The sequence below is a fragment of the Uranotaenia lowii genome, chromosome 3 (assembly GCF_029784155.1).
Source record: "Uranotaenia lowii strain MFRU-FL chromosome 3, ASM2978415v1, whole genome shotgun sequence".
NCBI lineage: Eukaryota > Metazoa > Arthropoda > Insecta > Diptera > Culicidae > Uranotaenia > Uranotaenia lowii.
In genome coordinates, this window is record NC_073693.1 from 282,869,100 (window position 1) to 282,995,989 (window position 126,890).

The 126,890-nt window shown below is 37.3% G+C and overlaps 2 protein-coding genes across 2 annotated transcripts; one reads left to right on the forward strand and one right to left on the reverse strand.

The window, feature by feature from the left end:
- Positions 1-5,042: 5,042 nt before the first annotated feature.
- Positions 5,043-7,136, reverse strand: LOC129753513 (uncharacterized). The gene has a single exon (XM_055749331.1). The coding sequence runs from the start codon at positions 7,134-7,136 to the stop codon at positions 5,043-5,045; it is 2,094 nt and encodes a 697-aa protein (XP_055605306.1).
- Positions 7,137-38,516: 31,380 nt separating this feature from the next.
- LOC129753514 (synaptotagmin-7-like) lies at positions 38,517-121,688 on the forward strand. The gene is made up of 2 exons (XM_055749332.1): positions 38,517-39,147; positions 121,012-121,688. Exons 1-2 carry the CDS (start codon positions 39,108-39,110, stop codon positions 121,686-121,688), a joined length of 717 nt encoding a protein of 238 aa, XP_055605307.1. The 5' UTR covers positions 38,517-39,107.
- The last annotated feature ends 5,202 nt before the right edge of the window (positions 121,689-126,890 follow it).

The window sequence follows — 126,890 nt, forward strand, 5'->3', positions numbered from 1 at the left end:
TTCAACTAAACTTAATGATAATCGAATTGAGCTTTTTTCACTTTAAGTAATGTTTGCTTGATACTGAAAATGAAGATTGGATAATCTCATGAACCTGCAAAGAGCCTGAATGTATACTGAGCACCGATGTTGCCGATTCGTGAATGAGTATGCAGAGTGCTTTCGGGATTGAGCTTTCTGTTCATTATCAGATGAATGCAAATGGAAATGAACTGAGCGTACACTGCAGTAAATTCAATTGAAAATTGAAAGCTGACACTGATTATTTGCAGCACTGCTCATGATCCGTGGATTCATTGCTTTTAAGCTTCTCTAATCAAAATTTTTGAATTTGTTAACTTTCGATTATATTTTCAGGGCATAATTTTGAAAACTCGTTTATTTTAAAGACATAGTTTATTCTTTTCGGCCGCTCGCAAAAGTTACTATCAAATCATACACACAACTATGAGCTGGATTGGAAGCTTAAAATCGAATCTCGCTTTGTCGCTCGTCCAAGGTTGATTTGACCCCAAACAAACTGACTACCGAAAATATCAAAATGAAGCTCGATTCGCTGATTCTCTGGTTATTTTTGATGGCACTGTATTATTTCTTATATGAAAAAGGCAGTTCTAAAAACGTTTCAAAAGTTCTATAATTTAGTTAACGCACATAATAATTAATTGTGAAAGATAAAACATGATTATGGGTAAAAATCCAAACCACAATTTAAAAGAAAAGCTAGAATATTTCCAACCGTAGCTTAACGTGTACATTGCGAGTTCTTTACATCCAAATTGAAGTTACTCTCTTAAGTACTATGCTATTTATTGAATATGGTTCTTAACTCTTATTTTACGTTCCTAGCAAAATTTAAAGATAAGAATTTCTGCACAAACAAAAACTCTCGGTTAACGATCTATTCAAAACCGAGGAAAATTTTAACTGGTTACTCTCACTTGACGATCTTTACTAAGATTCGCGCATTACTGGTGATTTCTCGTATGCACTTTATTTTAATGATATTAGCATACTTCGCCTAATATTCGAAGCTGATGATTCTCCCCTGAACTGGACTTAAGTCGTAAGCTGACGTACTCTACTGTAAGTGATAAAAAAGACTGGGCTAATTATTTTCGACTGACCTAAACTAACTTTTACGCTGGCCACTTTTTTCAACTGAATCGATGTCCTCGACTAGTAGCTTCTAAAGTTCACTTAATTTCACTTAAATTGAACCGAATCCCTTTACTGAAAACTTTCCTCTGACTGGATCGAAGTCTCGACTGGCAACCCCGCCTTCACTGGACCAAAGTCATCGGCTGGCAACCCTGTCTTAATTCGATCGAACCCCTCGACTGGAACTTTGCCTCCACTGGACCGAAGTCCTGAACTGGAACGAAGTCCACGACTTGCAACTTTGCCTTTACTGATCCGAAGTCCTCCTAAACTGGACCGAAGTCACCGACTGGAAACTATGCCTCTACTGGAGTGAAATCTTGAACTGGACAGAAGTCTTCGACTGGCTATTTTACTAGACAGAAGTCCTCTTCTGGACCGAAATCAGATGCCTTGATTGGACCGAGGTCCTGAACTGGATCGAAGTCATCGACTGGAAACTTTGTCTCTTCTGGACCGAAGTTATGAACTGGGCCAAAGTCCTCGACTGACAACTTTGCCTTTACTGGACGAAATCCTCGACTGGCAACTTTGCCTTTTCTAGATCGAAGTACTAAAATAGACCAAAGTCCTTAACTGGAAACTTTGCCTTTACTGGACTGAAATCTCGCCTGACAGCTTTGCTTTTACTGGACCGAAGTCCTCGATTTCCAACATTGCCATCACTGGACCAAGGCCCTCGACTGGCAACATTGCCTTTACTAAATAGACCGAAATCTTCAACTGGCAACTTTGCCTCTACTGGATCGAAGTCTTGAACTGGACCGAAATCATCGAGATGCAACTTTGCCTTCACTGGCGGTTCCGTCCTACAAACCCTTTTTTTCAATTTCGTGAAAATGAGGACATACTTACCAATTTCCAAATTATTTACTTCTCTTACATTCGAATTAAATAATCCCTGACTAAATATTTTCATCAAGAGTCCCTAATTATAATTTTCAATTAACTTAAAAATATCACTCGTCGTCATTTCTTAATCGTTCCGACCAGAGATTTCCTCAAAACTAGAGTTTTTTGCATTAAAAGATGCTCATTTAGTTAACAAAATCCTGGAAGGATCGTCATCGTGAAAATATTGGGTTTTAACTAACTACCAGAGCAAATCTCTGATTATCGGGTGACCTGAACAGAGGACTTACCAAACTATTTTTGCAGCTTACCGGAACGCTGACTGCACGAGAACTGACTTTAACGGTTTTCCACCAACTAACATGACAGGTGGTTCGAGAGTCAGTGTCTATATATAATTTTACAGATTTTTGACTATATAAATTTCGGTTTTTTTTATTTTGTTTTGAAAAATCATGATAATATTGTAAACTTTAATTGATGTTTTCCAATCTATATACCTATATAAAAAGCAATTTCTGTGGGTTTGTTTGTTTGTTTGCAAATTTGCACACGGAAGTTTTCAGGAATGAACAATCGATTTCAAATATCAAATTTTGTACAAGGGGACAGCAAAAAGGGGCGTCAATATTAATAGTTCATTGTTTTTGCGATGTTGGCCTTATTAAACATAGGATTGAGATGAAAATTTGTACATTGGGGTTTTAGGGGATGGGAAACTGATGTCAGATTTCAAAGTTTGGTTCAGGGGTCGGCTGAAGGGGTCGTCCATATTAACTTTTCTCTGTTTAGCGATATTGTCGTTTTTATGAATCCGATAGAAATGAAATTTTGTGCGTGGGAGTTTCAAGGGCGAGAAATTGATTTCATACATTAAATTAGAGATTGAGGTTGGAAAAGGGTCGTCCATACTGATTGTTCATTGTTTTCGCAATATTGTCGTTATTATGCATCGGGTTGAGATGAAACTATGCACTTGGAGGAGACAAGCAATTAATTTCGGGTATGAAATTTTGGTCGGCGAAAGGGGTCGTCCATATTAACTTTTTTTCTGTTTTTTTTATACTTACGTTGTAATGCATTTCAATGATATGAAATTTTACCCACAGGGATTTAAATAGACGAGCAATCGTTTTTAGGTATCAAAGTTTGTGTAAAGAGTCGACATAGAATCGATTTGAAAATTTATGTACAGGGATGTAGTGATGAAATCAATATGATTTTATGTGTTGAATTTTGGATTATTGTACAACGAAAAGGGAAAATTCTTTTGAACCATCCGCCGTTTTTTGAAATTGTCGTGAAAATTAAACGGGTCAACGTGCTTATTGAATAACGGTATACTAAAAGAAACTGTTATGTCGTTTATGAAGTTTGGTTCTTACCTTATCAATGAGGCTAATCTCAAAGCGAAGGTATTTTTCTTCAGTATTAGGAATATCAAGATTGGATCAAAACAATAACATCTAATCTGAACACATTTTTATACTTTTAGCGAAACGAAGTTCGTACGGGATCAGCTAGTTTAAACATAAAAAAAACACAATTTTTCATTACTTCAAAATGAAATTGATGCCATTTCCATCACAGAAATTCTGTTTTAAATCACAGATAGTGTTGCAGTTTATATCGACTTTTTTGAACACTTTCGGATGAATTCAGAAGCGCGGATTGACTTTTAAATCGATTTATATTGTCTTCAAAGATATGCCTTTTTATTGTACAACTTTAAAGAATATTCAACTTGAGCTTTTGACTTAACTTTATTTTGTGTTGCGGAGATATATTTGATCACTTCGGTGGTTGGTTTTGACTGCTGATCGTCAGCTGATCGGGTGTTGATCAGCTGTGCCAAAAGAGTATCCAGTCTGCCATAAATTTGCTCTCAAGAGGTTTGTTTGCTCTCGTTTTGCTTCCGCATTATGAGACTCATTAATGTGGCTTAAATTTACGCGTTAACATTACCGGCCCCCCTCAGGGCTTGTGATATAGCTCAGTTGGCAAGTCTGTTGTCTCCTGAGCCGATGTCCGCGAGTTCGAGCCCAAGAGTAAACATCGAACACAGTTGTACCGGATCAGTTTTTCAATAACGATCCGCCAACTGCAACGTTGATAAAGTCGCGAATGCCATAAAGATGGTAAAACGACTATAATCGAAACAAAAAAAAATTACCGGCCCCCTTGATATGCCTAGCATTATCAACGAAATTAAAACTCTACTATATCTACTACTTCTCAAAACAATCCAAAAAAATGATATCACGAAATTAACAAAATGAAAGAAATGCGTTGATTTTCTGCTGAACTCGATCAGTGTCTCACTAGACTGGACATCGTCTTCTTCTTATTCTTCAGAGTGGACTGTATGTTTTCCTCTTCGACCTGGCTGTGGTTGTATGTTGTAGCCTATGCCTTCGATGAAGAAATGCACCGTTGATCCTGGTACACGGCCTCCTAGGCCCATCAACTCTGGAATCAAATGAGAAGGGCTTTTTTACTCAATCAAAAATTATTATTAAAAGATTTCCCTGAAGCGGTGGCTTCGAGCCACCGCGGGTGCTCATTGCGCCGATGCTGCTGCGATTATCGGTGAAGGCCTCATGAAATCTTCTTTGGGAATGGGACGAATTGTGGTGTTAGCTTTACTTCATCTGACGACTGCGATGTGGTTGGCACGACTTCCTGCTGATGAAAGGATTGTGTATGCTCTTGAAGGAATAGTATAAAATCACGCAAACTTAACTCCCTCAACCTCCACAAAAATACAAGACGCTCTATCAACTTTCATTCAGCGAGGTAGCGTGCCCTTAGGGATGTGACCGACTTAAAATTCTGGTAGACTTCAACGCTTCGTGGATGAACTCTACGGTATGGACGGTCAGCGACCGCCGTGGGCAAAGACGAGACTATGGAGTATGAACATTTGTTGAGCTTTTTTGACCATATTTTAAAAACAAATAACTTAACTGGACTGCCGAGGCCAATTGACCCCCGCAGGCGCGACGATTGCGCCTCGATGTAGGAGAACTCTAATCTGCCCTTTCTGGTGGTTCAGGATTGTTGCTCCAGATAAGTAGCATGCGATTATTTGTGAGCATGACATCATGCTGAATTGCAGGGGTTTGAACTTGGTTCTCATTGAAAACCTTGCCAGAAACGTTCCATCCCAGCCGTGTATTCTGTAGTACTGGCCCAACGTCGTTTAACTTGTGTTGTCCTTCCAACAAGAGATCGTAGAATATCTCAGCCCCGAGAATTAGATCAATATTGCCGGGATTTTGAAAATCGTGATCTGCAATGTTTAGTCCTGGAGGTATCTTCCAACAAGTGATGTTTAACTTTTTCCCGGGGAGACCAGAGGTTACTTTCGGGAGGACGTGAAATTTCAAAGTAGACCGGTAGTTGGTATACCGCGATCCAATGGAAGCGATTACAGACTGTGTGGAACAGGTAGTTGATTGTCCAATACCGTTGACTGGAAGATGATTTCGATAGCGTTGAAGTTTCAAAGACTGAGAAATTCTTTCAGTCATGAAGCATAGCTGTGATCCTGAATCCAACAAAGCTCGTGCTGGAATGGAATTTCCATATCCATCCTCAATCATAACAACTGCTGTGGACAGCAAAACAGTGCTTGAAAAGTTACTAGGATTTACGGATATGAAAGAACTGTGGCTAGTTGAAGGATTGTCTGTGGTACTTGAGGATGGGTGGTTAATCATGTTCGGATTGTGCGATAGATGTGTCTGGTTCTGGAGAGTGGAATTAGGAAGGATTTCTTCAAAGGGTATCTCTGTTTGGTTCTGTGGTGGCTGTTGATTCGCGTCCTGATTGACTTGCTGTTGAACTCGTAACTGCTCTAAATTGGACTGTGATACAACAGGACCAGCATGCAGGAGGGTGTGATGGCCTCTTCCGCAGATCTGACAGGATCCCTTAACACAAAATCTCGCGATGTGACCTGGCGAGAGACAATTGAGGCACAATGATTTCTTCTTAACCAAATCAACACGATCGGACACCTTCATTTGTGTAAACTTTTGACACTTAAACACTGAGTGTATAGACTCAGCACAGAAAGGACAGGCAAACTTATACTCGAGACTGGTATGACTGAGTGCCGGAAAACTAAATTGCTTTTTCAGTTCCCCTTGACTTGAATTAGTTAATGAAAGATTACGGAGCACCATACACCTTGACTTCAGGAATTCAATCAACTGCGGATATGTTGGAACCTCCTTCGAGTTGTAGTGGCATTCCCAGTGATGTAAAGTAGCAGAATTCAAACGCTGGCACAACATATGCTGAAGAATGGTGGTCATCCCATCAGTTTCCACACCGACCTTGTGGAGCATCATCAGCGTTGTCTCAAAATCCTTCACCACTCGGTGGAGCTGTTCATAGGATTCCTCTTCCATGGGGTAGACAAAGAACAAAACGTCGAGGTAGGATTTCACTAAAAGCTTTTTGTTCTCAAAGGAATTGTGGAGAGCTTGCCATGCAATGCTGTAGTTAGCCGATGTCAACTCAATTGAACTTATTTCTACCAATGCGTCACCTGTCAACGACGTTCGGAGATAGGTAAACTTGTCGATGTCGGAAAGATGATGGTTGTTGTGGATCATGCTGGAGAATGTATCCCGGAAGGTGATCCAATCCTGAAGCCTTCCGCTAAATGTTGGCAACTTCAATTCAGGGAGTTTGATTCTGGGTTGTGAAACGGATGCTTGAATTGACCTTTGAGTGCTGGCACCGGAACCACTTTCGGCTGCTTCCAGCACACCCAAACAGTGTTTAATGTCGAAGAAACGATTCTCGAAGTCCTTGATGATGCGCATATTGACTTCTTCACGTTCGCTGATTCTCATCGCACGTTCAAGGGCCGCCTGTTCCTCGTCGCCTTGAATGCAAACGTCCATTTCCGCATCGTCAGTTATCACCTCAATGTTCTCCCGCACACGAAAAAATTTATCGTACAGTTCGTCCAATTTCTGCATGCGGAATTTTAAGGATATGAAATCTCGCTCTGCTTGGTAACCGTTCGCAAAATCCTGGATGTTGTCCATTAAACTTCTCAGGTTCCTTTCCTGCTTCACCAGGTGTCGTAAGTCCTCTCGAGGCATGGTAGTTATCCGGGCACGCACAACCACAGGATAAACTCAACACCACTGCACTGCACGGTATCACGAGCCCACAGAACAGCACTGTTAACGACGATGTTTCACGATTAACAACCAACCAACAGAATGTCCGATGATCGAATTTAACCGACTCTCGCAAAATGATTAACCCAGCATGCACAATTACCTTCATTAAATTTGGTTCCCGCATAAATAAGGATTGTATCCATACGTTTTCTGTAATAGTATAACGACGATTTGACGAAGTGTAGAAAAATGTTAAACGAACGATTAATACAACATTAAAATACATTGCTCTAAACGTGAATTCCGAATTGACAGTATTTTAAATATGTCGTTAGGTTATGTAATTGTTAAAAACTGTTAAGAACTTTGTATGGAGATACCGTTCTGTAAACAGTCAGCTTAAAGTTCATGAAACACTAACGCATATAGTTTTCATGTCATTGAACTGTTAAATGAATAAATCGATACGCCGCTAATAAATAACAATTTGTCAGACTGTTGAGTGAATGTTTAGAAAACTGTTAGAGCAATAAGAAAAAAGATTATACAAACCGTTTGTACTAAAATAACTGTTCATTTGATGGGGTCCAGTTTAAAGTAACCATTAGAAAAACTATAAGATCAAAAGGTTCAAATGTTTGCGTGACGATAACTTGAATGCCCATTCAACGCCAACGAGTAATGCTGATAAATCATTGCACTGTTTGGAATTCCTTGTAATACCATAAACTGTACCTAATTCAAATGATCAAATTGTTTATTTTTCACGCTAACCTTTTCAATCCCTCTATAATTTCAAATTCATCAAATTGACGGAGGTTTTTCGAATGAAATGATTTAAGAGGATGTTAATTACACAACAATTTTATTAAAAGCACTTTAATTCAAGTTCATTGTACTTCGATGTAACTTTAAAAGTCATAAACAACAACAATGTCAAATCTTCGTTAAAATACATTTATATTGCAAATCACTTTCCATCTTATGGTCGTCGAGCCCTACGGAGGTTCGAAATTTTGTTCGCAATGTATTTTTTTATTTTGGTTATTTGCGAAGCTTTCCTTATTTGCAGGACATTATGAAAGCCCACACGGAGAGCTGTTCTTTCTGCTACTTTATCTGTAAAAAAGTAATTTTATAAGATTTTCATTTCAGTTTGAATCATAATGAATATTTACCGCAAATGAACTCCAATAATTTGGGCTCAATTTTCTCGCTTGCAGGATATTTCAATGATCCGTCTGCGTTTTTAACATTTAGAAAACGATGAGATGGAAGGCCCGACACGCTCATTTTCTTCAAACGTTCTGCGCTTAACAGATGAATCGCAATGTAGCTAGCGAAAATGCTATCTGTCGCCGCCCGCTGGTTGTATTCTTCGATTTCCGAAGAGGAAATTTGGAAGCTGTCGTGTTCGGTGAACTGCACCTGTAATGAGATGTTATGATTTATAATTAAAACGACATTAAGAATCCTGAATAAAGCTGTTTGAATGGCTATTTTGGTCCTCCCCAACAACAGCAGCAACAAAGCAAGATGCATCAGGCAGACAGCATCCGATCATCAATCAGTAAATGAATGAGTGAGTGAGTGAGTGAGCAAGAAATGTTATTGAGTGAAAAAAGAAACTGAAAATCAGGTAGCTTCTCGATCAGTTGAGATTTATTTCCATCTGGAGAAGGAACGTCGCTCTTTCAAATTTTATTTCTTTGATTCTCGGAGCAGCTTTCGCTGTTGAAAACAGTGTCTCTCATGTGAATTGAGTGATTTTCGGAACACTGGTATACTGCCGTTCGAAGCAAGAATGTCCCATGTGACTTTTGGGTCATTTTTACTTTTCTGCTGGAAACGGTCTCTTTTAGTGTTAACTTTCGAATAAAAACACAAACAAGTATACTTTGTTCTGTACGAAATTTTCATCAAGGTGGTTGTCTCTATGTTGATAGTTCTACGCAAGAATGTCACACTAGAGAAAATTCTATGAAAAATGCAAATTTTATCAAAAAATTGTCTTAAGATGAGTTCAAAATGTTGAATTTAATGTTATTCACTGAAAAGAACACTAAAATAGAGGGCAGAGGAGGAGCGAGAAGCCTTGAGTGTTTTATTCAGAGAAATTTTCACTAAACACTTTTCGGTAGGCACTACTTACAGGATCAATACTCAACTATACATTTTTATAAACAAAAAGGAACGTATTTCTCAAACTACGGTTTAGCATGAGTTTTTGGGAAAGAAATAAACTACGCAAGCTTTTAAAATGATAGAAAAATTATAGCCAGTTTTTCGTAGCACTAGCATCGGCATGCGTTCTGATTCTACGCAAAAGTGTCACACGGAGCATTTTTGGCTCTAATTTGCTGTTTTTTTTTGTAGGAAATGTAATTTTTTTGGCAAAAAACATTGTAAAATGATTTAACTTGAACTGTTTAGGGGAGATGAGGGCATAACGAGCACCCGAGGCATAATGAGAACTACGCTTTTCTACGAAAGTGCGTATTTTCTTAAATAAATTTTCATGAGGATTTGTTTCGTACTTCCTATAGTATTAATTTTTCACAAAAAAAAGGAATCTCCTTATCATCTTTACAGAGATATTTAAAAAAAACTAGCTTGGTTCTCAAGTTACGAAAAAATTATAATTTTTGAGCACCACGAAATAAGCTCTTATGATCTTAAAATAACCTTGATCTATAATGTACGCACTGCAACATGATGTTCACATTGTTTCTCAATTTTTACCATCATAAAATTTTTGATTTTTCATTTTTATCAATTTTAAAACACGTTTTTACTGAAATTTGTTGACTAGGGGCATATAGAGCACCATATTATCGAGGCATAATGAGCATTTTCTGCCGTAGAATCTAGCAGCGAATTAAAATTGATTTATAGCGCCACACCTTGACTAGTTTTCATCCGACAATTTAGCCTATTGGTAAGGTGTCGGAGAGGTTATCAAAAGACTAGAGTTAGATTTCTGTTCGAGGTGATTTTTTTCCATTCACAATTCATGATCGATTTTTTTATTGTTACATTATACGGCTAGTAGCATCATCCTCCGAACAAAGCACATAATGTATGAGCGTGCGTGAATTGTTTGTATTCTACAAACAGACCTAGATTATTTTGTTATTGCTTTGTTTGATGAATCTACGACTCACCTGACTTCATCGAATTGAATTCGCTGCTAGATTCCCCGGCAAAAACGCACATCTTGCTCTGATTAATGGTGCTCATACTGCCTCAGGGGGGGTTCTCATTATGCCTCCACAGTGGCTGGTTTTCAGCTTTTGGCAAATTTTTTTAAAATGCATTTTTTAACGTTTTCATCTAGTTTTTCACTTCTCAGCCCGTTAGGGAATAGGCTTTTCAAGTGTCTGAACACGAAACAATAATGTTACCTTCATATTATAGCTATTTTCTATGGTTAAATAACCGTTTTCCTTAAGGTGGCCATTATGCCCCCATCTCCCCTACTACGAAAAAACTGTCGGTGAAATTTTAGTTCGAGAGAAAAATTGGGAATATAGCTGATATTTCAATCTCGTTTTTCTCGTTTGCACGTTTTTCCACATGGGACAATCTTGCTTAGAACGGCAGTATAATGTATAAAAATCGGGAGTATGACATTTGGCATAAAGCCATTTGGCATAATGCCTTTTGGCATAAAAGCCATTTGGCATAAAGCCATTTGGCATAATGCCCTTTGGCATAAAGGTCATTTGGCATAAAGGCCATTTGGCATAAAGTCATTTGGCTTAAATTTATCTTTTCATGTGGTCTCGTTGAGATTCAATTTTCGGACAAAGTTGCGAGTTTTCTTTTCCTAAGTTTTGCGACACTGCCGCAAACATCGAGGATGCAGGGGGTGAGGCGGCCCAAAGCCGAGGTGGCTGCCGACCCGCCGTCGGAAGCGGCGGCCTTATTACATTGGTCTAGGTCTACTGAGGCCTCCTAGGTTTATGTGAAAGCTAGGGGTGATCCCTTAGCCCCGGCCGCCGCGCGATAGCGCGAAGGACAATATTTCATAAAGTAAGGTTTTTAGACCTAAGCTGAAACCGACTACTCACGCTGCGCGTTCGAACTTCCATGAAGTATTATCCTTCGCGCGGCCGTCGGGGCTAAGGGATCACCCCTAGCTTTCACACAAATCTAGCAGGCCCCAGTAGACCAATGCAATAAGGCCGCCGCTTCCGACGGCGGGTCGGCAGCCACCTCGGCTTTGGGCCGCCTCACCCCCTGCATCCTCGATGTTTGCGGCAGTGTCGCAAACTTAGGAAAAGGAAACTCGCAACTTTTTCCGAAAATTGAATCTCAACGAGACCATATGAAAAGATAAATTTAAGCCAAATGACTTTATGCCAAATGGCCTTCATGCCAAATGACCTTTATGCCAAAGGGCATTATGCCAAAGGGCATTATGCCAAATGGCTTTATGCCAAATATCATACTCCCGATGCGGCAAATGGCTTTATGCCAAATGTCATACTCCCATTAAAATCACAGTTCATGCTAAATGTTAAATTTTTCTTCAAAAAAATAAAAAGGAACTTTTCTATTTTTACCTGAGAGATGTTTCGCAGCTCCTTCAAATTTCGAAGTTCTTTGGAAGTGCTAAGTGAATATTCATCACTTTCTGCCTTTTCTTTTTCAAGCCTCGCCAATTTTTTTTAAAGTTTAGTAAGCCTGGTCTTTTGCTTTGAAAATCTGTCCTGCAGTATTTTATATTTGGCTTTCCAATCGATCTCTTCTGGGATGCTGTTTTGAATGAAGCTGGTGGATGCAACGTCATTATACGACCTGTTACTGACTGGTGTTGGTGCTGGCTGGCTGGTACTGGTACAAGCTACATCATCCCTCAAAGCCATGACGGGAGGTGTAACGGGTGTTATCGTGCTTTCTTCTTTTAACCATTTAACCATGAAAATACCATATATGATTTCTGATCCTTTGTCCAAAACCTGAGCTTCTTGGGTGAAACTTATTTCAAACACAGCTTCAGCAGGTATCTCCACCATGTTTGACAAAGATTGTTGAGAAACAAGTAAAGGATCTCTGGATAAATGCTCTGACGAATTGTTTGATTGGCAAGGTGAGATGTATGCCAATCCTGATGTGCTTAAATTTATGCCTTTTTCAGACAGTCTTCTTCTCAACATTTGTTGTAAGTCGCTTTCTTGCATCGGGTAATCTAAAATAATCGAAAAAAAGGCAACGTTAATTATAAAAACCTAAAAACATTAGACAACACGCAGCGAAATTTTTTTTTTTCGTACAAAGGATTGCCAAAGAGTCCCTCAAATCAACCGGTCGCAAGTAAAGTTCCATCCAAAATTTTTAAAAAAGTTCATGGTACTATTAGTAGGGCATCTTCAATGATGTGTGTGTAATTTATGTTGCAACACACGAGATTCGATTTAATCCAAAATATACTTTTTTTCAGAAAAAAACAAGTACTTTTCCAAACTTTTTATGATCAGAATGCTGAATAAAGCTAAACTGTATTGAATGAAGGAGAGAAAATTGAAAAAATATGTAAATATCAAGTAGGGGGAAGTCGTCTATGGCCGGACAACATAGATTTTTCGAAAACACAATATATCCTAATAATGTTTTATTCTGGTTTGTCAAAAAAACTTCAATGACTGGACGTTTATCATTGGAAAACACATACTCACAAGACCTGTGCAAGTGATTTCAGTCATTTTGCCACGTTTTTTTTTGCCACAAGTGACAACTTTGGTGAAGTAATTCATAGTGTCCGGCCATAGACAACACTTTTTGAAATGGGTGAAAACTAACATGAAATGATTTCTCTTACCACCTGGATATGTTGTAAATTTTTTTTTTCTAATGTAGTTAAGTGATCATAATATTGATGCTCTACAAATCAGTAGAGGAACCAATATTTACAAAAATCTATTTTTTTAGTTATTGCTTAAAAACCTTAAGTGTCCGGTAGTAGACAACTTCCCCCTATGTATAAAGCGGTCGACCGGGGATCCCTATACTTACCCAAGGAAGGGGTTGGAGACAAAAATTTTAGATTTGTGCAAATAAACTCTTTCTTCTTAATTTTTAACCGTCGTTTCTTTTCCTAACTGGTTGTTTCGAATGTAAGGATTGTTTCAATGTAGAGTTTTTCGTCAAGCGCCAGCTAGTTGACGACAAATTTACGATTGAAAAAGATGCACATCAACTCTACATCGTAATCAAAAAAAGAAGATAAGTAGCAAACAATCGTAAACAAACAAAATCGATTTTGGCTCCTTAAAACCTAAAGGTATGAGCCGTTTCAAATAAATTGTTAAAAAAAATTAAAAAAAAGAAAATTAACAAAAAGTCACCGTAAATATCTGCTATTGTCGGAACCGTATCTCTTTTACAGTTATTGGATAGATTACAAGTAAATTTAACATTTTGCATGAAAAATTTGAAAAAGTTTACAGCGCTGTTTTAATAGCCATCGTCCCCACTTACCCCGGTGGTTAATTTCACAGTAAAACTGAGGATTTCGAATTTTAACAAGATACATAAATTTCTCAAGACCTCATTAATTGAAATTTGGATTTGATTTGAATCATATTATTGGTAGCCATCTAGTTTCTAACATCTAAATTGATTATGTTATTTCATAGTTAATGTTTTCAATTGTATTAAATAATATTGTTTAATATTATATTCAGGCTTCTGCGATTCTCTTGATTTTTGCTCAATTTTTCTCATCTCCTTGTTAAACGCCTGGGAGAAACATGCTTTCTCGCACTTTAAACGATCAAGCAACCCACATTTTGTTGGAGATCATTTCAATCACGCAGTCACCCAATCTCATTTTCGCAGGGAGAAATGTTCATTAGCTTCTCAGTAACTGGCTGAGAAATCAACAACCGAACAAAGTTGTAAATGCTGAAATGCTGAAAATAATGAGAAATCAAGGTGTCAATCTTTAATTACTTCGTTGTTTACAAAATGAGATACAAAAGCATGCCAGAATTTTTAAACGTCCCCAACAATAAAGCAGGTTGACAAATTCTGAGGCCAATATTCCATAATTCCACGTAGAAAGAAGACGGTCAAATCTCACATTAAAGTTGTCCACGTGATTTGATGAAACTACCAAATTTCATATGCAATTTGAATTTCTTTTTCTCCTAGGAGCAATGAGAATAGCTAAACTATGCTCTGTCAGTAGAAGAGTGATCATTCGTTTGAGAAAAAATTTCTCCCTGCTCTCTCAGCAGCGGAGGATGAAATGCTCATTTAAAATAAGCTCACAATTATTCGGAGCGAACAAGTTCACTGTCTCCTTTTGGTCAAGATGAGCAAAATGAAGCCTGATTATATTATATTTATAATATTTTGGCCATCCCATGGTGGTGAGGTTGGTAAAATATACCGGAATTCATTTTAGGACCGATGCACTGACGCATCTGTGAATTAGTTTGGAAAAAGCCCTCATAAACGGGACAAGTGCAAATTTAGAAATTTTTTCACAGAAGTACCGTTGCTTTTTACCAACATTTTTTAATTTTTCACTTTCAACGGGAATTTGTTGAGAACTATTTTACTGATACAACGAACGATAAGATATATTTTTTGAAAATATACATTTTTTTAAGGACATAGGAAAGTTGATAGAAGTTGAAGTGAAAGTTTAAGGAACACTCACCTGGCAATCTGTTCTCACATTGGGAATCCTGATCGCTGATCACTATTTTACCGGATCTACAGGCAGCACTCAAAAATGGCGGCTTCCTGAGTGCTGCCTTTTTTCCACCCTTTCGCCGGAAACCTGAAAATAAACTTTATTAGAATGTACATTGATAAAAATATATATGCATACATACCGGGATTTTTAGTTTTAACAGTAGCACCCAAATTCGGATTCATTTTAGCTGTGATTTCTTTATTTTCCGTCCTCGCACTTCTCCTCTAACTTTGGTGCAATGGACGCCAAGACAGCCAAGACAGCAATCTTGTTGGTTTTTCAGTTTGATGGCAGCAATCTTGCACGCGTTCAAGCGCAAGCAGAGGTGCCAGGTGTTGTGATTTTTCAGGATTTGTCTTATGAGAGAACATCTTAATTTAAAAAAAACGCTTGAATTGTCCTGATTTTTGAAAATGTTCTGTAAATGTCCTGATTTTTGTAAAAATATCTAAATTATAACTAAATTTATACTTAAATTATGAGAACATCAAACAAATCAGTTATTAAATAATTGTACCGATGATAATCTTTGGTTCAGGTGATTTTAACCACCTGGCACCCTGAGCTCCAGCCAAATAACAGAGGCAATTGAAGTTAGCACTACTACATGCGCATAATGATATATTCAAAATACAGTAGATCATGAATTTACGATTCAAGCAATAGATTTTACAATTTCAATAATCGTTTGCTAAACGTTTTTTACTTTCGTTTGAAAAATAAGTCATGCCAAATAGATTTGAACACTGTAAACCCGTGAAAATGTGTATTTGATCAATTTCATTCTATAAGTCTAGTTTGCGGACACAAGAGTACCTCAATTTTGTGTTTATTTAAGCCAATTGAGGCTCTATATTGAATTAAGAATGAAATCCGCTATATAAATTTAAAAAAAACTGATGTAACAATGTCTCTTTGTTTTCAAGCTTAACATTATGATTCCACATATCGTTTAATATACCGCAAAATTGAGTACATTCACTGGTTTACCATTAACCCACCAAGTGTTTCTCCCGCAATTGTACTGAATCATTCTCCGGTAGTTGTGTAGTGGTGATAATTATTTATCTATGGTGCGTGTGGCATATAGGAGGATTTGCGCATTTGTACCATTGTAATCGATTCGAATCGCTGATCAGCAAACATAAAAATAATTCCTCTACCTCGTAAATTAATATTCGAAATGATGCGTAGCCCGCGGATGAGTTATATATTCTTCGAAGATTCACTACGCAGAAGAGTTCTACGAAAGGTGAGTGAAAATATTCAACTAAAATAAATGTAGTTTCATGGCTTTTAAGACGTTTCAGAAACGGGGCAAACTCAATGAATCGTCAACCGTTCCTTCCTCATCGCTTATCCGAGGCCGTAAAACAGAGATCCAGGAATGTTCCGGGTTGGATTTACTGCCTACACCTGGAGCAAAAACTTGCTCAGAACTCGTAAGTGCAGTTTTTTGACGTAGAATTACGTCTTACGGCAACACTATAGGGGGGCAAATTGAAATCCGCGAACGAATCTTGCGTCACGAAAAACGCCTCTTTCAGAGACATCTTTCTTAAAAGACATACCAAGCCTGCTTAACGTTGATTGGCTATTCGAAAATGAAAAAAAACTAGGACGCCCCGCCCCTTGACCAGCGTTCCCACATTTTAATCTGTATTTTCGAGCCAAAAAATCTTTTTAATCTGTATAAAATCTCAAAAATCTGTATTGAAATCTGTATCAAAAATTTTCATACCAGATACTTACGCTGAACTATGGTGACATTTTTATAAGGCGTAGTGCACTCATTTGGACTACGCTGCTCATTACTGCGGGCTGCTATTTGTGCGACATGTCAAACCATAGTGTTATACCTGATATTTTGTATACGCGAACCGTTTTTGGTTTAACTTTGTCCGATTAACTGTAACGGACAAAATATATGTCCGCTATGTGTGAAAATTAAGGTCCCGCAAAGTATTAGGTCGATGTATTCAATTTAATATAACGATCTGTGTGCTTCTGGGGTTTAACAAACAATTGGGATTTGAACATTCTGCCTATAGTCTTTACCATTAAAAGTTACATTTCCTATAATGTAATGACCAATTTTGGTATATGATTCTTAAATACAGGTCTTAAAACTTTCTTTAATTCTTTGCATGTTGTTTTGCATTGTAACGGTTCCGAACTCTAATCTGGAAGTTTTGTCTTATTTGCAAGCGTAATAATTGATGGATAATTGAATCGATTGAATCATCAAAGTAGATTATTATTGATTGACTCGAAGTATAATCAAAATATCTTGGAAAATCTCTGATTTTCTGAAAATCTGTATGAAATCTGTATAAATTTCCAATTATCTGTAATCTGTATATACAGATTCTGTATTACAAAATGTCAAAAAAATCTGTATATTTACAGAAAAATCTGTATATGTGGTAACGCTGCCCTTGACGATTTTTGTTTTCTCCAGCCAACGAAAGTTATAAAAGAAGGAGTCGACTAACTGTTTGGTTCATTTGTTAAGAGAAACTCAAACTGGACACATGTGCAGCAGCAGAGATGGACAACAGCGCGCCGGAAAAAATTAAGAAAGCAGAGATGATATCACACACTCACACACACACACACACACACACACACACACACACACACACACACACACACACACACACACACACACACACACACACACACACACACACACACACACACACACACACACACACACACACACACACACACACACACACACACACACACACACACACAAACACACACACACACACACACACACACACTCACATACACAAACACACACTCATACACACACACACACACACACACACACACACACACACACACACACACACACACACACACACACACACACACACACACACACAAACACACACAACACACGCGCACACCTCCCATCACAACCTCCCATGGAACATCACCCACCAGCCGCCGCCCTCTTTCCACATCACCCATCATACTTCCCATTCCCATCCTTCGCTCACAATCCACCCATCGCACACCACCCACCCATCGCAAACCATCAACCCATCGCACACTACCACCCACCCTACCTCACAACCCATCGCACATTACAACCCACCCAACCTCACCACCCATCGCACACGTCTACACACCCATCTCACACCACCCACACCCGTCCATACCGCCCACTCAACGCACACGACTACCAATAATTTAAAAAGCTCAAGAACAACTCTTTGAAAGTTTATGGCCCTGAAAAGGGCCGTTTATAATTTTTGGACGAAATGAAATGGTTAATCTAATGCTTTCTCCGGAATCCTAGGTAGGAGATCAACATTTTAAGTTAGTGATTGCAATGTGATCTGAAGGGAAATGAAAACATAATACTGATTCCAACGAGACGCATGAGGCTAAACAGTTCGAGAGCTTTTGCACTGAGTCAAGCGTTTAGATCAAAGCAGTCATTGAAAGCTATTCTCGCAAGCGTTTGATACAAAGCTCATGTGTTGATAACATTATTTGCATAACTACCGGGCGCAATAATTTCGACGACATCGGCTTTGTTTCTGCTTATACTTATATTTAATTCGCCTTTTGTTATGCAGTTAAATAAGCTGCATACTATCTATAGGGGAGAGTGGGGATACTTGATCCCCTTTTCTTATTTTCACCATATCTTTTTGGAAAAATTTAGGAACTTGCCGTCTTTGACATTTTCTGACAGCTTGTAACTTCAAGTTTCTATGCTCCAAAAATTAGAACGATACTTGAACCCGTTGATGAACTAGAAGTATTTTCGTGGGAGTAGAAAAATTGCAATTTTTCTGAAGTTAGGGGAGACTTGATCCCCTATTGAAGGAGACTTGATCTTTTATTCAGGAAGCCCTAATCCTTGTATAAAAATCAAACAAAACCCCAAGATAGACTATAGATAGACCAAGAGTTGACTATTTTGGTCATGTTTGTTCTCATTTCACAATTTATAGCAGACATAAGAAGAAAATTCTATAACTTTGTCTCAACGCTAATAACATTGCATACTTCAAGGCGCTATTTTTTTATAATTAAGAGAAAATCAATTATTTTTGCTCTTTTCTTCAGACAATTGTTTGATAAATATTAGTTTTTGGATAAATATAAGTAATTTCGTAATCAGCAATCATAACGATCAATTCAGAAGAAGAATATGCCGTTTGGAAGGGGGATCAATTGTACCCAACTCTAGGGGATCAATTGTACCCATAATCAACATTTTAGAAAACTTTATCTGAAAAAAGTTGAGAGTTTTCCATTACTTTGAAAATATGGCATTATGAAGTTCATTTAACGTTCGAACGATTGAGGGATTGGAACAAATATTTTTTTCATAATTTTCCCATGTAAGAAACATTTTAAAGTGATGAAAAAAGATCTTCAAGTTACATTTTGTGAAATTTTTCAAACAAAGTTCAATTACTCAAACAATTATTTTGTTTAAATTTTTTAAACTACAAGCATTGTTATTTTGCTCATTTTGGCACATTTTTCTAGAACATTTGATCTTTGTAAGACATTCCAGTTTCGAGATATAGCTAAGGAATCAAGTATCCCCAGGGATCAAGTATCCTCATTCTCCCCTATGGGTCGTTTTAGACCATTAATAGGTATTAAAACGACAATTTAGGGAAGACTGACTTTTCTTGAAGATCATTTCCTTCAAAAATTCGACATACTTTATTCTAGGATGCTAATTTAAGACGAAAACACATTGACACAAGACAGGCTGTCGTAATTCTACGTGAACTTATCGGTCGTTTCTTATATACAACCTCTGTAACTTTTTTCCATTAAATTTATCGTGAGCCAAAAATTTTTTTCATTTCATCTGGAGTGTGCAAAACTTTACCAACAGAATGGTTTTTCGGTAACAGTGCCTCCGTCATCGCTTCTTCAAACCCGGAGCAACGAGATCAAAACAAAAGAGATTTTTCACCTAAACGTATCATCACTCACGTTTCCTTCATCATCGTCTCTCCAAACATTCGACGCAGACATCCATACATACGCCGGAACGGAATTATTCCCTGCACTTGAGGAAAACATTTGCTCGGAACTCGTAAGTTTTTTTCACCGGTTGTATTTACTATGCTTATCAAACGTCACTTATTTCCTGTAGGAAGAATTAGATGTTGACCAATGTTCTAATATTCGCAACATAATGTGGCCCCAGTTGATTGATACGGTTGAATCACACGATATTACTGAGTCGGAGGTGGAACATTTTGAAAACTCTTCGAACAATATGTTTGAGACACATGTAAGTTTTAATATTGAAATGGGATCAGGAGGTAAAGAAACGAAATGGTGATATGAAAAAAAAATTAAAATGATTAAAACACTTGTAAGGTCAAGTTTAAATACGGTAGACCGTGGTTGAATTAAAAGTAATCTTTCGCTAGGTTTGGTTCAGTTGAATCATTCAACCAAGTAGGCTCACAACACAATAGACTGAACCCGAAATTAAAATGTGGAATCTGCATGTGAAACTCAAATCTAAATCTGAAACTGAATCTTAAATGTTAATTCAAATCGGAATCTGAAGTCTAAATCTGAAATCTCAATTTATCGGGAATCTAAATATGACTCTGATATTTTAATCTAAAATCTGAATATAAAGCTGAAATTTGAACCTGAATCTGAGTCATAAATCTGAAAGCTACATCTAAAATCAATCTAACTCGAAAATCTGGATGTTAAATCTGTCTAAAATTAGTTTAAGAAATTTTATTATGAAATCAGAATCTGAAATTTCAACTTGAAACTGAAATCTCAATCAATCTCAAATGTAAATCTGGAATCGGAATACTGAATCTGAAATCGAAATCTGAATCTATAAAATTAATCTGAAATCTTATTCATTTTTATACATAAAGATAGATCAACAATGCCTGGTTTTAGAAATGATTGCAAACCTAGAAAGGCGTTGAGTATTTTATTGTTAATTAATACTCACCATTATTATTTCTCTATTTTTTGCAGGGAGAAAGTGCAGACTCAGATGTGTATCATCCTAGTTTGAACGTTAGGAAGTCCGAAGTATTATTCATGGTTATGACTATATTCATGAATCACCATTTATCAAACTCTGCGTTGGAAGATATCCTAAAGATGCTCAATATTATTACTGGTTATGACAACCTTCCAAAAACATTCACTAAATTTAGCGCCTATTTTTCTAAACATACTTTGTCACGTCATTACTATTGTGAGACTTGTGTGACATAGGGGGAAAGTTCATATAACGCCCCATGTGGCTAATACGCGCCACTCTTGTTTTGAAGAATCTGAAACATTTTAAGCCTGCAAAATATTACCAATTTGTTTTAAATGCTGTGATTGGTCATGGCAAGTATGAATTTTTCCTTAAAATGCTCCTGTGTCGTGATAATTTCACAATTTAGGTTTTTCTTCATTTCGATCTAAATTTTAAAACACTTTCAATAAGGCGTCATCAAGTAAAGAAAAACAAATAAGACAATATTTTCTGACAGATCGATAGAGGAGAATCTTAACTATGATTTTATGCTAAAAAATCATACTGAACTCGCTATGGTATGCTTTTTATGAGTATGTTCTATTACGGCCCATGCGCTCTTTATAACGCGCCAATCGTAGTAGGCTGAAAATAGCATTAATTTTTCAAAAAGGCCAATTTTCATTGAAAATAACAAAAAGTCTAAAACCATATTTTGAGCGTTAATTCAGCCCAAAAAATCTATTTTTCATTTTTTGTTAAATTTCTATTAGTCCATTTTGATTTTCTTTTCAGTTAAAGTGTCTGTAAGTATTGGTGTGTTTTCGGTCTTCGGCTGCTCTCGGGTGTGTTCGGCTGCTAGGCGCGTATTGAATACACAGCGGCGCGTATTCGCAACACAGTTTTGTTCTGTGGCTTTGAATATGGTTTTTAAAAATCATGTTTTTTGAAGAAATTATTGCAATTTGAGTAATGAAAAATCATAGGAATTTGTAGAAAACACTTTTCTTCAACGATTACACCCATTTTTAACACAATTTGTACGTGGAATACTTAGAAAATCAGCGATTCGCTTAGGTGGCGCATAATAGGGCATGTTCCCCTACATTGGTACAAACGCTCGCTGTTTAAAATGTGACAAAGACATTTCGGAATTCTTTGTAACTTTCGATATAGTACCAAATCTAACAGACATTTTAATTAAACACTGGGAAAGTTATGAAACATTTTCTGCAACGAATATGACAGGAAGAGTTATTGAGGAACGAAAAAGGGTGGACACAAATTTAATAACACTGAGCTTTAACACAGACGGTGTTAAAGTTTACAATTCTTCGGCCAAAAAATCTTTATGGCCGATTCTACTTTCTATTAATGAGTTGCCTCCATCACTGCGTTTTTCTAAAAACAATATCATTGTAGCAGGGCTTTGGATGGGGTCAAAAGATCCTGATTTCAACATCTTCTTGAAACCGCTAAGCGATGCTTTAAAGGAGTTCAATAGCACAGGCATAACCTTGAATAAACGAAGAATCTCGGCAATATACATCACTGCTTGCTGCGTGGACACTGTTGCAAGATGCAAGCTGCAAAACTTTAAGCAGTTTAATGGATACGACGCGTGCGGCTATTGTTCACATCCTGGAAATATTATCGGCAAACAGGTTCGATATCCTTACCGGAAGGATATAAATTTGAGAAATGATATAGATGTACTCAAATCAATGGCTATCAGCGATGCCAACGGACAAACAGTAAAAGGTATAAAAGGAATCTCTCCGCTCATACGATTTCAGTTATTTGATGTTGTACGAAACTGTCCAATCGATTATATGCATTGTATTCTGTTAGGTATATGTAAACAACTTTCGAAACAGTGGTTTGAAAACCCAAAATGTAAAGGTTATATTAAGTCATGCATTCCTGAAATCGACGTTATGCTTATAAATATTAAAAATTTCCACGAAGCTTCAAGGCGGTCAAGAAAGGCAACGGATCGATATAGTTGGAAAGCTAACGAATGGTTGCAATGGTTACTACATTATGGTAGAATTTGTTTGTCTCATTGTCTTCCGGCACCGTATTATGAAATAACATTATTACAATGTCAGGACAAATTAGATCAGTTCGTAAAACAATTTGAAATTTTATACGGGCCTAAAGAAATGACCTATAACGTTCACTTGATAACGCATTTAGTTCAATCTGTAAAAGATTATGGCTCTCTTTGGAATTTTTCTCTTTTTCCCTTTGAAAATATGAACGGCGTGTTGAAAAAATTTGTTAAAGGACCCAAAGAACCTTTAGTACAAATATCGAACCGTGTAATAATGGCACATTTAAAACACACTGTAAATGTGAGCTTTTCCAACCAGTAACTTTCCTGAAGGGATGTGTTGTGAGCTGAACTAAATAAGTGCTCTACGCTGATTCGACAAGTATCTCTGTAATCCGACCTATAAAATCGTAACAACCAGTGCATTGCCTTCGTGATAAACTCTCCAACATAGTGCGATATTAATTCATCTCGAGTTTTTTGCGACAACCGCGTAAAAAGTGATTTTGTCAAGCATCACATCCGACTGGTGATTCTATTGTGGATATTTTTTTTTTATCTGCCCTTCAGAAGAATAGCTCTTCACTTTCTGAAGAATTAAGCACAAAGCAAAATGTCAAAGAACACCCGTGCCGTTTCAACAAACTATAAACGGTCTCGTGAAGATCTGCGTGTTCCTGATGCTGATACTGAAGTGCAATCCCTGAACGACTTGTGGATTAAAATTTCGCTATCCCACAAATGCATCGTAGATAGCATTGATGCCTGCCGGACTGAACTTGGATCCCGTATTGATGCCCTGGAATCCCAATTTTCGACCTTGAAATCTAGCTGCGATAACGAAATTGCGATTATTAATAGTAATCTGAACGGTGTTCGTCACGAGTTGGCCTGTGCTATTGAGCGTATGAAAACCGATCGAGAGCTCGTTATTTCTGGCATTCCGTACGACGAAAATGAAAATCTAGAAGACACTTTCCAAAGTATCTCGTCAACGTTAGGTGTCAAGGCCAATCCTCTTGTTAACTTGAAACGCTTATCACGAACACCTATTACTCCAGGAACTAAGCCACCCATCTTATGCGAGTTTGCCTTAAAAAGTGCAACGAATCAATTCCTCAACCGATACTTTGCTTTTGGCCAGCTGGCACTACGTAATATTGGTTTTGACTCGGATCACCGGATTTTCATCAATGAGAATCTTTCCCTCAATGCAAGAAACATTCGTTCTGAAGCTACTAAACTGAAGAAGCAAGGGAGAATTGAAAAAATATCGTCTCGAGATGGGGTTATCCAAATAAAGTTCCTCGGACAAGCTAACATGATCGCGATTCAAAGTCTAGAACAACTTTTTGTTCTTAGTAATCAAACCCTTTCCTAATAAAATATTCTCTTCCTTCCCAATATTTCCCCTGACTCCCATCCCTCAAATCCTTTGACTCCTCATACCCCTCCTGAAAGTCTTTTTTTTACCTATCCTTGTTAATTCTCTGTTTCCTCCCCTCTATCCTTTGATTCCGTTCCTGAGCTATCCCGTGAATCCTTGTCCTTCCTAAAAGTCAAACCGTTGCCGCTGATGTTGACGTCGCTGACCTGCCTGCTGAGGGAGCCATACATTATTCGTCGCTGTTCAACTGAAGGATCCCATCGATGATGTGCAGAGAGAGATAGAGTCGACTCATCGTAAATTACTGCTGATTGGTGCGCAGACTAAAACTCCATCTTCACACCATGTGCCGCTGCTATTGCTGAGTTCACTCAACCTCCTCAAACTGACGCTCACTCTCGACTCTCTCTCTCCTGGCCTCCACGATTGCCGACGATCTCGCAAAGCAATACCCCAGTAAGCGCGTCCTCTCAGAAATCGACAGAGCATGCAAAAAAATTAAGAGTTGAGTCACCGAACTTAGAATAAAACGGTTAACTTCGGCGACACTCCAAGAACGCAAATATTTTCATTCGGTTTGTCCTGCCGAGATACCTAGAGGCAACAAATACGAATGCGTACATGCGAAATCAGTTTGAATCGTACACTCGTACGGTGTGGTCGCAATTGTCCCCGTGTCCCGTGTGTGCTTTCAATCGTAGCTGTCGACTTCTCAGGCAGGCGAACACGCGTCTCGGAGGGAAACATACAAACACGATTCGGATTGTGTTCGTGTGTTTCTCTGGAGGGCGTGTCTTAGCTTAATTCGTGGCACTCACCCAAGGCACGCGTATGGTGTGTTCCTCTCTAACGATGTGATGATGCAAAATCGCCAGAGAGATCGTTACGATCCCTCTGGCGATTTGAGTTACCTCTCTGCCGATTCAAATTTACCGGGACTTGCCGATACCCGATGAGAAGTAAATAAGATGATATGAGTTACCCTCGACGCTGTTCAAGCTGCTGCCACGATCATCCAATCCATGCGCTGCTGCTAATGCTGAGTTCCCTCAACCTCCTCAAACTGACGCTCACTCTCGACTCTCTCTCTCTCTCTCCTGGCCTCCACGATTGCCGACGATCTCGCAAGTGATACTCGCCGACACCCGATGAGAAATAAATACGATGATATGAGTTACCCGCGGGGTTTTGGACCGCACCCTGCTACGTGAAATGTTCCCTGGTACTACGGAGCTCCAGCTACTCGGATCGTTTCTGGATGGGTTGGAGGTGATGAATTACTTTTACCCCAATATTGTTAAACTTGGCCGAGACGACATGGTACAACGAAGTCAGATCGTGATTCCCCGGCCGCTGTTATTAATATCGGGTAAAAACAAACAAAAAGCTATATGCACATATTGTTATAATGTCAATTTGTATTGCTTTTGCATTGCCATTGTGACCATCGGTCGAATCAGCTAGCTAGAAATGTTTTTAAAGGAAAGTAACTTTTGTTAGTTGGATTCTTTATTGTAGTTAAATTTGAAACTTAAATAGGTTAGTTTAGTCAGTTGATTCTTTTTGATTCTAATTTCGTTGTATTAACTATGAGCACTGTTCCTTCCTACTTCCAGTACTTCCTCAATTATTGCAAGAGCTGTATTACATGCTGCTATGAATTCAAATCTATTGAATGTGGGTCACATAAACGTGCAAAGTTTATGTGCTCGCCGGATGAGTAAATTTGAGGAACTTAAACATATATTTATTAACGGTAAAACAGATATCATTTGTATGACTGAAACTTGGATGGACGACACAATTAGTGATTCTTTAATAGCTATCGATGGTTTCAGCGTTATACGTAACGACCGTAATCGCCATGGTGGTGGAGTCTGTGCGTATGTGCGGAATAATATTAATTTCAAAGTTCTTTCTCATTCTAACTACGATCCATCTAATACAACCTCATCAACTGAGTTTTTACTAATTGAGTTCAATGTTGGATCTGTTAAATTAATGATTGGTGTTTATTATAACCCTCCGAAGACAAACTGTACAGAGCTCTTTATTGAACATTACGAAAAATTCGGATTATACTACGAACACTCGTTTTTTCTTGGAGATTTCAACATTGACCTTCAAAAACAATCAACCGCTTCTCAACGTTTCAATGATTGTATTGATTTATTGTCAATGAGCTGTATAAATTATGAACCAACGTTTTTCCACTCAACCGGCTGCTCCCTTCTCGACTTATTAGTGACTAATTCTTCGGGTATGGTTGAAAAATTCAGCCAAATTTCACTGCCAGGTGTTTCACATCATGATTTCATATTTTGCACCCTTAATTTTTCGTTCACGATACAAGAGCCAGGATATTGGTTCCGTGACTACATAAACTTTGATAATGTAGCTCTTATTGGTTATCTGCGAAGAATCGCATGGAATGAGTTTCTCAGTATTGATGATCCCGACTTGATTCTATATAAACTTAATCAAACACTGCTTAATATTCATGAATCTTTTTTTCCAATGAAGTTCAGGAAAAGTAAAAAAAACAACTGGTTTAATCGAGACATTGAATTGGCTATAACAAATAGAAATCTGGCCTATGAAACTTGGAAACGTAACAAGAGTGCTTCTAATAGATCAAAATTCAAGCAGTTAAGAAATAAAGTTAATCTGCTTATTCGAGTAGCAAAAAACGACATTGATAGGAAAAAGATTAACTTTGATCTCTCGCCTAAAATTCTGTGGCAAAACGTGAAGAATATGGGATTGACTAAGAGTCCCAAGCACTCTGTGTCTTGCAATCATGATCCTGACGAAATCAACTCCTACTTCTGTTCTAACTTCACCCCCATTGACTCGGAACCTGTTCACTCTACGTTCAAAAATTCAGGGTTTTCATTCAAAACTATTCACGCTTATGAAATAATCGAATCTGTGTTTTCTTTAAAATCAAATGCTATTGGACTTGACGATATTCCTATCAAGTTTATTAAAATTATTCTTCCTGAAATCCTTCCGATTATATTGCATCTCTTCAACAAAATTATTCTCACTTCTACATTTCCCACTCTTTGGAAAACTGCTAAAATAATACCCATACCTAAAAAAAGAAACAGTAGAGACTTGTCAAACCTGCGACCAATAAGTTTGTTATGTTCACTTTCCAAGGTTTTCGAAAAATTGTTAAAACAACAAATTTCTAGTTTTGTTAACGAATATGACCTACTTCATAAATTCCAGTCTGGTTTTCGCGCACACCACAGTACAGAAACAGCATTAATTAAAGTTCACGACGATATTGCTAGATGCATCGATAAGAAAGGAGTGGCAACCATGTTACTTATAGATTTTTCGAAAGCGTTCGATCGAGTGTCTCACTCAAAACTGTACCGTAAATTATTATCTTACTATGACTTCAGTTCACCTGCCGCAAATCTTATAAAATCCTATCTTTATGAACGAAAACAAGCTGTTTTTCATGCTGCCCAGACAACCAGAAGTCGTATTTTCTTTTACAGATTACATCGTATAGAATGTTATTTATACTCATTTTCGTATATCTGCACCTACAATGTGCGGTCCATGCATATTCTTTATCGTATTTAAAAGCATTGCATGATTTTATTACGACAAGAAGTATTTATGTACATATGAACTCGACCTTTGTGTACGACAATTCGCAAAAAATTCGTGAAACGACCGATATACGGTGATCAGCCGTGACTGAGAGATTTTGTCGTGCTATGCATAAAATAATTCGAAATAAAAAACGTATATAACTGCATTGATTCGTAATAATGTGCATGCAATCGTATACCTTTGCAAATTAATTCGCATGTCTGATTTTCGTAAAACGTATTTGCTGGCAATCGTAAAAGAATACAAAAAAGTTCAATAATATCGTTGATTATAATGGGACATCGATGTTTGGAATCGTATTTAAGGAGGCTTCAAAATGCTGATCTATTTTTAGATCATCGATGACGTGTTTTACGATTTAAAAGATTTTAGTTATAGAAATATACGATTTGCTTTTGGTTCAATGCCTTTGAAGCAAATCCCCTTGAATTTATATATTCCAGATAGCGTCGAGGAACCATCATGAGCTGCTGATCGAATCGTCAGGGGATCAAGTCCAGGCGCTAACAATAAATTCATGAACGTGGAAAAAAATCAGCAATCAGGCAAATAATAAATGTGTACAATATAAACTTGAATTTGACAGCAAAAAAACACATTTCTTTGAAACAATCTTATTTTTATTATTTTTTGGGGATGAATAAACCAATTGGTTTAAAATCCCAAAAAAATATTTTTTTCAACTGACGGAAAATGAGAGCCCTGCACTCAAGTCGCAAAAGACGACCAAATAAGTCGTCAAACTTTCCATATTGTTACGAAAAAATGTCGTATATTACAACCTCAATCATCTATATGATGATGTGAATTGTCATAGTATATTCCAAAAAGAATCAGGTTAGTCGTAAATGATGCGCATGACAAGTCGTGCAAATCGTAATTTAATACAATCCAAATCCAGAATATGTTTGCTGATGTACCTATATGGCCTCCAAAATGATACGTATATACTGGTTTTGATACATTATATACGATATGTTTACACGTATATTTGCACGTATATTTGCGTTGCAAATTAGAAATACCCACCAAATGGTTGTCTGGGTGATACATTATCCAAATTTTCAATAATCACATCTGGTGTTCCGCAAGGATCGGTTTTGGGACCTCTTTTATTTTCAATGTTTATCAATGATCTTCCATTGGTCTTAGATTTTTGTCAAGTCCACATGTTTGCTGATGATGTGCAAATATACTTTTGCAATACTGGTGAATATGATCGTTTTTTGGTTGCTAATAAAGTGAACAATGATCTATCGAAGCTTTCTGAGTGGTCTGCTAACAACCTTTTACCGATAAATTCATCAAAAACTAATGCCATCTTCTTTTCAAAAAGTAAGTTGGATTTGGGGCCTCCCGTTCTATTCGTGAATAATGAAGAAATCAAATTCACTGATAAAGTCAACAATCTAGGAGTCATATTTGAAAAAACTCTCTGTTGGAATTCCCAGATTAAACAGCAGACTTCAAAAATCTATTCTACTTTAAAAAGACTGAACATAAGCACCAGACACTTAGACTCCAACACGAAACTCAAACTGTTCAAAACCTTCCTTCTACCTCATTTTACTTATAACTGTTTTACGTTCTCCAACGCGGATGTATATCATTTGAATCGCATCAAAATAGCGTTAAACGCTTGTGTAAGATATGTCTACGGTCTTAACCGTTTTGCTAGTGTTACTTTTCTTCAAAAGCATCTTCTTGGTTGTAGTTACGCAAATTTTTACCAGTTTCGCAATTGTATGATGATTTTTAAAATTATCAATAGTGAAAAACCTCCTTATTTGTATTCATTGCTCACTCCTTTACGTAGTTCACGCTCTTCCAATTTTCTCATCCCACATCATTCATCATCGTACTATGGTAACTCTTTCATAATTAGAAGTATAAAAAATTGGAACCAGCTCCCGACGCGTATTTAATTAAATTTTTCCAAAAAAGGATTCAAAGAGAATTTACTGGCTTTACTAAACGGAAATGCGTAAAACCTAGAATAGTTTTGTTTCATGCTACATAACTTCAGGAATAGTTAAATCAGATTGAATAAGTTGTTCTTATAAAATCTAAATTGTAACGATTTAAAAGATCTTTGATCTTATGTTACATGGTAATAGTAAATAAATAAATAAATAAATAAATTTTGTGAATGATTTTTGCTCTACAAAACGGAAAAACAAACCACCCATAGTTAATAAATGTGTTTATGATATTGGATGTTTAACAAACGTGTATAGTAATCTCCAAAAGTTCAGTAATATCGATAAGCTACATTATTGTAATTTATTGTTTAAACCCGTTGTTCCTAGAAAGGCAAAAATTTCAAAGGGAGGCCATAACGATTGTTTTTTTTCGATTATAGAAAACAATATACAAGCTTTTGGAGAAATTCAAAACATTCTGTCCGATGGAAGTCATTTTTATTTTGTTTTTAAAAAAATTGTCGTCACGAGGACACACAATGATTTACTTAAATGTCAAGTAGTTGATGAAGTTTCAATGGTAAGAGTTAATAATACATTGTCAAAATACGTGACTATTGTTTTTAGAGGCAGTACATTTATGGTGAAACTATGTTATACTTTACATGTAGATTAAAAACTTGTTAATAAATGTAAAAGTACTAGAAGCATTTTACCTAACTTTGTTATTGAGTTCTATTTTAACTTTAAAGTTCCCATAAATAAAAATCACAATTACAATCACGATAAAAATTTGTTTTATTTGCTTCTTTTCACAATTCCCAAACGCATTCATGCAACATAACTGTATTATTTTTTTTACTTTGTTCAATATAAGACTTTAATTGTAAAACCAAATTTGTAGGAATTAGTCCAGTAGATTCTACGATATCGAATGTCGAATTTTGGTGTTCGCTGGCTTAGATTCCTTTGCGGCCCTTAATGTGTTAAGAGCAGCTTTGGTATTCCAATAATTGTTTTTACTAAAATGGCAGTCAGCACTGATTGTGCCCCCAACGCAACGGGTTAAGATAAGGCTGACAGTGGCCGTTGGTACCTTTGCTGCTATAGTCAAAGTCCGTAAGTGGTTCCATAATTGACTTCGAAACTGATTCCTGCTCGATAACTGCGGAAGAGAAGATTGAAGAATTTTAAATTATTTTTGAACAAATTGGCAAAGTTTTTATACATAAACATTTGAGTTATTCTACGGGTACAGAATTTCGCATTCCGAACGCAGGCTTCTGATTCATCAAAATTACTAAATTACCATTAAGTCACCACTCATTCAAATAAATTAAATATAGGAAAACTAACAAATGCATATATCGCCATAATCGTCTTTTTTTATACCTTTGACGTTTCAGGATTCTGTAAACATAGACCTGAAAAAAATCCATGGAGGTTATAACTTATAGTTCGTGATCATTTTGAAGATTAGCTAAAAAAAATACTGAATGTCTAACACATTATTTACCTTTCATGAAATCATCACTTCAAACATTATTGTGAATGTTTGGTTTTTATCGTCATTTGGAAATTTCCAGGCTATGGTATGATAGAATAGCTACGTTTACAAGGACAGTCACTGTTTCTCGATAAGTCGTCTTATCATATTGACTGTTTGAGATATAGTATTTTGGTATGCGGGTTTCCAGCAGCCTGATCCTCGACCAAAGCACAGCACTTGTCACTTCAGTACACTTTATGTGGTTCAAATCCGACACTTTATGTTCAAGAGTGTGTCCAACAGGACTGGCAACCCTGTCACGTTTAGGTTGTTCATACTTTTCGCAGTGAAGATTTTCAATTATATTTCCGAAAAATAGGGTGAAAATGTTTGCAACGCATGTAAATTCGACGTTTGAGTGTTGTATCTGGTGAAAGTGAATGGAATCCGGCAATTTAGAATGTATTTAGTGGATATAAATATCAAATGCTCTAAACAGCAAGGAAGGGGGCTGGTACTACGCCCCCCGGCTCAACACAGGAATGCAGTCTTGGAAACGAGTTGCTGGAAGGAATCTCATCAGAGCGATACTTTTAGCCGCACATCATTTAAGATGAGTATTTTTTTGTTTTCTATGTTTTTTTTTTATAAATTTTAGTTTAAAATTAAAAAGACAGTTTTATTTATTAGGTTTAGTTGTATGAAAACTGTCACAATTTTTCAAGATCCGAAATATTTCCCCTGACGAAATATTTCAACAACTCAATATTTTATGAAAACTTGCACAGCATAGATTGGTTCAATGATGCGAAAACTTGTGTACAAGTTGCTTGAAAAATGCATTACAATCTCTTCCACGATATCGGGCTTATTTTGCATATGTTCAGGCGTTTATCTGCCGTAGACAAATCAAGTTCAAAAATAGATGGCACTGTCGATCCAATTGGTTAGGAAAAAAAATAACATCATGATACATTTTTTCTTTATCAGTTGACATATTATATTCTTTCGTATACACTCATCTTAAAACTAACGAATAGCTTATAATTAAAATTATTATTATTTGATTTCATTTTTCAGTATACTTTTTCATACAGTTAGGTTCTTTCAGCGATTCAAATCTAAGAAAAGAGTCGATGAACATTGTTGTGGTATCTATGCTATAATGTTCTCAGATCCATCAATTGAATTTTCAATAAAGCAGTATTTTCACCGTTCGTCACTACTTAATATAAGAAAATATATTTATATCTAAAAGTTTCAATGTTTTTAATTAAAAACAATTTCTTACAGTGAAATCGCCGTCAACACAACTGAAATGTTAAATGTGCAATGCGATTGAATCGGCTTAATTTCTTGTTCTGAAACATTTACCCTGGCAGAACTAAAAATATCGGACCAATAATGAAAATTCACCATTTTTATTACAGACAGGTTTTGCAGCGTGATGAACTCGATAAAATGTTATTTAATGATATTTTTGTAAAAATTTTTGCCTTTACTATTTTTAAAATGAAGATAATCAATTCAACGACTACATTCAAATTCTTTTCAACAGTTTGAATTGGTTTATTAGGTTGCTTATTTTCATCAGTCAAAATATGTTGTGATTACAATCCAGAATTACATTTAATTTTAACCTTTATTTAAATTAATTGCTCATTTTATTTTACTAAATGCAGCAGAACCGTTTCATTGCAATTGTTTAATGGAAAATCAGCTAAGTATTATAGTTTTATTTAATAACTTAAATACATACACAGACGACTGGCTAGCTCTGCCCAGGTACATTTATTTAATTAATTTTATGTTACATTTTGTATAGTATTTTAATTTCAGTTTTGTGCTCCATTGTTTGAAGACATGATAATTATCTTAACCATATCCATTATTAATTATTCATAATTGAAGCTCAGTATTTTCAGTGCCCTAATACCGTTTAGTGATCATGGTTTATCTCTTACTACATATTTTCTTTTTATTTTTTTCATTATTTAATGCATTTATATACATTTAATTTACTTATCTAAATAATTAATTTCAGGATCAGCATTATACATATATTAATTGATTTTTCGTAGAACATTTTTTAAATGTTACCGATCCCATAGCCATTTATTTGTTATTTTACTATCAAAATTTCATCCTACGAAAATATTTTTAATGATTTTAGGTTGATAATATAAAATTTATTTTAGGTTATCCGTTCAGAAAGTATTTTAATTTTCAGCAACAGGGCAACTGATCAGGAATAAATTTGAAGATAAATTTTTAAGACATGTTGACCGAGCTTAACAGCGGAATTTATTATGAACTAACATTAATCAACATGAACAATTGTACCCGCATTTTCGTTTCCACATAAGAATAAAAGGAAGACTCAAATTTTGTTTTTGTTTTTTTTTATAGAAACTGTATCAGAACGTTTTTTTTGTGGATGGCTGAATCCCCATGATTTATTAATCTAGTCAATAATATCATAGATTTTTTCAAGGGTTTCTACAGGATTAATGCGGTATATTTTCTTCATCATGTTTGCAGATCAACGCACATTCCCTTAACTTTTATCAGTTTATTATTTTTCAGGTGGTTTGAAATCTCCCGTTCGGCAAATTAAATTGTACAAATTTTCCATTTATTATATTACGTCTAACCTACTGTTTTATTATTTTTTTTATAAAGGTATGCCAATTGTATTATTTTTTATTATATTTTTTAAATACTATGTTTTATTATATAATAATATTTAATTCATCTATTTTTATTCAATATATTCATAGGGGAGATGAGGGCATAATGGGCACCTTAAGGAAAATGCTTATTTAACCATAGAAAACAGCTGTAATATGTGAATTACATCATTGTTTCGTGTTCCTACACTCAAATAGTCTATTGTCTAATTGGATGAAACTCGAAAAAGTAGATAAAAACGTTTAAAAATGCATTTTAAAAAATTTTGCCGAAAGCTGAAAACCAGTCACTGTAGAGGCATAATGAGAAACCCCCCGAGGCAGTATGAGCACCATTAATGAAGGCATAATGAGCATTTTCTGCCGGGGAATCTAGCAGCGAATTCGACTCGATGAAGTCAATTGAGTAATAGAGCTACAGCTCAACTTGTATCGTCTGACGATTTGGCCTATTGGTTAGATGTCGGAAAAATAATCAGTAGGCTCGAGTTCGATTCCTGGTGGAGGTGATTTTTTTTTTCTTCATTTATCATTTATGATCATGATTGCACTAAACGGTGAGGCGTAGGTTCATCAAACAAAGCAAAAACAAAATAATCTAGGTCTGTTTGTAGAATTCAAAGAATTAACACATGTTTATACATTATGTTTCTGGTGTTTTGTTTGACGGATGATGCTTTGATGCTATTAGCCGTATAATGTAACAATAAAAAAATCAATCATGAATGGTATGTGCAAAAAAAAAATCCCCTTGGACAGGAATCGAACTCGAGTCTACTGATTACCTCTCCGACATCTAACCAATAGGCCAAATCGTCAGACGATACAAGTTAAGCTGTAGCTCTATTATTCAGTTGACTTCATCGAGTTGAATTCACTGCTAGATTCTCCGGCAGAAAATGCTCAATATGCCTTCATTGAAAGTGCTCTGTTCGCCTCTAGTGAACAAATTAAAGTAAAAACGCGTTTTACAATTGATTTAAGTGAAAAATCAAAAATTTTATGATGCTGAAAATTTAGAAACAATGTGTAGATCATGTTGCAGTGCATACATTTCAGATCAAGATGATTTAAAGGTCATAAAAGCTTATTTGGTGGTGCTCAAAAATTATAATATTTTCGTCACTTGAGAACCTAGCTGGTTATTATTTAATATTTCTGTAAATATGAAAAGGATATTTCTTTTTTGGTGAAAAATTAATACTATAGGTAGTACGAAACAAGTCCTCATGAAAATTTGTTTAAGAAAATACGTACTTATGTAGAAAAATGGACTTCTCATTATGCCTCGGGTGCTCGTTATGCCCTCATCTCCCCTACATTTTTACAACATAAAGTTTATTATATTATTGCAACTAAATGTTTATTATAATATCGTATCATTATTTCCTGAAATGCATGGGGTAGGGGCATCAGAGTATCTTGCTTTTGCAAAAAGAGCGGGTAGCAGTATGTGCTTGTTACCCGTTTCGAATACTGGACGTTCCTCAATTTTTGTCAAGGGTATTTGGCATCATTGTGGAAAAAATAGTATTTGACTACTTTTTGTAAAATAAGGACGCACTCTTTTTTCGGAAGCTTTGGGGGAGGGATTATAATTTGCATGCTATCTTGGTTAGACAACAATATGGTTATAGCTTCTCGAGACTTTTCCCATTGAAACCCTGGATACCGTAGGTGACTCCGCTTATGATTCCATTCCCTTGAAAGTCTCATTGGGTGGTTATGACTGTTTTGCGTGGTAACTAGGATGGACACGTGGGTTATTTTCTTGGCCATAACCGCGGTGCTGCCGCAAACCCAAAGTGGATACATACATACATACATACAAATCCGACACTTTATGTTGATTCAATCAATTTCTAATGTAGGGGTAAGGGGGTGTTTTGTTCCCAGCGGAGGTACTGAGTACACTTGGGTTTAGAACAAGCAGCACCAAGAGGGGTATAAAATGCCACAATACCGCAAAGAGTCCACAATTTCACTGCAGTTTTCGTCAGGGAAAAGAGGGGGGGGGGGCAACCCGAAGTATAGAGGGACCCGCCAACAGCAGCTTACATTACCACCCTACTTCTTGAAGCGCACTCCACATTCTTGTGTTGAACCCAACACTTCAGATCCGCTTTCAAAGTGGTGCACTTTTTGCTAGGTACTTAAAAACCAATCACACTCAAGGGGGCGAGAGGGGGTGAGGTACTGATACACTAATTTTCTTGGGGGGAAGGAAGAGGGTTCACCCGAGGTATCCAATTGATTCCCTATCACCACACTCAACAACAGACGCAAATGCCACAAAATAACGACACGAGCGTTTGGCTTCACTACATGCGACGGCTTGGGTGCACACAATAGCCGTTGGTTGTCCTTTTATCGCACTTGATGCTTCACACGGGGAACAATTGAACGCAAGTAAATCAACACGCTTCTCGATCCGGCTCGAAGGACCAAAAGTTGCAGTTTATATCGACTTATTTGAACACTTTCGGATGAATTCAGAAGCGCGGATTGACTTTTAAATCGATTTATATTGTAGATATGCCTTTTTATTGTACAACTTTAAAGAATATACAACTTGAGCTTTTGACTAAACTTTATTTTGTGTTGCGATCACTTCGGTGGTTGGTTTTGACTGCTGATCGTCAGCTGATCGGGTGTTGATCAGCTGTGCCAAAAGAGTATCCAGTCTGCCATAAATTTGCTCTCAATAGGTTTGTTTGCTCTCGTTTTGCTTCCGCATTATGAGACTCATTAATGTGGCTTAAATTTACGCGTTAACAGATAGTAAGAATTTTTTTTCGCAAAAACACAAATTTTTTTTTTCGGTAGCCTTGATAAGGAGTGTAAAATAAATTCATAAAAATGCTTGGTTTGAAAGACCATAGTTAGGTGTTGGAAAAGTTCGTAAAAAATTTTTTTAGCCGTGATTTCATAACTATAATTTTATGAGAAAAGGCGCTTTTCTGTTTATTGCGTTCATTTCCAATCAAAAGAAATAAATTAATTTGAAAGAGACTGGGGTGGACATCTCTAAAACTTCAAATTTAATTATAATAATGATAAAATAATATTAGAAATCATATACCCTTTGATTAACTCAAGAATATGAAATCTACATAGTTAACTCATTTTATGTCAAAATGGCAAATTTCGAAAAAAATTCCTTGTATGTTCGCGAAATTCTTAATGTAATGAAAATATCAAAAAAATAATACGTTTCCATCGATTTAAATCTTTCTATCAAACTCTACCTCTATTTATCTCAGATTAAGCTGACATAGTGAAATTTTATTATTCAAACTGGGGTGGTTACCATCTTTGTTAAAAATGCCATTTTTTACCACTTCATCTTTTGGTTCAACATACAGACGTCACCAAAGTTAAATTTTTTTTCTTCATAAATAGATAGTGACAATGTAGAAAATTCCAACATGGTATAATTCCTGAAAATCGGTTCAGTATGTTAAAGTTACAGCCAAAATAGTAAACTGTGTCTCTGTGACCCTATCCGACTAATTGTTCTTTTTTTTTAACCGTAAAGGAAGGTTAAACAAGATGGATAAACAATATCAAAAGGGCAAGCAAGATAAACCATTATTAAGCAATATTTAAAATTAAATCTTGATAAAAATAGTCAAAATCTACATAAAAAAAGGCTGAAAATGGAATTTTATTTAGTATTATTTAGTTTTAATCGTTTTTTTTTTGGTTTTATTCGGTTTTGTTTTGTTCAATTTGTTTTATCTTGTTTTGTCTATTATGTCTTGTTCATTGTGTTTTATCTTTTCTCAATTTTTTTTATCTGTTAAATATTGTTGCTTTTGGTTTATCTATAGTGTTACCTTTTTTCTCATAGTCGAATGTATGAAATACTCGATTCATCTTTTTCCAGGTTCTATGGTTTGACGTCAGCATTTGACAGTTCCAAAGCTTTCGGACGTGTTCGCCCATTTCTATAACCGGGGCTGAGTTTATGTTTAGTTAGGAACATTATCCTGCTGGAGGAATTCCAACAGAGTGGAAAACAAAAAAAGCCTTTTCTCCCCTCCACCGGAACTTACACTGTGACCATTTTGACATTCCGATGAGAGACATCAACAAACATCAGCGGCACAGCCTTTCTCTCGTTGAAGTATTTTGACATTTCCAACGAGTTGTTTTCATTTGAAAGGGAAAAGCTCTGGTTTGGTGACGTCTCTCCAAAATTTTCTCTCTTGTTTGTTATTTTCATTAAGTTACTGGGAAAACGGAAGCCGATTGTGGGAGTTGTAAGATGGAGCGCATGCGCTTGCCCCCAAATGTAGACACAGCAGGCGGTTGTTGGACCATTAATCGATACTTGGGAGATGTTGTCGCTCTTCCATTTGAAAAACTGGAGAAAGCTTTTGGAGCTTTCACTTTTTTTTCTAAGGATTTTCTGGAAAGGTACTGACTGATGGCTGGATACGCTTCGTTCGCTTGAGAGGCTCCATTCTACTCTGGAAGGTATCAATGAACGGTCGGTCGTTTTTCGCGTGAGCTCGCGGTTGTTTTATTCATCCTACTGTGTCTCTGCTCTGGTATTTGTGGGGTGGAGGAGTGAAAATATTTGAGCTGGTGCATATTTACTGGTGCGTTGGATGTTCGCAATTACATCACAGGCGTAGGAGGAGCATTCTAGGTGTTCACAATTACGGAAGCTATTGTTGGAATCCTCCAGCTGGAATTGGTTTGGAGCGATTTGCAAACCGAGTGTTTAATTGATTTATATTTTTGCACTCGGAAGAGTGCCAGAAAAAGTTCGATCGATTTGGTGCTGTGAGGGGTATCTCTCAGAGGAAAATACGATTACAAACAAGGTGCTGTGAAAGGAAGAAAAGCTCGTGTGGGTGAAGCTTCCACATTTCTTTCAAGTGATTGTTCCGAAGAAACATAATCAAAAGAAAAACATCGAGCAGCTGGATTTGGTGAACCAGATACACGGATACTCCTAGATTTGTAAACTTTCATTCGTAACGTAACGTTCGGGGTAAACCCGAAAAACAAGCCGTAGCAACGGAGGAATCTTTCGGCAGGATGGGCGACCACGGCCCAGACATGAACACATTGGAAACAGGTAATACAAGACAAATTCAATCATCTTCCAAAAATTCCATCTCGGTTGCTTTCTTTGCATACATGCGGGCGCAATGGAAGTGACACCTTTTCTAACCCTTCGCAGAACCCTTGGGTTATCGATTGGTTAAAGAAAATCGCTCAACCTTCTTGAGCCATTCGCAAATGTCAATCATCCGAAACCGAAAGAAGGTTACATAAAAAATAGGTACTTGTAAACATCCCAAATGGTGGAACTAGTTCCACCCATAACCGAAAAAAATAACTGATTTTTAGAGCCGATTTATGGCGTATAACTCATTTCTGCCATACTTTAATCACCGATAACAACGACGACGTCGAATGAACTCGAGCGCGGGGGTGGTTCAGGGACCATGACTTTTGCCTCTGTCGTGCTCTTAGGAATTCCTTTGGAAGAAAGAGCCTCCAGCTCCCGGTAGGGTCGTCCGACCTTCGATTTCCATTACTCCATCTTAGTCTGGCTGCTGGGTTAGTAGGAGTCGAGCGAAGGTGACGTCTCACGGTCAAGCGCCACTATACTGTCGAGGGATGCTGGGAGATGAAGTTTTTTTTTCAGTTGAGTTGAGATGAGTTAGTTGAATTGTTTAATCGGGAAGTATAAATTATTCGAAATTGAACTACCTAGTCGTTTACTCTCTGGAGCCACTGTTTTTTTAATTAGACTGATGTCAAGTACATATATCTACAAGTTATTCAACCTTGCTAAATGAAAAACATCAATGTATGGAATTGACTTTCTGGCGAATATAAATTTATTGCAAATATCTTGCGTGAATATACTGAAAATATAGTGCAAAGTTTCATTTGAGTGCAAGAAGACCTGAGAAATTGACAAACATTAAAAAAACAGCTACCTTTGAAAACTCGTCAAAAATTCTGTGTTTCGTATTTTAAAAATCTAAAGATTGCCGAAAAGTTGACGTATTTCGGCACATCCTCTTTTCAAAATTGATTTGGTGTGACTTAAATAATTTTGACGGTTCATTCATTGAATAGTACAGTTTACACCACTTTTTTATATTTTTTTGCGGTCATGGTCTTAAAAATTCAAAAAATATGCAACGTAACTTCTAACTTCAGCTTTTTTGGACACTTAGTGTTTTTTTTACATACCGCAGCTGATCTACAGTTTTTTTCCCAAGCATGTTTTTTTCGGAATTAACGAAGCAATTTTTTTTTTTCGAATAACAGAAAACTGAAGTGTTGTAGGTGATGTTTGAGATACTTATTACGCTACGAGGTTTCCAAAACTTTATATTAAGCTAAAATCCGTTAAGAACAAGAGAGATATAGCTGTTTCAAGCGAGAAGTGTTAAATTGACACTGAGGGTCTGATTAAGGAATTTTTTTCCTAAACCTTCAGGTTGCAACAATAAAAAAGTAATGATGCTAAATTAAATAATAATAATAATAATAATAATAATAATAATAATAATAATAATAATAATAATAATAATAATAATAATAATAATAATAATAATAATAATAATAATAATAATAATAATAATAATAATAATAATAATAATAATAATAATAATAATAATAATAATAATAATAATAATAATAATAATAATAATAATAATAATAATAATAATAATAATAATAATAATAATAATAATAATAATAATAATAATAATAATAATAATAATAATAATAATAATAATAATAATAATAATAATAATAATAATAATAATAATAATAATAATAATAATAATAATAATAATAATAATAATATTTATTAATGACCCTTTAACTTTATAAGTCATTAAGGTCAGCATGCTAAATTAAAGATATCAAGATTTATTCAGGGTTCCCCAAAAAAATTTATAGTTTGGGTGCACCCGAATAAAGTTACTTGCCGCCAAACTTCCAATAGAGTCATGTTAACCAAGAGAGATGTGTACACTCTAGTGTTAAGGCAAATGATCTCTCCGTAAGACCATCAAGTTCCACTGAGATTTTTTTGCTGCCAAATTGTGATAATGATTTTGACTACAAGCTAGTGTGGTCCAAAAACAGGGGTATGTTCCGGAATCACAAACTTGGGGGCTCAAATCGTTCCTTGGCCTGCCAAATGGCCCCATGCCAAATTTTTGTCCATTTGATTTACTCTAAGGGGTCGCTCAACGCCGCTCAAGTTAGTATGGAAATTTTATACCATTTGTTTTGCGAAATTGAAAAATCCACTTTGATGGATCTTACTTTAATACACTCGCACCGATTGATCTACAAATTTGATTTTCTATATTGAGATGTTGAGATTTCATTTGAAGGCCGTCAGATGATACGCCAAAAGTTTGTTACGCCGTTAGTTATGCCAAAACGATGTTAGGAGATATCAAGTTACGGTCTTTGAAATAGTTGTTCAGCAAAATTTTCTTCTAGAGAATTGGCTTGGTCATAGAGTTAAAAAAAAAGTTATGTTTCTTTTTCAGAGTAAAATGTTAAATTCTTCCATACTGACTGAAAATTTAAAATTTAATGATGAAAACTTATCTTAACTTAATTCACGGGTTGGTTGTCTGAAGGAATCTACCTTCATTTTGAATTTCCTTTTGCGCCATTTGGACTTCTCTAAAATCCAGCTTTGGTAGGGGAGAGTGGGGTAACGTGGGCCATGGGGAAACGTGGGCCACTTCAAATATCTCAGCTGTGTGTTGAGATAAAAATCCCAATCCAACTGTCATCGTCGTCGCTTTGCGTAAGCATGTTTTTCTATATGTTGTTGACTGATGTACGTATCATATTCTTCTTTTATGAAACTAGGCTAGAAAAATGTACTTACATAATTTAACAAGCACCCGCAAAATTGCATCCTTGCAAGACCTAAATTACATAACAAAAATATGCTCATACGCTTATGATCTTGGTTTTGTCATGTTCTTTCACGTGGAAAAGGAACTTTTGATGAAACATCAATAGGTCACACAAACGCAACCACTTTCCAAATCATTGCTTGTGGGGTATCTTGGGCCACCTATATTTTGGTGTTTTTGTACACGTTTAGAACTTAAAATACGTTATTACTATTTGTAAAGTCTTCTTATGCCAAATGAAGAATTATGGCAAATGTTTTGTCCATCTTTTCTTATGTGATAGAGACGAACAAAAATCCTATATATGGAATTTTTTCGAAACGTTCGCGAGCCAGGTTTTAGGATCTATTCGATCATACACAACTCCCTTTCAAGTTTCCTCATCTGAAATCGCTTTAAAATAACTAAATGAATTATGAAATTTCAGTGTTGGGTCAACAAATAGACTTTGCAAGTTGTCTTGTCAATTTGGATTTGGTGGCCCACGTTTCCCCACAGTTTTTCAAAATCCAAAAAAAAAAACTTTTTTTAAAACAGTCAAAACTTGGGAAATTCATATATTCAAAAAATTGCAAAAAAATGCCTAATGATACCTCAAAAATGTAGAAAACCCTTCCATTTATTTTTTTCATTTAATCTTTTCTAATAAAAAAGTTATGAAACAAAGAAAAAAAGTGGCCCATGATACCCCACTCTCCCCTACATTTTCGATGCATCGAACTCTTCGAAAATGGCTCACTTCCGATCTGACTGACCACCACTATGAATCCAGAACTCAGCAACTTGGGGAATAAAGTCTACAGCAAAAGATGCTCTATGCAACGTGATTAAATTTTTGTACATACACCTGAGTTTTTGCACTCACGACCACTGTGCTTCGAAGTAGTCCCGTTCTGGGAGTTACTCTATTCAATTTGTGGTGGGAGTGCCACAACGCCCTCTCCGGAATCGACTGCCTTGGGTGACTTCGCCATCAGTACTCACTAGGTACTTGATTCCACATCCTCGTCTAGAGTTGCAGTTTTTTCTACCGGAATCCGGAATCTCCAAAACAGCACCTTGTTCCTCCCCCTCTGGCTGATGTACTCAAGGAAACACTACCGGTTAATCAGCAAGTCAACAAGACCCCAAGTTCATCTCCAACTCAACATTGACACCAACATTGAGCAAAGCTGCTTGCGCACTAACATGGTCCTCACTGAATTTGGGACAATCAGCTTTCATGTGCCCAAAAGCTCCACACCCGAACATTTTTCTGGAGACTTCGATTTCCCTACAGATCCGTTCTTAAATCTTGCCGCAAGCACCATACTTCCAGGTTCACTGCGTTAAGTTCCTCCGCCAGTAAGCGTGCCTTTACCAGATCCAAGTTGTTCTCCTCAACTGTCAGATTTTCCATTGCCGTTGTAACTGCGTCGTATAAACTAGGCAACGAAATAAAAAGTTGACTCACTTGATCGAGCTCCGACACCGTTTCCTCGGCTTCCTTTAGTTAGTGCATCAGCTCATCAAAACGCCGGAAATAATCCGTCAGCGCAGTCCCTTCGTCAATACTCAGCTACGCCAAGGTTTTTACGAATATACGTTTGAAAGACAAATCCCTTCTTGAAAAACGTGTCACACAGGGACCTCCACATAACCTTTGCTGTTGACTTTTCTCGGCCGTATTCCAGGTGACTGTCCGCAACGCAGGTGACGAGAAACGCCTTTGCCTTGTCGTCCTTCTCAATGAAAGGCTCCCTTGACCTCCCGAGTCGCCGCTTCCGCAGGTCCAGAAACAGCAGTAAGCCGTTTGATCCTTCTCTCGAATTAAAAGAGCCGTGGTGGGTGATTAAAAAAAGCCACGGCGCAGCTCGGTAAAGAACCACGGTTCGAAAAAGAACCGTGACTGGTTAATAAATCTGGTTCATAAATTTAACGGCAAAAGCGGAGTATGGAATGCCGTTCGATTCGATCGAATGAATGGCTCGCCCGTCATTCTCTGATCGGTTCTTCTTCGAACCGTGGCTCTTTTTCGAATCACCACGTCCATGGCTCTTTTGGTTCGAGAGAACGAACGAACTGCTGTTCTCTGCTTTTTAATTCATCTTGCTTGTTTAGCGATGGGAGAGCAATGAACCAGCTTTTTTGGAATGAACAAACCGTGGCTCGCTCGAACCACGGTTCTATTGATTCGAAAAAACGGACGGCTCTTCACCTCTCCACTCTTGCATTTTGCACCCTACTTTGGGCAGCGCAAAAGACCAGTGTTGTGTTGAGCGGCTTGTCACGGCTCAATTTTGACCTGCGGTTCTATTTTTAAGAGCCCAGGTTCGTTTGTTTTTTTTTTTTTTTTTTTTCAAAAAATCGGTTCAAATGAGCGGTCTTAAGATCTCGCGCATCACTAGCCGTAAGAACTTTGTTGACGCCATGAGCTGCCAATTGCGTTACGACGCGAAATTTTCACGTATCAAATATTCCCCTCGTGAACTGGAGGACTCCAGCCTTTTTCGCACTGGTAGTCATCCTTTCGAGGAAACATTTTACAACTCCTAACGTTTTTCGGATCTTCAAATGTTTCAGATTTTTGCGAGCATTTTTTTGTCGTCCTGGTTACGGCGCTGGGCCCATAACCTAATGACACTAAAGTAAACAAAGAGGCGCCATTCATTAAAAAAAATGCAATCAGTAATCATGCTGGAGTGTTGCCCCTGGATAGCCATTAATAATATATCTTATGACTGTTGTTTCGGATAAATTGTTGATCAAAATTCTATTACTTCATTACTGCTCTTAATTTAATTTGTTTGAAATTCATAAGAAAAACAATGAGTTGCTTATCTTCTTTGATAACATTAGCCTTAAATTCTCTAAAAATTACCTGGCCTAAAATTTTTCATTCAAATGATCCAAAATTTTGATTTTGACAAGTCATTTGCTTGATTGGAATGACACTGACAGAAAATCGAAAATTTCAATCATGACATTTCATCTCTCTGTTTCATATAGGCTTGTTACCATAACCTAAAGAAAGTTGTTGCTTGGACGCATAGTACTTTGAAATGTATGTACATGGTAGGCTATTCCGCTCTCTTCAGACGTATTGGTAAGAGGTCTCGAAAAATAGTTATGGAAAGACTGGCAAATGTATGAAATTTATTGGCGATTTGAAGCTCAAAATGACACTCAGGCGGCCCTGCGATCAAAATGATGATGTTATGGACGCAAGTGTCAAAACGCGTAGTAGTTTTCCAAAACACAAGACGGTTTTTTGAAAATTTCGTATTTAAACAAAGTATTCAGTCAGTTTTGATTGGGCTTGTGATCTAGCTCAGTTGGCAAGTCAGTTGTTTTCTGAGCCGATATCCGTGAGTTCGAGCCCAAAAGTAAACACATTTGTACCGAATTAGTTTTTCAATAACTGTTCGCCAACGGCAACGTTGATATAAAGTCGCGAATGCCATAAAGATGGTAAAACGACTATAATCGAAACAAAAAAGTGGGGGAGGTAGTAATTTGGCTACGACCGCTAAACGTAGAATTACGCAATTGTTTTTTGTCAATGTATAGAATAACAGAACTTATAGTGCATTTTTGAAATGACCAACATATGAGTGTCAAAATGGCAATATGACGTAACAAATTTCAATCATTTAACAGAATTTAACCATGTGACATAAACCTATCGCCAGAAATAATCTGAGCATGCAGTACATGTGACATAATCGGATCATGCAACATAATCAGATCATGTAACATAATTCGACCAGGTGACCTAATTCAACTATGCAATAAAATCGACCATCTGAGATAATCCGACCATGCAACATAATCGACCATGTGGCACAATCTGATTATGCAATATAATCAACCATGTGACAATATCCGATCATGCAGTTAAATCGAAGATGTGACATTATCTGATCATGCAACATTTTCGACCATGCAACATATTTTGATCATGTGACAAAATCCGACCATGCTACATAACTCGATCATGCAACATAATCCGACCATGTGACAAAATCCAACCATTCAACATAATCGAATCATGCAACATAATCGGACCATGTAACATAATCCGATCCTGTGACATAATCGACCATGCGACAAATATGTGACATAATCCGACCATGTGACATAATCGGACCATGTGACATAATTGGAGCATGCAAGATAACCAGACCATGTGACATAATCCGATTATGTAACAAAATCGGACCATGTGACATAATCCAACCATGCAACATTATCGACCATGTGAAATAATCCGTCCATGAACATAATCGACCATGTGACATAATTCGATCATGCAACAAAATCGACCATGTGACATAATCGAATCATGCAACATAATCCGACCATGCAACATAATCGGACCATGCAACATAATCGGACCATGTGACAGAATCTGATCATGCAACATAATCCGACCATGCGACAAAATCGGACCATTTGATATAATCCGACCATTCAACATGTGACATAATCCGACCATGCAACATAATCTGACCATGTGACAAAATCTAACCATGCAACATAATCGGATCATGCAACATAATCAGACCATGTGACATAATTGCCCATGCAACAGAAATAGACCATGTGACATAATCCGACCATGCAACATAATCCGACCATGTGACGAAATCCAACCATTTAACATAATGGGACCATGTGACATAATCGACCATGTGACATAATCCGACCATGCAACATAATCGGACCATGTGACATAATCCGACCATGCAACATAATCCGACCATGTGACAAAATTAAACTATGCAACAGAATCAGACCATGTGACATAATCGCCCATGCAACATTATCGACCATGTGACATAAATCGATCATGCAAAATAATCGGACCATGTGACATAATCTGATCATGCAACATAATCCGACCATGAGACATAATCCGATCATGCAACATCATCGAACTATGTGACATAATCGATCATGCAACATAAATGGACCCTGTGCCAAAATCCGACCATGCAACATTATCGATCATGTGACATAAATCGATCATGCAACATAATCGAATCATGCAACATAATCCGATCATACAACATAATCGGACCATGTGACATAATCGCCCATGCAACATAAATAGACCCTGTGACAAAATCTGACCATGCAACATTATCAACCACGTGACATAAATCAATCATGCAACATAATCCGACCATGCAACATAACCCGACCATGTAACAAAATCTATCTATGCAACATAATCTCCCATGCAACATAATCCGACCATGCAACATAATCGGACCATGTGACATAATTTGACCATGTAACATAATCCGACCATGCTACATAATCCGACCATGTGACGAATTCTAACCATGCAACATAATTTTACCATGTGACATAATCGACCATGCAACATAATCGGACCATGTGACAAAATTAAACCATGCGACATAATCGGACCATGTGACATAATCGCTCATACAACATTATCGACCATGTGACATAAATCGATCATGCAACGTAATCGGACCATGTGACATAATCGCCTAGCAACATAAATGGACAATGTGACATAATCCGACCATGCAACATAATCCAACCATGCAGCATAATCGATCATGCAACATAATCAGACCATGTGACATAATCCGACCATGCAACATAATCCGACCATGCAACATTATCGACCATATGACATAAATCGATCACGCAACATAATCGGACCATGACACAATCCGACCATGCAATATAAATCGACCATGTGACGAAATCTAACCATGCAACATAATCGGACTATGTGACATAATCGACCATGTGACATAATCCGACCATGCAACATAATCCGACCATGTGACGAAATCCAACCATCGACCATGTGACATAATCCGACCATGCAACATAATCCGACCATGTAACAAAATCCAACTATGCAACATAATCGCCCATGCAACATAAATTGACCATGTGACATAATTCGACCATGCAACGCCACTTGCGATGACCTGTAGGATCCCTGCCACTGCCACTGGAGTCCTCCGCCACTGAACGCCTCCGCCGCTGGCTGTCTACGCTGGTATGGTGGCCGTCATCGCTGCTCACCGTCATCGTTGCTCACTGGTCCACGGTTGCCACTGAACTACTGCAAATCGATATCTGAGTCGGATTACCACTGGTGGGGTCCACACTCAGATCGAAGCGCAGCAACGGTCTGTTCAGCTTGACGGCAAACAGAGAAAGAAACCGAGTCGACCGACGGGCCCTTTGTTTTATACCTTTCGTAGGTAGGGAAAAACAAAACCCATCAAAGCAGGCGTTGGTGATGACGTCATAATCCTTTAGATAGGATGTCTGTGAGATGGAAAGTTTTCGTGACGCGAGATCTGTTCGCAAATTTCAATTTGCCCCCCTATAGTGTTGCCGTAAGACGTAATTCTACGTCAAAAAAGTCAGTTTTGATTGGATAATATGGTAAGAAAAGGTGAATTCTTGAATCGCCTATACTTTTCGAAACATGTTCATCAGTTTATCTTCATAAATTTTTAGTTCTCCGGAAACAAATGAAAAGTGGCAACTTGCTGCTGTTTGGAAGGCCTACACGCGGAAAAAATGTTTAAGTGCAGTTTTTTAAGCAAAAGTTTTTGAAAAGAGACGATTTGTCAAAAAAAAAACGGCTTGGAAAGATTTTTGTTTGCAGTATTTATGTATGAGACAAAGATTTCTTTGTTCGAAATATTTTAATTTATTTTTAGCAAATTCTTTTTCATAAAATATTTCTTGAAAATTACTTTAAGATACGTTTTATGTTTTTTAAAAGAAACCAGTTAAGGATGATAAAATAACTTGAACTGATTAGGAACTGCCTTGGCTAGGGATTTTTTGTTTTTCTACGGTACCTGTCAAATAAATTATTCGCATAGCTACGCACCAATGACAGAATTTTGCGAGTCGCATGCGACCCAAGATTAAAATTTTATTATCTAAATATTTATGCATAGCTATAAAAGTAGTCAAAGTAGTTTTGAGTCATTTAGAATTTAACAGTTATCACTTGTATTTTGGTAAAAAAAAAGTTAATAAACGAACAAAAATACTGTTCATTGTTCTTTACTTTTACAGTAGGTTCAATTTTCAAGAAAATTATCAAGACGTATCTTTTTTTCTGATTTGTGTCTGCGACCCTTTAAATTAGAAAAAGTATTTACGCAGCCCGGACAACGCTCAACATCTTAATGAGCAGCCCATTCACCCATTTTTATTTTTTCCTTGTGTGACCTTTTTCTTATGCGATTTGATGAAAATTCTAAGGAATTGAATTTTCATTGATGAAAATTCTAACGAATTGAATTTTCATCACAGAAGCATGTACTTTATTTGACCATTTATCAAATTTTGAACTTAGACCGGAAAAAAATATTACATTGCTTGCTTTCAACAAAAAGGGACAGCGATGAAAACTTCTTTTGAATGGTCATTATTTATGGTTCCCTGAAGAATCAATATTAAATCTGAAGCCCTTTTCAAAAGAATTGAATGGCTAACGATGGAGAAATTATTAATTTTGATTGCCATTCTATATAAAACCGCCAAATTTTCTTAACTATTTTTGTTAGTATTCAAGCTCTAGTAAACCTACATATAAGAGAAGTGACGTCTGAAATACAAAATTCCAATCGATACAAAAGAATTGTCAAAATCGATTCCAATCGAACCGAGCGTTTGTCGAAGGGCTTTTAGCTTTCTAATTGAAAACTTAACCAAGAAGAGTATTGTGATTGCTGTTGTAGTTCAAGCTTATAGCTCGTCATATGAACGTATTTATGAGGAGCAGTTTTTTTCACTTCTCTGGTGGTTCGAGTTCGTAGTTAAAAAACAATCTAATTGTTAACAAAATTCAAGTCGTTCATACCGTTTACGCGATCCACCGGGCAATGTTGTTTTGTTGGATTTACTGAGCGTTCACTATGGAGCTTGAACATTGAGCCAGAAAACTGTGCTGAGGATTTTTCTGTCCAAGCTTCCTGCGATGTGGCTAGATATTTCATTTTAAGAGGGATTGGATGCAAGGTTGCCGAAATCACAGAAAAATCTGTAATTTCACAGAATTTTTAGCAAATTTTCAATACAGAATCTGTGTCACAGAACACAGAATTTAAAAATATTCATAGATTTCACAGAATTTTCCTAATATGAATGGATTTCGAAAATTATAGTATTTTTTTGCCAATATTAAATTTAGATTTCTTTCTTTGAATAAGAAAAGTATGATAAAATTGGTAGTGTTGATTGATTTTCCCCAACTAAAATGTAAAAAAGACCCAATTTATCATGAATTTTCAACGAAATTAAAGAAAGTTGCATCACAGAAATTCATCACAGAATTTTTGGGTAAAATCACAGAAAGTCAGATTTTTTTTTCTTAAAAACACAGATTTTTTTTTCGGCAACCTTGAATTAGATGTCGCTTCTCTTACATGTCGGTTCACTAGCAAGCACGCTGTGTACATACACGGAGCTTTCAAGTGAGATTAGGCGCAATGGCTTACCTGTTATTTTCCGTGGTACTATGGCTTGGACGAAGGTTTATTTAGGACCAAGTTTTGTATATACATATATGAGGTGTAACGACAAGCCAAATTCCCAGATCAGCCATTCTGGTTTGGCAACTTTGGACATAGTGGAGTTTGTTTACCAACAAAGCCCTCAGTTCGAACAAACCTACCGATGTTCACAAACAAATTCACTAAACCTCACCGCGCTCTCCTCGCCTACTTACTGACAAAGTCGGAGAGCCTTGTGTTCTAATAACCTTGTTTGGGACTAACTTGTTAACTATGTATGTGGGTAATGTATAGGTGGGAACAAGCCTACCATCATAGACTTAGTAACACTTAGGTACATAGATTTATAATAGGAGGACTAAAGCAACTGTTACTTAGATTTTAACTTTAACAATAATCATTCCTTAGAAAGTCTTTCCTCCAAACAGATCCTCCATTTGGTTTAGCATTCGAAATAGGTATCAGATTAGGGGTAGGCTTAACAAGGGCACGTTATCCAAAAATTGTGGAAAATTGTGGGAAAATAAAGCCAGGCAATCCTACCCTAAATTGAACAACCTTCGATTTGTAGGTGTCATCATTTGAAAATCTCATGAGGATAACTTTTTTTCTAAATAACGATAACGGTAAGCAATTTTGACGTCCATCTGATGAATTTAAAAAAACTTTCGAAAGGTCCGTCCTAAAAATGTATTACAAAATCATTAAATTAGAAATGAGGAGAATTTTATTTTTCTAGAAAAGTGTACATACGTAGTTTCAAATAGTGTTAACTCTTTAGATCTATCACAGAAAGTTGCTTGAGTACAAGTTGTTTATTAAAATAAGTTAAGTTAGTATTTACACTTAATTCTCTTTAACCTTCCAAAGTCGTTCGGGTCAATATGACCCGAAGCGCACATTCAAATCATCATAACTCTTCGAGAAAAAATCGCAAAAATTTGATTTTAAAAACCTCCCTGGGGAATCACGAAATACACAATCTGTAGTACCAGGCAACTTCCTGTGACCACCGGAAGTACTCCCTCAAAAAAATCCGTAATTAGGCTGTTCGGGTCTATATGACCCGAGAGTTTGCGTAAGTTCCCCTGGCCGCAAATATTGACCGATTTCGATGCATTTTAATTCATTGTATGGATAATTTATTCTACTTTCTCAATATTGAAAAATAAAGTCGAAATATTTTACGAAATCACCAGTAGCTGATTCCGAATGAAAAAAGTCCCGAAAAAGAGCTCTTTTTAGAATGCCTATAACTTGAGACATGGATGTATAAATTTTTGGTGGTCCAAAGGAAGTTTTGGCCGCTATCCCGGAACTTCCGGTAGAAAAAATTCTTACTTCAAAAAAGTCACCCAATTTTGGCTTTGCATTGCTGTATCTCGGTAACCAATGGATCGATTCTCTAAATTCAAATTTTAGTTTTTTTTCGTTAACTTTGTTATTATTTTCGTAGAACATAGTTGGTTCCTCAAAAATCTCAGTTGTTCAGTATATGGTAATGAAACTCACATCTTTTTTGTCATTTTTCAAACTCCCCCTCGTGTCGTTGGGTTTACGCGATTTTGTTAGCGTGATTTCTCTAAAATTTGAACCCAAATTGGTCACTTTTTATATACCTAGAGATTCATTAGAATCTCCTATTTCGATTGACATACATTTTGTGTGGTGTTTTGAAAATTTGTAGCAACGTTTTTCGATTTTACTGAAAGCTGCCAGATTTCAACCAGTTTGGTCCACGTTTTCAACAGGTTGGTGTACAAATCTCGCACCCCTCACGTAGCTGCGGGAGAAACAAATCCTGTAGCTCTCTTTTTGTCGCTCACCAAATCTACCACCCAACCCAGCAGCAGGAGGAACTGTCGTCTCGCCGCGTGGTTTGTTGATTGATTGTGCTGATGCTGATAACGAAATGAATGTTCTATTGTTGTAGGAATTTTTTGAATCTTTTTTTATTTAATATTTTAATGGATGGGCAGCATTTCTAAAGTTCACGTCCATGATTTCAGATTCAGATTATAGATTTCAGATTGCAGATTTCAGATTTCAGATTCAGATTTCAGATTTAAATTTCAAGATCCGATTTCAGATTCAGATTTCAGATTCAGATTCAGATCTCAGATTCAGATTTCAGATTTCAGATTCAGATTTCAGATTCAGATTTCAGATTCAGATTTCAGATTCAGATTTCAGATTCAGATTTCAGATTCAGATTTCAGATTCAGATTTCAGATTCAGATTTCAGACTCAGATTTCAGATTCAGATTTCAGATTCAGATTTCAGATTCAGATTTCAGATTCAGATTTTAGATTCAGATTTCAGATTCAGATTTCAGATTCAGATTTCAGATTCAGATTTCAGATTCAGATTTCAGATTCAGATTTCAGATTCAGATTTCAGATTCAGATTTCAGATTCAGATTTCAGATTCAGATTTCAGATTCAGATTTCAGATTCAGATTTCAGATTCAGATTTCAGATTCAGATTTCAGATTCAGATTTCAGATTCAGATTTCAGATTCAGATTTCAGATTCAGATTTCAGATTCAGATTTCAGATTCAGATTTCAGATTCAGATTTCAGATTCAGATTTCAGATTCAGATTTCAGATTCAGATTTCAGATTCAGATTTCAGATTCAGATTTCAGATTCAGATTTCAGATTCAGATTTCAGATTCAGATTTCAGATTCAGATTTCAGATTCAGATTTCAGATTCAGATTTCAGATTCAGATTTCAGATTCAGATTTCAGATTCAGATTTCAGATTCAGATTTCAGATTCAGATTTCAGATTCAGATTTCAGATTCAGATTTCAGATTCAGATTTCAGATTCAGATTTCAGATTCAGATTTCAGATTCAGATTTCAGATTCAGATTTCAGATTCAGATTTCAGATTCAGATTTCAGATTCAGATTTCAGATTCAGATTTCAGATTCAGATTTCAGATTCAGATTTCAGATTCAGATTTCAGATTCAGATTTCAGATTCAGATTTCAGATTCAGATTTCAGATTCAGATTTCAGATTCAGATTTCAGATTCAGATTTCAGATTCAGATTTTAGATTCAGATTTCAGATTCAGATTTCAGATTCAGATTTCAGATTCAGATTTCAGATTCAGATTTCAGATTCAGATTTCAGATTCAGATTTCAGATTCAGATTTCAGATTCAGATTTCAGATTCAGATTTCAGATTCAGATTTCAGATTCAGATTTCAGATTCAGATTTCAGATTCAGATTTCAGATTCAGATTTCAGATTCAGATTTCAGATTCAGATTTCAGATTCAGATTTCAGATTCAGATTTCAGATTCAGATTTCAGATTCAGATTTCAGATTCAGATTTCAGATTCAGATTTCAGATTCAGATTTCAGATTCAGATTTCAGATTCAGATTTCAGATTCAGATTTCAGATTCAGATTTCAGATTCAGATTTCAGATTCAGATTTCAGATTCAGATTTCAGATTCAGATTTCAGATTCAGATTTCAGATTCAGATTTCAGATTCAGATTTCAGATTCAGATTTCAGATTCAGATTTCAGATTCAGATTTCAGATTCAGATTTCAGATTCAGATTTCAGATTCAGATTTCAGATTCAGATTTCAGATTCAGATTTCAGATTCAGATTTCAGATTCAGATTTCAGATTCAGATTTCAGATTCAGATTTCAGATTCAGATTTCAGATTCAGATTTCAGATTCAGATTTCAGATTCAGATTTCAGATTCAGATTTCAGATTCAGATTTCAGATTCAGATTTCAGATTCAGATTTCAGATTCAGATTTCAGATTCAGATTTCAGATTCAGATTTCAGATTCAGATTTCAGATTCAGATTTCAGATTCAGATTTCAGATTCAGATTTCAGATTCAGATTTCAGATTCAGATTTCAGATTCAGATTTCAGATTCAGATTTCAGATTCAGATTTCAGATTCAGATTTCAGATTCAGATTTCAGATTCAGATTTCAGATTCAGATTTCAGATTCAGATTTCAGATTCAGATTTCAGATTCAGATTTCAGATTCAGATTTCAGATTCAGATTTCAGATTCAGATTTCAGATTCAGATTTCAGATTCAGATTTCAGATTCAGATTTCAGATTCAGATTTCAGATTCAGATTTCAGATTCAGATTTCAGATTCAGATTTCAGATTCAGATTTCAGATTCAGATTTCAGATTCAGATTTCAGATTCAGATTTCAGATTCAGATTTCAGATTCAGATTTCAGATTCAGATTTCAGATTCAGATTTCAGATTCAGATTTCAGATTCAGATTTCAGATTCAGATTTCAGATTCAGATTTCAGATTCAGATTTCAGATTCAGATTTCAGATTCAGATTTCAGATTCAGATTTCAGATTCAGATTTCAGATTCAGATTTCAGATTCAGATTTCAGATTCAGATTTCAGATTCAGATTTCAGATTCAGGTTTCGATTTCAGATTCAGATTCAATTTCAAATTTCAGATTCTTATTTCAGATTCTTATTTCAGATTCCGATTCAAATTCCGATTTCTGATTAAAGTTTCTGATTAAAATTTCAGAATATTTGTTACTTGAATCATAGATTTTGTGTCTCCTGCGGTAGACACTGCTTGAAATAAAAGAAAAGAATAATGATAACATTCAAAACAAATGTATCACTGAAGAATTCTAAAATTCAGAAAATTCAGAAAAGAATCATGATAACATTCAAAACAAATGTATCACTGAAGAATTCTAATGATAAAATATCTAAAAAGTTTCAAGAAGCTTATTTCAATTTGGAAAAATAATCTTTCTCTATTTTAAAATCCAAACATTTAGGGGAGAACTGTACAAGACGCACCAGTTAAGCATAATCGCTATTTACAGCGATACCCATCATCTATGAACCAAATTGAAAGTTCACGACGATTTAGTGATCACATATACATCTTATCAAAAAGAAATATTATGTTAAAAACACGATTTTGGTAACATTTTTGTGAAAATCTTAAACAGCCAGAAAATAAGTCACGGGGTAGAACGCCAAAACTAGTGGACAGAACGCACCATACCGGATGGGTGGTGAGAAATGGAACAATGGTTATACGGAATATAGTAATTCAAACATCAAATTTTTTATTACATGTTCATCTTATTTTTGCAAACTAACCATACTTTGGCAAAAAATCATTTATTATTGCTTAATTTAACGAAAATGTTGCTTTTCAAAATTCCCTTTTTTAAATCCTTATAGGTAAAACGCCTTCAGGTAGGCAACGAAATTCAATTTCTTGACTGATATCGCGGCAAACATGGCGGCAGATAATTTTTTCGAGTCAAATATTGGTGCACCTTTTTAACTCCAACGAGGACGAAATTTGTTATAACTATGCATTCTTATCGTAATTTGGGAGACAGCAAATAAAAAGAAAGACATTTTGTTTCGACATTTGGTTTTTCTCAAAAGTTAACAGCATTCAAAATTTGAGCCTAAAACACGTGGTTTTGTAGGCATTCTGCCCCAATTTTGATATAATTAATTTTAGTAAAAATTTGTGGGAAGTTAGTGAAATATGATCAAATACTAATAGTCATTCGAAAGTGAATACGAGTGTTGTAACGAAAAGCTGCAGTTGGATCAGATAGCGCAGACTGGTTTACCATAAAACCTTATATGTCAACCATAAAAAATAACAAGTTTTAGGCAGAGTCTATTAACCCTTCTGTTTCTAAGAATTAAAGTCGTTTTTGTGAACTTTTCATCTAAAAAATGATGAAAAGGCTCATTTGCTACAATAAAAATTAAGAAAATTAAGTATGGGCTATTTTAGGATCCAGAATTACGCGCGAAACGAACCTATGTATAGAATGATGGCACTCTACAACGCATATGTCGAAGATATCAACTTGAGCATGTCCAGAGACCAAATTAAAACTAGTGTTAAAAGATGTTTTACAACAAATTAAAATAAGAAGTGAGTGTTAATTTAAGTTTTAACTCAGATAAAAGGCTAAAGCCTAGGATCCAAATAAATAAATAAATAAATAAATAAATAAATTTACCTCGCTGGTGCGTCTTGTACAGTTCTCCCCTACTACGCAAAGAGGCATCAGCATCAGCACAATCAATCAACAAACCACGCGGCGAGACGGCAGTTCCTCCTGCTGCTGGGTTGGGTGGTAGATTTGGTGAGCGACAAAAAGAGAGCTACAGGATTTGTTTCTCCCGCAGCTACGTGAGGGGTGCGAGATTTGTACACCAACCTGTTGAAAACGTGGACCAAACTGGTTGAAATCTGGCAGCTTTCAGTAAAATCGAAAAACGTTGCTACAAATTTTCAAAACACCACACAAAATGTATGTCAATCGAAATAGGAGATTCTAATGAATCTCTAGGTATATAAAAAGTGACCAATTTGGGTTCAAATTTTAGAGAAATCACGCTAACAAAATCGCGTAAACCCAACGACACGAGGGGGAGTTTGAAAAATGACAAAAAAGATGTGAGTTTCATTACCATATACTGAACAACTGAGATTTTTGAGGAACCAACTATGTTCTACGAAAATAATAACAAAGTTAACGAAAAAAAACTAAAATTTGAATTTAGAGAATCGATCCATTGGTTACCGAGATACAGCAATGCAAAGCCAAAATTGGGTGACTTTTTTGAAGTAAGAATTTTTTCTACCGGAAGTTCCGGGATAGCGGCCAAAACTTCCTTTGGACCACCAAAAATTTATACATCCGTAGATAGATTTATTCTTGACAATTCCAAATTTTATAAAATCAGCGCAATATTTGAAACCTGTCTCAAGTTATAGGCATTCTAAAAAGAGCTTTTTTTCGGGACTTTTTTCATTCGGAATCAGCTACTGGTGATTTCGTAAAATATTTCGACTTTATTTTTCAATATTGAGAAACTAGAATAAATTATCTATACAATGAATTAAAGTTCATCGAAATCGGTCAATATTTGCGGCCAGGAGACCGTATGTAAACTGCAGGTCAAATTTGTCAAAAATAGATTTGTACGGAAATTTTGCGAACGGCTTTGGAAGGTTAATACTGCTGACAGAGTATGGAAAACCTTCAAGCATGCAAAGGTCGTGATCTCCTGAGAGCTCCCCAAGCTGCCATTTCAATCTTGAACGCAATGCTTACCAAAATATGGAAAACATACGATTTATCGTTTGTATTCTCCCCGAAATTTCCATACTGCCCGATTATCCTCACGCTTCGAGCTTATGGTGCTTATAAACGATAACGAAGAAAATACACACTAAGATTATGCACACTAACAAACATGGGCCCTCAATATTCATACACAAATACACATGCAAACGATAATGTTCACATGGTGAAGACGAAAGGACCTGTTTCTTTGAACTTTCAGTAGACTGATGCATTGTTTAAATGTTGAAAATTTATATAATTTCACAACCATAATACAATATTATCATATGTTGTAAAATCGTCATATTTTCAATGTCAAATTAGAAATTTTCTAATGTTTTCGTCTAAAACGTGTTTTGTTTTCATGAATCATTCTAAGGAAAGCATACCGACAAAAAAAAAAGCGGGACATGGAAATGGTCGACGCCATGCAGTCGCAGCTGTTTGCTAGCTAGCTGGCTGGCTGGCTGGCTGGCTGGCTGAATAAGTGCATACATAGTCAGTACGACTCCTTTGAATGTTCGAACCAGTTGCCAGTTGATGCTCCACCTTCACCCTGCTCCTTAAAATCTACTACATTCTTCTGGAGCCACCGCGGGAGGATTTGTGACTGGGAAAATGAGCCCCAGTCAAGACCTTCCCAGCGGGGGTGAGCTGGTTTGGTTCGGTCGGGGTAAAAGTTTAACTCGTGACACGATTGTCGGCGGTATTGATTTGTTCTTTTGCGGAAGGAGTAAATTGTGCGTTTCATAAGTGAAATTTAATTAACGTTAATTCCAGGAAAATATAAAAAGGCACAAATCTTTGGGTCCATAGGCTAGCTTGAATCTTAAAATTACCTTTTAATTTTTCCTGTTTTCCTTAAAAAAGCAATACTTACACCAACACCGGGTTCAAAAGAGTATATCTAACCCTATAAAATTGTTGGGCGGTTTTATAAAAACTGCCATAAAATTTCAACCAAACAAAGACCACTGCCATCAGACAGGAGCCGACCTCCAGCCAGTAAACCAGCCAGCCAGTCTGTGAAAAAATACTTCTCCGTACACCACAACGTATTTTGTTCGTTAGTTGAGCCATACAAACATAAATCTCTCCACCAAACAAGAAGCGGCCATATTTTAGCCCATTTATTAGTTGACGGGGGTACTTTTTCGAGTTCTGTGGGTGCCTGTGGTGGGAAGCATAAATCTGGTGCGGGACGAGGAGTGTAATTTGGTGGCAAATGCTACTCTTTTTTGGAGGAAGACTTCTGAAAAAGTGGCGCCTTTTCATTGTCCTGCTGCGGAAAGCCGCATAATCTGACGGTTCCCATCCTATTCACTGGGATGCTGCGGATGTTATATTTGAGGGAACCATTTTTTGTTCGCAGCTGCCACAGTACTGATGCTGCTAGACGACAATGATGGTTGTCTGTCGATGAGTTGGAAGATTTTTTTAACCCTCTACTCAGAGCCGGATTAAGCCATCGGGGGATCCGGGGCAACTTTTCGCGAGGGGAAGGGGGGGGGGGGGGTGTGTTCTATGATTCGATTTTTTTTATATATGCTGTCCCAGAGAATATAAAACATGTTAAACGAGTAAATGAACTGGAGATACGTTCAGTAAACTGTCTTTAAATAGCCATTCGTAGAATCGTAGAAGATAGTTTCTGGAATCTTCAAATAAAAATTGTTAATTATTCACGATCTATAAAAATGACCGGATAGATATATTAAAATGATTTTCATTTAATCATTGATCGTCTTTATCGATTGATTTTGCTTCATCGAGAAATATTTACCTAATGACAATTGACAATTGAAATATCAGGAAGACATACATATATGAGAGTTTAAGAATTCAAAACTTAAAATCAGGTTCAAATCCACGATTCAATAACTCAAATCTAAATCATAATTTCAAATCAAGTTTTGAGAAACAAAATATGAATTAAACAAGAAAAGAGATTCAAAGTTACAATAAGAGCCTAAGCAGAAATTGCACCAAATGTGGATTTCAATTTTATATCTTTGAAAAACGAAAAATAATCATTTCATGAGATGTTTATGAATATGATTCGCATCAGATAAAAAGAAACTTTTATTAAATTGTTATTCTAAATGTGACAAAAATTTCATTCGATGCCCTCAAAGCCAAAAAGGAGCAAAAACGATCGATTGAAAAAAAAAATTCGAATAGAGATTAAATGTTTAAAACAAAGAATAAGTTATCTAAGTAAGTTTTATACCTTACACAAAGATCCTGAGTTCTCAAAATTCAGAAAAACCATGAAACTGACCTTCAGTAACTGAAGAAACAACACAAGACTTGAAAATCTCAATGAATTGAGTCTGGAAAAAAGATATGATTAAAAACATAGTGATATTCATGTTAAGAGAATCACTCAATGGCATTAGCAGCTCAACTTTAAGATCGTTTTCATAATAATTTGAGAATGATCTTTCAGGATATTAACTTCAGTAGATAATGAAATTTTGAAAAAATAGTTGAAAATGTTTCAATACGAAATTCAAGTCTAAAGCAGAAATTGGGATGGAAATTCAATAAAGAAACTCTGTACTGTCGATTGGTCCAATTTAAGCAACTACAGTTTTTTAAAAAGATTTTATTTTCAAAACTAGGGAGGAAAAGTGTTTAGAATTTATAAACCAACGAAAATTTTAATAATCATGATTGAATAGTGAAACGTTATAATAATACCAGATAAACTAGAATTTTCAATTATATTTGATAATACGCGGTATTAACTCGGGTACTGCCTGGGTAAAATTCTGAAATGTTTATCATAAAGCTTCACTGGCTTACCACTGTGAGCCAGTTTTGGCGAAAGTAGCTGCTATTGTAGTGCAATAACCTTTACTTGGAAAGTTAACGTAATAATAAACATTACATGTTATTGTGCAAGACGTTTGTATGTAATGAAAATGAGGAGATTTTTTTTCTTTATTTACCTGTTCTATACAATATTCTTACTGATAAGTTTCGGTAAAAAAATGAAAATTTTGAGATGTTTTGCCTCATATTCTTCTAATTTTTTTTTTTAATTCGGGTTTGTCCAAAACTATTCTAGATATTATTTCACGGGGCCCCTCTAGTTGTTATATTTCAAGTTTTCATTCCGATTTTCTAGTTTTGATTTCTTTTCATAGATTTGTAGCAGTATGATTATATGATTAAAGTAATGTTAAAACTAGCACCCCCCCCCCCCCCCCCTCCCCCATTAATCCGACCTTGATGTTTCGTCATTTTGCATCATGCTATTGTTTATTGTTTATTGTTTATTGTATAAAAATCAACGGATCAAATTTAGATCCTAATGATATCTTAATTATAGGTTAAATATTAAAATTAACGTAAATCTACAATTCTCTTGATTTGTTCAATATGTTTCTACGGAAAACATTTCTGGGAACGCCAAAGTCAAAGTACTCCGAAAAACGGTTGAAAGTTTTTAGTATGCCTATAAGAGCGCTGTTAGCCCCATAGTTATTCAGCCGAACAGGAACGTAGAGTTGCAGATTCTGGTTTCTTAATCCTCGCGGTCGCACGTTGAGAGGGATAGCTTCCAGCAGCACGGGACAGTCAATCCTCGATGTGAGAAGATCCGCAACAACCAAAGCACGTGTGGCGTTTCTTCGGACTTGAAGCGTGTCTAAGTCTATCAGCTGGCAACGATTCTCATAACTGGGCAAACGAAAAGGATCTTGCCAGTTCAGGTGTCGAAGGGCATATCTCAAGAAGCGCCGCTGTATAGCCTCGATTCGTTCAACTCCATTTTGGTAGAAAGGGCACCAGACAGCAGAAGCATACTCAAGAACGGAGCGAACTATGCTACAATATAAGCTTTTTAAGCAGTACACATCTTTAAATTCTCTAGCCACGCGAAACAAGAAACCAAGATTTCTGGAGGCTTTGTCTACCACGTAGTTCGTGTGAGTCTTAAACTCAAGCCGTTGATCTAGAATAATACCTAGATCATTGATTTGGTCAACCCGGGAGATTATTTCATCCCCGAGAATGTACTCAGCATAAAGAGGGTGTCGCTTGCGAGAAAAGGTTATGATCGAGCATTTACTGCGATTTAGCGGCAGGCAGTTGTTGTCGCACCAGTCAGCAAAAATGTTGAACTGCCGTTGCAGGAAATCGATGTCGTCTTTACCATTGATGGTGTGATATAGTTTCAGATCATCGGCATAAGCTAGTTTTGGACCATCGAGAAGCGAGAGAACATCATTAAAATAGATGACGAAAATTATCGGTCCTAAATGGCTTCCTTGTGGCACTCCGGAAGAGCCGAGAAACTGTCTCGAGAAGGATTCTCCAGTATGAACGGACAATTTTCGTCCCGTTAAGTAACTCCGAAACCACTCCAGTAAAGATCCACAGAAGCCCAAGCGATCTAGCTTTGCGAGAGCAATCTCGTGGTTCACTTTATCAAATGCAGCAGACAAATCTGTATAAATAGCATCGGTTTGGGTCTTCATGGCAAAGCTTTCTTGTACGAAAGATGTGAACGTCAGTAAATTTGTGGTAGTTGATCGTTTAGGCATGAAACCGTGCTGATCGTTTGAAAAGTGGTGCTTGCAGAATGAAAAAATGGGATCCAACACAACCAGCTCAAACAGTTTTGCAATAGCACACAGAGCTGAGATACCGCGGTAATTGTTAATATCTTTCTTATCTCCTTTTTTGTAAACAGGAAACATATATGCTTCTTTCCACAAAGCGGGGAAGATAGCGCCGTCCAGTGATGCTTGAAAGATATGCCTGATAGGTGTTAGCAGATGAGGCATAAACCGTTTCAAAAAAGTAGCTGGGATTCCATCCGGGCCCTTAGAAGTAGAGTTTTTGAGTTTGGCGGTTGCTTTTAAGATAGCTGCATCGTCGACAAGAATACCATTTATTGAAGAGCCTAGAGGTGAGACATGCTAATGAAGAAATCAAGCAGTTTGATAAAGTATTACAGCTCAAATATCAAATTCCTACACGCTAGAGGAGCATCTCTTAAAACCCCCTTTTAAAACCTTTGAAATTCTAGAAAACTTCTTTACATGCAGTTATCTGTTCAAATAATTCGTAGAAGGATTATTATTATCAAATTTTACACAGTAGAAATAATGTTGTTTTTGTTAAAAAACACAAGTGGTACTATTCTTATTTCGCACCCTTTTTCATATTTTTGGTCCTCAACGCCAACAGCAATGTCCAAAAAAAGTAAACTTATGCTTGAGTTATCCGCTAAAGAATTCAAAACAAGTTGTAGAAGAAAATTTTGGTGATTTTCCATCATTCATATTTTAACCAGCAAAACACATAGTAGTACTATTCTTATTTCGCTTACTGTATATGTTATTATATATACTCTAGATGTGCCGAATATTCGGCTGGCCGAATTTTCGGCGCCGAATACTGCCCGAAAACCGTTAAGCCAAATATTCGGCTCACTGAAGAGTTTAGCTAATTATTCGGCCGAATAGGTCGAATATTTATTTTTAAAATTTATAGAATAACAGATTTATGAAATTTTTCCAATATTTTGGATAGTTTATAAAATTTCTAAAAGAAATAAATAATACCTTACACAATCATCAAAAACTTATGATTTCAGAAAGAAGATCTCTGCCTAGTTTATTCTGAGTCGCCCTTTTTTTACAAATTTTTCAAAAATCGCCCTTAATTGTCTGACCATAAGAGGATATGTGTAGTAGAAAGTATGATGCTTTAGGTTAAAGAACATTGTTCTTTTCAACAACTTTTTAGAAGATATCCTGCTCAAATTCGACCTTTATCTAATTCAATATCAAATAAGCAATTTCAAACTGCTTGGCACCTGATTCGACATGAATATCTTTGGTGATAAAAGCCCTAGAAGCGACAAGTCATCTGATGTACTTTTAGTTATTTTGTTATTTCGAAAATCAGAACTACTTTAAAATGACCTAACATCATCTGGTAGAAAATAATCGACCCAAAAACATGAGAGGTATTAAAATGGAAGAAATAGAAGGAAAATTAAATAATTACTTTTGTTTTGTTCATCAAAGACTCCATTCTGGCCTTCAGAAGCGTTTTTTCGTTATTCTGATCTTGATTTGGGATCACAAATTTAAAATTCATTTCCTAGTCTTCAGAAGTGTTTTCCGGAATTCTGAGCTTAATTTGAAATCACAACTTTAAAATGTGTTTTCTGACCTTCAAAGGAGTTTTTTCAGGATTTTAAGCCAAATTTGGGACCACAACTTTAAAATGATCACTTTCTTTAAACTGCACTTTCTGGCCTTAAAAGCGTTTTTTGCGGGATTCTGATCTTGATTTGCGATCACAAATTAAAAATTCATTTTCTAGTCTTCAGAAGCGTTTTTCGAGATTCTGAGCTAAGTTTGGGATCACAACTTTAAAATGCATTTTTTGTCCTTCAAAAGGGTTTTTTCATTTGGGATTACGGCTTTAAAATGCACTTTCTGGTCTTCAAAGCGTTTTTTTCGGGATTGTGATCTTGATTTGAGATCACAAATTTAAAATTCATTTTGGTGGCGTCCATTTATTACGTAACGCTCCTAGGGGGGGAGGGAGTAAGCTCGAGCGTTACGAATTGTGACATTGTGGAGGGGGATTTTTTCCTTTGAAAATTTTTATTTTAATCGCCGCTATTTTGATGTAATGCAATTTTCGCAGGGGAATGATGAACAAACTGGATTTGTTAATTTTGTAAGCTTCAACAGCTTCAAAGCCGCAGCCCGTTGCGTAGAGAATAGTCTTTAAGTTTACTAAGCCAGCGGGCATGAGATCGAATCCCGGTCACGGTATACATAGTTCACTTTCCGTGGGTTGATGAATTCAGTGTTTGTAGAGTGCTAGCCATCATATTCTCGAAAGATATAGAAATCTCTTCGAGGAAACAACATGTTTAATTGAGATCCTCTGTGTGTTTGTGTTCGTTAAAAAAATCACGATTTGAACTGTTTTGTTTCTTTTTCTCTTATAAAGATTCTGAGAGAGACTTCTTAAGATCGGTAATGAATATTCATAAAATAACCGTTGAAAAATCGAATATAAGACCCCCAAAAACTCAATACCACTTTATCGGCTTGAATTTTAAGCCACCCCCATTCTGTGGTCCTAGAGCAAAATAAAGTACATAAAGACCATCAGCTATTTAGCAAAGAGCAACTCGGAATAAGACAATCAAGAAGCGTTTACAGAGAGTTATCAATAAGTCTGTTTAATAAAGTCAATTGGTCAAAACAAGTATAAATTAATTGACATTGTATCACCCGCCTCTTTTCAATTGTCTTCGATCTATATCTACCAGGTCGAAGCGAATCCTGCCTCTGAGCTGGATCGGTTTTGACTAGTTTCAACTTGCTTCATTGAAAATCGACCTGACTAGTTTCGACCAAAACATTGGCTCATTGAACAACTACCAGTTGACAGACACAGTAGAAACCAATTTCTACTTACGATTGAACGAAGCTATACACTCAACCAGTATAATATTCATACGTCAGGTTGGTCTCCTGTAGTAGAATGTTAATACATGGGCCCCGGAGAGGCGCAAGATGTGGGTTCAAGTCCTACCGGGAGACAAGGCGAATTTTTTTCGCATGTTTTTCAACATCGATTTTCTCTTATCTAGTCCCTAAAATTTCATCTAAGTTAGATTCATTTCTCTACAAAAAAAAAGTTTCGCTGACTGAATGTTTGAGTCAAGACCCATCTCTGGGTCGCAGTTTAAAAAAAATTAAAACAAATGTTAAGGCTTTTATGGCGACTGAACTTACTTTTAATTATCTTTGTCGAGATTTTAACCGATTACAGTACCTAACTATCAGTTTTTGAATGAAGACATGCAATGCATTACAGAGAAGGTAGAACAATAAGAAAAACATCTCCCATTTTAATTAAGTTCGAATGTGTTGCATAAATGCAAGCTACATGGCATTAAATTTGAACTTTACCGTTAATGGTGGGGAATTTATAATTCATTTAAAGACTTTATGAAAAAATATTCCTGAATATTTAACAATACCGGGAATTATTGTAATTGAATTCAGCATATCATTTTCCAATTGATATTCTCAAAAAGTTTTCAATACAAATAGAAATTAAATTAATTCACATTTTCAAATCTTGTGTCGTTTTTAAAGTTTCATGGTTTTCTAAATTTTGAGAACTCGAGATCTTTGTTGAAATTTCTAAACTCATATGATTTTTTTTTAATGATTAGGCGAGAATGGGGAAACGTGGGCCACCTTGATTATCTCCGATGTGTGTTGAGATAAAAGTCTCAATAAGATAATAAGAAAATAGCAATTGCTTCGATAGCTTTTACGTAGCTCGAACTTTAGAATGAAAAAATTTGAAAGCATTTGCTCAACTAGATATGGAAAAGCAGAGTAGAATATTTATAAAATTGCATATTTTAAAAATCTGCATTCCATTCAAAGTATTTGACTCACAAAATTGCTCGAAAATAGCAAAAGCAATTACTAGAGCTTTCTGCATATCAGCCATTATTAAATGATTCAATATGATGATTTTGTTATATTTTGATGAGTAATTGCATTAACACGTTCGTCGCCATGGCACCCATATTCGGGTGACGGGTGTATTTCCTGGGGGGCCCCGTCACATCAAAAAGCGTGTGACGCTCTCTTACTTGAGTTAATCGCTCAGCTTCGCCACACGTTTCAAATATGGGAGTTCTCCCTCTTCGCTTTCTCTCTCTGAAAATTTCTTTGGGCTCGGCTAGTAAAACTACCAAAATGAGCTTGGCGACGAACGTGTTAAAAAATCCCTTTGTTGGAAAAGGGGAGGGGGGTTCCTTATAAATCCATTGTAAAATTTTACAGAACTCGTACGATTTTGTTCAAATTTGGCACAAAATAATGTTTAGGATGTCATGAGATTATTAAAGGTATTATCTTACCGTTTTGTGAAGGGGGGCTCCTTTACAAAATAAACAGAATTCTGATATAATTCGAACAATTCTCGAAACATCTATTTATATATAAAAATGAATGTTTGTCTGTCTGTCAAAAATAAATTTTTACATCATGAGATGATGTGGGACAAGTTTGGCATATTCAGACGATTTATATATTGTATTGAAACCCCCTGCCATTGTTGAAAGGGGAGAGGTCCAATTTAACCAAAATTATTACAAACCTCGAATAATTTTTGAGAAATTTTCGTAAAATTTATGCACATAAAAGTTTGAGCATTATTAGATGGTTGATTTTATCTGCCAATATGTTTTGGTAAATCATAAAAAAATGGTTTTATTGAAAGTTTGTTTGTAAAAAAATATATGTAAAGATTTTTTAAAGACCGGGAATGATTTACTTTATACTTTCAAACTCCTAAGTTTTGACAAAAATGGACTTTTCCTATTTTAACGAAAAAGATCTCTAATATTCAATTAATATTACAAACAAAAACAATATCTTAATGTTTTTCATAAAGATTGGCATACTTTTTGATTATGTGGAAAATTCCCTGTTAATAAAGGCTAATTCTGCTTTAAAGGGGGTGTTTTTTATAAGTTCAACGGAATTATATATCGTTTTTTGAGAAACCTACTATTTTTTTTGAAAAGAGTGGCTCCTTTAACCTTTAAAGTTACATTGAGACAAAAGGCACTAAACCAGATGCTTAGCTCCTTTCAAAAACAGTTTGTTTTTGAAAAATGATTGACATTTAATTTAGAAGAAAGTTTATTAAATTCATAATAAATTAAACAATCTGAATTCTTTTAATGGAAGGTGTAGCGACGCACACTGGGTCATCTAGTTTTGGTATAAATTGAGTTAAAAGCAGATTGAAAGGGAACCCTGTGCTAGATCTTGATTTATTTCTCATGTTATAATTTTTAAATTTGGAATGCCATTTCTTAAAACTGCTGCCTATTTTTTTTTGTTTTTCAAAGGGCCCTCTTAAGTCGGGAGCCCTGGGTATTTTCCACTGTTGCTCTCCACTGATTCCGGCTGTGATCAATTTTAGACAGTCCAAACGATGAAATATGGTTATCTCAAGTCACTCGCAATATAGATTTTTGAACGTTTTCTATACTTGGCAAAAAATCACTCATCTCTGACTGAGTTTTCTTCTTGTGTGGCAACCGTGATAAATAGGTTAAGCATTTTATTAGCTCGCCTTTTGTACAAACAGATTTCCGATAAATGATAAGTGGAATATTTGAGAATCTTTCTCTTCGATAACCTTTCCGAAATCTTGTAAGGACGTAAATCAAGCGCTAATGTGGATTCAAAACACAGATAAAATGTTCTTCCCTCTTCCAACGGCAGTTCCGTGTAGTTAACTGGATTGATTCCAAATAAAATTATGGCTTTTTGAGTTTGTATTTTATGCGATCCCGAGTAAGGCCGGGTAAATCTAGCTAGTTATATATATGTACATATTTAATGAAGGTTTTTTTTAACACAAAAAAACCATTTATATAACCACACGTCTTTTTCTATAAAATACGCAAAGACGTTAGGAAAACATTGAAATGGTGTTTCGTGTATGGAATTTTTCAAATGAAAAAGTTACAGTATTTTTTTTTCATGAAATCACGTCACGTACAAATGTCTCCTCGTACTAACTCAAAACAATAGATAAGTATTCATTTTAAATAACTGAAAAGTCTTCAGTTCGCTAGAAACACTTTCAATTAGCAAAATGAATGACGTGGTTAATTTCCTGTTCAATACTGAAAAGGTTCCATCCTCTTTTCTAAAACTTCCACTAAACTTTATATTGATAAGGTCTCACCGAGCAAGTTGATCTGAAACAAAGTTCCTACTTCAAATGAACTGAAAGCACTCGACAGTATTCAGTGGAACTTATCCGGGGGGGAAGTTGTTTACAAATTGCTCACACAATACACTTAGAGATTCTGGCAACTGGCAAAAAGAAGCAAGTTTTCATTCGGATGAAAACTTGCTGTGAAAGCTGAAATCACCGAATAAAATCAAACCAAAAAAACACAAATGGCAAGAGTTTAGTGGTCATTTTATAATCCTTGCACCACCTTCGCCTCTTCGAGTGGGGAAGGTTTTTGCTTAGCCAATTGCATTTTTAATGCTTCGTCGTAGCAGAACCGGTGTAGGTATTGAGAAACTTTTTCTCTTTTTTTTCATTTTATACCACTTGGTCGGTCCTGGGATGCGAAATGATTTTTTTTTTCCTTTTGGTAAAACGATACTCCAACACCAGCATCCGGAAGGTTCAAGGACGGCGACGAGTCGGCAAAGTTGAATGAGAAGCGGAGCATATTTTGCCCCAACCTGCTGGGGGGTTTCTTTTTGACCCGTGGCAGGAATTCAGAAACATTTGAAGAAGAGTTTTCAAAAACACCCCGTCTTTCGTAAGTACTGCGGGTGAGATGAAGATGGATCTGGAAAATAAAACTTTGTTTCATGTTTAACGGCCTTACTGGCCAATCTCCGTTGAATAAGTTTCGAAATGTGAGATAATTTTTTTTACGTTAAAGGTTGTCTTTAGATGTTTCAAGAAAATTTACCTCTTTTTCTACAACTTTCAGTGATAAAAAATGTTTGTAAAAATAAAGAACGTTTTTTTTGGAAATCTTTCGATACTCCTACTAAGTGCCTGACTTCGATCTACCCGTGTGCCGCATTGAGATTTTTATTTGGTGCTTTCCTTTTCCATTTCCCAAGAAGTAAGAATTTTCACCGGCATTTACCGCCATCCGATTTCCACTTTCCAAGTACATACCCATCTTTTGACGTCGATGGCCGCTCTTTCGTCTGTCTTTTAAATCGCCATCATCCATCCATTCGATGGATGGCTGAGATAGGGCTTCCAGACGACCGACGATGACGACGCTGATGGAATTTCGTAATATATTTCTGCCATTGATGTTTTGCCATTTTGCAGGATCCTTTTTTCTCCTCTCGCTTCTTATTTCTTCAACTGCAAAGAAAGAAGAAATATTTGTCCTCAGTCAGCTTTGATGGATTGCTTTTTTGCGCTCGTGGGGCAAAAGAAACGGAATGCTGTCGTTTTGACGCCAGTGGAATTTCATGGGGTACGCTGCTTCTGCTGCAACCAAGTATCTGAAGATGAGCACCTAAATATTTTGAGCAAAACAAAATGGGAGCAATACGTCAGAAACAGCAGTTACGGCTTATCATTTGGCTTTATGAGACTGCAGTGATCATGCTTGTTATTTTTGTCAACTATCGATGACAAAACCAATATCAATATTCGAAAATTTAAAATTTAGGTTTATGAAATTTAATGGCAGTCCGCGAAAATCATTGCTTTTGTCGGAATTTCAAAAATAAAACCATTAGAGATAATTTATATGGTTTAGCAGCTCAAGTGTTTCAACGAAATAAACGCATCTCACGAGTCCGGCAGCATAAGGGTTCAAATCTCTAAAAGGCTGGAAGGAGTCCATTTTTCAAGTCAGCGACAACCAAATTTTAAATGAAGGATTCAAAGCTCCAATACTCAAGGAACGTTTTGGAGCAATTAGATTTGTATAGGATCTTTTAAACATGTATGGAACAATCTTAAACGTAAAATCAGTTTTGAGATGAAAAATATTCTTAATATCATGAGCTAATACAGTTTTACTGAGCTAAGAACCCAAAATTCGATAATAAAAAATTTCGATTTACTCTGTTTATTTTTTGAAAGCAAAAATATAGCTTACGCTGCCGATCGCCGTGGTAAATTTAATATCGGCGGATAGGTGAAAACCTTAACAAAAACATATCTTAAAAACAGTTATTTGATCAGCTACCTACAGGGCGTTCAGAACTTCTAAATCGACATGTTTTCAGAGCAGACTTTGGTCTGCAATATACTCCAGACAACATAGTCCACACGGTTCAGATAAGACGAACTCACTGTAAAACGAACCCTGTAAAACTTTCTGTTGAAACGGTCGGCTAGGTCAAGCGGACTTGTTTCCTCAGGGTCGGCTCTTGCTTGTGTGGAATACTCACCAATACACGACGTAGTGGAGGAGGTCCAGCAAACCAAAGGGAATGTAATCAGTGGAACCCTCCCCAAAAAATATCGGCTCATTTTTTCAAGGAAGATTGAAAAGGTGGAAATTTACCTTTTTATGTTTTTATATTTTTTTTCTTATCAGACAAACATTTAACAGAAGGAAGAGAATTTTTTGCGGCCGATCAGCTACCTGGACATCTTGGACACGTGCTTGAAGCTCACCTTCGGACTTGGCTTGAGGATCAGCTATAGTATCGAGCTAGAGGCACTTGTTTGAGGTTAAGCTTCGGATCTGGGCTTGAGATTCGGCTCCAGAATTGGTCTTGGGGCTCAGCTTCGAGGGTGGGCCTAGAGATTTGGACTTCTGACCTTGTCTTGGCTTGAGACTTGGACTTTTTACCTTGGTTTTTCGAGGTTCCGGCAGCTTGATTCCTAGCCTTGTACCACGTGGTCAGAGTCTTATCCCGCTGTTCAATCGCAGAACACGTTAGAGAACGGACCTGCGATCGCGCCGTATATTAAAAACACTGAGACACCACCGACCAGCCGAAATGCTTCCTTCCGATAATGTCGTCCTTGGACGACCGTTGTTGCAACCGGTCTGGATTGTCGAACCTGGAATCGGAGCGATATTGATTCCCCAGCAGTGGTCCTCAAGGAGTGGAGGAATCCCTGTCGATTTGGTGTGCTCTGTGTTGTGGCCTTGGATCGCACCGATGAATGCTTTTTCTCACAGTGCGAATTTGGGTAGCGGATGATACCCGACTTTCGCGCCACTTTTCATACGCGGCTTTACTTTAATTTGCCGCACACTATTTGCGTCCGATCATCAGAACGGTCACGACAACTCTCAATGATCTTGCCCGCCTAATGCTGCACGATCCCTATGCTCCTTTCTCCTTCTCGCTTCCTCTCTCAGATCTCCCGGATGTTTAATTCTCTTACGAAACGCAAACTCGATGATTCGATCCAGCTTATCGTTTCGCAAAGTTTAGACGAGGTAGGGATTGGACAATAGGGTGACCACGGACTCATCCCATGTTCATGCATTCCTTCCGGGCACGAAAGCAGGCCCGCATCACCTAACCGGTCCTGGTGGAGTGTATTACAGGGCATCACGTTATGTAATACCCCGGACTATCTTCCGTTGCAATGTTTAATGAACGTGTTACTGCTATATCAAGCACCTTCCTATCAGACAATATAACTTATTTTACAATATACCAAACTATAACGAAAATGAGCCTATACCTACAAATATACAATATTTAAAAAACTAATAAATATACTGTGGAATGGGATCGAATATAAAAATAAACTACAAACTAAATATGGTTACTAAGATCGGTAACACTGTCAAATTTAAGTTTTCTTTGCTTTGTGAGCTGGTGCGCAGTCCGCCTGGAAAACCACTTGCTGGAACCAAAACGTGTAGCTTCTGACACATTCTGTACATTTTTCTGACACATTCCGACTGTATTCGGACCCATTCTGACTGAATTCTGACACATATCAATTGACACATTATATAAATCTTCTTTCATATGTCCCATAGACAAAACTCATGGATGAAATCTGTATATTGACAAGCCTTTGCAGCTAGCCTTTTTTCCTAACTGAGAAACTGAATCATCGCTCTTCCTCTAGATTCATCCAAATTACGCAAAACACCACTTTTTTATTGGCAAGTTGGCAACGAATTCATCTTCCGAATTCCTTATTGTGGTTTTTCTTTAAACATCTGTTCACAAACTGATTCTTCAACTGAAAGAACACTGTTAAAATTGAATGACTCTAATTCCCAAAACTTAGCAAATTTTCTGTATTGAGCCTACAAAACAATCTTAACTGACTGAATCGCAATAAATCGCAAAAGAAAACTGCCCCGATGACCATGTCTATCGGACCTGGACTCCAACACTCCTAATTAGCTAACAGCAAATTCTGAGGAATCTCGCATCGATTGAGCGAAACTTTTCTAATGAGCAGATTACTTATTATTTTGGCAGAAACGTGGAAGTTGTAATCTTCCAAAAATGAAGATATTTCTGACAAACGAGGCCGAAATTTTGCCTCAACTGACTCGCTCGATTCAACTGACTCATTTCCAATACCTGGGATTCCAAAAACGTTGTGACTTCTCCGAAGACTCAACCTTCTTGCAAAACCTTTAGTCACATAGCAAAACTCGAAACACGAATCCAACAATATTCTCGCAGACTTATGATTACACTTGATGCAAACGAAACTTAGCGCATCTGCTGTGGTGTGTTGTGGTTGAGTGAGGCGAGTAGGTGTTTGTATTATGGGATAGAAATTGGCGGAATCCTCTTGTGCTTGAGGGTTTGCGTACGAGGTATGACTTTATAGATTCTGTCTAGTCGAAGTGTGTTCGTGACCTTGTCCAGACCTTTGCGAAGTGTGTTCGTGACCTTCATGACTATCGACTGGTTTTGTGAAACGGAGCTCTAACTCAAAAAACTGTTGAGCAACATCGAATGATGCTTCCTGTTGCGCTCCCGACATGGTCTCTTGCTATAGCGTTCAGCAAAATGACTAGAACCCACACAATGATACAGAGTCGCTTCATTTTATCCACTTTGAACCGCTGAGGCACCGACATCGCTCTAAACTTGCTACATGTTGTTGCAGGATGGAAACAATTTCCACAGAACACACAATTGTTCTCGAACATCAACGAAGTGTGTACAGTTGTACGGTGGCGACGATTCTACATTTCCTCAGACTTATTCGGCGCAATCAACTGTAGAACCAACGCTTGATCTCGCAGGAAGTCCATTACTTTCTGGTATGTCGGATTATCTTTAGAGTTGTGATGCCTCGCCCATTCCCGAAGAGTGACCGAATCTAGCCGAGCACAAACCATATAAGCAAGAATTGTCGACCAATTCTTGGTGTCCTCATCTATCTTACCTATCTTCTCTCTACAAATTTTTCGCACCTAACTTTCGAGAGCCAGGCACACATTGGCAAACGCAATAAGCGCAATGAGCAAAGCAAGCTGCCGTCGCTGTCGCTCTCCATGGTGAAAACAATTCTTCACTGTGGTGTGTGTTCTGTTCGCTCTGTCGTGTTAATTTACTGATTCTCTACAGAGATTTAGCTAAAAATCTCTGCGGCGCGTTTCAGAGAATCTCTACTGAGAATCGAAAACCGAACTCGTCGGTGATTTTCGTTAGAGAAATTGCACGCCTGATCTTGCCCAGAATCCGGATGTTGCGGTCAAAATCACTGACCAAGTGATTCAGAGCCTCTTCGCTTTCTTTTTTTCAGAAGTTCAATGGAAAAAGTGCGTCCAAGCTTCTACGATGAGCTTTTTGTTATCGTACCTTTTCTCGAGCATATTGCAAACAACCTGGTAGTTATCAGCAGACAGTTCAATGGAACTTATCTCCTAAAGCGCTTCTCCAATTATCGCTGACCGCAGATAAGTAAACTTATCGATATCAGAGAGACGTTCGTTGTTGTGATTGTGAAACAAGCTGAAGAACATGTCTCGAAACGGAATCCAATCACGAAGTATCCCGTCGAATCCTGGCAGCTTGAGCCAGGAGTGCTTCTTTCAATGCGAAGTACTGCCCTTCAATTTCTGGCGTTTCCTCGTCGAATTTTGCTTCGTCCTAGCAGCCAACCTCTGCAATCGACGTTTCCTAGCTGCCTCTAACTCCTTGGCATCCTCCTTTTCCCCTTCCATTGCGATTCGACGATATGTTATAGAACTGTATCTCCCGATGGTTTGAATGTCATCTGCGCATGTCAAATACTGTTGTGAAAGTGCATCGAAATTCATCGATTCATTTGCTGGAATTATGCCGAACTGCCATGGTCCAAAGAGCAGCAATAGTCGTCTCCTTGCTAGCGTAGCACTGTCGAAACTACGTTACGGAGAAGTGACCTGCAGCTCCGCCCTTGAGGTAGAGCGCAACAGATCCAAATTACGGAGCATACATTGGTTGACAGCCATGCGAGTTCCCTGTGCATACAGGACCATATCAGCAGATGCAGCTTTTGTCATCGCGGGCATGGTTCCCATCGACATAACTCTGGCGGAGGATAAGGAGTGCGTAAAGCTCAACGAGCAGCGTCAATACCCAAGTGCTGGGAGCAATGGGACACATCGAACAATTCAAGATAGATGCATAGGTTAATCCCACGACTTTCAGATTTGGTAAATTGGAGGTATGGAGAGGTCAACTTCTACCTGACACAGTTCCTTCTAGGTCATGGGCACTTTAAGCAATACCTTCATCGATTTGAGCTTATCAGCGCCGTCGAATTGGTAGAACATGCTAACTTTTTCTGGCCCAGGTTCGTTCTAAGGCGGCAAGGACTTCAAAATTTGAACGCTAAAAATGTTGTGAGTGAAATGTGTCGCGATGAACAATTGTAGCGTGATATAGTCTTCAAAATCTCCCAAATCATACGAATCAGGAAAGATGATGAAGGGAGGGAGAGAGCTAGTTAACCAAACTTGACAAGAAGGTTTCACGTTCTCAGCTACGATCTTTCTTGCAGCAAAAGGAAGCGGAGAAACCATCCGGGGTGGTCGTGACGGGATTCTAGCTTGGTAATCGGCATCGGATTGTTAGCTTGGTAACCTAATCGGCGCACGTCTCGGGGTCTTCTGTCCCATTCTGAAGTTGGCAAAAAAATACAAAGGAGAAAGAGGAAAAGGAAAAGGAGAAGGAGAAAAAAGGAGATAGAGGATAAAGGAGAAAGGGGGAAAAATAAAAGGGTGAGATGTATAAGTGCATGAGTACAGCCTACCTCTTAATGTAGTATCATAGGGTAAAACCAAGGGGCAAATCTGGCATACGAAGCCCAAGGTGATTTTAGTGAGACGAATCCATTCACGGCAGCAAACGCCCAGCTGCTATGGTTTGAAGTCAAATGTGGACCACTGTGTTGGGTCATCCGGGTAAATCCATCATCCCAGGTTCATTAGCCTCTGCACATTACTCAGTCGCCGCATCGAATCGCATGAACTACGATATCGTATTTGATAATATTCTCCATCAGCTACTTCGGATCGTAGATGTATCCGACAACACTTTCATACGTATTCGACAGAGTATATGATAGCCACATTAAACTCAGGTGAACCATTAGATGCGCCTCTGGTTTACCTTTTTCAGCCAGTTGTATCTAGTAAAAATATCGACGGAGGATTTCTCCGGATTTGATAGAAGGACCAGCGTCTATCGTTTCAACACGTCCCGAAATCCCATTTCGGGAAATACTATGATGGCGGTCTTGACTGCAACGTTCGGAATGTGGTCTGGAAACGGAGCGTTTTTAAGTTGAAGAGCGCATATTTAGGTTTCCTAGGGAGTAACCCTTCATTAGTAATCAGGTGGCCAAGCGTTTGAACGGTTGGACCTCATTGCCGTATCGCAAGTTTGTGCGACTCGTTAGATTTCCAGCGAACAGATTGTCCAGATTCGGCTTACACGTTAATAGAGAGATTCTTGATTAACTGTATTGTCTCTCTGAGGCATAAATTTGTCTTCGCAAGCCTCGTAATGTTTTGCGGAATCCCAGTAAACATGAATCGGCAGAGAGGTTACTCAAATCGCCAGAGGGATCGTAACGATCTCTCTGGCGATTTTGCATCATCACATCGGCAGAGAGGAACACACCTTACGCGTGCCTTGGGTGAGTGACACGAAATAATCTAAGACACGCCCTCCGAAGAGAAACATACAAACCCGAATCGTGTTTGTATGTTTCTCTTCGAGACGCGTGTTTGCCTGCCTGCGAAGTCGACTGCTACGATTGAAAGCACGCATATAAAAAAAACAGGGAGGTAAATGCAACCACGCCGTACGAGAGTACGATTCAAACTGATTTCGCATGTACGCATTCGTATTCGTTGCCTCTAGGTATCTCGGCTGGACAAACCGAAGGAAAAATTTTGCGTTCTTGGAGTGTTGCCGAAATTAACCGTTTTATTCTAAGTTCGGTGACTCAACTCTCAAATTTTTGCACGCTCTGTCGATTTTTGAGAGGGCGCGCTTACTGGGATAGAGCTTGCAAGGTAGCGAATCGCAAAGTAGTGACCATTTGTGACGGACTCACAGTCACTCATCAGTCACTCACTAAACCCGAAGTAACGAATGTTACATGAAAAAATGGTGGATTCTCGTCCTTCTTTATTATAAGTTTTGCTACATACACGGTACATGCATCAAGTCTATGTTTAAGGCTTCTACCAGAAATTGACCTCTGGAGATCATAAACCGACTAGCTTATTCTTCAGCTCATGCGTTGAAGTCCCCGAAAATAGCTGCAGGCAGGGCTTATATTTGTGAGCTTTTTGACGATCTTTCCCACCATAGTACCTACCAAACTTCTTATAAATACTGTTGCCCGGTTTTTTAGTATTGGGAGGGCCTTCCTAGAACTATCTTTGACCTTGAAGGCTTTGCCGGGGGACGTCAGGTTAATGTCTTAAGTAATAACAATCAGTAACTTTAATATTGGTTAACTACCGTACGTAAATTTCCAGCATTAAAATATTAAACGCATAATGTAAATGAACATACCGTGAATAAAGTCCAGGCTATGTCCTAAAACCAGAATAAAGAAATAGGTAGAATTCAGGCAGTGAGAATGGAGTGATTTGTTTTCAGCGATTGTTGGTATTGCGTAGTGCCTAAATAAGTTTCAACATCAACGAGCAAACAATATCGCAAACTAATAAATTTGTGTTAAAAGATAATCTCTACTTTCAACAGAAGGAGGAACAAAAATGGTTGCCCATTTCCAGTTTCCCAACGTTGTGCACAACACAAAGTTTACCGGATGACACTCAGCTCCATCAGATTTTTATTCCGTTATTATTAAAATTCCGCTTATGCTTATGGAATTTTTCCAACCCGAAAAGCTGCTCGGGAAAAAATAGCAACTCTTACAGCTGACTCAACTCTTACAGCTGACTCCTTCTCTTTTATTTTGGAAAGATGGTTCAAGATGGTCTCAAGAGTGACGGCACCAATCATTGTTCCTGGTAGAAAGTTTTCTTTCTACTTAGATGTAAAATTAGTGCATGGGATGTGCACTTATCCAGTGAAAAAAAAATGAATAAGGGGGAGAACAAAGTTAGGAGTGTCGAGGTTTTTGAGTTCCTCTACTCTTCTTGACAAGTTGCTAACAGGTGTGGGAATTGAACCGGTGATTTCTATAAATAAACTCCTTCAGTTGATGCTTTTAGAGAAAAAGAGGGAGAGAAAAGGGAAAAACATCCTTGTTACAAAACCCGGGACTAATCCTGGGGAAGGATTATTATTTCTGTCCACATGCAGTGGCCTCCATCATCCTTGGTTTAGCAAAGAAACTGTTCCCAGAAAATGCTGTTCTATGATGACGATGATGAAGATTTACGACTAAGAGCAATCGAAACTGGCGGATTGTTTCTGTTTTCTTTTCTCCCGCAGGTACCTGGTGAGGTTTTGGGAAAATTGTGGAAATTTACAACAATGGAAAGGTTTCGTTTATTTGCGTTTTTGCCATTTCCGAAACGGAAAGGTTTCGGTTTCCGATTGTGGCCCCAAAATGGGCGGTCAACCTCAGTCAACTAATATAAGAATGATTGGATTCGACTGGAAACCTTTTGATATCTTCATCCATTTCTAATCCTTCCGAACAAAAGGTCATCGTGGAAAGTTTGAGAATGTCATGGAATGTTTCATTTCTCGGAGTATCAAAGTTTTTATTTGATCCAGTGAATTCGGTAAAATATCTCCTCTTTCTAGAGCGCCCTTTAAAATTTCAACTCAAATTTACAGATTGACGCCCACCTCCTGAATGTTGTTTTAGGAAGCTTTCATATCAGCCAGCTTATCTCACCCGGCAAAAGTTTTTCGCTAATCCTTGAGAAATATTAATAACGTATGGCATAGTATCCACACTTCGACCTTAAACTTCATTTTATTTTTCTCTGACTCGAAGCCAAACAAAACGGAGCGTCAATTTGCCCAACATTAAGTAATATGTACGTGCCCGACTCTTTCTCCCCGAAAATTTTCTTCCATTTTCGCCATAAGTGACTCAGGCCTTTGTTGTACATATCAGCACTAGATACAGATACAAACATATTTACGTACGTCGTTCGTTAAGCTTGTTATTTTATCGCATTCTACGGAACACCTCCCTCGATTCCCAATCCAAGACTGTGTTACGGTCGCCATTAGAGCACGCTCGGCTGAACTTGTTGAACTTTTAAAAGTTACGGGAGGTATAACGGTGTTGCTATTATATCACTATCATTGACCGACTTGTAGATGGAAACTTTGAGATTTTCAAAACCACAATTTGAAAGTTCGTTCTTTCGTGCATTTAAAATTGTTCAAAACATTTGAGAAAATAATTGATTAATTTCTCTTGAAATTATTTCAATGCAAGCAGCTATTCATGAAATCGCAGTGCCATAAAGGCGCTCGAAAGTGCTGTTGACATTCCTACCGGGCAAACGAAATGTCAATTGAATTGCGTTGTCATTTCCTGCGGATATGGTCAAACCTCGACGGGGACGTGGACGTTAACATTAGGACTGGTTGCCTCCATTCGTCGTCAGATAATCGACATTCACGTGTTTTATGTGGCCTAATGCGTCGGGGCCACATTTGTTACTCCATGGAAGCCATCGAGTCGGATCCATTTATTACGGAATCGGCCTCAGCTGAATTGAATTGACGTAATTGACGCTGGTAACTGTTTGCTGAACTTGTTGTTGGTTTACGTTACCCGTGACGCATCTTTAAATGAGCATTATTTTATTTACTTGAATATTTAGAGTACTTAAAGTTACATTTACAGTAAGTAGTTAAGTCAAATAAATACACAACCGCTTTTAACTGATTTTTATGATGAGTTTTTCAAACATTGATATCAATATATTAAGAATATAAAATTCTGAAAAGTAAATTCATTAGTTTAGTTGACATACAGTCAATCAATCTTTGAGCAGAACGTTTCTGCTTTGGAATCAAAAACCAAACTTCAGGTAAGACCAAACACCAAAATTTACCCTCTTTTCATTGAAAACGATTGTCAATGACGAATTTTTTTTATGAATGCCACGAGAAGGACACAGCAGAAAAGTGAGAGGACCCTAAGCTGCGAAATAGATTTTTAGATGTTTAAACGTCTTCTTTCAAATTAAATAAACACATTGCATAGAATTTTGCTGTTCTCGAAAACCTATAACACTAGTTTACATTTTTTTTAACTAAGTAAGCTGAAGATCACTTTTAATGTGAAATCGAGCGCTGTATCCTAAAATGAAATAAAAAAAAATCTCAGTAGAACAGTTTATTAGTTATGCTCCAAACATGAAATTCTAGAAAAAATTTAAAAAAAGTACTTGTACTTGTATTCAAATATCTTGAACTACATAACATTAATTTGAAATCACTTTTTTGCATCAGACAGCAGAAGCATACTCACGGAACGAAACGGAACGGACTATGCTGCAATATAATCTTTTTGAGCAAAATACATCTTTAAATTCTTTAGTCACCCGAAACGAAATAGAAACCAGAGGCTTTGTTTACAACGTTGTTCGTGTGAGTCTTAAACTCAAGGCGTTGATCGAGAATAATATCCAGATCATTGATTTGGTCAACCATCCTTGCGAGAAAAAAAGATATTATCGAGCATTTACTACGATTTAGCGGAAGCCAATTGTTGTCGCACCAGTCAGCAAAAATGCTGAACTGCCGTTGGAGGAAATCGATGTCGTCTTTACCATTGATGGTGTGATACAGTTTCAAATCATCGGCATAAGCGAGTTTTGGGCCATCGAGAAGCGACAGAACATCATTAAAATAATTGACAAAAATTATTGGTCCTAAATGGCTTCCTTGCGGCACTCCGGAAAAGCCAAGAAACTGTCTCGAGAAGGATTCTCCAGTATGAACGGACAACTTTCGTCCCGTTAAGTAACTTCGAAACCACTCCAGTAAAGATCCACAGAAGCCCAAGCGATCTAGCTTTGCGATAGCAATCTCGTGGCTCACTTTATCATATGCAGCAAACAAATCTGTATATATAGCATCGGTTTGGGTCTTCCTGGCATAGCTTTCTTGTACAAAAGATGTGAACGTCAGTAAATTTGTGGCAGTTGATCGTTAAGGCATGAAACCGTGCTGATCGTTTGAAAAGTGGTGCTTGCAGAATGAAAAAATGGGGTCCAACACAACCAGCTCAAATAGTTTTGCAATAGCACACAGAGATGAGATACCACGATAATTGTTAACATCTTTCTTATCTCCTTTTTTGTAAACAGGAAACATATATGCTTCTTTCCAACAGGCGGGGAAGATTGCGCCGTCCAGAGATGCTGAAAAATTTTCCTGAAAGGTGTTAGCAGATGAGCCATAAACCGTTTCAAAAAAGGAGCGGGTATTCCATCCGGGCCTTTAGAAGTAAAGTTTTTGAGTTTGGCGGTTGCTTTTAAGATAGCTGCATCGTCGATGAGAATACCATTTAGAGAAGAGCCTAGAGGTGTGACATTACTCACAGCCCTGATAAGTTGTTCTGCAGAAATGGACCCGCTTGTGAAAATGCGCGAAAATTTCTCAGCGAACAGATTACAGTTGCCAGGGTCCAGGTACATGTGGGATGAAAGTCCGGTTTTTTTTGCTGGCTTTCTTATAAGTAAATATATTTCAGTTTGCGGTATTCCTCTTTCGTGTTGAGGCAATTGTGCTTATTGTAGTTTCGAAGAGCGCACGTAGTTTTCTGTCGCCGCAGTCATCTAGTAACCTAGGGAGTTTGTAGATCACCATCAACGCTGCGTTTTGGCAGCGAACGATAGTGTAGTTAAGAATATTCGAAAATTTTTCGGCAGCTGCGTTAGGAAAAGAGAAATCTAGTTTATATTCCCGATAGATAGAATCCAGAACAAAGGAGATAGCTGCAGAGTCGGCATTCTTAAAATAATTATAGAAGGGTTTTCTCTCATGAGCAAATGTCCTGGCCACATCGAGTGAGATCACTAAGGGTTATGGGGAACAGGCTTAACAAGGGGAGCAGGCGCTAAATCGATTGTTGGATTTCTAAACCCTTCGTTGACAAAGCAAAGGTCGTTTTGCTGCGTGGCAGCGGCTTAAAGAATACTGCCACTGGGATACTGGTCCATGTCGTACGAGGCGACTTATCCAGTACTTCCCAGATACATATGTGTAGCTCATATTTCCGTCTATTGGAAATCAATGAGATTGTATCTGGGCGGGGGAGAAAATAGGGCAGTGACAATTATAGCATGTAGAGCTCTGAATCGCTTTATGTTCAATATGTTAGAGTAAAATGTCTTGAGTCTAAATCGTTTTTGAGCTCTTGTTGTTGTTTTTGATCCTTGAACCTGTTTTCTCTCGAGGAGGGTACACCAATAGTGCCTTTCGCCAAAAATGCATTTGCACAAGCTGTTTTCTTCTATATTTTATTGTTTTAACTGAACCTGAAAATTAAACCTATTTCCCAATATTTGGATCAATTTCTTGATAAAATGACATTTGGTCTCCTATTGCTGTGCTGGTAGAAAAAAAAAATTACATTTGAATCCCTTCATTTTCGCTCAGACGTAAATTACCTTTGAGTTTGAAAGGTCTTAAATAAATATTATTATAATCTTCATTTTTGTATCTCTAAAGCACCATATCAGTTGTATCGAACGCAAAAAAATGAAAAGTATCCCTGTAGTAAAACAAGTGTCAAATTCCTTTTTAAAATGATGAAATGATATAAATAGAGTTTTGTAAAGATCGTTAGCCTTCCATATTACATTGTATCTGAATATTTAAGTATCAAAAACCCGCCTTGGTTCTTCGAATATGTGAGCCGTATCAACAACACTTTGAAAGGAAAGAAAAGTACAAAATATGTTTTTGAGTATGTACCCAAAAGGCTTTAACATAGCTTTTTATATTTTTATATTTAAATATTATCGCATGTCGAAAGATGTATCTATTTCGTTTAATTGCTCTATGTACGTGTCAAGCACCTTATAGGGTATAGTATATTTAGAGCTTTATCATATCATATGCTAACATTTCATTATTATATATGCCCATCTTAATTCTAGAATCTGCTGCTGTAGAGTTTCGTGCGATCACTCGCGCTGTTTTAATGCCACTTTTCAAGATAAAAATTGTTCAAAACTTTACGTTTTGTCATGCTAGCCAAACGGCTTTCGAATCGCTTTTTGCTCTCTTAAGAGGATTTCAACAAACATCACAAGTTATTCATACACACAAGACTTGCTGTCGCGAATTTTGGTGATTTATTGAAATGAACTCCTGTATGAATAAAAAATACAAAATACCTACCACCAAATGTGTACGTCTGAATTTAAAGAATTCAGCCAAAAAAGGTCATCAATTTAAACTCAAAGTGAAAAGAGCGTTCACGCTTGAAAACCCCTATGTGGATAGGCTAAATGCCAACTCATGTTTGCCCTCATTGTAGCACCTTGGTTAGAGCTCTCTATGATCATTGAAATCTCCTGTTTCTGGTAGTTTTGAGCCCGATTTGTAAGATTTTTTTCACTAAATACATATGTATAACTGTCTCTCATGTTCCAAACGACTTTTCCTGAACTCTGGTCTATCATGTAATTAATTATTCTAAATTTAACAGTTAAAACTATTTAAAAGACATACTTTCATCCTTTACCCAAAGTGGAAAGAGCTCCAATGCTCAAAAATCCCTATGTGGACAGGCTTTATGCCACATTTTATATGTTGAATCTATTTTCTCATCTCTTTCGAGTTTTCAGCACTCTCAGGTATATGATGATTTTTGCATTCCCGAGGCACAAGGCACAATTTTCCCGTTTGTTTGGATAACGTGCTCATTTGAAGCCTATTCTGATACCTGAAAGGCCGAACCAATGACCGTTTTCATTTTAGATATTGTTGATTTGACGCAGAGTCACTGTACTTAAGCTATCTAAGAAGATTTTGGAGGATGCTGAAAACGAAGAACGTATGAGATCCGGAAACAGAAAGCCACTTCGCGAAGAACACCATTTCAAACTGGGCAAGTTAAAATCACCAATAACGAGTATGTCATTAGTGAGGCAGCGCGAGAAAGATGCAGCTAACACCTGGTCACAAGTAAAGTTTCCGGTCACCGAGATCAATACGGGCCCATAAAAGTTCCAAATCTTCCCAAGAGTTGTCTTCGATCAGCATAGATGGGAGTTCAAATTTCACAGCAAGTAACACTCCACCTCCGGTTGACTTTTTGCTGTTTAATGGCCTACGGTCGCTTCGGAAGACTGCATAGTCCGAACTGATAATATGACTAAAAATCGTGCGGTCGTTCAGCCATGTTTCAGTGAAGACGATGATGTCATTGCTGGAGTTCAATGATGCAAGCAGGTAATCGACAACACACGAATTAAAAACGCCGATATTTTGATAGAAGAAACTGATGGAGTCAGACGATTCGTATCAAAGACAGCATACTTGCCTGAAAGAGCAGGCTGGAGAACCCCTTCGCCACAGACGAAATCAGGGCCGGTATGACTGTTGACGCAGGCAGGAAACAACGCGACTGAGTCGAAGGGCTCAGGGGTCTTCGTAATTCCAAATTCGTTGCGCCACACTGCTGGAAACCCAGTAGAAATCGTAGCAGGAGCGTCGTATGGATGTTTTTGCGAGATGAATCTATGGTAAAGCGGAAACTGGGAACGCAAGCAAGATTGTTTGGTCGTTATGGGGCTATGTGGTTTATCTATAGGTGGGGACAACCAAAAGCTTTAGTATTAGTTCGTTGCAGCCATACAGTTGTTTGAGAAAGATTGTGACCTAACGGGAGGCCATCTCGGAGTCATTAGAAGTCCACATGTAGCCATAGAAACTTATAAGGAGGAATGTTTGGGACGCAAATAAAGTTGTTTATTATTTAGAATTCATAGCGTCGCCGTACGGCGCGTCAGGAAGAACAAGCGTAAATAAAAGGGTGCTTTGATTGATTTTTTTTAAATAACATGAAATCAATGAATCGTCGCATGTTATCTATGTATGGAGACTTCAACGCCGAGATGCTCATGAATGTTTGTGACGTAGCAATCAAAATATTGAAAAAAATGATTCTCACACTCGTGCAAGGGCTATGTGGTTTATCTATAGGTGGGGACAACCAAAAACTTTAGTGTTAGTTCGTTGTATCCATACAGTTGTTTATGAACGATTGTGACGTAACGCGACGCCATTACGGAGTCAAGTACAAGGCGTCCAAATGTAGCCATAGAAACTCACTAGGAGGAATGTTTGAGACGCAAATAAAGTTGTTTATTATTTTGAACTAATAGCGTCGCGTACTAGGCGCCAGGAATAAAAAGGGTAAATAAAAGGGTGCTTTGATTGAGATTTTCGAAATTACATGAAACATTGTATGCCGTCGGTGAATGGCGTCTTCAACGTCGAGACGCTCATGAACGTTTGTGACGTAGCAATCAAAACATTGAAAAAACTGATTCTCACACTCGTGCAAGGGTGTTCTTGTCCCCACCTATAGATAAACCACATAGGTGCAAGGGAAGCCTTGTCCCCACCTCTAGATAAACCACATAGGTTATGGGTTACTTGCCTGTAAAAGTGATCAGGAAAACTCCCTCGCCTTCAACGAGCTAAGGGCCAAGACGACTGACGACGCTGGCTGGAAACAGCGCGACTGAGTCGAAGGGCTCCGGGGTCTCCAAAGAGCTCAAGTCGATGCGTCCTGGTGTTGAAGCTCATAAGAAACCCAAGAGTGAGGCTGCCATTGTAAAATCTGTGATTGGTTGAAATTCCATCACACAGGGAAAGTGTTCCAGAAGAATATAAGTACTTGCCTGGAAAAGTACGCAGGAGAACCTCATCGAACTCAGGACTAGGACGGCTGAAGACGATGGCATGAAAATGCTCGACTAAGTCGAGGGGCTTTGAGGCCTCCCAAGTGCCAAGATCGTTGCCTCCCAGTGATGAAACCCATGCAGCGCTGGCTATTCCCCCAATATTTGAAGAATCGTCGTGAAACAATCTGTCGAGGGTTAAGATCTCTTCAGCGTCGTTGGCTTGGGGAGAGTCTACATCAGGTTTGCTGGTGCGGTTGTGGATCGACCAGGCCACTGTAGGCCACGTCATAGTGTTCAATGCAGCAATGCAAAGAGTACATAGGATCCAATCCAATTTTTAAAGACACATATTTACGAGTGGACCCATCAACTCCTTTCGGTAGCAATCGTTTCGAAGGATTCAAGCTGTGGGAAGTTATTTTGTTAACATCTTCATCCGTAATCTGCGGCTGGAGTACAGCTGAGTACAACCAGAACTTCGGTGTTGCGGGAGGCGGTACAATAAACGAGACTGATAGATCACTAAGATCGACAGACTAAGTCCCGGTCATTGTGGAAGACCCAAGCAATAGTACATCATTGCCACGGCGACGTATAATGTCCGGAGACGGATACGTTCATGGTGTTCCTTTCAAAGAGGGAAACGAGGAAGCTTTTATCGGAGGATATTGCTGCGTAAGCTTGTCAAGCGTAGTTATTGGGGCGGAGCGTCACCAAAACGTCCAGATTTTCAGCACGGAACACACGAATCGGGCAGGATTCCACTATTCACGGCGGCACAAGTTACTGGGTGGAACACCAAACGAAACGGAAGAATATTGAAAAACACAGTAGAACAACGGAACAACGGTAGAACTTGTACTCAGATTCAAATATCTCGGATTGCAGAACAAAAATTTGACATGATTAATGATATTAGTGAAGTTGTGATAGGCAAAAATAAATAAAAAAATGCATTTTTAAAGAGAAAATTTTGTTCTATCGACAGTTTTAGGATCGATTGTTACTTTGAAAAAATCTGACTTTCTATGGATCGTTAATGTCAATTTTAGAAAAAGATTTCAAGAGGTTATCAGTTGAAAATTGAAGAAGTTATAGTTATTTTACTTATATGGGAAGAATAAAAAACAACAAATCTCACTTGCTCCAAGCTAAAATTTATCATTTGCTTGCCAGAAAACCAGATGTTTTAAATGTCACCATCGAGTATAAAACTGTGAATGAAACAAAATGAATGAATAAAATCAAATTACAATTAATTTTGTGTGTATTGGGCAACATTTTACTAAACTCATCCCTCCCATATCCCCCTAAATTGCGCGCTTTGACCCTTAGATATTGGTCAGACACAGATTTTGCCCAGATTTTTGCTGAGAATGCCCAGATTTTACAGACTTCCAAAATTAAGTGATGAAATCAATATTCATGTATCGGTTATCATCCGTAAGTGCCAGATTATACTAGAAAACTCGCTTGTGCCTGTATGTATTGGCATTTCACAAATCATTCATTCAAACTTTTTTTTAATAAGATTGGTATGGTATACGTTGTTTGGTGTTTGTTTGTTATATTCCAATATAATTAATATTTGTTATATTTCAATATAGCCCTCAGCTCTAAAATAACCCGAATACAAAACCACAGCAACATCCGCCCCTTAGCCCCGTCAACTCGCACTTTTGAATCGTCAACTTTTTTGTGTGGTACCCAATTTGGGTTCTTCCTTGTGCACAGACTTTTTTTTCCAAATTGCCCAGATTTTTTATCCTCAACACCCGGCATCCCTGCTCGAGCTTCACCTGTCTTGCTTTTGCCATTCGTCCGGAGCGCCGATTGAATGGAACGGCTGGTGCTGTCTTTTGGCTTGCAGCCGCCTACGCCTGGAGCGCCGCTTTGGTGGCACTACTGAAGCCTACGCCTCGTTGGTCGGCCGCCCTTCGTCTGGAGCGCTTCTTTGATGGCCCTAATGTAGTAAAGGCCTCGATGATCGGCCGTTCTACGCATGTGGCGCATTTTGAGGACCTTCTGAAGCCAACGACTCGATGACCGGCTGTCCTAAGCCTGTGGCGCCGATTTGAGGCACTGCAGGTACCTTTGCTTCGATTGTCGGCCGCCCTGAGCCTAGGATGCCGATTTGGTAACGCAATGTGAGCCTCAGCTTCGATTGTCGGCCGCCCTACGCCTGGGGCGCCAATTGGTAGCACTATTGGTGCCCTTGCCTCGATAATCAGCCGCCTTTCGCCAGGGGCGCCGATTGGATGGCACTATTGGTGCCTCTGCCTTCGATAGTCAGCAGCCCTGGAAGCTGGAGTCGATTGGATGGCACTATTGGTGTCTCTGCCTTCGATGGTCAGACGCCGTGGAGCCTGGGGCCGATTGGATGGCACTATTGTGCCTCTGCTTTGATTTTCAGTAGCCCTACACCTGGGGCTCCGATTAGATGGCAATATTGGTGCCTATGCCGCCCTTCGCCAGAGCGCCGATTGGATGGCAATATTTAGTGGTATGAATAAGGTTTAGCAATTGCTTCGGTAGCTTTTACTTTGCTCGAAATCCAGCAAAGCAAAAGCCCAAAGCATTTGCTTAGTTTGGTATGAATAAACATTTGCTTAGCAGATGTGTACTAAAGTCTTAGAACATAGCTTTTGCTTCGAAAAAAAAGAGCTATCCAACCAGCAGAATCTGAAATTTTCTAATGTAAAATGAAAGAAGACGATCAAAAATTTGAAAAGTACGGCTAAAATAGCCATGAAATCGACGGTGCGGGTGGTGGGTGTAAGAACGATCGGAAAAATTTAAGTCAATACATGCTCTTATGTTGATGTTTAAAGAAAATTGAATATTGTCAAACAAAAAATGGCCTAGCTTTTTAACATTTATCATAAGCTCTCCCACACGTTTTCGGATCAGGATCATCCGATATATAAAAAAATAGGCAATAGGCGCGCATCTTAACTCAGATGTTTTTTTTTAATCTTTGAATTATAAAAAAATCATATAAATTTGGGAGATCTGAATTATGTTTTAAATTATTAAAATTTTCTTCTTACTTCGAGCGGATTGAGACTTCTTCCACTATAGCCGGAATTTTTTAATTTGGAATATTTACTTTTTGATTTGTTTAATTTCATCTTAGACGAATCATTTCATACAACGACAGGAATATGAAAAAAGTTGGGTTATCACTTCGACTGTTCTTTATCTATGTTGAAAGTGCCTTTTTAAATTGTATTGAAATGTAATATTGCTAATTTTATAAATTCATGACGTTGTTGAAGAATTTGTTTGTTGGAAAAGTCTGCTACCAAGCATGCTTAGAAAATAAAGTAATTGCTAGGAGATTTCTCGAGCGATTGCTTCAGATTTGGGCTTTATTCATACCAAACAAGCTTGTTCTAAAAGTAAAAGCTCCTGACTGAGAAAACAGCTGTCAGAAAAAACTTTATTCATATCAACCGAAGCAATTGCTTTCTGCGACTGCTCGAATGCTCGATTTAGTTTAGCAAAAGCAATTGCTAGTGTTTTTTCATACCACCTATTGGTGCCTTTGCCTTTGATAAACAGCCGCCCTGGAAGCTGGGGCCGATTGGATGGCACTATTGGTGCCTCTGCTTTGATTTTCGGCCGCCCTACACCTAGGGCGTCGATTAGATGGTACTTCGATGGTCAGCCGCCGTGGAGCCTGCGACAAATTCTCTTAAGAATAGTAAAATAAGGGGAAATGGACCGCCTGCTCGGCAAATACTTGCGTTTGCGACCCTTCTCTGGTGCTTCTTTTTATTTTTGTTACCCCTGGCCCGGGAATCGAGTTTCCCAAAATGGACTGCCTGAAAGAGCCGATTTAGTAATAAAAAAGTGGCTTTGAGGTAGGGTTTTTTTTTACCTTTTACTCGGCTTACTGTTCGACGGCTGGATTCTATAAAAAATAAATATGAATAAATAGCATTTTTCATTGTCTTTGCGCCAACGGATTGTTACGTGTCTCCTGCTGGTGCTGGAACCAGGGCACTCCAGCTTCTTCCGCTGGCAAACCGGATTTTCTTTCGCGCACGCATTACTGTCCCAACTTGTGTGACGAACGACCGATCATTTTTCCACCGGAAACGAGAGTAACGTTTTGGCGGTTTTTTCATTCTTCTACACGCTCAAGGTGGCTCACTCAATCTTTTACACGATAAACCAGGATTCTTGAATTTGCGTTAATTTTTCATACATGCATACGCTATTCTTTATGGGGGGTCGGTTTTTAATGAGTTAATGTTGCCAATCGCTGAAATCGTATCAATTTTGGATACTGATGAAATAAGAATAAATTGAAATGCAACATGTTTTACTGAGATTTTTTTAAATTTCATTTTCACATTAAGCGCGTGATTTCACATTGAAAGTGATCTTTAGTTTACTTAGTTCAAAAATGTTGTAATGATAAACTAAATTTGCTTTGTGCAAAATAAGGCTGCAGACAATTTGGATTGTTACATATCTAACTTGATTTTCTGATTCGCGTGAATTATGGCCCTGTTATGAAGTTTGTTGAACAACTAAACTCATTTGTCGTCTCGAGTCTTGAGCTGCGTCCACTTTTTGAGAACTCTCAGGAAAACCACCCTGGGAAATATTCGTCCTCGGACATGTTTTTTCCAATGCAATTTCCAACAAACTACGTGCCAGCAGCCATGCTTGCAAGACCCTACCCTTCCTAGAAACCATTTTAGTTATTTCTTCCAATAACCTCATTTGAAGTAGGTAGTGTGACACCTCGGCAAAAGTCAGAGGGAAAAACCTTGGCACTGACTCTCTAGGCTACTGGCTGGACGAAACGTGACTGGACAGTTACCTTCCCTACTGGAAAAATGGCCATCCTCCTGTGAAAATGCACATCTTTGGCTTTATCTCGTACCCTTGGCAGTCAGCTATCAACGTCAGGCTTTTCCCCAGTTTTTTTTTTGCTCGCTCCAAGGAGATTTGTCCATTGTTGGTTTCCTCTTCAGGGAAGCATTGCATTGCATTGTGTGTCTGCATCGTAAAAGGGCAAACATCTGATAGGAATCGCAAAACGGCCTCCCACTGGGAGTTTGGGGGTGAGATGAAAATGGAATGATTGAAGAACGTGTGGGAGGTATTCAATAGAGTTGGTGATTAAAGAGTGCAGCTCTTGGCATACATATGTATGTGCTTGCTACAGATGGTGATTTGCCGTTAGGATGCTCTTATCTGGTCATTTTCAATGAAAATCATTCAAGATTTGGTTTTGCTTTACAATCTTTTGAAAAAGCAATCAAAACTCACATACTTTTACGATTATCAACAAATGGAGCCGGGAAAATAGATTTGTTTAAAAATCGGTACAGTTTTGCTTTCAATCTAACAAATCAATTGTCGTTTACATTCCTGAAGCAAGGGAACAAGAAGATGATATCAGCCAAATACCAAATTGAGACAGTAATGAAGATTAATACTTTGTTGGATTAAGCCACCCCAAAAATCGTGAGAATGGTGTCCCAAATGGGTGTCCCTTGGCTCCATAGAGCAAATTTTAACCCAAGTCTCGTCTTGTCGTGCTGGAATGACCGGTCCGGAAGATTATAATTTTGAATCCACATCATCCGGGTTGGTTGTTGTTTGCGATTCGGATCCAGTTAGTTGCAGTTGATAGCCAGTTTAGAGGTCGGCAGGAAAATACCCTCTTGTAAGCTTCGACAAAGTGACTGAGGAAAAGTTTTATCGTAATCTCGTATCGGTGGTGGCGATTGAAAAATATGCTCCCCAGAAAGGGTCCCAAATGGAGTTATCAACACATAGTAATGACGGTTTCGTTAGATCGTAAAGTGCACCGAATAGAGGGTTGCCATTGTTGTGGTTGTTTGAAGATTGAATCGATAAAGAGGAAAAATCGTTGGTCTCTGGGAAACTGACATTGAATAATTTCATCCATCTGGAATCGTTTAAATTCCAGAAAACATCTAGTGGCTCCAGAGACTGTTTTTAATGATTTGTTATAACGTTTTTATAAGACTTTTCTTAATTTTTTTTAACGACTTCTAACGTAAGTTCTATTATTTTACATTGGAAATAAATTCATCAGGAAAGGTAAGATTGACATAGAAGTTAAAGAATATGAACAACTTTGGAAAATGTAGAAATAATTACTGACTTAACTGTACGGGATTAGAGTGTCTGTCCCGGGATTTCCCGGGCGGGAATTCCCGGGAATTTGAAAAATTCGGGAATTCCCGATTCCCGGGAATCATAGTTTCATTCCCGGGAATTCCCGACATGTATGAAATTATTTCTATGGAAAAGCCTAATAGCCTCCGAAACAATTCTTATTGTTCTTTTTGAAAATGTAGTCATTCAAAACTCATTGAGAATATTCCGATTCCTGCGGCAGTAGACATATGAAAATTCGCGCAGCAGGTAGGAAGATTGTGTTTTCTCAAAAGTAACATTTATGCCCTTGTTTCCCTCTGGCTTTGAAAGCCAGATGAATTTCACAACTTAAAAATGAATAATACATCGTATTTTTTCATATAAATAGCAAATATGTAAAAAATTCAGAAAATCGGATAAAGGTTGGAATAATCGAACAAATAAAAAGATATTTTTTAATTAACTCTTGATTGCATGAATGAATTCTTCATTTGTCATATTCGGGTTATTTTGTAGTTCGTTTGACTGTTTTTAATTTATCATTGTTGACAACAGTTTGATTTATTTGATTAAAAATAAGTTGAAAAACATTATGAAGAGCACATTTTGAACAAATTTTGGGCTTGTATGCACGAAAGGTTTGATAAGTTATGTATACTTGAATCGAAGTGCATATATTTTACACGTTTTTAAATATTTCCCGGGAAATAGGCCACTAGATTTCCCGATTCCCGGGAACAGGAAAATGGCCGGGAAATGGACACTCTATACGGGATTTGAACCTGCGGTCTTCGGTTTTCTAGGCCAACGCATTATCACATTATCTAAATAGTTCCCATCTGCCGAACATGTTTCCCTGATAGAACTCATGTTTGAACTTTCTGGTGGGGCGCGATTCGTTTTGCGATGGGAGACACCGTCTGAATTTTCTCTGGTTTTTTAAACGATTTTAACTTAAGTTTTTGTATTTTGAGTATTATCCAAATGAAGAGTTTTTTTTCCATTTTCATTAACTTTCTTCAATTATATTCTTCCTAAAGGACTCATTTCCAATAATAAGACTTTTGGAAAGAAGATGTTTCCTCTAAAACCTAAAATCACATTTGTTCAGTGTTTTCTTATAAAATTCAGAACGTAGTGAAGAGCCTCATAAACTAATCTTAACAAAACCATGTTCCCAGTTTCACATTCAACATGAGTCATTGGAAAACCCATTTGATGAATTTCAATATAGTTGATGACTAACCGATTTGATAAAACATTCAGTAGTTCATCATATTCATTTTTAAGTGTGGCTCCAAAGAGTAGATTGAAACATGTTCTTGACATTTCTGATAATTGGTATTGGTTTTCAGAATCATATCAAATACCGACTAATTGTTGAAACAAGCCCCCGATTGAGAAAAAAAAAACCGTCTCTCAACAATTAGCAGTTGATTTGATTGAATTCAATCCATCCTCAAACGTTTGATTGTTTCGCTCAAATTCGTTGCTATCGCAACTTTAAAATCTGCAACCATCAATGGATTGTTCGTATCTTCCGTTTGAAATTACAATCACAAACCAACAGCTAACAGCAGCAAGCAATACGGACCATTTCGCGTGATTACAGGTGCTTGGCCCGGTCTGGTGCTGACTAACCTCAAAGAGACCTGGCGTCTCGATGCTTCCGACGGACGTTTTGGTTCAGCCAAAATGACGGCTCGATTCGGACCGGCAGGACTTGCTGGAGCCAACTGTTCCTCTCGCTTTTGCTAGCTAACGTTTTCCGCGATAAGGTAAATGGGTAAACGATGCGGTGTGCGCGGTCAAATGTAGGCACGTGGTTTGAATAGTTTCCCATTTGGAGAATGATTCACGTATTGTGATTGATCGCTGTGGGACAGATGTTCTATTGGGGTTCGTTCTAGAGTTGATTGATTTGTTTCAATCGAAACGGAATTGGTTTCCTGTTTGATGAAGCTAATCAACCAAAATTTGGGATTTGTTTTTTATTTTTCTCCATTCATTCTCTGTAAAAGTTACAGTCGTTTACAAAAGTTTGTAACCAAAAACCATTTTAACAAGTTTTTGTTGATTTGCCTTTTAAAAACGATTTTATAAGGTTATGTATGCTTGCAGATCCTTTGTTTTTCCTTAAAAAAAATCGTGAAACTAAGGTTATGATCATTTAGAATCCAGTCAGTTACAAACATGTGTATTTTAAAAACTTTTCATCTGATCCAAAAACTTTTTATGGATGAAATGAAGGTGTTAATATGGTATTTAATGTAAAAAAAATATTAAAAAAATTTACCGTTGATTTCAAGAAATTATAATTATTATAAAATCTCTTTTTTTTTTATCTTTGCAAACTTATTTCAGTCATGTATTGGTCTATTATTTTTACCACAGAAGCAAAACCTTTGCAAATCATGATATTTTACACAAATTCACCTGGAAAAACCAATTGGAAACTGGTTAAAACCTTTTCATAAGAAGGCATCTCGAAGAATTTGATCTCCTAAATTCGGCTTTCACTTAAATACCTAGAAATTACTCTACAAAAATAAAGACGAAAGAAATAAAAAATAAACTCTTTTCATCAAAATTTATAGACAGGTTTAAAATTGTATTGTAACCTCACTTTATATATACCAATCGACTCAGCTCGACGAGTTACGAAAATTTCCGTGGATTTGTATGTTCCAATTGAAATTTTGTAACCTAGTGTTGTCTTTTTCTGGGTTTTACGATTTTGATGAATTAAGTTTAAAAAAAAATTGGATTTTTTTTCCTATAAAAAATGTTTAGAATTGTTCTTATCTATAGTAAATATCATGCTTAGGTTGGCTCCAAAAAAGGTAGCCATTTGCTTAGCAGTAGTAGCCAGCAATCGCTAAATTAGTTACGGAGGCGATCAAAAATTTGACAAAAATTTCATCAAACAGCCGAGAATCGATCCAGCGCCATCTATCATGAGAGTTTAGGATGCTAACCCCTTGACTACTAGTGAGCGTCGAGAAATGTAGCTCTCAAACTTAAACAGTTTGAAATATTTTGATATTAAATGAACTCGTTGAATATCAGTTTGCTTATCTTCCAAAAAACGTACTGGCCATATTTTTTTTATATTGAGTTTAGTAATTTTTGCTTTCGATTTTCTTTAATCATAATCTTTTTTATAGATTAATCATATATAATTCAAAAATAAGGAATCCATTATTGTGTCATATGTTTCCAAAGATAATTTACTTTCTGTAAGATAGCCTCCAATCCACTATTAAGTGTATCGGGTAAATCGGGTTTTTATTTTGGTTTGATTTGCCGAATAAAGTGTAGGGCCGGGCCGGTTTTTTCTCAAATCTTTGTCTCTGTTGTGTTGTGAGCCTACTTGGTTGAATGATTCAACTGAATCAAAGCAATCGAAAGATTCAGTCAAATCTTTGTATTAAATCCGGGCAAACCCGGATAAAACCAGTCAATCTGGCAACCTTAAGAGTTTATGTAGGAGGGTGGCCACTGATTCGGGAAATGCGGGAAAAAATTGGGATTTATAATCCATCGGGAAAATGCGAGTAAAAGTAAGGTTGGTCCAAGATATTCCAATTATTTTTTTTTCATTTAATTTTTTTATCAACCCCCTCATGATGTTTGTTAACTCCGAGTAACAAACGAAGGATGTCAAATTTGGCTCTAATAAGAAACAGTTTAACAACAATATACCTTCTTATCATATTCATACTCTAAATATGATTTTTTAGAAAAAAACATCTTTCCATTTTGATTAAAGTACCACAATTTAAAAACATTAAAATTCAAATGTAAATTTAGCTGTTTTCTAACTTTTTCACTGTTTTAAATATTGCTATAAATTACTCGATTCGGTGCCTATTCTGTTTAAAAGAAAAAAGAAAAAGGCCAGAATAAGAGCTGGTAACAGTAAGGTTCTTAAAAATAGAAATCTTCTTGAATTTTTGAGTTTAGTGATAAAATTTTAACTAACCGCTAATTAAATGTGGAAAACGATTAAAGCTTTTATGAGTGATGTTCATTTTAGTCCCTTACGGGATAGGAAGGAGAATAGACGTGCCATACGTTTGTTTGGCTTAAATCATGAGCTCATCATATAAATTTAATCGAATTTTACAAGGTAATGTATAAGGATACGAGAAATTATTTTTAGGGTTATTTAAAAAATCTCTCCTTCCAGCGGGGAGAAAAGAGAAACGAAGGGAGTTCCGTACAAGTTTTTGCATTGCTTGAAAACTTATCTAGCAAATGGAACCAAATTCGATAGGAAAAGTACGAGGAATGTTTTTTTTAAGAAGAGGTTCCATACAGTGGAGAGACCATGTTTTACATTAAAGGTTTTTCTTAAGATTTAAGACTGCTCCTTCTTTCAGAGGAGAAACAGGAAGAAGAGAGGTAACTCGAAAATTTATCAAGCAAATTCATGCTGTCATATGTATGTAACATTAGACTGTGTCGATTTGGGATCATTTTTGAATTTCTCAAACCCTGGGGTCTTAAAAGCTTCGTTTTGGTCCAAAACTCATCCATGATTTTTTGCAGAATTTTTAAGTAACGTTTACATGAGTAAATTTGAACTTCTAGGTTTGTATGGGAAAATTGAATATTTTGTACTGAAAAATTAACATCATTTTTGTTTCTTCTGTGGAACCGAGCCTGATAATGGTTTTTGTGCCAATTTATAAATTTATTACAGGAAATTTTCTGCTGAACAACTTTGATGAACATCATAACTTCGTATCTTTTAAGACAAAAAAGTTATGAGCTTTTATACAGGTGTATGACTTTTGGCATTGATAAATAATAAATTCAATTTACACCACTGCTTGTGCCCCTCGAAGTATGGCATGAAAAGTGGTCTTGCAATACTTCGCTAGGCACTCGGCAGTGGTGTCAATTGAATTTATTGTTTATCAATGCCAAAAGACATACACCTGTAAATGTTAAACATTGTGACATGTGACAGGAGACAAAAAAATCAGTTTCTCTTATTAATTTCAAAATAAGGATTGAAAAACAATTTCAGATCAAGTTAAAAAAAAAACTATTTCAAAAATCTAATCTTCTTTATAATGCAGTTCTAATTTCATTTTACTGCTTCCATTGTAAAGATATCAAAAATTAATTTAGTTTTTTTCACACATTTTATTGATTTTGAGAATGTGTAACAAAAAAACACAGCTAGTTTCTTATAAAAGTTAGATCATTCGATTAACGTTGAAGATGTGAGCTATTGCAGTAAATAACAAATTTCAATTTCACTTCAACTGTGAGATTTTTTCACCAAACTTGTTCTATTTCATCAATTTAACATACTTCACTTCACTATCAACAGTGTTTCAATCACAAAAATGATCAGAATTAGGTTCCAGATCCTAGATGCTGTTCTGAAACCTGATCTCGGTTCTGATTAAAAACAAAATCTTAAACCTGCTCCTTACACTGATCCGAAACAAGATCAAAATCAGATTCCGATCCTGATCTCAATGCTGGATCCTGACTCCAGGTTCTAATCCCTGGATCCTAATCTTGATCCTGATTACGGATGATTGATGGGTCCTGGACCTGGATCTTGGATCTTAAATCCTGATTCCACATTCTGATACTGGAGCCTGATTTTGGAATCTGATCCTGATCCCTACTTATCCTGATTCTAAATTCTAGACACTAGATCATGATCCTGTATCTAGAAGTCTGGTACTTGAAATTTGATCACGGATTCTGAAACCTACTATAGATCCATAGTTCTTGATTCCGAATTCTGATCTTGATTCCAACTTCACAATGCTTAATCATGATTCGAAATTCCAGGTCTCGATCCTGAAATTTGAATCCTGATTCTGCATTCTAAATCACGATCCTGATTCTGGGTTTAGATCCTAATCCTGTATCCAGGCTCCAGATTCTGGTCTTGATCCTGATTCTGGATGCAGGATTTTGAATCCTAATCCTGGACTCTATTCTCGGATTTTGCTTGTGAATTCTGATCAAGAATTTAAACTGATCCTAATCCTGTATCTCGATCCTTCATTCAGATCTGGACCAGAGCCAGTCTTTTAATCCTGGATTCTGATCCTTGAGCTTAATTTCGGAGCCTGATTATTAAGCCGGATTTTAACTCCATGTCCAATGATCCAGCAACGATAACTGCTGAAACAGCTGGATTGAATTGATGTATTTTTTGCAATGAAATTTATAATTTTGAAAGTTCTCAATTTGAATTTTAAATATCAACTGACTTTTCGTTGGTTAAAATATGGCTTGTGATTATGACTTAAACTTTTTTTTCGACAAAATGTAGATTTTTTGGTCTAGTATTTGGTTGAACTCTGAAATTTTTAGTAAAAAACTAGCAGACCCGGTAAACTTCGTCTTACCATGTTAAACTTGGCGTCTATTTTCCCTTTTTTTTTTTGCTGTTTGACTTTAAAAATGCATCAAATCTTGAGTTGTTAATCGTCTCGCTTTCTTGAACATGCCCTGGTTTTTTTTACATATCCATATTTTCCGTTTGCTCGAATTGTTCCGCCTAATTATCTCGGAATCAAATTTTAGAACTTCAACTCAATTATACGGGTCTTTTCATGAATTATCAAAAAAAATTGCTCCAATCAAACTTACATGCATTTTACATGAATACTTTTCATTTACATTTCTTTGATTCGGATGCTTTGAATATTGCCGAATGGTATCAGGTATCAGCTTACCGTTGCAAATTCGATTTTTTCAGCATCAACGCAACCATCAAACTTGGCAAGCCTTATGCTAAAAAAAATCCGCTCTTTGAAACTTGTTCCATAAATAAACATATGTTGATTATATCTATGTTTCATTTATTGTATACCATTTAGTTGATTTACTCCGCTTTGCTCGAGTTCACTTTAAGGTTGAAATCGAAATCAAAAGTTTCTCATTTATTGGAATTTATTGCATATGAAACTTTAGGATGGAGAATTTTGAATATTGCACAATTTTTGAAGTATTTTCCCAACACTCTGCCTAGCGCAGCACTTTTAGCTCCCGAATATTTAGCTTTGGATGGTATATTTTTAAGAACTGAAGAAATAATAAACATTTGAGAAAAATTTTTTAAAACCATTTTCAAGCAGATTTTTGTTCACTATCCTCACCCTTGGAAGCAGTGGTTATTAATATCCATATTTTTATCAAAATCATGCCCAAAAATAAAAGTTCGCCCTTTTTTTATTTGTTCGAGCAAAGAATGCAAATTAAATTCCTTTGAACACTAACCCAATAAATCAATTAAACGATTGGTTTTGAAATGAGAAAAAATATGTTTAATTTTTTTGTTATTCAACCGAATTACAACATTTATATTTTCTTTTTTATCCTAAAAGAAACACCTGCCCATTTAAACCATTGTTGTCTGATTTAAAATTTTCCTGAACAGTGTTGAAGATGATCTGCGATTTCATTTAAGAATATGTGATATTTTCAAGATTCAATAACATTCAATTGGAAATTAAAATTAAATACATCAAAAAGAACTAATCTGTTGAGGCTACGATGATTTCATTCATTCTATTTTCTGGAAATTTTCATGTAAATTTACCTCGAAACCTTAAAAAAACATTTGAGTGTCCTTTTTATATTATAAATTGTTATTTTCATTAAAAAAACATCGGAGCAAGTGCAAATGGATATCATCACAGTTCATCTTTCATATTCTTTCAAAAAGAAAAGACTTTAAAAGAATTTAATACTTGTTCCTGTTTGTCTTTTTTATCACCGTTCATTGATATATCTGCAGTTTTTCTCCAGAATAAAATAATGGTTGGTACTTCAATTTCACTGAATACTGTTTTACCATAAGACCATCATTTACAAAGACATTTAATAATTTTGAATATTTTAGAGAAAAATTAATATATATTTCATGGTAAAAGGCGCGTTGCCACTTGTTTCACCGTGTTAAATGACAGGAGTTAATATTATTTTCAACACTTTCAGGTCGTAATAAAAACTTATAAAAAAATTCTGCTTCTGCTACCAAAACAATTATGCTTCTCTCTATGTAGCTAAAATATGTTATACAAAAACACACGTTAATGTTAAGTCCGTACTTGAATTCTGTGTAAACAAACAGGGAGCCTGTAAACAGATTTTCAGTGAACGATTTAAAAAAAGATAAGTTTATTTAGTCAGGTTGTTTATTTGGGCCCTACCTTTTATAAATTAAGAAATAATGTATACATTTTTGTCAATGTTGAACGTTTGCACTTCTTTTCATAAACATCAATCCTGTATAATCCATTTTAAAGGACAGGCTCTTGTACAGTTCATGTGTCTGTTAATTTTCAACGGATTTTGTGGTTGTTCTGTAAATTTAAAGGCGCTTGATACACCTTCAGTAAAGCACATTTGTGCATGTTTGAAACATGTTTCTATGCGTATTGGATTATAAACCAAATCTTTCCACTTTTCTTTTTTTCAAATGTTCGTAAATAACTATTTTTATTATCATTTACGTTATTTTAAGGCAATTCCCGACCATTTTTAGAATTTTTATAGTTTTTTTTCTCATGTTTTTGATGCATTTCTTTGTTTTTTTTTTGACATTTTTGCTGTTTTTGTCGTACTTCATCATTTTTCAGTTGACTTTGTCATTTTGAGTCTTTTTATTGTATTTGATTTCGATTTTTTTTAATTTTTCAACTTTTTGTATTTTTTGAATACTTTATAATTTTCTAAAAAAACTTTTGTTTTTGTTGTTGTATTCTATCACTATTTCTGAACGTAAAAACGTATGTTTGGTGTTTGTCTAAAATATATTGGTCCTGTTATAGAGAAAACTAAAAGGTAATGTCGCTTTTAAAAACCGTTCGGATGTTAAAAAAATCGAATGTTGCCAAAAACGGACGGGGTCTGTATTTCACATGCATTAGTACTAAATTCATATTTTTCAGACGTTAATTCCTTCTTTAAATAACACGAATTTAAGTTTAATTTTTTTTTTAAATTGTTTAAATGGTTTTGATTTGATCGGCAAAATATCAATCTGGGTCACATCTAGGTGTCATTCAATACTCTGTGCTGTACAAATGATCTAGAAATCAAGAAGAAAAAAACACATCTTGGCTTCATATGGCCACCACATGCATTGAAATTATGCTTGGTTGAAAAATGCGCGCCCAAATATTTCCAATCACAATCAGTATGCTATGCCATGGTTACTATCCTCTAGCGACGTTTGTTCGCGACGTCTCGACTATGGAGACGAAAAACAAACAGCCCGGCGCCCAAAAGAAAGAAAATGTCGAAAAAATTGAAGGCCATGACTTTAATTTGATTCAATTTATTACAAATTTAATGATTACGGACAATTGATGCGACTTTTTGTTGTTTTTATTCGATATAAACCGATTCGCATGCCTACAGAATATTCTAAAAATAATTTCATTTGAATCGGTTGGGTCATTTCGGAGGAGTAGTACTACAAACACCGTTACAAGAGAATTTTATATAATAGATTGAATTTTCATATCCGTTCCAGCTAAAATTTTAAAATTTATTTTTTTTAAACTGAGCTGGAGTTTCAATTCACAACTTGATTAAAGAATTTAGAATCTGTTTTTGCATTTCAAAACCGAATTCTAATGTTTAATCCAAATGGATCCCTGAAAAAAAAATCCTGAATGTAATAATATTTCAGTTAAAGTTTATCTTAAATGAGAATCAAGAATTTTTATAAAAATAACAAAAGTTCTCAACCTGGACACTGAAACTCAATTCATTCACAAGGTAGATAAAGTTAAATAAGCGAAAAAATATTTTCAAAATGCACGTATTTTTTTTTATTATTAAAATTTTTTAAAGTTTGTTATTTTCAAAAAACGTATGTGGTATACCTATTTATACCGCCGGGGGTTAAATAACTCCTAACACTTTTTCCGCTAAAACTCCCTTATTCCTCAATTCCTCTATTTTTACAAAATTCATGGTTTTGGAAAGCTTGTAACGTGACTCAAATATGAGGCATAGACAATGTTCAGCTACAATCATTCACTTTAAAGTTATTCAAAATCTAAGAAAAAAATCCGAAAAACATGCTTCGGGAAAAATGCTGTAAGTCAGTTATTAGGTGCTCGAAAAAAAATCACTTAGTGCTTGAGAAAACTGAAGTAAGAAACTATACGTAGCACATAAGGAATTATTTTTTTTCAGTTTCTTTAAATCATGTGCCACAAAAAATGTAAAAAAGTGATGTAAAAACCGTACTTTTCAATGAATCCACCGCCAAAGCTGTTTCAGTCCCAATAATTTTTTTTTTAAGTGAATTCTAAAGTTAACGTAACTTGTGACATTTTGGTATCTCCAGATTTATGAAACACGAAACACAGAATTTTTGACGACCATTCAAAGGTAGCTGATCTTCGAACATTTTATCAATCTGCATTCTGCATTTTCTGAGTATATTCTAGCATCTGGACATTGCACTGGATTTTGAGTATGTTAACGCAAGGTTATTGCAATAAAACTATATGCACAAGTATGGAAATTTCATACCGGTTCTAGTCATGTAATAACATATGCTAAAGCTTTCCAAAACTATAAATTTTGTAAAAATCGGTTGAGAAACAAGAGAGTTTTAGCGGAAAAAGTGTAAGGGGTCATTTGACCCACGGCGTCATAAATTAGTACATATATACAAAGTGTCGGTATGTTTAGTGTTAAATCAAATTTAAAATTTTCATCTTTAAGTAGTACACTCAGGTTATTTTTACGCTGTGTAAAATTACCACGTAAAAAGACCTCAATGCCATCTAGTGTGATAATCATGGGGAAACTACTTCAAAGAACTTATCTACTTTATGGAAATTAAAATAACATCTCCCAATCTATAGAGTTCAGCTCATCGTAAATTTAGAACATAACGATTTTCTAACAAGTAGAACTGTAGTTTCATAAATTTAAATTAAAAAAAATTAACGATATTTTTTTCATATCTTAAGAAACTATCCAGAGGGATGATATCACTATCCTTTGTCATTGAATTTGACAACCATCAATATTTGGGGCCCCTGTTTTTGGGCCCCAAACAAACCTGACAGTTGACTGTCAGTGACCCAAATTAAAGACTAACTCCTAGAGAAGTATGTTGAATGCAAACTAACACAACAATCATTCTGGTTTATCCTTGGATGAAATTTGACTTTTTCAACTCTGGACTACTTCGAGAGGAAAACACCATAAACGTCTCCCGATGAGTACAAAAGAAGAAAAAGATTCTTGCTCGCAAGAAGAGGCAGGTTGCCATCCCCTAGAAATAATCTATTCTAGATTAAGGTTGCCAGATTGCCCGGTTTATCCAGATTTGCCTGGACATATAATATAAAACTTGACGAAAGTCCAGTCCGGCCCAGTTTCCCGGATTTTATTTAAAAAAAACCCAGATTTATTCACTCTATTTCCCAAAACAACAAATTGTGTTGTAAAAATTTTCATTTATGGGTCCAAAACGAATTTTTTTGAGCAAGGTTTATAAAAATAACCATGAAAGGTTTTTTGAATGCCTAAAATACGATTTAAAAACTGCTGATGAGTTATGTTGAAATGAAAATTTCAAGTTTTCTTGATTTGTCCTTGTTTTCAATTGACTGATCCGGAGTTTTGACCAAATTTGCCTGGATTTTTTAAATCAAATGCTCGGATTTTTATAGATTTTTGGATAAAATAGCCCGGATATGTTCGGTTCGGATAAGTACTGAAAAAATTCTGGCAACCTTACTCTAGATAGCAATTTTCAGAGTTTACTTAAGGGCTCCGTATCTAGTTTTCTCGGCGGCTTGAGGTGCTTCCGATAAGATTCTGAAATATGCATTGCTTATCTATCGAGTTTGTTGAGGTTTGCTGGCTGAAAATGAATAAAAAATTTCACGAACCAAGCATTTGTCCTGAATAAATGTTTTTAAAATTACTTCCCATCGATGCAAACGACTCCATTCTACATGGCAAGATAGAAAATGTCTATTTCCAGTCAAACACACCAGTTCGAGATACACCAAACAACAATGTGTTCCTTCCTTCATCAGCAAGACAAGATGCTGAAAATCCTTTTTTGCATCTGTTTTTTTTTTTGCTTTCGTAAGAAGCTGTCCACGCGACGACGACAAAGCATCAGATATTAGCATCCAACATTTGAGGGTGGGGATAAGGAAGGATAAGACGATTCCGTCCGTGTTCGGTCGATGTACGCACACGTGCAAACACGCCATCTGTCGCCCGGAATGAGAGGACGGAGGAAAACTTACAAGAAGACGCGCACACACTTGCTGGGAAAGCGTCATGAACATAAATTGGTATGTTTCTTCGACTTCTGCTTCGTTTTTTTTTTGTTGTTGTTTGCTATCAACCCACATGATTCCGGAACATACCGAATAGGGTTGCCATTTTTTTATATTATTTTATTTGAATTTTTCATACAAATTTGGAGTTGTACCTGTATTTTGTTTAATATGATTTCCATCTTCATTTATTCCCTTATGTTTAACATTTCAAACTAAAATTCCTGGAAACTCTATTCAGAATTGTTTTGAATGCTTCCCTAACATGATGCTAGTCAGGTGTTGTTGCTAGATGTAACTGAGTCACGTTTGTTTTAAGATATTTTTTTTCCTTATCTTCAACCTTACCTCCAACATCACCTTGATATGCGATGTCTTGTCACTTCCAAAGCATTTTATTCCGAGAGTTCATTGAATGTTTATCAATATCTTTGTCTTCTCATGTTATTTTGCTGTTCTCAAGGTATCAACCAACTTTGTAACAAAAACTGTTATTGATAAACAAGCCGTTCACCAAAAGTAATAGAACGGTTCTATCATTCTTGTTCCATCTTCCCAAATCCGCTCTCATGATTACGTAAGAGTATTTTTCCCCAAAAAGCCCGCAGTAACATGAATCACCTCGGACCACGAAACCAAACTTCCGAGCAGCAAGCAAGCTGTTGAAGCTGTTTCGGATGATTCACCCATGTTTGTCTCAAGATAAGCACAAATTTTCGCCATTTTATCCCACCCCGAATCCAATCACCCATTCTCTTCTCACTTTCACGACGTTCGTGAAGATGCCAAAGCGTGACATTCACAAACCTGGTCCTCCAAGATGGATGATGGCAGCAGCAGCATCTTGATGCGATACTTTTGCTGCTCCAAAGGGAAAACGCAAACGTGAGACCTATGTGTGGTTTCGAAGGATGGCTGGCGGTTGCGTGTGTGGGTTGATGGCTGTATTTTTTTTTCGTTTCTTCCAGGTGAGAGACCTTTCACCTATGCCGGCTTTATGGACTAATTCGATTAGGTGGGCTCGTAAATGAAATGGATTAATTCGGGATACATGTTGGGGGTAAGATTCTAGAATTTGCTGAATTCAGAATTTTTAGATGTAATTTTAATTCATTCTTTGTATCCGGGGTACTATATAAAACTATATAAAACTATTCATATGTTCACGATGAACAATGTTCTAATAAAGCTGGTCTGAAAAAAATAGTAATCTCACAAACAGAGCAGACTTATGCTTATCTTAGTTCGCATTTACTTTAAGCATTCAATGGTAGAAAAGCGTAGAGTGAATTAGAGAAGAGAAAGTAGAATAGCAATGAAGAGTTGCAAAGTAGAGTAAAGCAGAGTCGAGTAGAGAAAAGTAGAGTAGAGTAGAGTAGACCCATGTAATAATTTTATCTTAATTATGGTCAGCACAACTTGGTTAAGACTATAACGCTTACGCTATGCATCACCAGAGCTAATCTAATTAAGCTCAAATCTGGCTATTTGGCTTTATCTTAGAAACGTCCTCATGGCCAATTTTAAAACTTCGATAATACCACTATGCTGTAGTATTTTTTTTTTCACAAAAGATTTTATAAAGTTTTTATAATAATGTTAGCAATTTATGATTTTTTTCGATTCCGTGAGTTTTCGAGTTTTTTATTTTTATTTTTCCCAGATAAATAACGATTGCATATAAAAACAAAAAAGTAAGGTATGTTTTAATCATATAATGAGCATCTTTGCTGCTGCCAGGCAAGATTTTAAGAAAAATGTGTACGAAACAGTATCCTAAAATAAATGCGTATCATCAAATCCAGCTGAGCTGAGCTGGATTGACAACTAACATCCACCTTTAATCGTTGAATCTGAAATGCTCTATCTTAAAAATAAAAAAAAAAAATCTGAAAGCTTGCCTTTTCTCATTATTTACACTTCATTCCACAATCGCAGGCGTGGCTCAGTAGAATAAGCACTACATCTTGATTGGCCGAAGCCATTAATTTTGTTCAGGGGTCAAAATAATGGAACCTGGGATTGATTGCACATTCACAATGCACAAAACTAATGCTCTCTCTTTAAACATCAATAACGGCGCCGGCCACGTCCGAGTCTACGTCAAGTGATAAATTTGAAACGAGAGAAAGGGATGAAAGACTATTTTGTGCCTTAAGACCGAAGTTACCTCTGCATCCTAGCAAAACAATTTTTGGTTGGAGGTTTGGGTGAAGGAATGATGATTAGGATACACTTTTGACTAGTGTAGAGATATAATGTTTATAACCTTTGCTTCAACTGATTCTTATCAAGTTCAAAAATTTGTAGACATTAAAAAAACGAACTCACTCAAATAAGATCTTAGCGAAACTCTATGTTTCCTTGAAGAGATCCAATTTCTTTGATGGCTAGCATCTTACAAATGCTAAAACCGAAATAGTACTCTGTGTGGCGTGACCGAGATTCGATCTCATTACCTCTGGCTTAGAAGACTTGAATGTAATTCAAATCGAAATCCTAGAATGTGTCCCAAACTTAACAATAAATTCTTTTCTTATCCTAGCATTAGCAATCTGCAAAATTGCGATTAATTTAAAATTTAAATACATCTGAGAATGAATTTAAAATTATTTTTATGAAAAAAAAACATTTCCCTCGATTAAAGAGACTATAGTATCGATCGAATCAACCGTGATATTTCATCTCTTTGTTTACTACAGACTCGTTATCCACGACAATAAAAAAATAAAAGGAAATGATTTTTGTTTTTACCTATTATTTTGAAGTTAGTTTTCCGAAAATTCCCGTGTTTTTTTATTTTACCAAATGTATAAAGTTGTAATCTTCAAAATTTAAAAATGTCACCAGAAGTTCAATTTACTACGAATAAATCTAAATAAGAGATGACGTTTGTATCTTAGAGCAAATCATTAAATGGTTAAATGATTTTTTGGAACATCATTTATCAATAATTGTAGAGGCGAATTGCCAGTATTCTGTTATTGTAAATATTCTTCACTAGAAGAATCAGGCTTTCTTTCCAGCAAATAAAAATCATAAACAACGTATTTCTCTGATAGTATGATGTAAACTATGGTTGCCAGAATTTTTTCAGCACGTATCCGGGCCGGACAAACCGAGTAATTTTCTCTGAAAACCTGGCAAAATCCGGGTATTTCATTTCTAAATTGACGAGCAAAAATGTTTACAACACAATTTTTTTTTTTTGATTTGCCAAATAAAGTGAAATAATCCGGGCAAAATCCAGGCATTTTTCAATGAAATCCGGACAACCAGGCCGGGCTGGACTGTTCCCAAATAAGGTATCAGATATCCGGGCAAACCCGGATGAAACCGGGCAATCTGGCAACATTAATGTAAACGCAACTAAATACAATAAAATTTAAGTATAACTTAGAGCAAGTTCACTCGTGTTGGGAAACAGTGATAGAAATTTTGACACTTGTAGCACATTTTGAAAATTTTGCCATTCAAATATGTTTTCAAGATCTTTTGGCGTTGTATTTTTTTTACAGCACTGTTTATATTTCTGCCGTATGTTATAGAAATATTGCTATTTTTGCATCACAGCGTGCGAAAATATAACATGTAAAATATGATATAATATGTAAAATAACTTGAAGGCCACAGATCTTGAAAATATTTTTGCATGGAAAATTTTCCAAAATGTGCTAAAAGTGTCAAAATTTCTACCACTTTTTCTTAACACCAGTGAACTTGCTCATATTTCGTTACTTATCTTCCTAAATTTTCAAATGTGAGTAAGTGCTGTTTCTATCGCCAAACCTCGATTTCGTTAATGATCTGGAATCGATCTCTTTTGAAAGCTGCTGTACCATCATCACTTTTCGCACCAGAACGAATTAATGAGGTTTCGATCCTGTTACTTGTAGTCCTCTTCAAATCCATCGATAAAATTTGGTTCAGATCCACTCATTATCAACTTAATATAGGACAAGTTTTAAATTTACGGAAAATTTCCATCAGCATATCGGTGAAAATGTATATTCTTGGAGAAAGAATATCAGAAATGAAAATTGATGTATGTAGATGGATAGAAAAGTTAGGAGAAAATTTACAGATGTTGAAAAGAGCAAAAGAGCATTTTTGTGAAGAAAATTTATTAACGTACTCCATACTTTACTCCGCATCATTTCATTACTTAGGAGAAATAGGAACGGGATTGAGGTGGCACTACCTTAACCTATACAATAAAATCTGATTGGTCCTAAGTTTACATGTGTTGAACAGGCATACTCTGGACGGGCGGGACGGGGAATTGATTGAAAATAGACCAGAATCGAAGGGCACAAAATGACGCCATGTTGATAAATTCACAATGTCATGGATTTGAAAATATTTAAAATCCATGACATTGTGAATTCATCAATATGGCGTCTTTTTGTGCCCTTCGATTTCGCATCCAACATGGCGTTAGTCAGTTCAATGATTAGTAGCTTTATTATGGTCAGATAAATGGCTCATTAGTTTTTTATGAGAGCAATATAATTTGCTAAAATTTGACGTTTCTCTCGCAAGCCAAGCAATTACACGCGTCGGATGAGCTCTTCATTTTTGAGCTGTAAATCATTAACACAGTAAATCAGGACAGACTTTTTAAATGAAATAAATAAGAGATTGGTTGTGAATGTCCGGTGGAATGATACCATAAGTTGAAGTCGAATTTTGTTGTTTGCTGCCATCTTGAAATCCAAGATGGTGGCTTCCGCTTAATTTTAAGATGTTCTAAAGGATTCTCATAAAAGCCCTAAAATATAGGTATTGGTTGAATGAGCTAAACTTATTGCTGAAAATTTTGCTGGAAAACCAGCGGGATAAAAACCAACAAAATTTTGCTGATTTTCAGAAGGGGAGAAGCAGGCTTTATGCGCCTAATAAGCAGAATACTGATTAAATCAAATATTACATTCATAAATATTGCATTTTACAAACACGATGGGGGCATATAAAAACACTTTCTCATTCCACTTTCTCATTCCACTTTCTAAATGTTATGTAACCTTCATTCGAATTTGTTATACTTTTTAAGTTCGTTTGAATAAGAAAACAACACCCAAGTTATTGTTTTGAGCTTCTTTAATTTTTAAAAGTCAAAATAATACATCAAAAAGTATCAAAATCTTCTTCTTCTTCTTCTTCTAGTTTAGCCCTTTCCACTTATACCCACTTATCAATAATTTACAGGTTCGAAAAGAAAAGCCGCAGCCAGCCCATCTTGGTTTTCAAGATGACGTCAGAATACCAAATTAGACTTTTTCTTGTATGGCCCAATTCACCCATTACCCATATTTTGGGTCTTTCATTTGATTTTCAGTTTTTTAAAGCATTTTAATCTTAAGCGGAAGCCGCCAATTCGACTTCTTTTTGTTTAGTCCTATCACCCAATACCCATATTATGGGGATTTCAAGCTTTTATCAGTAATATAGAGGTTTGAAAAGAAAAGAATTCAAGCTGGTCTCTGATAGCGAAATTCGACTTATACTCGTTGAGCCTTCTCAACTAATACCCATATTGTGGATGTTTCATGAGATTTTTAGTCATTAAAAGCTATGAAAAGAAAAGTGGATGCCACTCTCTTGGAATAATGATGACATCAAGCAACGAATTTTTTCTTCTACTAAATGGCCCTTTCACTCATTCACTTTTACTCATATTGTAAAGATATTCATATCACTTCCGGTGATTTAGTATTTCAAAAAATTTTATATATTTTTTTTAATTTAACTCAAAAATAACCCACATTACTTATCAAAAATGTGTAAAGAAAAAGCTTGGAACAAGCTTCTTAGTTTATGTTTTATTGGAGTTTTAATACTCTTTCTAAATAATTTGAAAAGTATATTTAGTAAAAGCTTTATTAGCGTTTTCAAAACTACCTGGAAACAAACGGTGGAATCAAGAATCTAAGCATGACCATAATAAAACCATAATAAAACCATAATAAAACCATAATAAAACAGTAATAAAATCTTCTACAAGCAATTTCACAAATGCTAGTTGGCTTAATCAGTGTTACTTGGAAGACTAGAGTAGAGTACAGTTGAGTTGAGAAGAGAAGAGAAGCACAGCTTAAAATAGAATTAAGTTTAGTAGACTAGAATAGAGTAAAGTAGAGTAGATTAGAGCAGAGTAGAGCATAGTAGAGTAGAGTAGAGTATAGTAGAGTATAGTAGAGAAGAATAGTGAATGTTAGATAAAAGATAAGTAGAGAAGAGTACAGAAGAGTAAAGTAGAAAAGAGTTAACTAGAGTAGAGTGTGTTGAGTTGAGAAAATAGAGTAAGGTAGATAAGAGTACAGAGGAAAAATGAACAGGATAGTAGAGAAGGGAAGAACGGAGTAAAGAAGAGTAGAGAAAAGTTTAGTAGAGAACAAATGAAAAAATAGGAGGAAAAGAGTAGAGAAGAGAAGAGAAGTTGAGAGAACAGAAAAGGAGAGTAGAGGTTATAGTTAAGTGGATTAGAGCGAAGTTATCTAGAGTAGAGTAGAATAATAGAGTAAAGTAGAGTAGTGCAGAGTAGAGTTATTTAGAGTGAAGTAAATTAGAGAAGAGGAGCATTGAGTTGAAAATAGTAGAGGTTATAGTTAAGTGGAGTAGAGTGAAGTGATATAGAGTAGAGTAGAATAGTAGAGTAAATTAGAGTAGTGCAGAGTAGAGTTATTTAGAGTGAAGTTAATTAGAAAAGAGGAGCACTGAGTTGAAAAAAAAAAACGAGAAAGGTAGAAGGAAATAGAGAAGAGTAGAGAACAGGAAAGTTAAAAAGAATAGAAAAAAAAAGAGTTGAAAAAAAGTAAAGTAGAGTGGAAAAGAATGAAGTTTAGAAGAGTAGAATAGAAAAAAGTATCTAGATTAGAGTTTAAGAGAATAAAGTAGAGTTAAGAAGAGTAGAATAGAGTAGAGTAGATTATAGCAGATTAAGGTTTTTTGAAGGCATTTGAGAAAGCAAGACGGCTCACAGCCGCCCGAATCTCACAGTTTCACACTTCTCAAGTGTTATCTATTTTCTTGAATTTTATTGAAATGATTAACTAACCTGATCATTTCTTCTCTAGGTCTAAAATCGTCTTGCACTTCTGTCATGATTTTAGGAAATACTGTTCTATTCGTCAGCATGTATCATGTATGTTAAAAGGTTTAATAGGCAAATCTAGAATATCGTCATCAAAAGCTCTGTAACTGATTATATCGTTATATTCATCTCATTGAGCTCAAATCCGCCAGGTTTCGGCTCGTTGTTAGCAACAGAATTCATCGCGAATCGATTGATAAGATAAACATCCAGCAAGCAACAGTCGTCTCCAATGCAACGGAGAGAAGAGGTGGTATTCATTTCAATTAGGTAATCTTCTGCGAAACGAACGGAAGGAACGATCCGTAACGAACCCAGCTCACCCTTGGAAAATCAGCAAAAGAACAAAATACTTAGTGCAGATACTCGAACGAAAAGGCAACAGAAAAAATAATTCCATGTGGGCTCTCGATTTACACTCGAACGAATTTTCTTTCTTTCTTGGCCCGGTTGATAAAAGCTTCGCTCGTTTGTTTGTTGGGATGTTTGTTGTTATTATTTTTTTGTGCTTTCCCTTTTTCTTCGCCCGTTAAAGTCCCCCCTCGCTCGACTTTCTCGAAGCTCAACCGAAAAAAAAGGAAAACATTATGAAGAGGTCCAATAAAACACCACAAAAATGGCGATCGTTCCACCGGATGACGTCAAACGGACCAGAAGCTGCTGCCTTAGCTGAATGTAGACTTAGTCCGATGAAATAATGCCGGCTGCCGGTAATTTTTTCCTACTTTTTTTGGAAGATGCCAACCGTCGAGTCTAAGAAAAGCTGTGGGTGAAAGGTAAATGAAAAGTCCGACCTGATCCAATCTGTAGTACTTAGATGTGACGGAAAATGGGCAAAACATTTGGTAAAAAATGATGGTCATTGAATGCTAAACGTCAAACATTTTAGGAAAGATATCGTTACATTGTTACACTTGTAAAGTATGCACTTATCTCAAAATGTTTATTTTGATGGCTAGTTTGTGACAGATTGTGACGAAGATTATTTCTGAGCCATCAAGTTAGAACTTTTTTGTTCAATTTTTATTTCGACCAACAGAACGACTTCAAATGAATCATTCTAACGTTGACATGACTCGAGATCCAGCTTGTAGTTTTCACATCGTACTTTCAAAGCAAAGCTGCTTGAATACACCATTCCGTGTTTATTTTTACCCATTTCGTAATTGGATCAAAAGAGCGAACATCTACTAAAATCCACGAATCCATGGGTGAAAAAGTGCTGGCTAGATACCTTTTAATTAACAAGGCATCAAGGGACGTTTCGAGGAAACGCAGCCATTCGAAAAGAAGACTTCTCAAAAGAACCATGAATGACCAGCTTTTCGAGTGCAAAATTTTGAATGAAGTTCAAATTCATGTAAAAAAATTAACTGAAAAACTTCAGTTTAAGTTTAAAAACTCCAGAGCACTTAAAATTATTCTTTTTACAATTTCAAATACCTATCCAAAAAGCCAAAGCTTGCCAAAGTTTTAATGTTCCTACGCTGCGGATCTCTGCAGAGGCATTTCAATGTTTCCCGGTTTCTTCCTCGGCTAAGATAGAAATATTATTTATCCCACCACCCAGCCAGCCAGCATCATCTGCTTCGGTAGATTATTTTTGGCGTTATTTGTCAGAAATCTCAAACACGTACCTTTATCACCGCCTTTTTCTCTAGCCAGCGGACCAGAAAAATGTGGCAATTTGGCGAGAATTTATGTCCGAGTCCTACGGGCGGCGGTCGTTTGTTGCGGGTTTTTCTCCCGCTTGCGTTTGTCTTCTACGATAACGGTTGCTGGCTAATGTAGCAAAAAAAAAAAAACTATAAATTAAGCGTACGTTTTCAAAAGTGTCAGAAAATAAGCATACTTTCAATGATGATTGTTATAAGTTTTTGTGTCCTACCTAAGTGCTCACTACTCTGAACAACGAATCGAACACGATTCACAAAATTAAGCTTCTAGAGAATTTCATCGAAAAAAAATATTCTATCTATTTTCCAAATGAATTATTCACCTTTTTTTTCGAAACGATTTGCAAATTTATGCGCATTCCATTTGGCGAGTAACATAATCTTGTCAATTGTCAATGAGTTGTTGAGGTATGCCTCTTGCACAGGTCAGGCACTCGAGGTGTTTCTACGAGGACGCCTAAGACAACCCCTGGGGCGACGCTTACAGGATTGTGAAGACCAAGACGCAGAGTGGGGATGGGTCTCTGCGCCGCAGGAAACGTGCTCGAACAAACTGCACGAAATCACCAACGATCTGTTCCCACAGCACGAGGAAATCAGCTGGGTAAGGGTCCAATATGACTGGGATACGAGCGAGAAGGAGCAGATTTTACTGGAGGAACTGCGGAACATTGCTAAATCCTTCCTGTTGAATAAAGCTCCGGGTCCGGATGGCATCCCGAACGTGGCAGTGGAGCCCGCGATCATGGAACACCCTGAAATGTTTCGGTCATCACTGCAACAGTTTTCGGAAAGGCCGCAGCACAGATGCTATTCGATCAGTCATCGAAAGACAGATGAAGCCAGGCTGAAAAAGAGAAGAAGAGACCGGATTTTCGCATTGGTCACCCTTGATTTAAGGAACACCTTTAACAGCGTGTATTGGGCAGCGATAGCGTCGTCGCTCATTCATATGAGAATCCCGGCATATATCTGTAGGATGGTAGTGAAGTGTTATTTCCGGACCGATGACCAGCGAGGCCTTAGAAACAGTGAGCGTTTCGGCAGGGGTTCCACAAGGATCAATACTTGGCCCGGTATTGTGGAACATCGTCTACGACGAACTGCTGAGACAGCGTCTCCCCACGGAATTTAGACTAGTAGGATTCGCCGATGACGTGGTTCTCCTGGCATCGGACCCATCAACAGAGAAAGTTCAGCTATTCGCCACAGTAGCGATCAAGCGAGTGGAAAGTTGGATGCGCTTCAAGCGTTTGCGTCTGACTCACCACAAGACCGAGATGGTGCGGATCACAAACCTGATATCAGCACAACCAGGGACGATTGCAGCTGGACCGTGTGCAATCGATTTCAAGCGTTCGTATCTGGGGGTGATGATCGACGATCGGCTGAGCTTCACGAACCACGTCGATTACGCCTGCAAAAGAGCGGTAGGGATGCCGTTGCCATTGCCATGCCATGTTGAACAACTCAGCGATCCGCTGCAGCAGAAGGAGAGTCCTGGAGAGCATGACGTTGTCCAATCTGCTGTACGGAGCGGCAACCTGGATGGCAGCCTTGAGCAGGCAGTGTAATCTGTAAAAGCTCTGCATCGGGCAGCGGCTGATGAACCTGCGGGTCATGCCCATCTCGGTCTTGCTAGAGGAAGATACAGTTGCGTTCAAAAAAGAATGAAATCGCATGAAGCTGCGCACCCACTTCCAACTTTGACAAGCTGCCATTTCTCTCTCGGTTTATATTTTTTCATGAAAACTTCACACAATCTAGTTTAGCTATCCAACTTACACTCCACAAAATTTGAAGTCTTTTCAAAGACGGGAAACAAAGATACAGCTTTTCCCGTAAAAAAGGGAAATTTGGAGTTGCTTCACTAAATTTGCTGTATCTTTGACAATTTTCATCGAAAAATCTTGAAATTTGGCCTAAAGATGTAAAAATGTTTGATCTAATATCAGGCCAAGTTTCGTCAAAATCGATGAACGTGATAAAAAATGGTGCCGGATTGAAGATAGGGTTCATTATCGCCCGGCAGACGATTTCATTCTTTTTTGGACGGATGTTTGTATGGAAAACATCGTAATCCATGTATTCTTGGTTTTTTCTTACACAAAACCAAAGTTATCATAAAGAATGTTGTAAATTGCTTACAACTTCATTCGTACTTTGTTTCGAAAGAGAAAATGTTTCAACAGGGTTCAAAATAAGAAAAACAGAGTTAAAGAAATGACCTGCTAATTATACCGATATACAAATTTGATCCACAATTAAAGCGAGTATTCTATTCGCTCTTTTGTTTCAATACCAGCTCTGTTGGAACAATTTCTATTTCTAAACAAAGCAAGGATGAAGTTCTTATCAATTTACAACATTCTTTGTAATAAATGTTGGTTGTGTGGAAGAAAAAACCAAGAATACATAGATTACGATGTTTTCCATACAAACATCCGTCCAAAAAAGAATGAAATCGTCTGCTAGGCGATAATGAACCTTATCTTCAACCCGGCACCATTTTTGATCACGTTTATCGATTTTGACGAAACTTGGCCTGATATTAGATCAAACATTTTTACATCTTTAGGCCAAATTTCAAGATTTTTCGATGAAAATTGTCAAAGATACAGCAAATTTAGTGAAGCAACTCCAAATTTCCCTTTTTTACGGGAAAAGCTGTATGTTTGTTTCCCGTCATTGAAAAGATTTCAAATTTTGTGGAGTGTAAGTTGGATAGTTGAACCAGATTGTGTGAAGTTTTCATAAAAAAATATAAACCGAGAGAGAAATGGCAGCTTGTCAAAGTTGGAAGTGGGTGCGCAGCTTCATGCGATTTCATTCTTTTTTGAACGCAACTGTATCTTCTGCTACGAGCATGGGCACGTGCCCGACGTGCGAAAACATGCCATAGAGGCCTCGATGTCCAACTGGACAGCTCGAAACGTGGCCGGTGGAGCCATCGCTTGATCGCTAACTTCGAATTTAGATGGATCGGAAACACGGAGAGGTGGATTTCTGCATGACGCAGTTCTCAACTGGTCACAGATGCTTCATGCAGTACCGTCATCGGCTTGGACATGTGGCTTCGCCATTCTACCCAACCTGCTGTTGAGACACCAGAGCACGTTTTGTTCAGATGCTTGCAGCCTGTGAACTCGACACGACAGTCGACAACATACAATACTTGGCGCATGGTCAGCGATGGGTTCACCCGGATCATGACTGTCCTGCAGAAGAGTTGGAACCAGCAACAGTCCGCGACCGGTGTTTGGTGACTTCTTCACAAGGGAGCATCTGAGTAGAGTGCGTCCGAACCTTCCCATTTTTTCGTATTGCAAGCCTTATTTTTCAAATGAACAACATGGATTTATGCCTAAGCGCTCTACGACTACAAATCTGTTGATATTCACGTCTACTGTGCAAGACAGTTTTGCCTTGGGATCTCATACCGAGACGTCATCTACACTGACCTGTCAGCTGCTTTCGACAAGGTGAACCATGACATAGCCATCGCCAAACTCGATCGTATTGGTATCTGCGGGTCTTTACTGGAATGGTTCCGCAGCTACCTGGTTGGACGAAAACTCATTGTTCGGATAGGTGAATTATTTTCCAGTCAATTCTCTACCAAATCCGGAGTGCCTTCAGGAAGTCATCTAGGACCAATAATATTCCTGATATACTTGAACGACGTGCTGTTGCTCCTTGATGGTCCAAAACTATAGCGTATGCTGATGACCTGAAACTGTATCGCCACATCAACGGTCCCGAGGATGTAAACTTCCTACAGAGCCAGTTCAACCTATTCGCCACTTGGTGTGATGTCAATTACCTTCTTTTGAATAGTAGTAAATGCGCAGTAATTTCGTTTTCCCGCAAGCAGCTCCCGTTATCAGCCATTTATCATCTTGGAAACGAGGCTATCGTTCAAGTCGAACAAGTGAAAGATCTTGGCGTGATTCTCGACGCACGGTTGAATTTCAAGATTCACACTAACTACATCGTCGACAAAGCCTCCAGGTGTCTGGGTCTTCTTTTCCGCATGACGAAAGACTTTAAGGATGTCTATTGCTTGAAGAGTCTTTATTTTAGCTTGGTTCGATCGACCCTTGAATATGTCTCGGCTCTAATAATCAAAGGTTTGAAGAACCTCTTAGCTGAATGAAACTATTATTTCAAAGTAGTCGAAGATTCCTTTGAATTCAGCTACAGTATTTGAAAGACCCAAATACTAGTATTTCACTAGCTACTTGCTAGCATCCTCAGTGGGTTATCGACTCCATCTAATAAATTTGTTTGGTTCACTAGGCGTGGATGCCATTGTCACTAATAATCAAAGGTTTGAAGAACCTCTTAGCTGAATGAAACTATTATTTCAAAGTAGTCGAAGATTCCTTTGAATTCAGCTACAGTATTTGAAAGACCCAAATACTAGTATTTCACTAGCTACTTGCTAGCATCCTCAGTGGGTTATCGACTCGAGTCGATAACCCACTGAGGATGCTAGCAAGTAGCTAGTGAAATACTAGTATTTGGGTCTTTCAAATACTGTAGCTGATTTCAAAGGAATCTTCGACTACTTTGAAATAATGTCTCGGCTGTTTGGTGCCCATATTATCAAAACGGCTCAGAGCGTATTGAGGCCATCCAACGGCGTTTTTTGCGATACTGGCACGACTCGTTCCGACTTCCCAGCTACGAAAGCCGCTGTCGTTTAATCGACATCGACACGCTGCAAGCCCGCCGGACCGCCACACGAGCTTCGGTCGTTGCTGATTTGATCTCATCGAGAATAGACTGCCCCGCATTGTCAGAGGAACTTCGACTCAACGTACGACCACGAGTTTTGAGGAATTGTGATCTTCAGCTCTTTGCTTTAGTTTTTCATTTGGATCAATACGTGATCCGTTGATTTATAATAAATAATAATAATAATCACCTATACTTTCTGCATACGCATCGAGCTGCTAGGTGCGTCGTGAACGCTGTGTAGGATATCTCCACCGCAGCGGAGTAGAACGTGCTTGCTACGATGAAAGCTGTGGGGATAAGACAATACCTTATCCGCAGTCGAACTCGTAGGGAGAATAGTATTCACGCCGCGGAACACTCTATTGACGTTATTTTCCGCATACCACTCCAGAACGTCCTTGGAGTAGTGGCATTAGGTCAAATCCGGCCGGACGAATGTTGGGATGTTTTGGGCCTTCAGGAGAGGAAGCAGCTGCTTTTGGAGGTACTCTTTCATGTACACCTGTCCGTTCATCGTGTCCTGGGTCACGAAAGGTGCACTCCGCTTCCCGCACAGGCAGATGGCTTGCCAAACCAGGAATTTATTCGCAAATTTGGACATCTTCTGAGTGCGGACATGCTCCGAAACGCTGAACTAATTCTTGGCCGTGAAAAACTGGTTGCTGGGGATCTGTTTGAAGTCGGCCTTCACATACATATGTTTCATCGTCCATGATGCAGCATTCAACTTTCGTCAGCATGTTGAGGTAAAACTTCCAGGTACGGGTTTTGGCAGACTTGTTCAGCTTCTCGTCGCGATCAGGGGCCTTTTGTACCTTGAACGTTCGAAGCCAAGCCTTACTTTTGGTCTTCTGGACAGAACTTCGGCTTAGGTGCAGCTTCTTGGCCACATCCCGAACGGAGGCTTTCCGCGAATTTTTTCACAGGACTTTAAAACTTGCAGGATGTAAACAGTGCACTTTAAACTAAATCCACCCAAATTTTCATTAAATTCTACTCAACGGCTAAAAAGTTGGAGCAATTTCATAGTGTGGAAATTTCATTGTGGACACCCTTTAAGTCGCGAATGACGTAAAGATATTAAAACGTCTATAATCGAAAAAAAATGTATGAGTATGTGTGAATTGTTTTCATACTACAAACAGACATACATTATTTTGTTATTACTTTGTTTGATGGATCTACGACTCACCGTTTAGAGCAAAATGAATAGATCATGAATGATAAATGAAAAAAAAAATTAACCTCGATTAGGAATCGAACTCGAGTCTTCTGTTTACCTCTCCGACACATAACCAATCGTCAGATGAAACAAGTCAAGTTGAAGCTCTATAATTCAGATAAATTCATCGAGTTGCATTTGCTGCTAGATTTTACGGCAGAAAATGCTCATCGTGCCCCGATTAATGGTGCTTATACTGCCCCAGGGGGGGGGGCGATGGGGGGTTCTCATTATGCCACTACAGTGACTGATTTTCAGCTTTAGGTAAAAAAAATTATCTACTTTTTCACTTTTACACTTTTTTAGCAATGAAGTAACTCACAAATTATAGCTGTTTTCTATGGTTAAATTAGCGTCCTTATAAGATGGCTGTTCGCACAAAATATTAGCTACCGGAGGTTTGGGTGTACTCGCGCCACACAGAATTTCATTTAAACTGATTCAGCCGCGCATCCTATGTTAGAATCAAGAAGTTTGGTCAGGTCGCGTGGCTAACCGAATATCCGCACAAAGCAGAGAGTAAGGCTGATGTCATGCTGAAGCAACTAGCAACGCGACCTAGAACGCAACGTTCACACGACTAACCAGCTCTCATTTGATCTCCATGGAAATCGCGCAGACCTGTCATACTGGTCGCTTTGTATAGCGCGACCAATCTGATGCCAATGTGTTTTGTAGCGCGACTAGTAGGAAATCCAATAGGAATATTGTTTTTTCTTCGATTTGAAGCAGTGATTCCGGGTTTTAAGCACAATAGTACGAAGATCTGTCCGAACTTGTGATAATAAACTAAAAAATATCTTAATCGACGAGAAAATTTTCATGAATTCTTAGTTCCGGCAAAAAACAAGGAATTTTGTCTGTTCAATTTTCAGCATTCTTGCAATCCGGGTCGTGATTTGATGAGTTTTTGATGGCTCCCGAAAGAAAGGAGACGATTCAAAGCATTATCAGATGTAGAGAAGTGATGATTTGTAGGGAATTCCAAAGTCACAGGTCGCGCCAGCATGACATACCAATGCAATGCAACGCAATCTTATTGGAACGTTGCGTTGCGTTGCGTTGCTAGTTGCTTCAGCATGACATCAGCCTAAAAAGACCAATAGAATTGGTCAGTAGTATCCAACGCGGGCAGTTTAGTTTTGCCATTGTGATCAGTATTCCCGTCGTCGGTTGCAATAAAGTAGAAAGCGCGTTATTAAACGGAAGTATAAATCAAATACGAATTTTGATTCAAGTCCGAAACCTCAGAAACCGATTAAACAATGGCCATTAGGCTTTTATCTTCCCTACTGGCGTGGATATGATCATATAAGATTATTATTAACAGTATTTTGAAAATTTGTACATTCGGTGTTGGAAGACGAAACAAGATTTAGAAGTTATTTGCTGAAAATGAGCAAAACAGAATAAAAACTATCATGAAGAAGACTGGGTTTCCGAGCATTCGTTTTTTGTTACTTTTCAGAATTTTTGGATCGATCAAATACTTGCTTGTGGTGTTTGAGTTAGAAACTGAGTTATTTTGTTCATAATTACCCAGTGGATCTCATCAGATAATTATCTAGATGGCAAACAGCCAAGAGGGAGTGATTGGTTATATTTTATTTTCCTACAATGAGCTGATCAGTTTGAACGTTAATAAAAACCTTGTCAAGTATTAGATTCGCTACTCATGGATCTCATACAAAAATATCTGCGTATAACATTGAATTGGTTATTATGACGTACAAAAGGGAGTACACCAAAAAAAGACAAAAAATAGTCCCTATTGTACTCGTGTAAATTTAAAAGCTGCGTTATTTCATCCCACAAATGTCGATAGATCCTATTAATCTTACTCCAAAGCATTTTGTTCTGATTAATCTGGGGCGCTATCTTAACACCCAAAATTTGCTGCTAAACCATAAACCTACCCAAAGTCTCGATGTAATCCTAAGTGTTCCTCCCCCACTAAAGGATAACAGCGCTAAGAGAAAAAACGTTTATTGTCTTCAGTTTTATCATCCTCCACTAGCATTGCTGGCTAACATTGTTCGTTTACGACAGCCACGAGTAAGTGGGGGCGTCTTATTGTATGGTGGAGACCGTTCTCACTCTGTCATGACGAGCGCCAATAAAAGCACGGTTGCACCTCCGTAGGTACCTAGGTAATTCTTCTTCTTATGTGACACTTTGCAGCTCATGAAAAAAAAATGGAATTCATCGCCTTTGTGTATGCAAAGATAGCATCTCCCCTCGCGGGACATTCGCAAACCATCCGTTCGTATTTATGTATGTAGATTATGTTGTCTTAATTTCAGTGGTGCCAGCCGTTCTGGGCCTGACAGCGGCAGCCATTTTGACCGTGACGGCTTGCTTCTGTGCCCGGCGGATCCGGCGGCAGAAGAAGAAGGCCGGCCACGAATCGACCTCGCTCCCGTTCCAGCCCCCGAGACCCCCTCGAGCGGTCCGTTCTCCTTCCGGCCAACCGCCACAGTATCTGAAAAAATCTCCATCGCCAACTGGAATGAAACCACCCCCGGGAGGCCATTTGCCAGCACAATCGCCAACCGAACAGAGCTGCATCCCGAGGAATTCGGCCACTCCGATCCCAACCTGCACCACCACCAAATACAGCGAAGAAAACGAACTTACCCCAAAGAAGGTGAGCCTGGAGCCGAAATCCCCTGGCGGCGATCCGGACACCCTGGATGGTAACGACAACCTCTCCGAGTACGGAAAGCTGGGCTCCATTGTCTTCAAGCTTCGCTATCTGGCCGATAGGAGCGCTCTGGTTGTTTCGGTCGTTCGTTGCCGGGGTCTACCGGGAAAGAACCACAATTCGACGACCACCGATTTGACCGCACTTCCGGCCGGTCCCCTCTGCAACGGAAACGAGAACGTCAAACAGGGAGCCACCGATCCGTACGTCAAGCTGCAGCTTCTGCCCGATAAACAGCACAAGGTTAAGACCAGGTGGGTAACGACTTTTGGTTAGTTATTTTTAAATTTTCAAACTAGACTGAGTCGATTTGGGGTAATTTTTTAATTTCTTAAACCTTGGAATTTAAAAAACTTGGTTTTGGTGCAAAACTCATCCATAATTTCTTGCAGAATTTTTAAATAACGTTTACATGAGTAAATTTTAACTTTTAGGTTTGTATGGGAAAATTGAATAAATATTTTTTGCTGAAAAATCAACATCATTTTTGTTCTTCTGTGGAACTGAGCCTGCCTGCCTGGTTTTTGTGCCAATCTATTAATTCTCTAAAGGAAATTTTCCGCTGAACAACTTTGTCGAAGACTTAACTTCGTATCTTATTAGACAAGAAAGTTATTAGCTGTTTAACAAGTGTAGGGTCAAGTGGGGTAATTATGAACACGGGGTAGTTCCGAACAAGTGCCATACGCGCTGCTGTGAGGGATGAATAATCACAAAAAGTTCCAAAAGTGATATTTTAACATCCAATTGATAGCTATAAGCTGTTTTTGATCTGTTTTCAAATCCTTATGATATCATTTCAGATGTTTAAAAAACCATTACTCCGTGAAACGGAAATCGTTTTCGACAATGTTCAATGTTTTGAATATCTAATTATAGGAAATCCAGCTGGAATGTTGTTATCACTTGTTTTACATTCAGTTTTTGATGCTTTGTCTGGATTTTGAAGAAATTTTGAAAAAAAATATTCCCATTGATTAACAGATGAGTGTTCATCTTTACCCCATAGTTTTCGTCCTATGGGGTAATTATGAACACATATTCTTATTCATTTCCTGACATTTCTTTGGCTTTTTGATGGTCTAATGTCTTATTCATCAACTTAGGGGGCCATTCAATAATTACCCAAGCATTTCTAGACACCTTTCCCCCTCCTCCCCTTGTGAGAAATTTCTAACAAAACTAACCCCCTCCCCCCTTCTGTAAGATCTTAGTAAATTTAGGACCGTGAAGAAATCCTAGCCGGGAAACATCAACACTCGGCATTCTGTATCACAGAATGTATGTATGTATGTTAGTCCACGATGGGTGCACGGATTCACCGCAGTTTCTGCCTAAGTATATGCTCACATGCCTTTTTAGATAAATAGTTTCGACAAATCTGATGAATGTATTGTGTTGGTGTTGGTATATTTTGGAAGAACGAGGGTTAGTTTATTTACAGGTATTCCGGCATCCGTATTTATACCTGGCCAGCTGGCAACTGATTGAACATTCTTATATAGTCAGTTGTAAGAGAAAACATATCTTACCAGTCGGCCACTTATGGGATTCGAATTCAAAAGTTTTCTTGCCGCTACTGGGAATCGAACCCAGTACGCCTGGCATACCAAATCCAGACTCGCGTCAGCCTATCCGCTAGACCACATCAGCGCTCACAGAATCCTCTGGACCAAATTCAATAAATTCCATATTTAAGTGAGGTCCGCAATGTGTTAAGTGTTGAGTTTTGAATTTTTGAGAAATTGATTTTTTTTTTCTAAAAATGAGATTCGGATTTATAAAAAAAGCTATGCACCCATAGAAGAGGTTGCCTTTTTAATGCCTTTTTAGCACATCTCTGTGCCGATAATGCGCTGAAATGTGCACTGTGCCGAAGATGATATGTTTGAAAAACCGTAACTGGCATAAGGACTCGGCTTCCAACTAAAATGATGCATGACCACTACATTCAAGCAAAACAAGAAAAACATTTTATGGGATTTCGTTCCTATTGGATAATTCATCCCAGAAACAAGAAAATAAAAATATAAACCACAGCGCCCCCGTAGGGAGAATCGAACTCAAATCACCAACCTTATGATCTTGTCAGACCGACATCTTAACCAGTGTACTATTTGAGCTTCATGCAGGAAGAGGGATATTTGTCATAGGCATTCTGCCACCGATCAATCACAAAAGAAACGCACGACAGTGGCTTCCCGGCGTTTGGCCTCCTTTCAAGGTATTCATTTGTCTTGCGATGGAAACGGGAAAGGGAACGGGAGTGGAGGAAACGGGAAACCCATTGAATGAGAACTGTGCTCTGCTTACTGCCTGCTATTACATACACACGCTACATATACACAGCTGCTAAAGCCGGGCAGCTTGGCCGGTGCTTGTTTGCCGGGGAATTGAAGGAATATATTCTTGTTGCTTTTGCTACATACACACGCACAGCTTAGCCGTGGTTGTTTGCCGGCGAATTGAATTGAAGGAATGTTTTTTTGTTGTTGTTTTTACTTCATACACACACACAGCTCGGCCGTGGTTGTTTGCCGGTAGATTGAAGGGATTGAATTAGAAGGATGTTTTTGTTGTTGCTTTTGCTACATTCACACGCACAGTGCTCGGTTCGCTGGCTGCCTGGTGTTGGCCGGTATTTATTTCCATCCTTCTTCGTCTTGTGATGCGATAGGGAGGGACGTGAAAGCGTTTTTATTTTGTTTCTTTCAGACATACGCAATTCGGTTAACTTGGGAGATTAATGCCGGTGGGAGCAAATCGAATCAGCACCGATCGCGTTATCTTCTTGTACCAATGATGCTATGTAATTGACTACACGCCATTGGCACAGAGGCTGAATTTTGGGTGTGCCAATGAACGCAATTTTGTCAAAACTAAAAATAAAATTTCAAAAGTGAAAAAAGTGAATAAAACAGAAATTTAAAAAAAAAGCTCAATGCGTAACCACATTTAAACAAGTCCTAATTTTGTTTAAAAAAATAGTAATAAGAACTTATTTTTTGTTGATAGAAAAAAAGCAATCAAATGTTTTCTTAGATACACCCAAAATTCAGCCTCTGTGCCAATGGCGTGTAGTCAATTACATAGCGTCATTGGTACAAGAAGATAACGCGACCGGTGCTGATTCGATTTGCTCCCACTGGCATTAATCTCCCAAGTTAACCGAATTGCGTATGTCTGAAAGAAACAAAATAAAAACGTTTGCACGTCCCTCCCTATCGCATCACAAGACAAAGAAGGATGGAAATAAATACCGGCCAACACCAGGCAGCCAGCGAACCGAGCACTGTGCGTGTGAACGTAGCAAAAGTAACAACAAAAATATCCTTCTAATTCAGTCCACCGGCACCGGCAAACCACGGCCAAGCTGTGCGTGTGTATGCAGTAAAAGCAACGAAAAAAAAAACATTGCTTCAATCCAATCCACCGGCAAAGCTGTGCGTGTGTATGTAGCAAAAGCAACAACAAAACCATTCCTTCAATTCACCGGCAAACAACAACCGGCCAAGCTGCCCGGCTTTAGCAGCTGTGTTAGTGTATATGTAGCGTGTGTATGTAATAGCAGGCAGTAAGCAAACACAGTTCTCATTCAATGGGTTTCCCGTTTGCTTCACTCCCGTTCCCTTTCCCGTTTCCATCACAAAACAAAGGAGTACCTTGAGGCTGATGTCATGCTGAAGCAACTAGCAACGCAACGTTCCAATAAGATTGCGTTGCAACGCATTGGTATGTCATGCTGGCGCGACCTGTGACTTTGAAATTCCCTGCAAATCATCACTTCTCTACATCTGATAATGCTTTGAATCGTTTCCTTTCTTTCGGGAGCCATCAAAAACTCATCAAATCACGACCCGGATTGCAAGAATGCCAACATTTGAACCGACAAAATTCCTTGTTTTTTTTTGCCGGAACTAAGAATTCATGAAAATTTTCTCGCCGATTAAGATATTTTTTAGTTTATTATCACAAGTTCGGACAGATCTTCGTACTATTGTGCTTAAAACCCGGAACCACTGCTTCAAATCGAGAAAAAACAATATTCCTATTGGATTTCCTACTAGTCGCGCTACAAAACACATTGGCATCAGATTGGTCGCGCTATACAAAGCGACCAGTATGACAGGTCTGCGCGATTTCCATGGAGATCAAATGAGAGCTGGTTTATGGTTAGTCGTGTGAACGTTGCGTTGTAGGTCGCGTTGCTAGTTGCTTCAGCATGACATCAGCCTGAAAGAAGGCCAAACGCCGGGAAGCCTCCGTCGTGCGTTTTTTGTGATTGATCGAAAGCAGAAACCCTATGACAAACAGCCCTCGTCCTGCATGAAGCTCAAATAGTATACTGGTTAAGATGTCGGACTGGCAAGACGATTAGGCTGATGTCATGCTGAAGCAACTAGCAACGCGACCTACAACGCAACGTTCACACGACTAACCAGCTCTCATTTGATCTCCATGGAAATCGCGCAGACCTGTCATACTGGTCGCTTTGTATAGCGCGACCAATCTGATGCCAATGTGTTTTGTAGCGCGACTAGTAGGAAATCCAACAGGAATATTGTTTTTTCTCGATTTGAAGCAGTGATTCCGGGTTTTAAGCACAATAGTACGAAGATCTGTCCGAACTTGTGATAATAAACTAAAAAATATCTTAATCGGCGAGAAAATTTTCATGAATTCTTAGTTCCGGCAAAAAAAACAAGGAATTTTGTCGGTTCAAATTTTGGCATTCTTGCAATCCGGGTCGTGATTTGATGAGTTTTTGATGGCTCCCGAAAGAAAGGAGACGATTCAAAGCATTATCAGATGTAGAGAAGTGATGATTTGCAGGGAATTTCAAAGTCACAGGTCGCGCCAGCATGACATACCAATGCGTTGCAACGCAATCTTATTGGAACGTTGCGTTGCGTTGCGTTGCTAGTTGCTTCAGCATGACATCAGCCTCAGCATGACATCAGCCTTAGAATGGTGATTTGAGTTCGAATCTCCCCACGGCGCTGTGGTTAATATTTTTATTTTCTTGTTTCTGGGATGGATTATCCAATAGGAACGAAATCCCATAAAATGTTTTTCTTGTTTCGCTTGAATGTAGTGGTCATGCATCATTTTGGTTGGGAGCCGAGTCCTTATGCCAGTTACGGTTTTTCAAACATACCGTCTTCGGCACAGTGCACATTTCAGAGCATTATCGGCACAGAGATTTGCTAAAAAGGCATTGGATTTCTGTTACCTCTTCTATGGGTGTAAGGTGAGTGTTGCGTAAGGATAGTTTTACCGGTAATACCGAAACCAAAAACCTGTATCCCAGGAATAGTTTTCTAATACCGAATACAGGTTTAAGATCCTTCAAAAACCAGTTTTTTTGGTATTGATAAATAACAAGGTTATGAACTAGACTTGAAGAAATTTTTAATTCTACTTAAAATAAAATTCACCATTTTTTAACAAAAAGTTTGCTGCTCGAGCTTTTATTCA

Bases quoted from the DNA above. Each gene is read 5' to 3' on its own strand.
- LOC129753513 (XM_055749331.1), bottom strand. From the start codon at position 7,136: ATGCCTCGAGAGGACTTACGACACCTGGTGAAGCAGGAAAGGAACCTG.
- LOC129753514 (XM_055749332.1), top strand. From the start codon at position 39,108: ATGGGCGACCACGGCCCAGACATGAACACATTGGAAACAG. The intron at 39,148-121,011 runs GTAATACAAGAC...TCTTAATTTCAG, and splicing joins CATGAACACATTGGAAACAG to TGGTGCCAGCCGTTCTGGGC.